Here is a 142,465-nt window from a genome sequence, read left to right on the forward strand (position 1 = left end):
CCTATTGGAATCATCTACAGAAGGAACTTTTTTCTAGTGCTAACAAATGTGAACTGTCTTGACTCCTCCTGCTTTATGGAGTAAACCGGTAAAACTAACCCCTCTCCCTCCACCCCACCCTTTATTACCTTCAACTGAAGGGGTGTTTGGCTGTGCTCCAGGGCCATTCATGTCTGCAGGGAAGAATAAATGATCTACTCCTACGGAAGTCAATGGAAAGAGCTGGGGAATAACAACACTAATAGCTAATACTTAATAAGCACTTAATGCCCAGCACTGGGCCAAGTACGTTATCCTAATCCTCCACCAATTTTAAAAACTAGATATTCTTGTTATACTGTATTCCCATTTTATAGCACCTGGTCACACGGCAGCAGAAGCAAGATTTTAAGCTAGGAAATCCGTGTGGAGCCCGTGGATTCACCAACTCATTCTGCTGCTGCTGGAGGCACACCTGGAGGTCCAGGAAGCATTTTAATACAGGAACGTATAGGCAATAGATTGAATTGTGTCTCCCCCCAAAAGATGTTTAAGTCCTAACTACCAGTACCTCAGGATGTGACCTTACTTAGACACAGGGTTGTTGCAGGTGTAATTAGTGAAGTTGAGGTCATGCTGGAGTCAATTGGACCCGTAATACAATGACTGGTGTCTTTATAAGAATATGGTCATGTGACTACAGGGAGGACACCCTGTGATGACCAAGGATTGGATTTATGCATCTATAAGCCAGGGAATACCAAAGATTGCCAGCAAACCACCAGAAGCAAGGAAGAGGCAAGGAAGGATCCCCCTAAGATCTCAGAGGGAGCAGGGCCCTGCTGACACCTTGAATTTGGACTTCTTCCCTCCAGAACTGTGCGACAATAACTTTCTGTTGTTCAAGCCACCCAGTTGGTGGTAGTTTGTTATAGCAGCCCTAAGTAGTCGATACAGTGCCCTTCTCTCTTGAACCCATAGATGCCAGGTGGTAAAAGGAAATTCAAGTTTTTCAGCAGGTGATCAAGAGGGGCTTCCCCCTTTCTCCCCTCTGGACCCAAGATGTTACGCCTTCCATCCAAGTAGCTATGATAAAAGGCCTCAAATAGGTACCACCCAGGCTCTGGCACCATCACCGCCATGTACTTCTTGGGAATTTTCCAGCTACATACTGTATTTAAGATCTTAACTCTGGTTTTGCTCAGTGGGTGCTGGTAGGAGTATGGCTGGCCAGTTTGGAAGTGGAGCCCGAGAATGCCTGCAAGCTATTCCAGGCAGGGTGAATGGAATTCTACCCAAAACCAATTCAGGGTCTTCAGCTACAGCCGAGCTCATGCATAGGGAGAAACGACTAATCAGAGATTGTTACCTACCTCATTTTATTCCATGGGATGTACCTCCTGGCCCAGCTGTTGGGATTGTCCCAGGAGGCCACTGGACCAGCCTGGGCGCCTGTCCATGGAAGTCTGAATGGCTTGGACTTTATAAGAAGACTGCAGTGAGCCCCCTCTGGTGTGCTTTGTAATCTTTTGTACAGATTGTTTTTGTACAGATTGTAATCTTTTGTACAGATTGTAATCTTTTGTACAGTTAAAAACACTGTACAGATTGTACAGTGTTTTTATTGTTTGCACACCTTTCTGTGCACCATTGCAGGTGAGATGCGTTGAAACAGCAAGATCAGAAGTCTCCGATAACTACAGGGAGACAGAAACTTCCCTGGGGGATGAGACATTTTGCAAGGTGACCCACGTCTAGGAGTAATGGGGCAGAGCACATAGCAATATGGGGGCTTGGACACCGCACCCAAACTTGCCACTTTCCTCAACCTGCCATCCCTCAGGAACCATTTCCTTGCTCTATCCACTCTAAAACATGGCAAAGTTCTCAGTAATCTCTTTCTTCTGTATGATGAGGTGTGCCAGTTTCCCGAAGACTAGTGTGTTCTGCCCAGGACTGCCACTAGCCCACACAACGGCACTGTGCAAACTACGCAACAGGAGTCCCTTCTTCCAGACAGGCAGAGCTCTGTGCCAGGTTTCATGGTGAGCGGAGTGCAACCGCACAGCCCAGATTTCAGGCACTACTTGCCCTTGGGCTGGATGCCCTTGTGCAGGATGTGACCTGCACACCCCCCACGACATTCCCACAGTTGGAAGTTTGACCTAACAGAGCTAGTGCTACCATGACACAGTCAGCCAACCAGACCTCTGGGGGTTCGTGCACCTCGCTGCTTTGGCTTCATCCATCTCCCTGCTGCCAAAGCCTCAGCTATTGCCTTGCTCGACACAGGTACTTAAGAAAACACTTGTAACTTTAAGTAACTTTACCTAGCCTCTCAGTTTCCCTCTCTGTCAAATGAAGATAGTAAAATGACCTACTCAGGTGGTTGTGAAGATTAAATGAAATAATCCATATAAAATACTTTGCACAGTGCTGAGCCCAAGAAATAAAAGCTATATTCTATTTCAAGTGCTTTCACCAATCCATCAAGAGCAAGTCACGTTTCATTCAACAAATGTGTGTTAACAACTGTTTTGTGGCAGGCTTTGTGTAAGGGGTTGTGGTTACCCAGGTGAATACCCCAATCTCATAGGGAAGGCAGATGGAACAGAAGTAAAAGCCGTGTGCAGCAGGGTCAGTGCTGTGGCAGAGGTAAGTGCAGGGGTGGAAGGAGGAGTGGTAAATGTCAATGAGTTTCATTCTGCTTGCGCAAAAGTTAGGAAAGCTTGACTGTGTATCACTGGTACTCTTTTGCATTTGACATGCACTAAAATAAAATGTATTGCTTCAGCGATATATTGTTATATACCAAAACATGCCCACAACTGAAAATGGCTTAAAACAATCACTGGTTATTGGCTCATCAGGGTGTTTTGTTTCAGCTCCATATGGTGTTAGCTGGGTGACCTGACTGAGGTTGGAGGATCCAAGATGGCGTCACTCATGTCTAGTACCTCAGCTTCAATGCTGGGAACAGCTGAGCTGGCCAGGCATTTATTTCCCTCTCTTCGTAGCCTCTCCAGCAAGGAAGCTGGACCTCTCTGCATAGGCCCAGACCTAGGCAGCATCACTGAGTTTGCATTCTATGAGTCCAAAGAAGTCACCAGGTCAGCCCAGATTCAAGGGAAGCAGCCTCATCCCACTTCGAGATGGCAGAAGAGGCAGAGGGTTGTGGACATGTTTAACTTACCACATCTGTCATGTCATAGTCCATTTTACAGCCAATTTATGACTTAGAAGGTATCTAATTGGCAAGATTCTGTGGCTGCCTCAGAAATCAATGATGTGAAAGGCAGGGTGGTATGGTAGTGATAAAACACAGGGTTCGAACCCTCTTTTCAGCACTAACTTTCTATATCACCCTCGGGCAAGTTATCAACCCTCTCTGCCCACCCCTTCCTCGTCTGTGTAATGAGGGGCAGTAAGGTCTAACCTGCCAGGGTTATTCTGAGAAGTAGGAAGAAGGCAAGGACAGTGCTGGTGTGTGGTAGATGAGATAGTTGGGCGGTGCCATAACTCTGTTGTTGATATCAGCTTTTCTGCCTTCATTCTTAAGACCAGTACTTTCGGATGCATCTCTTCCATCCGGCATGGGAACACCCCACAGGCCTCTGTTACGGCCTGCCCTCTCCTGAAAACCTCGGCGATGATACTGTGGAGCTGGGGTACAGTTTTGTGAATTTGTTCAATCTTTTGGAAGGCAATTTAGTAATCATTAACAAGAGTCATAAAAAACGTTCATATCCTTTGACCCAGATTCCCAGAAATAAAAAACCAAATTTCCAGAAAATTATCCCAATGGAATTGATTCAAAAGAAGAGCAAAATCCATACACATCAAGTTCTTTATTGCATTTTCTGTAGAACAACTAAAAATAGAGAAGCAGTTTAAATGTTCAATAGTATAGAAAATTGTGATACAAATAAATACTTGCTAGAATATTATATGATTCCTAAAATGACAATTATTACCATATGATAGCATGGAAATTTTTTAAATAAAATACTAAGTGACAGATTTAGAATTCAAAGATTTCTCTACATGGACAAGACCTAGAGCTAGCAGACATGGCAAAAAATTTTGTTAGTGTTTGGGATATGAGTTTGGAATTAATTTATTTCTTTAAAAAATCTTTATTATTTTAAATCAAAATTGGGAAACATATTTAGTCAAAACCATATGGAAAAATGGTTTATTATATAAGGTCACATAAAAATATATAAAAGCCACATAATAAATGCCAGAATAAATTGCAGAGCCTTTAAAAATACAAGAGCTCAAACTTCCCCCTGGAGATTCTACTTCAGAGGTTCCCAGATAGGGCCCAGTTATTTAAACTTTTGTCCGAGCTCCACAAATGATTCTGATGTACACCAGGCTGAGACCCACTGAGACAGACAGCCATTATTATCCTTTCAAATGATCTAATAAATACTCCGATCAAAAATAGCAATTCAAGGAAAACTTATATAACTGGCACATTTTTTTTTCCCCAACAAAATATGTTCCTACTGTTGGGCCTCTTCCATTTTCACATACTTGGTTGCAGTCTGATAAATTGGTAGCCTGTGTACATAAGCCAGAACACTCCGATAAACACGTGCGGTTCTGTGTAACATGAGGAAGAAATGTGGTGTAAGTGCTGATGGCTCGGGGTTCAGCAGGAAGAATAATAGAGCAGAAAAAAAATCTCATCTCCATATCAGTCCAAAGACATTGATTGGGTTTCAAGGACGTTCTCCCGCTGTGACCAGCTGGGGCCCTTTCCTGAGGACAGAAGAAGTGGGCAGTCTCATGAGATTTGATGTGCACATTTTTCTTTCTTTTATAATGCTGGCATTAATTATAGAGTGTTATTGTGAAAGGCTGAAGACTAGAAAGAGGAAGAAAACCAAACAGAGCCTTGTTCTACCCAGCTTAGCTTTCATGGAATAATATAGTGAAAGAGACAGCAGATCTTTGAGAAAATCCTGGAGTTAACCACTTTCATGACGGCTGTTTCCCGAGACCATCATCTCCCAAAGGTGCTCTTTGTAAAAAGTAGTTCATTGGAAGGCTGGAGAGTATTGCCTGAAAAAGGGATCCATGATGTCAAATCACTATATTGTACACCTGAAATCAATATGACGAATGTAATATTATACACCAACTACACTTAAATAAGAATAAATAAACTTTTAAAAGAAGTTTTTACAATGAAATTCTTTTGGAATGCAGGATTTAACCAAGTTGAGAGACGTGTCTTTGCAGGGCCTTCCCAGGCCTTTGTGCATCTCCAGGAACTGGATGTAGCAGGAAGTACGAAAACCTCCTCTTTGTCCCTGGACACTCCTTACGAAACACTTTCACACACCATCTGAGTTCTAGTAAGAGCTAAATAATGCCAGTTGTTAAAGTACATAAAATTACTGCAGGATACTATGGTCCATTACTTAATGTGGATTCTTCACCTAAGGAAAATTAATTTTGTGTGAAACTTAGGAGATAAGGTATAGAAAATTAAAGCACCTTTCCAGACAAGCCCTTAGAACTAATAACAAAGTTCACTGAAGTTTCTGGACATAAGATCCTTGAAAAAAAGTTGCTTTCCTTTACACCAATAGCAAACAATTGAAAGTTTAACTTTAAAAATACCATTTATAATAGGACCAAAGTCTCTATTCTACCTAAGAAGTCAAATAAATTATAGTGAAAACTTCTGTGGAGAAAATTAAACTCTTCACTGAAATACAAAAAAGAATTCCTAATCAAGTGGAGAGAGTATGAACTCTGTGGTTGAGAAGATGCAATGCAGTAAAGATGTAATAGTTATTGTCTTTCACTATCTCTGCTTCCTGTGTAAGTAAGACTTACATGTCTCCTCTTACCCTCTTATTCTCTCCTTTCTTGTAAAGTCCAAAAGCATAGAAGGTATCAGCTCTTTCACTGTCAGAATACCTTCTGCCTGCATTAGCCAGCCTCCAGAGAGACGTGTTTTATCCATCTAAAGATGGCCAATAATATCCTGGTGGTTGTTTGTAAGGTTTCCAGGATGATGCAAAAAGGTCTTAAAGCATATTAGTATAACATCAGAGTCTATGAGCAGCCTATGTGACTTATTTCTGTCTTCCAACCACTACAAACATCTTGGATACCTTAACTAGAAAGGACTTTTCTTGTGCTCAACTTGCCCAATTTAACTCACCAAATGGGGTGCATGTGTAACTGAGGGTAGCTTCCTGGCTCACCACAATGCTGCCAGTGGCCACATTTGTGCTATATTTCCTCTGATAACAACCCCAAGGCACAGAGGTGGGCCAGTCATCCCCGTAGACAGACAGATGGTAGACACGTGACCCACACTGGGCTGACTGATTTTTCCTGATAGAGGACACACTAAAGCTAACAGGAAAATAACAGAAAAGATAAGAGGCTGACAATTTTTGAACCCCTGGCTCCAATCACCCCTGCACTTTCATGGGTTGGAGATATGAGCCAACAAAGGTCCCCTTTTTTGTTTCATTTAGTTCAGTGTGGCCTTCTGCCTCTTGCAACTGAAGAATCTTCACAATAAGTAAGCATGTGGGAGCTTCCATGCTTCTATGTCCCAGGAGTCTACACAGGCTATTAGTAATGCAGGGAAGCAGAAACACTACAAGCTACAGGACAAGGACTTGAACTTACACAATGGTGGGAGGAGCTGGGGAAAGGAAGGACCAGGCATAGAGTTGGGGATCAGAGAAGAGGTCACCATTTTGGTCAACCTGAGAAGCCAGGCACATCCAGGGCTGAGAAGGGATGGCAAAGGCAAGGGGCGTGGGAGGTCAGCGGGAAGCTGTGGCTCTGGGCAGCTATTGCCTTTGTGAATTACTGTCCTGCATCCGGCAGAGTCAGGGGGCCACTGTCAGCAGGGTCAGCAATTGGTAAGAAAGGGTGGATGGGGAGCAGAGAAGAGCGTGGATGAGCTGGAACCCACAGGCTCCTCTGCATCTGTCTATTAGGGCTTCCGACCATTCACCTTCAGAGGGTAATTCACCTCCACCTTACAAACCTCGTGGAAATTCCTCTTCCCACCAGCTCCTGCCAGAGCAATATAGGAAAAGGGATTCCGGGAAATGTAGATCCCAACTTATTAAAATTGACAAGCTATACACTGCCCTACCCTTTATTTAAGCAGCCACTTCATGGAGAGGTTGTCCAGTAAAGAGGGGGACTCAGGTGTTACAGCACGTGGCCTGACCAGGGGTTCTGCAACAGTCTGCCCAGAGCCACGAGTTACTCTTCTCACACACACCCCCCAAGTTCCTAGCCCTGCAGCCTTCTTCTCTATGTCTGAGAGCCCTCGGTCCCCCTCCCAGATCTGCAGGTTCCACCCTTTAGGACCAATAGGACAAATTCTAACTTTACTTTTTTTTTATTGATTCAAGGGGGGAGCAAGAGACAGAGACAGAGGGAGGGAGGGATGGGGGGGGGAGAGAGAGATTGATTTGTTGTTCCATTTCTTTACCCATTCATTGGTTGCTTCTTCTGTGACCTGACTAGAGATCGATCCCACAACCTTGGCATTGGAGGATGAGCTCTATCTAACCAGCTGAGCCACCCAGCCAGAACGGGCCAATGGTAACTTTAGGAAAGGAAGATTAAGGATGTTCATTTTGCTGCTCCAGGACATGGCACAAAGCGAAGCTTGTTCTGCAATCAGCTTCGACTTCTTGCCCCTGTACTAGCTTCTGTTGGCTGACTTCTGCCTTGCTCCTGGAACCACAGATGCCCTTCTGATGATCTACTGCGCACTCCCTCCAGGCCTCCCAGGAGTAAGGCTGTGCCCTGCTTCAGCACCTCCCCAAGCCCCACCCAAGACCTGCCGCTGAACTATAGCCGGAGCAACGGCTGCCACCGGCAAACATGCTTTGCTGGTATCAGCTCCTACACGTTTGATTTCCAACCACAGCACACCCATGATGGGCTTAAGCAATACTATTTCAAGCCATTAAAACAATTTTTTTATTTACTGATTTTTAGAGAGAGGAAAACATTGACTTGTCCCACTTCTTCGTGCCTTCATTGGTTGACTCCTGTATGTGCCCCCACCAGGTGTCAAACCTGCAACCCTGGGGCATTGGGATGCAGTTCCAACCAACTGGCCTACCCAGCCAGGGCCTTCCAAGCCATTTTGAACCTTTCTGTTGTTTGTCCAGGTCACTGTCATCCCGAATCAGAGCCATCCGCTTGTTCTGCACAGCCTCGCATCACGTATTCACTTCCTTTTCAAATTTCACAAAAATGGAATTCTCGCTTGATGACCAATTTTTGTGCCATACTCAGCTTCTTTAATTTCCCTCTCCTTCTCCTCCTCCTCCTCTTCCTTCTTTTCTGTTAGAGCCCAGCGAAACTGAGTTTGATTTTGTTACATTTCACTTTCTGACTTAATATCTCTTCAGCTCAATACCAGCATCAGCAACTCACTTTCTTTTCCAAAGGAAAAAACCCACTGCAGTTATCGTTATTTTTTAATTACTAAGAAAACGTTCTGCACACCCAACTATTAGCAAAAAGCTACAGTCATGCCCTGTGAGATGGAATACTGGTCATTCACTCAACTAGTTCCCACATGCTCAGGTGTTTAAGATGTTTGTCCTGGCAAAATGACAAGTGACTGCATGTCATGGATCTTTGGGGTCACTCAGAAGCATTTTAAGTAGTGATTGTGGCACCCACAATGCCAAGGGTGATAATTAATTACCTGCTCTGTTGCTACCCTCTAGCCACCTCTTGTCATGCCTCCTATTACACGCAACAACCACTTATTATCATCGCCTTGCTCCGCACATTCCGTGTCTGCCTGCCAAACTGGACAGCCTCCCAACGCCCACACGCGTGGGCTGCCTTCCCAGGGCATACCCTGGGCAGGTGTGTCAAGTTCCAGATCCCCACCCCTTTCAGTGCACCTTGTGTCCTCAATGCTCTGGACCAGGTTAGCTAGGGTGGCTGCTATTACCAATAATGTATGAAGCACTGGGTGTACTGACTCATGGAAGCAGTTTTAAATACCTCTGCTTGCTCCAGGGAAATAGATCAGGAGAAAAGAAAGGCATCTGTGAGATATCTTGGGTCATTAAATCCTCTCGTATGGGCCATCCTAACCTCTAACAAGTTAAGCGAGATTATCATTGACCACATTATAGCCCTCAGATTAATCTGTGGTTCAAATGCTTGATTCAATGGCACTTTCAGGCACGCTACCGCTCATTGGACCCTTTGTGTAACCATGGTGTAGAGGAGATTTAAGTCCATTTGAATGAAGTTGGAGTGGAACACTTTTACTGTTCTAAGTGATTACAGATTTTATAATCTTTTACCTTAGGATGCATTTTGGTCATATCTTTGACTTACTGGGTGCTGATTCTTTGGTTGGGAGCCCACTGTCCCATTTTAATACTATTCCTTTAAGAAAATAAAATATGTACTTATTTATTTTTCATTGAATACATATTTTAATTTTTAAATGATCCACTCTACCACATCATGAGAGTCCTGCCCCTGATGTGGGCACTGGGGCTGTGTGTGCATTGCAGAGAGGGAGGGAGTAGATTTTGTGGAACAGATATGATCCTTGGAAGAGAAGCTCTGTTCTAGGACTTACAACCGTGACAAGTTTCCTAAATGGCAAATAAAAGGGGGGAATCCTGCTGGTTGGGATGACCTTGAGCCAGGTTTTGCCGCAAAGACTCAACGCCTTCAGCTTCCTCCAGCTTTCTCCCTATGCAATTTCAGCTCATTCTTTTTTTTTTCTTTTTGTTTTAATCCTTGCCCAAGGATATGCCCATTGATTTCAGAGAATGGGGAAGAGAGGGGGAAAGATAGAAAGAGAAACATCAATTTGTTGCCCTTTTGTACGTGCCCTGACTGGGAATTGAAACCGTGACCTTCTGACTCATGGGATGATGCCCAATCAACTGAGTCATGCCACCCACGACTAGGTCTTTTTTAAAAAAAATTTATGGAATTGTACACTTTAAGATTTATTTATTTATTTTTAGAGAGAGGGGGAGGGAGGGAGAAAAAGAAGGAGAGGAACAGTGATTGGTTGCCCCAACCGAGGACTGGACCTGCAATGCAGGTCTGTGCCCTGACTGAGAATCGAACTGACAACCTTTCGGTTTATGGGATGATGCCCAAACAACTGAGCCATACCAGTCAGGGCTCTTGTTTTGTCTTCAATTACAACTTACACTAAACATTATTTTGTATTAGTTTCAGGTGTATAGCATAGGGGTTAGACAGTCACCTACTTTACAAAGTGATCCCCCGTTATTTCATCAGGTCATTTTTGCTCTTACTCTGGACAAAATAGTGCCATTCCTTCTTTTCCTGACCCTACTTTGACTAGGAGTCTTTTTCAAGGGAAAGGTGAAGCCTCAGCCCCTCCTGAGCACCTGTGGTTGGCCCAATAATGCCCTCCAAAGACACCAACATCTTAATTCTCAGAACCTGTGAATATGCTCTTTTAAATGGCAAAGGAGACTTGGCAGATGTCATTAAATGGAGGATCTTGAGATGAAGAGATTAATGAGATCCTGGATTATCTGTATGGGCACAAGATAATCACAAGGGTCCTTCTGCAAGGGATGCAGGAGGGCTATGGTCAGAAAAGCAGATGGAACTATGGAAACAGAAGCTGGAGTGATGGGACCATGGGCCGAGGAAGGTGGGCAACCTCTAGAAGCTAGAAGAAACAGGGTAACAGTGTCTCCAGAAAGAAGGCCGCCTGACCCACATCTTAGCCCGATGAGACCCATTTTGGACTTCTCACCTCCAGAACTGTAAGAGAATACCTCTGTGTTCTCTTCTGCCACTAAATTTGGGATGACTTGTTACGGCAGAACTAGGAAACCAACATAGTGCCACGCAGGCACTGGCTGGGAGGCGGAGACAGAGGGGGTCTCTAGAGCGTGCTGCCCACACGGCAGCCCCTAGCCACATACAGCTCTTGAGCAACTGGGACGTGGCTAGTCTGAACCGAGATGTGCTGCCAGGGTGAAATACGCACTGGGTTTTAGGGCCTTCATGAATATTTTGGACACATCGGGTTAAATATATTATAATTATTTTTACCTGTTTATGTTTACTTGCTCAAAGGTAGCAACTATGAAATTTGAAATGGCCTGTGACTGACAATGTATTGCCATTGATCAGCGCTGCTCTAGAGATCGGCTGAACCTCGCTCCCCCAGCTCCTATGCCGCTGCTTCCTGCTGAGCACACTGTTGGAAAGGGACCTGAACCTGCCCAGCCTGGGCCCTGGCATCGGGCCTTAAGTTTTTCTTTGTAATTTTTATTTATTGGTTTTAGAGAGAAAGAGGAAAGAAGCAGGGTAGAGAGAGAGAAACACTGATTTGTCGTTCCACTTATTGATGCATTCTTTGGTTGATTCTTGTATGTGCTCTGATCGGGGATTGAACCCCCAACCTTGGTGCATCGGGACAACACTCTAACTGACTGAGCTACCCAGCCAGGGCCCTTAAATTCTGTGGACTGGAGGCCATCTTTAAGAAAAAGGACACAAAATTAGGCTCAGGCCTTGGAACAATCTGTGCAAATGAGGGAACTCGAAGAGAAACTTCATTGGCCTAATGGGAAATCTGCCTCTGCCCTCTCTGCCCTCTCTCCCAGATCTTCCTCCCTGTCTTCGCTATGCCAGGAATCCCCTTCTCCACAGATCTCTCACCAGTTCCTAAGACAACATCCAAAGTGGCCCAGGCAGGAGGGCCCAGGCTTTGAGCTTTGGCAGCCTGCATATGTCATGGATATAACACGTGGGTGTATTAAGAAATGTAAGGGTGCCTGTCAGTTGGGATTTGGCACTCTGTGCTGGCACAGCACAGCCTATAAATCCTGAGCAACTTTTTTTTAATGATTTACACTGTTCAGGTCCCAAGCACTTGCTTCATTACCTTTCTAGCCCCGTGTTCTTGAAACAGAAACGGGCCGAGACCAGGTGCCGTGAAGATCGGTAGGCTGTGCTGCTGCTGATGCAGAGCCAGACGCTGCTCCGGAGTGCAGGGAGGAGGAAGCACTTAGGAAAAGGAGACAAACCAATTAACTTGTCAAATCCTTCCTCTCAGAATAGATTCTTGTATAGGAGGTATTTCCCCGCGGTATGTGGTTCTGGTGTGTGCCACTGTTGCAAGTGACAGCCAAAAATATTTCTGGCGTTAAATAATTCATGTTACCCTTCAATTTGTGTCTACGTAGGTCTGGATGCAATAATGCTGGACTCTTATATGAATTGGCCATTAGATGGACACATGTTGGCAACTAGGTGCATATGGAGTGCTGGAATTATGAATTTTAATTAAACAGTTAATAAGATGTGAGTTTTCCAAAAGTGTGGATATACATTTCAGCTTTATTTAAATAATTTTGAAAGTGAATACAAGTCAAGATCATCACAGAGACAGACAATCCAAAAGTGGAGCTCGGAGAAGACATAGGAAGCGGTTTGCTTCAGTTTCAACAGCCCGGGAACAAGCAAGCACGTGAGCACACCTCTGCTGAGCACCACCCTCCTCAAACTTACAGATAGGACTTTCAAACTCTTGGATCAAGATTCCATTACTAACCCGATGAGAATGAAGAAAAAAATCTTCCAGCCCACGATTTGAAAACCTCAGAAGAAATCCCTGACACTTCATACTCTTTCAGAAAGGAAGACCTAATTACTGATGAAACAATGAGAACCATAAAAAAAAAAAAAGAATTATTCATAAGTCATGACTCAAAGCCAAATGCAAGCCAGGCTTCTCCATTAACATATAAAGAACATTGCATTTATAAAAGATGCAAATGAATGTGAAAACCAGAAACCTCTAAGCTTATCAGATAGTGATCCTGAAAAGTGTCTGTCACATCCTCTGACAGCGTGAACAGGTCCCTAGAAAATGCAATCCAATTCAAATTAGTGATTACAATGGATTATAATTTTTCCATTGAACATGGCAGAACATTTAGTACTTAATTTTATAGCACAGTTATTTTAGCTGGAGAAAGAAATTGTAGAAATAGCTTTTATATGTTTTTATATCCTAAGTCCAAAGACAAATGTGTTGTCCCTGCTCTGATAGTTTCACAATGGATTCTGAAGATCAGTTCTGGCCAAGTGAGGTGTTTGTGTCTGGAAACAGGCCCTTGAACAGAGTGGAACCTCGCTTGCACACAAAAAATACACATGAGCACTATAACTCATTGTTTAAAAGACTGAATACCTGGCTGGTGTGGCTCAGTTGTTTGGAATGTCATCCGTTAGCTAAAAGGTTGGGGATTTGATTCCTGGTCAGTGCAAGAACCCGGGTTGCGGGGTTGAGGGTTTGATCCCCAGTGGTGGCCTGTATGGGAGGCAACCAATCGATTTTTCTCTATCTCCCTTCCTCTCTCTCTCTAAAAAAAATCAATAAATATATTTTTTAAAAAACACCGAATAAACAGCAAAACAAAAAATAGTGTTTAACAGAGCCCAACAGTGTTCTTATATGATGTATGGTGTTCTTATAAAATAATATTAGTGTCCAATTTTTGATCAAACATAACGATGCTTTTGGTTACAAGTGCCTGGTTTCCCCTGGGATGCTGGCATATCCAGCCCACTCACTAGTGGAGGTTACAGGCAAGGATTCTGTATCCAGCACTGAGACTTCCATAATTACCGTTTGGCTCATGCACTTTGGCTCTCTCTGCAGGGGACCCTTGCTGGTCCCCAGCCACTTGGGAGCACCCTCGAGTCGAGTCAAGCACGACCCATCTTTCCTCGTGGTAGTTCCCCGCAGCCGAGTTCAGTCAGAAGCTTTCACTTTCACAGCTAGGCAAAGCTGGGGAACTGGGTGTGTCCTCTCAGACACTTCAAAGGAAAGCTGGGTCCCAACGGTCAAGAAGCAATTAAAACTGAGGCCACCCCTGCTGGGGAACGGTTTCCAACAGCCTAGTACCCCAGCTTCCACCAAGGCAATGCCCAGCCAGATCAGCAGAGATTGTAAGTGTGGCTGGATTAGTATTTCAAAGTTCTGCCTCATCAAATTCTTGGAGGATTTGTTGCACGCCCCACCCTCTGTGACTCTGAGCCCACTCCCTCGGGACCAGAAAACAGGAGGCGTAAACAGGACGGTTACATGCAAAAGATGCTGCTGACGAAACAAAGAGGAAGGCTGGAAGGCGCGCTTGCACGGAAACACCATCCTGTGTTTTTGTCTGTCTTCTTTATGTTTTCAGGACTTCAGCTTTTCTCGTTAATGTGCCACGAGAAGGGGACGGAGTCAGAGGAAATCTGAACTGTAAAATCCTTCTAGACGGTAACCATTTTCTTTGTCATTCATCGTTATCTCAACCAGATCTCCTATCAGTGATTTTGTAAAGTAATTCTCCCTCATGGACAAATTCCGAAATATCTAATTGGGGCTTTTTTCTTTCTTTTTTTAAAATGAATTCATTAAAAATTATTTTTCCATCACCATTTATCCCCCCATGGCCTCCATCAAGCCCCCTCCCCCTGGATTTTTTTAAATTTTCTTTCCTTTTTTCCTTCTTTATCTTTTTCCCTTATTTTTTTTTCGAGGAGTTTTAGGCTACCAGTAGAATGGAGCAGAAAGTACAGAGAAGGGCCGTCTGCCCCTCTCCCCACACAACACACTTTCCCCTCTCATTAACATCCAGTACTAGTGCGATACAATTGTTACAGCAAATGAATCAATACTAATACATTACTATTAACGGAGGTCCACTGTTTACATTAAGCCGCATTTTTTGTGTGGCACAGTTACATGGGTTCAGCCAGAGGCACAGTGTCACATGCAGCATCGCACAGTAGTTTCAATGCCCTAGAAACCCCTGTACTTCCCCTATGCACTCCTCCGTTCTCACCCCCACCAAACCCCTGACAACCACTGATCGTTTCGCCATGTCTTCTATATTTTTGTCTTTTTCAGCATGTCATAGAATTAGAATCATACAGGATGTAGCCTTTTCAAACTGGCTTCCTTCTCTTAGCGATACGCATTTAAGTTTCCCCCCTGTCATTTCCTGGTTTGGTGGTTGATTTATTTTTACCACTGAATAATATTTCATGGTCTGGATGTCTGACAATTTGTTCATCCGCTCACCTATTGAAGGACATCTCGGTTGCTTCCACGTTTGGGCAGTTATGGGTAAAACTGCTCTAAACATTTGTGCATAGGTTTGTGTTCCCAGCTCATTTGGGTTAGTTCCACGGGGTGTGATTGCTGGATTGTGTGTGGAAAGACTGTTTACCTTTGTAAGAAATTGCCAAACTGCCTTCCCAAGTGGCTGTACCATTTGGTATTCCTACTTTTTTGGAGTCTCTCTCTTTTTTTTTTTTTCATTAATGTGCAATGAGAATTTGAAGTCACTCAGAGAAAAACTAAACATAGAGCCCTTCCAGATAATAATTTTTTCTCATTCAGTTATCTCATGCAAATCTAATTCCAATGTTTTTTTTTAAACAACTCCCCTGCATTAAGAAATTCCAAGCTATCTAATTTGGAATCTTCTTCTTTTATTTTCTAATTATCTTACATTTTTGTTATTTTTGTAAAACATGTTTTGATGGAGAATTTTAAACATAGGCAGGTCAAAGAGCAGACCGTCCACGTAAAGAACTTTATGGGTAAACATCACCTGCCACACCACCCAGGAACCCCTGGCTAACCCTGTCTCATCTACACCCCCATCCACTTCTCCTTCCATATTTTCATGTTTTAACTAGTACTTGAACCAAGGTATGTCTTTATTAAATGTATATCTTCATTACGGTAAAATTCACATAAAAATAATAAACTGCATTCATTTTAGCATAAAATTCGATAATATTTAACAGATATATACAACGTGAAACCACTGCCATAATCAAAATACAGAATAGTTCTGTCCTCCTCCAGATTTTCTCGCACCCCTTTTCAGTCCATCCCTCCCTCTGCCTCCGGTCTCGGGCAACCATGATCTGCCCTTTCCATTTTTAAAAAAATGTATTTATTTTTAGAGCGAGGGGAAGGGAGGGAAAAAGAGAGGAAGAGATACATCAGTTGGTTGCCCCTCGCACACCCCCAACTGGGGACCTGGCCCACAACCCAGGCATGAGCCCTGACTGGGGATCAAACCGGCGACCTTTCAGTTTAACAGGCTGGTGCTCTATCCACTGAGCCACACCAGCCAGGACCGATCTGCCTTATAAAATTTTTTTTGATAGTATGTATTCCCTCCTGATATTATTTTGAAGCAAATGTCAGCTTACTTTACCTATAAATATTTTAGTATATATCTCTAAGTGATAAAACCTCCTTTAAACAAATAATGGTGATGCTACTATGCTACAACAAAATCCACAATAATTCCTGAATACTATAAACGATCTGGTGCAGAGCAGGTATACAGCCTGCACACTGGGGGGACGTCCCCAAGGGCCGTGGAAAGGGAGAGAAATGCAGATGGTAAGCAGATCAAACAAGCTTAATCAACTGCTAGCTGCCCCAGGTGTCCCTCCCTTTGCTACACGCTGAGCACCCTCCCCCAAGGTTGCCAAATGTAGGAAATAAAAATACAGGATGCTCAGCTGGATAGTTGGATTTGAATTTCAGATAAAATTCAAATTTAATAGGCCTCCAGTACTCTGTCTGGCAACCCTACCTCCCGTCCCTGCCGCCCCCTTGAGAGGACAGATGCTCTTCTGGGCCCTAAAGCACACCTCAGCTCCATGTGATCCTGCCTTGGGCACAGGGCGCCGACCCCTAAGTCTAGATACAGAACCGTCATGGACTAGGGCTGTCTAGGGCTGGTAAGTTAAAAAGCAAAGCTCCACTGACCAAGGTGGAACTGGGTACAATGAGTTCAAAGAGGCAGAACATCTCCCATTCCCCACCCCATTTCTGCTAGTGAACAGAGACTGGTCTCTGAATCCCTCTCACATATTTCCAGCTGGCCTGGCTTTGCAGAGCCGGGCCCACAAGCCCCTCTGCCTTTGCCATGGGATCTGAAAGGGAATTTGGGGAATGGGGGAGGGAGCTTTTCCCGGCACTTTCGTGCAAAGCTGTTCTCTGGGTTGTCAGGATCTAAGCGGCTGTTGTTACAACGTGCATCGGGTTTCATTCTGCAGCAGCCCTTTCAGGAATAGGGGGGGAAAACCCAACTTGCTCAGACTCGCTGTATCAAATGGCAACATGTTCTCACCAAGCGTGGTCCTCCTCAGAGTTTATTTTGGGTGTGACACACCTTAAGAACCTATTGGTAAGCCCGGCTGCAAAGCCAACTAGGAGATTTGCCGAAGGCAAAAAAAATCCTGATGCTCCTTGCTTCTCTGGAAAAAGAGCTCTTTACCTGCCATTGCAGGTGCCTGCACCTGGCAAAAAGCATCCCATTTGTCACAATTGTTTTCACTGTGACTTTATTTATTGTAAGGTACGTCATACACACAGAGGAGCAAATAAAGCAGGTATGTACAGTTTAATGCATCATTATAAACTGGCTACCCTATAACCAGCCACCCTGTCTGGAAGAGCACTCAGCCACTCAGAAGCCCCTCCCCCACCACATTTCCCTCCTCCTCCAGAGAGGGCCACTATCCTAACTTGGAGGAATAATGTCCTTACTTTTCTTGTTAGCGTCACTGCTATTTGGTCACTGCTGAAGAAGCCCCTATAAATGAGATGATATTGTATGTATTCTTTGCGACTTGTTCCTTCTTCACGGTTGTTCTTAGACTAGCAATGCTTCAGGCTTGTGAATTCAGGAGTCCGTGGTCTTCACGAAGATGACTGACTGGCCTTGAAGTCACACGGACCAGCTTTGGCCTCCTAGCTCAGCCACTTTACTTTCCCACGGTGTGACTCGTCTTTCCCTTTATTGCCTAATTGGAATGAATTTGCCTCTGGACACAAGCCCCTGAAGAGCAGAGAATGCACCTCATTTGCCATTCGTTCTGTTCTGAGCAGCTCAGAGGGCCTGGCGCCGGATGAACCTTGGGTGGATAAAGCCGTTGTGTTGGGATGATGTACATGTGAGGACCTGTAAGACGACAGCTGACTCAGAGCAAGTGTAGCTAAAATTACTATTGTTATCGGTGTCATTTATTTGAATAAGCATCTGCCAATGGTGGGCAGCCTCTGAACTGGCCACCAACGACCCTCACCTCCTGGAGTACTTGTATGTCTCCTGAGTATGGAGTGGATTTATTGACTTGCTTTTAACAAACAGAATGAGGCAGAAGTGATGGGAGGTCACTTCCAAGATCAGATCATAAAAGGCCAGGACTTCTACTTTGAGGCACCCTTCTTACTGTCTCTTGGGTTGCTCAGCTGCTGTGTCATAGTCCTATGGATAAGCCCATGTGATGAGGGCCCATGGCCTGCCAATCACCAGGTGGGTGAGCTTGGAAGGTATTCTCAGCCTTCAGATGAGACAGCGGCCCCAGTTACAGCTTGGCTCTAACGTCATATAAGCTCTTCAGCCGGAGACTCCCAGCCCTGCCTGGATTCTTGACCCCTGGAAACTGGGAGATCACACATGTTTGTTGTTGTTGTTGTTGTTTTTAATTTTAAGGTGTTATTTCTTTTTTTAAATATATATTTTTAAGATTTTATTTATTTATTTTTAGAGAGGGAAGGGAGGGAGAAAGAGAGAGAAAGAGATATCAATGTGCAGTTGCTGGGGACCGTGGCCTGCAACCCAGGCATGTGCCCTGACTGGGAATTGAACCTGCGATGCTTTGGTTCGCAGCCTGTGCTCAATCCACTGAGCTACGCCAGCCAGGGCTAATGTTTGTTGTTTTAAGCTACTACATTTGGGGACAACTTGTTACATAGCAACGGGTAACGAACGCACTGCCTTTTGTTGGGTGAAAGGAGTGCTGGCAATTTTCAGAGCATGGGGCAGGTGAGCAGATGCGCTGTTCAGATCCCATTTAAGCATGGACTGCTGCCCAAATACAAGGGGTACCATTAACTGACAGCCTCTGGGGTTCGGCCCAGCCTTCAAGCTGAGATCACGGTCTTCTTGGAGCGCTGTCCTCGGCCGAAAGACGAGCTGGGAGAGTGGGTCCAAGATCTAGCCGTCTCTGCCCAACATGTGACCGGGCGGGCTTTGCTTCAGGCTCCATGCTGGGCTGGGGGAGACTTTGGCAGGTCTGCTTTGGAGTCTTACCTGACCGTGAGTAACACTCGCCACTAAACCTTCCCATTCTCAACCCCATCATAACCCATGCTTCCTGGATGACCCCTTCTGCCACCAAGGACGACATCTGCTCTGCAGAAGCCCAAGCTCTCTAGCCATCCAGACTCCGCCCCCGCTGGCTTTGTGGCACTGGGCAGGTTCTCCCTTCTGAACCTTTTTTCTCCCGCGTGAGGTGGGTGATACAAAGTGTGGGGCTCAGATGGGATGTCGTTTATTGAGTGTGTAACAGAATGCCCAAGTGCTCCTTTTCCATAAAGCTTTATCAGAAGTTAGTTCAATACATTGTCTATTGTATCCATACTAGACTGTGGACATTCATGGGGGACCACACCCCATTATCTTTATGAAACCCCAAACTACCAAGTGCCACCATAGCACATGCTGTCACACACACAGCACAATTCAAAATTTCACATGACCTGTTTAGATCCTGAGCAGTTCTGTAAAGAAGGAGATAAAACTTTGTGAAGCTGTTACGTTATACCAAGGCAAATTGGTGCATTGTATCTCTTCTTTGCATTGGACTCGAACAGGCCTGATCAGAGGCCTGAGCCACCCCCGAATGCCGCCCTTTTCATAAAACCAGACACCAGAAATTTAACGTGCCCAAACCTGTCCCTCCCACGGCTGTCTCGCTTTGGTAAATAATTCCAAGGGAAAAAAATGGAAGCCATCCATGGCACCTCCCTCTCTCTTATTCCCTACTTCCAATCCAACATCCTGGTTTATCTATTTGTTCTTCCTTCAAAAAAAAAAAAGCCCGAAATCCACCCCCTTTCCATCTCCACCAGTACCACCCCGCCTCTTTTCTCTCCAGCGCCTCCTAATTGGCTTCCTCTTGCATTATCAGGGTTTACAGGCTTTGTGTGAGCTGGTCCCTGCCCTCTCTGCAGTCTCACCTCCACTCCCCACACACCCCCTCCCATTTCAAGCTCCTTCTTGTCTCAGGACCATCCCTCGGGCCCTTCTGTGTTCAGAACTCTCCTAGCCCATCTCTACATTGCAGGCTCCTTTTCCTCCTCCAGGGCTGAGCCTAAACATCACCTGTAACTGCCGTCTCAGTCAGGCCGCCTCACTCACAGCCTCCCCAGGACTCTCAATCGAGGCACCCAGGTCATTTCTTCAGTTGCGTGCACCCCCATTTGTCAGGACTTATCTATTTGTGTAGTAAAGGTTTCCCTCAGCTTGCTAAAGCTTCTTCAAGTGCAGGGATCTCAGCTCTCTTGTTCATTCAGTGCCAAGCCCAGCACAGCCTTGGTAAGTATTTGGTGGCTGAATTTTCTAGCTAAGAATATCACTTTTTTTTTTTTTTAAGATTTTATTTATTTATTTTTAGAGAGAGGGGAAGGAAGGGAGAGAGGGAGAGAAACATCAATGTGTGGTTGCCTCTCAAGCGACCCCTACTGGGGATCTGGCGCACAACTCAGGCATGTGCCCTGGACTGGGAATCAAATTGGCAACCCTTTAGTTCACAGGCCGGCGCTCGATCCACTGAGCCACACCAGCCAGGGCTCACTTTTATTTTTAACAATTGTTTTTCTCCTGTTGCAAAAGCCATACCTTGTTGTCGTATACAAGATTAGAAAGCACAGATTTAAAACAAAACAAAACATGTTATCCCACGTTTAGAGAATCGCCATTGGCCTTCACGTGTAGTCTTCTAGGGCATTTTCAGTGCATTTCTGTCCACATACACAGGGATACATGTGCCCCCAAGTCCTTCATGTTCTGTGATTGCTCTTTCTTGTAACAGCTAGCTAAACTCCAAGGTCTCCAGGCAACGCCCACCGAGGGAAAGCCAGCCATCTGGAGGGGCTATAGGGGCCTTGGCATCCCAGAAGGAGCAACCGTTACAAACGACAAAGTCTTCGGGGAGGCTCCAGGGTGCTGGGGAGGGGCAGCCAACACAGAGGCCTGCCCGAGGCTGGGGGGAAGCGGGAAACGTTTGGCTTGTAGTGAATGTGTTTGGCTGAGTTTATTCCATGTTAGTCAGCTTAGTGTCCCAACAGTTCTCCAAACATCGCTGAAATGACCCAGTCATATTTCAGCCAGCCTCGATCCCAAGTGAGGCCAGCTGGGTTCCCAGACGACAACCCACCGAGTGGGTTTAGCTCCAGCTGACGGGAATGTGGGGAGAACGTGCTGTCCAAGGAGCCCCCAGAGCTGTGTGGAATATGTGTGCGATGCAACAGGAACAGGGCAGGGAGACCCCAGACTGTGTCCCATCACACTGCATGGACAGGACTGGGCCAGGGAGCTTTCACGGCAGTTCCCCCTCCCAGCAACCCGTCCCACTGATGAGGTGTGTCTCACCTCTCTCACAGGGAGGGTAAGTGATTCGTCAGCCAGGGGGGCATAGCCAGAGGGGCAGGGCTGGGGGATTGGACCAAGGATGCTGGGCTCCAGGAAGACGGGGAGACAGCTAGCCTTGGCACTGCCGAACTTCAGGGCTGTTCCTGGCATTGGCCCTGTGTCATTGTTAGGAGACGATGAAAACAACTAACATTCATTGTGCTGCACTAAAATTCTTACGTATGCAGCCTCATTTACTGTGCCCATTGACTCTCTAAGGAAGGCACCATCAGTGTCTTGCTTTGGCGGATGAGGAGATTAAGGCATAGAGACTCTGGACAAGCTGTGTAGGGCCACACGACTAGTAAATGGCCCAGCTAGGGTTCAAACCCAGAGAGTCTGACTCCAGAATCCATGTGTTTATGCCCGTGCTACGCTCCCCTTACCTGAAATGGGGGCCGGCAGTTCCGGGCACTGATTCGACGGTGGTAAAGCCTCGTGCAAGGGCAGGGGGACAGACGGGGCCGCGCTGATAACGAAGGCGAGAACTTTGGAGTCAGGCAGTGCTGAGTTCCCGTCTGGCCGGCGGCCTGACCTGGAGGACTTCAAGCCTCCACCTCGAAACAACTCTGGCCTGCCGGTTTCCAGGACTGTGACGTGAACACACGGAGGAACCAAAGGGCCACCCCCCAGCCAGGGCTGTCCTATCTCCTGGGTCTAACCGTCGTGAAGTTTTCAAAGCAGAGCTGGGGGAGGGGACCTATGGCCCACAACTCAAAGGAAATGACAAAGCCATTTTATTCTTCAATGCTTCCTTCCAACCAGCTCCCCACCCCATGCGTTTGTCACCCCCTCTTTGGTCTTTCCCCCACATTCCTCACCTGGGGTGGCGGGTGGTGGCCCAGAGAGAAACTCCCCCTTCTCCGCGTCTTCTCCTCTCACTGCCCCCTGCCCCTCACCCACCCCCCGGGGCACACACAGATCGCTCTTGGAGTCTTGCCCGGGTTAGCCACCACATTTTCTCACCCAGCACTTCCTTTGGTGCCTCCCTGCAACCCAGGCGGCTTGTTAAATTATCTATTCCCAGTAAGTGTCGTTCTCCCCCTGCTCCGCGAGGAATCCTGGTTAAGATATTAGGACCCCCTTCCCGTGCACCCCTTCCCTGAGGCTTCTTAGAAAAAGTCAGGGAAATGTCTAGCCGGAGCTGTTGTGTCTGTCGGGGGCGGGGTGGGGGCGGGTCCAGCGGCCTGTGCCTGCACTGGCCTTTCCCCTACTTCCCCCCTTTCCAAAGGTCAGACGTTTCAGAGGTCTCAGCAAGTCTGTCCGGAGCTCCTGTTTTCCTGGGTGTCTAGCTCCTCGGAACAGCAAAGGGGCTTTGTCTCTGGTGAAGGCTGCCAAAGGTGAGGGGCTGGAATTTCTGAGAAAGCAATTACCTTGAAGGGCCTTCCCTGGAGAACAGGCTCTTTCTCTTCCAAACTGGAAAATTCTCACTTCTTGCCAATTAGTCCAGAGGGCACTTGGAACCCTACCAGCTGAAACACTACAGACCCTTAAAGGGAAAATGAGTAAGGCACAAAGGCAATCTTCCAGGTGCTGTGGCAGCAGGTAAGTGGCTTTTAAAGGAAAAGCACAAGGTGAAAATGAACTGTTACCCTGGTGGAACATACTGGAATATGATGTTAAAACCCACCACTGATGAAAGTTGAATGCAGAACTTTTTTTTTTCCGCAAGAGAGTGTAGATTTCACTGTCAAGTTCTACAATCACCTCATTCACCCTAGAGATGAAATAGCCATTCTGAAAAAAGACGTATCACACCAGAAACCCTCCGACGTAAATGGCTAATGGGACCTGCTGAAGATTAGCTATTTATCGTCATCGTGGAAATGGGTGAGGATGGCTGCATGCTTCTTTTCAATCACATTGGCTTTGGGACACACGACATGTTTCTTTTGAGACAGATTGGCCACCCCTGTCAGGCTTTGTGCAAAACAACGCTCAGCTCTGATTGCTTGCTTTGCCCAGGTGAGCGACAGCCACCAGGAGCCGTCCAGACTGGAAGGAGGGAGCTCCCTCGGGCTAACACTTTGCCCTCTGTAGTCACAGGCTGGATGCCCCCCTTACCTCTCTTGAAGATGGCTGTGCAAGCACCTGAAGCTTCGATCTGGGGCGAGTTAGGGGGCAGGGAATCTTGCACAAACTGGCCAGACCTGGGGTTTGACAGAGAGGATGGTGAGAGACGACTCTGGTCCCGGGAGAGCTCTGTACATTAAAGGACATCAAACTAAGCTACGCTGCTGATGATATTGAATCCTGGAGAAAGTGGAATCAGTTATTCGCTTGTTGAGCCGGCCCCTGATTTTGACTGCTGACAAATTGTAATGGCAGGAAAGCTCAAGGGCCAGGATTGCAGGTAAACATCACAGCCAAGTGTTGCTCTCCCCCTGCTGCGCTCTGAAATAACCACTTTCTGAGGAACAGAATAAACCCTGGCTCCCCGGCCCTAACATGCTGCAGATCTGAGCCCCAGAGCGTCCATGTTTTTGACAGCTTTGATTTACTGTAAATAACGTATATTCTAACAATACATTCTTTTGACTTGGCATTTTGCTTGCTCCTTTTTAGATTGGCATTTTTATTTTAAAATATTTTCTCAGTGGTTCCTTTCTTGGGGTTTGACTTGAGCCTTAGCAAATTAAAACAGGTTATTCTTCTAGGAGCAGAGAGATGCCAAACGCCGCTTTATTTTCAGTTGCAGCTCTCTCAGGGGGGTCTTTTAGTGGGTCTGGTGGTAGAACCAGCGATCTCTGTTAACAAGATGAACTGGGAGGCCTTTACTGGGCCCTGACTCCCCTCTTTTCCTTTTCACACGAGGCAACTAAGTTGGAGGTCAGATGTCAGGAACCTGGAGTTTTACTTAGGGTTTCCTGCTGCTGACACTGAAGTTTTATTTTGTGTTGGGATCAAGGATAATTCAGAGGCCAAACTGAAAGGCATGGTCTCAAAGTACATTTGATTTGAAACTTCCCATGGCAGGAATTCTCCACCTCCTGTGTTTATGAAAAAGACTGTAGCAATGCCATTCCCAGTTTCCTTGCTTAGCTGTCCCCCCCACCCCCCACACACACAGTTGTATAAACTATTTATTAGCAGATGAGGCCTCCAGAGTTATTTCTTCGTGGGCACACCCACACTGCGACCCAGGCAGCCTGCGGTCTTGGTGTGCTGGCCCCCAACACGAAGACCCCAGAGGCGGCACAGCCCTCTGTGGGCCCGAGTTTTTTCCAGCCCCTCCAGGTCTTCACGAAGCTTGTTGTCCAGACCCCTGGCCAGGACCTGGCTGTAATTTCCGTCCTTCCCATCCTTCTGTCTGTGCGAGAACCAGGCTGGGGGCCTGTGCTGGCGCGGGGTCTGCATCATGGTGATCTCCCGTTCCACCTCACCCCCTGGGGGCCTGCTGCCCTCTTGGAGAGGTCGGTGTCTGCTCTCCTCAACACCGCGGAGCACGTCTGCGCCCCACGCCCTTCTCTGCAGTGCTGGCAAAGGCTATTTCCCATCGCCCGGCCATACTGGCGTTGAGTCCTCGCAGAACGTGCGGGCACTTCTCAGGAATCACTGGAGACACCGCTGCAGGGGCTTGGAGGCCTCCTGTGGAAGTCTTTTCTTTTCATCGAATTTATTGAGGTGACATTGGTGAATGAAATTATATAGGTTTCAGGTGTCCCGTTCTACAGTACATCCTCTGTATATTGTATTGTGGGCTCACCACCCCAAGTCAAGTCTCCTTCCAGTGATCCCACTGACCCTCTCCTGCCTCCCCCGCCCCCTGCCCTCTGGCAATCACCACACTGTTGTGTCCATAAGTCTTTCTTTCTTGTTTGGGGAGATCTTTTTTCTCTTTGCTTAATCTCTTCATCCTTCTCACCCAGTCCCCAACCCCCTTCTTAGTTTCTAAAACCACACTGTGTTGAAATTTTTGAACCCAGTTTGGCTGTATGTGGTAGAAAACCCAAGCAACCAGCGGCGTAAGATAGAAGCTGGTCTTGAAATGGTGGGAAAGGGGTGGCTTCTCTCTTCAACGTTTCCAGGGACCCTCTGGAGTTCCAGTGTCCCCATCTCAGAGAGTCACACAGAAACGTGGTGTGTGATGGGATCTGTGGAATTTGCTTCAAAATAGCATGGGAGGGGAGAAAGTGGCCGAGGTGTGGCTGAGGAGGGACTGGCCGTAGTCAGTGGTTTGGGGGACTGGGTGTTCACCATCCTAATCGTGCTGGGGTGAGCTCCTTGACCCTCCCCCTTGCCTTTCCTCATTCTCTTGTTAATAAACCTAATGTTTTTATTGGAATCCATAAAATGCACAAGGAACCTGCTGAGACAGCAGATTCCATGTGCTTCTGAAATTATCGCTGATTTTGCAGCGTTAAGGTCACATAGAGTACCCCTGAAAAAGGGGTCACCTTCACCACAGCATTTACCTGAGGAACGGGCATACTCAGCAGGTGAATATCCAGGTGGCCAGAGAGCCAGTGCCACATGGCTTATCCACGGAGCATATCAGCTGCTTCGTGTGGGGTCTTCACTTGACATTCGTGGGGACAGTCAGTTCCCCTTCGCAGAGGAAATGGACCTCACAGCGGCTCTCACCTCGTGCATCTGGCTGGCTGCTTCCCCAGGAATAACATGCTGTGCGTCTGGGCCTTACACAGTTTTGAAATAATTCAAATGAGTAAATCTGAAGATCTGATTGGCTTTATTGAATGACTCATGAATCTTGGGCAGCATCCCATCTAGCAAATAGAGAGGTGCTTTGGAGAAGCTGTGCAAGGCGGAGGTTTTGTAGACGAACTGGGGAAGACAAGAAAGTTAGTAGAAATATTCCCTATTTCTTTTGTCCTCAGCCAGCACCATTGTGCAGTAGCGACCCCATTTCCCGTTGACGGTCAGGATCAGTCACCCAGACAGCACTCTGCCTGTTGATTCAACGCCCAGAGAGGCCCAGATGGCAGCTTCACGTTCCAATTCAAGGCAATCTTTGACGTGTCTCCTGGTGAGAGCATCTTTCCCTTTGTAACTAAGACCTCTAGACCAGCAGAGGCTGAAGTCACAGGGACGGAAAGCAAAACTTCGGCCATGGATCACCAGGGTTAATAAGGGAGAGAAATGACTTTTCACTTTTATCCCTTGGTTCCTGGGCTCCCAAATCCAGGGCACGGGAGGAACACCATGCTGATCTGGAGCCTGTGACACTGGAGGACATTGCCCCGGCCCTGCCAGGTGTCACCACCTAGCTGGCACTGCAACTGAGTCTTCAAAAGGCCATTCAACCATCTGTCAAGGCAGTTGCTTCAAGATGATGGGGAACATGGTAAGACCAGTGACCTCCAAGAGCATGGGCCCACTGCTGCCTGCACTGGCTGTGAGGACCGCGATGGCAGATGAGGCATTCTGTAAGGGCACAGATGGTGGTTTCAGTAGAAGCGCTGCGGGCAGGGAAGACAAATCCATGTCCAGAGCGAGTGTCAACTCCAGCAAGAACAATTGGCTGCCTCTTCCCTAATGAAAGTGGTCCAATGTAATCAACCTAACACCAGGTGGCCGGCTGGGCAGGCCCTTTGGGCAATGGCGCCATATTAGGGGCTCAGTGTTGTCTCGCCTGTTGGCAGAGCGGGCACTCAGCGGTAGCTTTAGCCAAGCCAGACTCGGTGAACACAAAGTCTCTGTTGCTGAGTCCACAAGTAACCTATGTCACTGACACCACGACCACCTTGTACGTGAGTCCACAGGAGCTGCTAGGAAAGAGGCTGATGTCTACAGAAGGGGTCATCTTATGCACCTGATTATTAAAATCTTCCTCGACCCTTTGGGGAGCAAACAGAACACAAATATTCAGAAAGGTCTGTCATGCCCTGGCTGATGTGGCTCAGTGGATTAAGCGCCAGCTTTCGAGTCAAAGGGTTGTGGTTCGATTCCCGGTCAGGGCACATGCCTGGGTTGAGGGCCAGGTCCCCAGCAGGGGGCATGTGAGAGGCAACCACACATTGATGTTTCTCTCCTCTTTTTCCCTCCCTTCCCCTCTCCCTAAAAATAAATAAAATCTTTATAAAAAGAAATATTGGCAACTTTATTTTTTTTAAAAGGTCTGTCCTTACACCTCTTCCTCAGATCTTTCCATTTTCCAGTCATGTCCCTTGCCGGACCAACTACCCAGCCAAACCATGATTCGGTGCAGTCTCTTTCCTCCTGGCCACCTCTCCTACCAGGCAAATGAACAAATAGGTGCACTGCTCCAAGTTCTGCCCAGGGGGAGAATTTCTCTTCATCACTCCGGGTCAGGGCTGCCTTGGAGAGGGACTTCAGTGCTGTAGCTATCCGCTTTCAGGCGATGCATGCAGATCATGCAGAACCCTCTGTATACCAAGCCTGAGGCTTTTCTTCAGTCAGCTGATCATAGGGAATTCCTATGAAGGCACGGGTGTGGGTTGAGAGAATGTACAGCAGCAGGAAGAGGGGCCTTGGACAAATCTGGGAATTGGCCATAGGACCTTAGGGTAAGAGGTTAACCGTTTCAGGAAGGGATCAAAGTGCTGCCTCTTGTGGTTAAAAAAGGTTTGAGATCCCTAGCTTCATTGAAATCTGCCCTATGGCCCATCCTAATGTTCAAACTTGCATTCCTTCCCAACCAATACCCACCACTTTTAATAAGAGAGACCCTTGGATACTGAGAACTCCATTGGTGTTGTAAATCAATGCCAGAGGGACTCCCAAGACTCAGTAACTGGTTATACTCATAGCTAATGTGGTTTCCAGCAAAGGACACTCAGCAGAAGCAGCATTGGTCGAGTCCAGGGGGATCCAACCCTGGCCTCTCGCGTTCTTCCTCGTCCAAGGGCACAGAGATGCTCTCCAGCTAACTGCAAACCACAGGGAAGTGTGCAGGCCCTCTGCCCCTGGAAGCCTGTTTTAGTCTCAGGTCCAAAGGGGCGGTAACTTGCTATTCACCCTTGCCCCATGTTCCGCAGGAGCAGGCTTGTATGGTTTTCAGAATCTCAGCCCCACAACCTATAGGGCGTAGCATTCCTTTCACAGCATCATGGAAGCTATCCAACTCCTCATGCAGACCTTGAGCCACAAACGAGAATGTCAAAGTCCTGAACGCATCATTTTAATTTTAAAGACATGTAGGAATCCTTTGACTGAACAATTATGCATTTAGGAATTTACTTTAAGAAAATAATGAGGATGTGTATAAATCTGTAACTACCAGGGTGGATCACCAGAGGACCACTTATAATAGCAACAAACTAAAAACTGCTTACCGGAAACAACTGGGCACTTGGTTCACAAATCATGGCACATTCATACAATGGAATTCTCAGCAGCCATTTAACAATGTTATAAAAGAACATTTATTGACATGAAAAGGTGTTGATAGTGTGATGTGTGAAGGAGGCAGTAAAATGATGATTCAATTTCTGTAAAAAAATGTATTTATAGCAAAAAAAATATACTGCTAAGGACTTATACTGCAGCGGTAGCAAGTGCACATCCCAGGGAAGAGAGTGTATAGGTGTTTATTTTGTTCTTTGTTTGCCGATGTCTGCCCCCCCACTTTTAATATAAATCACATAAGTTGCTTTTATAACAAGAAAAATGTAATGTAATTCAACACCTTCATTCTGATGAAAACAAATCCATTTTAAAAGGTCCCAGGCTTTTGCAGAAGCAGAAGTGATTTCGAAGTTGCCACACAGGCAGTGAGTCTGTTCTCGGCGGAAGCCGGCGGGGACCTGCACGGTGATAGCCCAAGTCAGGTCTGCGGGGGGAACGGGCTTCCTGCAGCTTCGGTGAGCTCCCTCGGCTCCCCAGCCCCAAGGCCGAGCAGCTCCCTCCAGCCCAGGGCATCCTATTCTTGCCCAGTCACCAGCTTCATCATCTTCAGAGCCATGTCCCCTTGGTCGGAAGGAACCTAGAACCAAGCAGGAACCAAGTTAGCGCTCCCAGTTCTGTTCCTGGGGCTGGGTTCGGGGTGGCATCCTGAGACCCAAAAGAGTGCCCACTCTGTGTCAGCAACCTGAGAGGACAGATGCCCCTGGGCGCATCCCTTAAAGAGACAGTCATTTCTGTGAAACGTCCACTGTGCCGGACAAAAGCTCTCCTGGGCCCCAACCCTGTTGCGTGGCAGAAGCCGAGAGCCTGCACTTAAGAAAGGACTTTCTCCACGTGGGGCTGACCTGCTGATCTGTTTACAAGGCCTTTGAGGATGTGCTAGAGCCCAGCCTGTTCTAGGAAGACAGAAGACTCCAAACACTTTACAGCAGGGGTCCTCAGCCCTCAGGCCTTGGACCACACTGGTCTGCGGCCTGTTAGGAACCAGGCCAGGGGCTAAGCTCACCTGAACTCCGCCTCCTGGTACCCACCACCACCCTGTCTCCCTTGAAACCGGTCCCTGGTCCCAAAAAGATGGGGGACCACTGTTTCACAGGATTCTTTGTGGAGGAAGCCTTGGAGACCGGGAGTGGAGTAAAGAAACAGCCCAAGAGGGAAGCTAAGGGCAAAACTGTAAAGCACACAAACCAGCAAACGAGACCCTTTGTGTGGGTGACATCCCTATTTTTATGTTGTGTTCAACTTTGTTTCATTTCTCGCTTAGAGTTTCTGAATAATTCCTGTGGAAAAAAACAAACAAACAAACTTCCCTCACGCCACCAAAAGGGGGAGGGGCAGCGGTCCCAGCTTCTCTTCCACGAAAGACTGGGTCAGCGAGTGAAGGACGCCAAGCCCTGAAACCCCATGACTCCGCGCTTCTCCGCGGCACACCGCCCACGGTCCTGATGCTCCTACCAAGGCCTCCCAGGAATGGTGGGGTTACCAGAATGGCATTTAACCAGCTGAAGGGGAAGTGGTCGGGGTGTGATTTCAGAACAGTCTCCAAGAGCTATTTTAAGGCTGCCCCCAACCGATCTCTTGTTCCTTCTGTGACAAACCAAGAAGAAATGGGTCTGAACTCCAGTTCACAGGGAGTGACCAAGCATGTGGCCAGCTCCTCCCTCCTTCCCTTCCCACGTGATTTCTTGTGTAAGTGCTGAGCTCTGAGACATGTGTGCTCAACTCTGAAGGTGCTCAGACACTGAGAGCTATTAACAAAATGCCCTCTTTGCCCTGTCTTGCTGCTTCCATTCTCTCTTCATTCCTCTTTCTGGTTTCTTTAAAAAAATTTTTTTAAAATTTATTTTTAGAGATGGGAAAAGGAGGGAGAAAGAGAGGGCAAGCGAGACACATGGATGTTTGAGAGAAACTGATTGGTTTCCACTTGCAAGGCCCCAGCTGGCTGGGGACACCGCTGGCACCTTGGCAGGGGTGGGTGTGCTTGCGCACACGTGCGTGGCGGCAGAGGATTCAGCCCTCCACCATCTCATCTCCTTCAGCCACTCAGCCAGCTCACAGCGTGAGGGAAAAGAGAGGGCTCAGGCCCAGGCTGGTGTGGCTCAGGGGACTGAGCACCAGACTGTGAACCAAAGGGTCACTGGCTCCATTCTCAGTCTAGGGCACATGCCTGGGTTGTAGGCCAGGTCCCCAGCTGGTGGTGTGCGAGAGACAACACATAGATGTTTCTCTCACACACCCATGGTTCTCTCCCTCTCGTTCTTCCTTCCTTCCCTTCTCTCTAAACATAAACAAATAAAACTTGTTTAAAAGAAGGGCTCATTCTGCAAATGCAGGAGTGTGAGAGCCTCCCTGCCCATTCCAAACCGGAATTCTGGATCCCCCTGGAGCCAATGCTGCTCAAGGACACTCCTGCAGCATGTGCCGAGCACTGGCCTCTCGGCTTTGCCAAGCACCAAGCACCACACTCTGGTCTTCGCTCCCTGAAAACATCATGGAAAGAGACTCCCCCCACCTCCCCCAGGGCAATGCGTTCCTTCAGGACAGTTAAGAAAGAAGTAACAGTAAATTCATTTAAACTACAGAGTACAGAACAGAGAGCCCAGCTTAACTCTCTCAGTTAGACAATTTCTAGACTCAAAGGAATGAAGCGCTAATGGCAGAATTTTGTAAGAGGCCTCGAAACACTCCCACTCCCAAAGCGCTTCTCGTTAGACCACCCCGGGCGGTGCGCCCACTGTAACCCATGGCCTGCGGCTTCCCTCTGAGGACAACTCAGAGTCTGGAGCAAAAGTAGACTCCCTCTCACCATGTGTCCAGCTTTGAGAATCCAGTAGAAAGCCAGGTTCTTGTAGCTCTTGACGAAAGCCGCTGTTTGAGAAGACTGAGGGTCTCTGTACAGGGGCTGCCACTTCAGCTGAGTGAATTTGGGCAGGTCTGCCCACTTGAGTTTCCGCACCCAGGCCTCCTGACCTGGCGAGAGACACAGAGAAGGGCCCGGCGTTAACTGCTGGGTGGAGCAGAAAAAAAAATGTAGGTCCTAGAACGTGGCTTTTCCCAAAGTACATGATGTGCACAAAAATTCACCCTTGTACAATTCAAATCAAAACCACAATGAGACACCACCTCACACCTGTTAGAATGGCTATCATCAACAAGGCAGGGAATCGCAAGTGTTGGAGAGGATGTGGAGAAAAAGGAAATCTCATCCACTGCTCAAGGGAAGGTCAACTGGGGCAGCCGCTATGGAAACCAGCATGGCGGTTCCTCAAAAATTAAGGATAGGGTTACCATGTGACCCAGCAAAACCCCTCTTCTGGGTATCTACACCTGAAAAATTTGAAAACATTTGTTCTTAAGGATATACGACCCCTATGTGCATTGCAGCATTATCCTTGGTGGCCAAGACATGCCAACAGTGGGAACGTCCTTTGACAGATGACTGGATAAAGGAGTGGGACATATGGATGAGGCACTACTGCCCAGCCTTAAGAAAAGATGAAGTACTGTCAACTGTGACAGGGATGGGTCTGGAGAACATCATACTAAGCAAAGTCAGTCAGACAGAAAAAGTGAAGGACCACATGGTTTCACTCGTATGTGGGACATAAAACTAACAGCAGCAAATAAACAAAAACTCAGACACAGCAGTGTGGTGGCTGCCAGAGGGAAAAGCGGGTGGGGAGAGGTGGAAAAGGATCAACGGGGTCAAATATACGGTAGTGAAAGGAGGCTTAATGTTAGCTGGTGAACACAGTGCAACGTATAGATGGTGTTACAGAATTGTACACTTGAAACCTATATAATCTTATTAACCAATGTCATCCCAATAAATGTTGTAAATTTTTTTTTAAAAACGCAATAGATCCCTGGCTGGTGTGGCTCAGTGGACTGAGCGCTGGCCTACAAACTGAAAGGTTGCTGGTTTGATTCCTGGTCAGGGCACGTGCCTGGGTTGTAGGCCAGATCCCCAGTTAGGAGAGTACGAGAGGCTACCAATTGATGTTTCTCTCCCTCTCTGAAAATAAATAAATAAAAATCAAGCAAGCAAGCAAGAAAGTAAGAAAGAAAGCAAGAAAGAAAGGGAGAAAGAAAGAACCCCACCCTTGTAAAAACGCAAATTTTAATTCAGTAGGTCTGGGTGGGGCCTGAGATCCTGCACTTTTAGTGCGCTCCTCGTGATCCCCAGACTGACGGAGACACACCTGAGAGCTGGGAAGCCCGGCTTGTTTTAGCTGTTAGCTCTCCTACTGCCGCATGCTCTGTAGAAGGAAATCGGGGACCTCTGGCGGGGACAGGGCTGTCAGAGGGCTGAGGTCTCAGGGTTAGGAGATGGAAATGCCGGTTACCCAAATAGTGAGTAGAACACAGAACTTTTCCATGTTGTCCTTAGTGCCCTGGGCGAACAGGTCACAAAGGCCTGCTGACTTTGAAGAACACGTCATACCCGCCAGACCATGTGCCTTGACCGCCTGCTGGTTCTGAGAACCTGCTTCTGTGCTTCTACGTGGCCCTACCGAACCCAGAAGGGGGCATGTGGAGACAGCCAGTGTGACAGGGACTCCCCCAAGACCACTTCCCCTGGGTTCCCAGGTTTAGAGTCGTTAGGGTTTAGTCTTAATTCACCCTGCATGATTTTCCCTCAATTCAATAGTCCATCTGTCCAAAGGTCAGAAAAATATCTTCCGTTTCATTTTTGTGGTGGGGGTAGGTGCTGTTCTCTTCTTATACTTAAGGGCCTCAAAAACTGGATGGGCCTCTGAGGGGTCACAGCTGCAGGCAGCTCCACTGTTTTCCAAGAGTCAAGGTCAGGGGTAGATGGATATACCAGCAAATGTTATATCCAAGCATTTCAATGTCACCAGCCCCAAGGAGGACACATCCAAGACCAGTTCCCTTCCAGCTCAACCCATGACACCACCTCCACATGCCACCAAGAGTGGGTCCCTACCCATGGTGTCCACGATGAGATCCAGCTGTCCGTTATACACGGTCACGTTGACCCCAGCTTCCAGCAACTCATCCACGATGCTGATGGCGGGCTTCATGAAGTCCCCTTCCATGTTCAGGAAGACGCTCTCAGCCTGGCCTACGTGTGAGGAAGCAGAAAGAAGTAGCAGCTTGCAATCTGCCAGAATGAGAGCCCCATTCAGCCCAGAGCCTCCTGGGCTCTGGCACCCACACGTAAGCCCTGGGCAGCACCTAACATGGTCTGAAAGACAGACACCTCACCAGCAGGGGCCAACCGGCCTGGATTCCCTGGGCCCTGCATTGGGCACGCAGAAGGGAGGCACGAACAGCACACGTGCTCTATTCACTCAAGTGCAGTGAGGACAGCAACGGCATTTTTAATGAGCAACTGAAGTCTAGAGAAGGCCAATGCCCAAGGAAAACGGGGAGGCTCCACAATAGTCATCAGGGCCCTGGCCAGGTGCTTTGGTTGGTTGTTGCATCATCCTGTGCTCCAAGAGGTTTCGGGTTCGATTCCCAGTCAAGACACATGCCTGGGTTGTGGATTCAATCCCTGGATGGGGCACATGCGGGAGGCAACTGATCGAAGTTTCTCTCTCACATCAATAAACATAGCGTTGGGTGAGGACAAAAAAAGTAAATACCCCGTATTTTGCTGTGTATAATGCGTACTCTTTTGCCCAAATTTTTGAGGGAAAAATAAGGATGCATGTTATACATGGGTAGTACTAATTCCTTAATGTACATAAACATTTTTAATTCTTTTATTTATGTTTATGTGTTAAAAGTGTAACTCTAGAAAGCAATGATATCTGTATGCAAAATAATACCTTGGAGTACAATAATTGGTTTTGTTTCTAAATATAAACAAATAAATAATTGAATTAAAAAATTAAAGTGAAAGATTTTTCTTCCCAAAAGTCTGGGTCAAAAACATGGGTGAGCATACATGGCAAAATACGGTAAATAAAATAAAATACTCATTAGGCTGGTCCTGCCAGGGAACAACCTATACTCGGGCTGACCTTAGTCTTCCTCCTTTCCCGGGTACCACTAGGGCCAAGTGGTAAGTTCTGAACAAGGGGGGCTACCCAAAGCAATGCAGAGCTAGCCCTCAGGAAAGCTACACGGAGGCCCAGGCAAGACCCGGTGACCACATGGAAGACTAGCCCCAGGCGACAGGAGACGGCCAGTTCAGCATTCCCACTGGACTCCTGACCGCTGCCACCACCACCACACTGCACAATGATGACAGTAGCAGGCACACTTATTTTTATTTGCCAGTCACTAAACTAAGTACATACTTTATAAGCAACACCCCATTTCCTCTTCATCGCTACCCTGGGAGGTAAGGTCTCTTAAGTCTCTTGCACAGTCGTTAATGCAAATGAGGCTCAGAGAAGCTAAGAAACACGTCCAGGTCGAAACAGCTGATCGACAGAGAGCTGGGATAGGAACGCAGGCCTGGCTGACGCTGAAGCACACAGGCTGAACCACCACCAGAACGCAAGACACTTGGCGTATCGGCCAGGAATACTTGGTTCTTTCCACTCCGTACACAGACATATCTGGGACCAAAGGGAGTTTTCAATGAGGCATCATCTGAGAACAAAAGGAGTCACCTGGCCCATCTAGCCACACTGGGCAGGGAGGGAGGGCCCCTGTCACCAGGGACGCTGCCCCTGGAAAGCACACCACAAAGACAAAACACAGGAGTTCAGCTGAAAACCCGAGCTCCAGCAGGCCTGGCCTCCTGGGACTGCTCACACCTCTCTCCTCTCGGCGCCGTGACAGGTCCCCGCAGTGGTCCCCACCCCTTGCAGCTCCGACACCACGCTCTTTTTATTTGACCTAATTAACTGTTTTCTTCATTTCTAGAAAACTCTAAGGAGCAAGGAGGAAATGAAGACACCAGGTCCAGGAGGAGTCTTCTGCTGACTGTGGGCTCAGAGGACGGCCCGTGTCCCCCAAGGAAGCCAAGGCCCAAGTCAAGTCTTAGCCTCTCAGCAGCCGACAAGGGGCCACCCTAGAAAACCTCTGAGCATGACTCTGGGGTGTCTCAGACACAAACAAAACCCTCTTCAGCCTGGAGTGTTTCCCCTCCAGGAGCCTGGGCATTCCGCTTGCTCCCAGCCTTTCCATAGGATTAAACAGGAACTTAGCTAAGATTTCTACCTGGCCTAGTCTCTGGGGACCCCAATAGTTCCTCACTATGTCCTCCGGGCCAGAATGCAGCAAACACCTGAGCTCCACAGAGGGCTGCTCGAATCTGTCCAAAAGGACCTCTGTCTGGAAGTCACACCTGTGGCCAATTGTGGCCTTGGGCATGGCTTTCCTATTTTTTTATTTTTATTTTTTAAATTTAGAGACAGGAAGGAAGAGAGAGAAACATCAATTCATCGTTCCACTTATTCATGAATTCACTGGTTGATTCCTGTATGTGCCCCGACCAGGGATCAAACGCACAACCTTGGTGTATCAGGATGACACTAACCAACCGGGCAACCCAGCCAGGGTCGGGCATGGCCTTTCTAGACCTCCACTTGCTATTACGGAAAACTTCAAACTGACAGAAAAGTCAAGGGAAGAGTGTGACGATCCCACACACCCACACCTGGCTCCCACAATGATCGACTCCTAACCAACCACTTTATTTCTCTCCCAACCAACCCCTTCCTTGGAACCAAATCTGACCCCTAGCTGACGTTAATCACCGCTGAGGAAACCCGTTCTACAGACGAAGGCCTCTGAATTTGCACCGTTCTTCTCGCCTCCCTTCAACTCTACGGGTGGCACTGCGTTAGGGCACGGCGGTTACCTCCCCAGGAGCAGTCCTCAGGAATGATTTTGAGCTTCGCTCTGATGGGGCCATTCATGAGCTGACTCAAGTTGTCCTGGTTCAGGTGTCTCACGTGGCGCTGGTAGAGATGAACTGAAACAAACTGGTACACAGTGAGTCAAAGGAGTGTGGGTGACACCACGGGGATGTCTTTTCCAAGCTGCCAGGGATGTGGGGGTGAGAGGGGGGCTTTCAGCTGCAAAATGAAAAGCGTCACCCTGATTCACCCCGGACGGAGGAAGAAAGCCAGAACCACGGAGACAGTGGAGAGGATTTATTAGTGATGACTGCTGCACTTTTAAAGCACTTTGGGGCCGTGGACACTGTCCAGCACGGCCAAAAGGAATCAGCTGAAAAGCGGACTCTGGAGGCCTCCTGCAGCCTTTACACGCACGCCTCTCACAGAGGGGAGATGCCAGCACCTGGCAGGCACCCACAGCGAAGCTGGAACGGCTGAAAGACAGCTCGAGCCAGCCTACAGGAGGACCGCCGTTGCGGCTCAGTGAGCAGACGCTGGTCTGCAAACTTCAAAGCCAGATGTTCAAAAACTACCTACTGCACGATGCCATTTCTGTGAGAGGCCCTGGAAAGGCAAGTCTGGACGAACAGAAAGCAAGGGCTGCCTGGGGCCGAATCAACTGTGGACAGCCACGAGAGATCTTTCTGGGAAATGCTCGAGAACTGGATTGTGGTGGTGGTTGCACAAGTCTGTGAATGTACTAAAAACCACGAAGAGACACTTGAAATGGGTAGATTCTACGGTACGTAAATTATACATCAATAAAACTTCTCAGTCCGGTGACAGACAGTGACTAGACTTGCTGTGGTAAGCACTTTCTAAGGTACACAAATGTTGAGTCACTGTGCTGTACGCCTCTATAGTACTGTATGTCAAGTATAATTTAAAATAAATAAAATAAGGCTTTTATAAGGAAACTGGTTTCCTCTTGCACAGAAGATGAGACAGCAAAGTCAAGGTTCACTCACCTAGGTGGCTCTGGGTGAATTCGAGGCTTGACTTCATTGCAGACATGGGAGCACTTTTGGTTAAGATGTTATAGAAGTTCACTCCATCTGTGTTCTGAAATAGAAGTTCACATGGCTGTTTGTTTTCTTTATTTCTCCATTATCAATGTTGCAAAACCAGAAAAGCACCTGGCCATCCATCTTATTCAAGGACAGCTTTGTCTTTGCAAATTTGCTCGGAACTGGAAAGAAATGCATCTTGGCAGGCTCAGCCAGCCCAGCCTCCTCGGGGTAGGGAGCAGCTCACGAGTGGAGCTCAGACGCTGCAGGAGAAGTCATGAGCCTGTGTGTTCATTTACAGGGAGAAGAGCTGCAGAGGGCCCCGCACCCTCGAGTCTGCAGCCAGTGCATTCTTCCCTCTGACTCATTGGGGTCAGAAGGCTGCTTGCCAGGGACCCGCTCACTCACCTCTGCAAGCCGTATTGTTTCTCACAGAACCCATGCATTCAGTCAAGGAACAAGCAAGTCTTGCAAGGCCTGGGTGGCTTTCTGACCCTGTCACTGCTCATATAGGTCAGATTATCACTTAGTGTGATCTCTGGGGAGTCTCAGGGTAGACTCCAGTCCTGGCAAGACCAACCAGGGGCCCTACACCCATGGGCAAAACCCCCTGGGCTGCCCCAGAACGTGTACCCTTTTACCTGTTCAACGACCATTTCTGCTTGTCCCCACAGTTGGGTGGCTTCTTTGTAGAGTCCCTTATTTACGGCATCCAGGACCTGCTCTGCAACCTGAGACACTTCTGCCAGACCTTGGTCATCCAGAAGAGACTGCAATGCAAATCAAGAACACGCATCTGGCTTTGCTAGAGTTAGGGACGGGAACAGAACGAGTGGGAAGGAGAAAGGGGAGTTCCTAGACGAAAGCGTCTGTCACAAGACACGTCTTTATTATGGAAGAGATACAGCAAAATGTTAACTTAGTCTAGATGGTGGTACATGGATATTCACAGTGATCTTTCAATTTTTCTGCACAGTTGAACATTTTTACAATAAAAAGTTGGGGGGACTTAAAAAATTGTGTTTCTTGTACCTGGATAAATGGGATAACTGTGCTGATGTTTCTTTAAATTTGCCCCCAAGGGGCAGTGTCACCCACACAGGTGCACTCAGCTAGCTTGGTCCTTCCTGAGGACAGAGCCAGAAGAGGGCTGCTGGGCTGAGACAACAGAGGGTGCAGAGGCGAGGCCCCCACTACTTACCATGCTGTACAGGTAAGGTCCCCAAGAGAGCACCGAATCTAAAGGAAACCACACAGGCACAAAATAAGTCCCTCCTGGTTCCGTCCCTCCAAGGGAAAACCTAAGCGGTCTCTCTCCCAAAGCAGAAAGAGCCAGAAGCAAGAAACCCTGTGGCTTTACATCCAAAGGCTCTGTCATGCCCCAGGGCCCGTGCAGGCGAGGAGCTGATGTCTCCTTAGCTGGAGGGTGGCACGAGGGTGTACCCTGGAGTCTACCCTGAGACTCCCCGTGACGCCCGTGCTGACTCAGGGCTAATGGCACATGAACCTGGCCCAGCGGGTGAGTCACGGCCAGGGATGGCATCCCCACAGACAGGCTGTGTTTATGCAGCGGGGGCTCGTCCCCGCAGACCGAGAGGCTTTTTGACTGCTGACAATACTTCCCCCGCCCTCATGCTTCTGCTCTGCTTCCTGCCTGCTCCTCCAATCTGGGGACACTAGCTTCTGCCAAGTTGCTAATTAAGGAAGAAGACTAATGATTTCATAATTCGAGTGTCTGTGGTTACACTACCAATCAGTTCATTTCCAATCCACAAATATACTGAGAATTTACAAAGGGTCTGAAGCTGGTAAGGAACTTTATAAGACAGAAATATGAGTAAGACTCAAAGAGAGCAGTGGGGCTGGCTTTTGGCAAGTTCACTACCACCGAGACGCTAGGTTACAGATGTGCCAGCCAACCCAGTATCGAGGATCCCAAGTCGTGAAGTACCTTTAAATATGCCCCTCCTTTGCTTGAAAGCCTTCCAGGGTAACCTAAGGCCAAACCTCTCAAAGTATCTATGTTTCAGATAACTTCAGTTCTACAGAATTTTAATCTATGTATTAAAAGAAAAAAATTCCTCCGTGAAGTATCTTTGGGGTTATGCAAAATGTAACACATTCCTTTACTGCAGGCCTTCTCAGAGCCTTTGGTGTGCCGACCAAGGAGGTACAGCCTGTGGTTAACACTTCCAGGACGCAGGTGACCACAGAGCCCTTTGCACAGCAACGCACTGGACTGGCATTCCTAAGCGCTCCCTGAGACATGCGGGCGCACCCGGCTGCACCCACCTACCCACTGCCCTCTCCAGCCGACCTTTAGGTCAGAGTCTTAGTTTCTGGAAACACAAAACTGTCTGAAAGTCTCCACTGCAACCCACTCCCTGCTTGCCCTAGACCAGGAATGACAAACTTTTTCTCTAAAGGGACAGAGAGTCAATATTCTTGACTTTGCAGGTCTCTGTCACAACTACTCAACGTTGTTGTGGCAGCCTCCAAACAATATGTAAATCAATGGGTGTGACGGTCCTAATAAAAACTTATTTACCAAAGCAGGGGCAAGGCCGACATGACTTGTAGGTCATGGTTTGTTGACCTCTGACGTGGGCCTGAGATGTCCACTTAAATTTTCTGCAGTGACAGAAATGTTCTATGTCTGTGTGGTCCAACAAGAGTCATAGACCCGTGTGACTACTAGGCACTTGAAATGTGGATAGTGCAATTGAAAGACTGAAAATTTTATTGTGCCCTGGCTGGTGTGGGTCAATGGACTGAGTGCTGGCCTGAGGCGAATTGGAAGGTCAATGGTTCGATTCCCAGCCAGGGCAGATGCCTGGGTTGTGGGCCCGGTCCCCAGTGGGGGGCATGCGAGAGGCAACCAACTGATAGATACATCGATGTTTCTCTCCCTCTTTCTCTTCCTACCTTTCCCTCTCTCTAAAAATAAATAAATAAAATCTTTCTTAAAATGTTACATGAGTAACTTAAAGTCTTATAAAATCAACTGGACTTTATAAAAAATTTTTAAAAAATTTATTGTATTTTAACAAATTGAAATAGTCACAAATAGTTCTATGGTTACTATGTTGATCTACGCAGACCTTCTGGAGGACATGGAAACGTGTTTATAGCTTTCCTAGCACCCAACTACCTAGCAAGCAATTAATAATTGTTCATAAAATTAATAGTGCCTCCCCTCCAAAAGGGAGTACTTCTGGGATGCAGAGGTGATACAAAGTGGATCTGGAAGGAGGGAGTAAGATCTAGACAAAAAAATTAGTAAGGGGAGGCGGGTCATGACAAGGTGGAGGAGATTTTGGACAAGACGAACAGCACCTGTGAAGCCGTGAGGTCACACTTCCTGGTCTTCTGGAGGCCGGGCAGCGCAGTGGTTACATGCATGAATTCCAGTGGCTGCTGCCCGGATTCGAGTCCTGGCTTTAGCTGTGTGACTCTAGAAAAACTGCTTAACCTCTCAGAGTTAAGCCATCTCCCAAATCAGGATAATAATAGCACCTCTCCCATGGAGGTGTTGTAAGGATTAAATGAAGTTAGCACATGCAAAGTGCTTCCTGTAGTTCTGAAACTGTGATGAGACCCCAGGAGGAAGCGCGTGGGGTGGGGGGCCAGCGCGGGAATTCTGAATGAGGCACCTGTCAAGAAACCTGCCGGACCCTCCTGCCTCCAATCAAGGCACCCACAGCTTCCTGATGTCCTAGGAGGTCCACCCAGGAAGGACGAACAGGAGGCAGCCCTTTTTTCAAAGATGACTCAGAGTCTTAGTTATGCCATTATTCTCTGAGATGCCAAGAATGAGGGCAAGAAATAACCATGCAAGTAGCACCAGCATATCCTGAATCCACTGGGGACATGGCTCTGTAATCACATATACTCCCAGGTCACAACCACCCCAATCCAGAGACAGAGCACGGACAGCCTAGAAAGTTCCCTCATGTCCTGTTCCAGCTTATTTCCCCCCTCCCCCCGGCAAGCAACTCTCTTCTGATTTCTAACTTTACAGTTTGTTTTGCCTGTGAAGTCTCAGCTTTTGCTAGGTAAGAACAGTAGTTCTCAACCAGGGGTAGTTTTGTCCCCCCGGGGACGACTGGCAATGTCTGGAAATATTTTGGGTTGTCATGCTGACGTGAAAACACTGGCATCTAAGGGCAGAGATGCTGCTAACACCCTACAAGGCACAGCACAGCACCCCACAACAAGGAAATCAGGTGACTCAAAATGTCAGCAAGGCTGAGATTTTGCATCCTGTGTTAACAGTTAACTACTAAGATGGCTGCTGCCAGTGTCTCAAGTCACACCCCGGATGTCTGCAACGTAAACAACTTGTATCTGCACTCCCAACAAGGATGCCGATGCTCGGGTTATGAAACCGTGAACCTGAGTGGCAGGGCCTGATGGTGACCTTGTCTCATCATTGACATTAGCAACAGATGGGAATTTCGCCCCGAATGCTCATGCTAACACCCCGTGGGGGGAGGGGACAAATGACAAACAGGCCTGGGTTTGAACCCTGGCCAGGCTGTTCGTTCTGCATGCCAGAGGCAACGTCCACCACCTCTCAGAGCCTTTAGAATGTCTTTCACTGTGAAACTTGATTCTTTTGTTCTGAGAATCCAATGAAGAGAATTCGGTTCAGTCCCCAGCAGCCCACAGTAGGTGCAGTGTAAATGAGTTTTCATCCCCAAATTTCTTGGATGGCCCTGGGCACACACATTCAGTGTTAACGTCTCCAAGGACCCAGAAAATTCCGCTGCCTTGTCCTTTGACCTGGACACCACAGCCCGAAGTCCCAGGGAAGGCCGGGGAAAGGAAGGAAAGGAATGTCTAAAAGTCGGCACTCACCAACAGGGGAGATCCAGGAGTCACCCAAAGCAACCCCAGAAAAGTTGCACTTGATGGTCCCTTCCTGAATGGCCTGAAAGAGGAGGAGCCGAGAAATATCCTTGACAAGGGGACTCACAGGAGGCAGCCCGGTCTTTACACTGCCTTCACAAGCGCCCACACTTCTGCCCACCCACCCCAGACTCCGCCGGTCTCCAAAGACCTCAGACGCCCACTGGAGAACAAGAGTAAGTCCCTTTTCTGACACCATGTACAAGATGGGTGGGAACTGCTGAGTTTCCCTCTACTCTTTTCACAAGGGTGTTGGCAGGGCGTGTGTGGGGTCTGGTGCAGCCCCTGTGCTTTAGGAGGGGCACGGCCACCCCTCTGCCCCGAGGTCTGGTATCCCACAAGGTGCCCAGTGGGCTCCCTGGGACCCTCCTCACTGGGCAGGCTACAGTCACTGAGGGGCTGGGAGGCCCCTCGGGAGGCCCTCGAGGGTGGGACGATGACTTCGGCGTAGGACCTCACGCTCTTCTGCCCATCTTTTTTCATTTAACGGTAATGCAGTAGCAAAAAATTGGAAACAATCTGAATGTCATAGGATCGGCTACATGAATTATGGCCATTTCCATGGTACATGATGCAACTTAAAAAAAAAATGAGGAGGCTCTTTATGAACTGATAGGAAAAGATCTCCAAGGTATATTGTTCAACTGAAGAGAGACATAGAATAGTGTGTACCATATACTATCATTTGTATAAAAATGGGAAAATAGAAAATAACGTGAATTGGCTTTTACAGGCATGACATACTTCTGGGAAGACATGGAAGAAACTAATAACGGGTCACCTTAGGGGAGGGGGACAGTGGCGAGAGAAAGCATTATTATAATACGCCTTTCATATTTTTGGAATTTTGAATCATGTGACCTTACAAGCTATTCAGGGACCTAAAATAAGAAAATGCCCTGGCTGGTATGGCTCAGTGGATTCAGCCCTGGCCTATGAACCGAAAGGTCACTGGTTCAATTCCCAGTCAGGGCACATGCCTGGGTTGTGGCCTAGGTTCCCAGTTGGGGGCATGTAAGAGGCAACCCAATTGAGGTCGATGTTTCTCTCCCTCTCATTCTTCCCCCTTCCTCCCTCTAAAAATAAAGAAATAAAATCTTTAAAAATAATAGTAAAAAATAAGTAACACCATGAAGATGTTCCCTGACAAATCCATAAAATGGGACATTTATGCAAGTTTAGTAGTCGGTTCTCCACCAAGTCAGGATCACAGAAAAGGGACTGTGATAGGCAAAAACACACTTCAGGGACATCACAGCCAGGGCTGCAAACAAACTGGCCACAAAGTGCATGTTGGGACCACCGAAGAGGCCTGAATACTTGAGATGAAAATTTTATAAAATGGAAAGATGAGGACGAGTGACTGAAGAAAGCAGGCTGCAGACATTATGTATAATATGCTTTGTATTGGCTAACACATGATTGATTCATGAGAGTGAAGAAAAAGACTTCAAGGCTATATACACTAAGGTGGTAACAGTGGAGAACTCCATGTGGGAAGAAGGCGAAATTTAACTGCTGTTTTCTAATTTTCTGTGACACACATATACTGCTTTTGATTAAAGGTTCATTTTTAAAAATAACGAATTAAAAGTAAAACTCATACAAGCTCACTGTAAAAAAGAGAATTTAAACACAGGGCCTTGGCTGGGTAGCTCAGTTGGTTAGAGCATCATCCAGATACACCAAGGTTTCGGGTTTGATCCCTGGTCAGAGCACATGCAAGAATTAACCACTGAATGCATAAACAAGTGGAACAACAAATGGATGTTTCTCTTTCTCTCTCTTCTCTCTCTCTGTCTCTCTAAAATCAATAAATAAAATTTTTTAAAATTTTAAACACAGCAAGACACTTCGGCCCCACTTCCAACCTCACATCCGCTAGTGAACCAGAGTGAACATGCTATGTATCCTTCTAAACACCCCTTTCTTTGCTTTCACAGGCGCATATATGTAGCATATATGTGCACACACACGCACGTATATAGACAAAGCTATCCTTTCCTTTTTCCCTTCAGGACTATCCGTCTTTGTGAAGGCTGCAGAGTGTTCCGTCCTGGACAGACACACCTGTTTTGTTTAAGGGGTCCTCTACAAACAGCCATGCGTGTGTTTCGACTTTGGCCTCACAAGCAGTGCTGTCCAAAACCTCCTCTGACACACACACACACACGTCAGTAGTTCCACAGAACAAATTCCTGGAAGCGAAATGACTGGGTCAAAGGCCACATACATTTTAAAAGTTAACAGCCTCTGCCAAACTGCCTTTTTAAAATGATTTACCGATTTTCATACTCACTGAATAGGCGTGAGAGCATTTACCAAAACTGGGTGTTACCAATCTTTTAAATATTTTCAAGTCTCATAGGTTTGGCTTACTAAAACATTTTGAGCATTTTTTCATATGTCCACAGGCTATTTGCATTTCCTCTATAAATTGCTTGTCTGTATTTTTCATCAAATTTCTAGAAAGTTATTGTCCTTTTTAAGTGGATTTACTGATTCAAATACTTTTTCTCTTAACATTACTTACAGAACTCTGAGAAGGTTTAAACTTGTGTGTGGTCTAAATAAGTCAAACTTATCCTTTTTGGCTTCTGGGTGCTTCATCTCAGGAAGGAAAGGTTTCCTACCCAAGACTGTAAAACTTTTCTCCTATAGTTTCAAGTTCTTTTACAGTTCAGATGTTAATCTACCTAGAATTGATGTTTTATGCAAGGCAGGAATTCAACTTCACTATTTTCCAAAGTGACAGCCGTTTAGTGACCATTCTACCGGTTCCCCAGTGATGTGGAATGCCATCTCATCTATACACAATCACATGGAATTATGACACATACGTGTTCTGAGTACCCATATACATATACACATGTCAACGTAAGTATACACTAAATCTGTCCCTAGATTCTTCACCCCGTTACATCCCACCTACTTGTCTGTTGCCAAGCCAGCAGCACCACGCAGTTTACACGCTGTAGCTTCACAGCCTGTTTGGTGTCTGGTGGGGCAGCCTTCACTGTTCTTCTTGAAACCTTCCCCGGCTACTCTCACAGACTTGCTGTGCGTGCAACGTCCCACTCAAAGTCCATTGAGTACCAAGTGAGCACGAACAGTAACACACTCAGCTTCCGTCTGGAACCAGAACAACACCGTCATCTTCCTCCTTACCTTATGCAGTTCCAGAGCAATGCCGGCGGCCATTTTCCCTCCGTAGGACTCCGAGAAAATGTAGAACGGAACCGTCTAGCAAGACAAGAAATTTACAGAGAACTAAGCATCCTGCACACCTTTTCATTCACGCAAATCCATTTCGAATTTCTATGGCATGTCACGGCCAGACAAATCTGCTTCTCACTGTCTTTCTCCCTCCCTATGTCTGAGTATTCCGTCTGATTAGAGTCTGTCTCCAGGGTCATTCCTTCAAGCTGAAGACCCTCTTCAGTGATGACTGAGACAAAACCCCACAACCCAGTCTGGGGTATAAAAAGGCAATCGGCTGGGCCCTGAGCTCTTGGGGAAGTTTATTCCGGCAGATGCAGTGTTACTACTGTTAACCTCTTTGCTGGTCCCGAGGCTTTGCTTACCTGGAACTCCGGGCGGCAGTTGAAGAAGGACTCCAGGAGAACCATCATGTCTGATGCCACCGTGGCGAGGTCTCTGGCATACGTGCCGTCCTTCTTCACATAACTGAACCCAGTGCCCACGGGGTTGTCCACAAACAGGAGACTGGCAGACTGGAGCTACATGCCACAGGGGGAAGTCAAATGTCACAGTCAGGCAGTCGGTCACCAACTACCTTTTCATCATCTTGTATCAGTGCAACAAAAACCACACGTGCACGGATGTCGGTGTGCTTACGGTTCCCTTGTTAAAAGGGACTTGAGAAAACAAGGGGCAGGGACACAGACTACTTTGGCCAAGAAAAGGAAAGGCAAGAAGGAAAGATGAACATATTCTTGGGGATCAGAGCATCTCAGCTGTCACTTTTCACACAGCACAAACGTCCTCAATGTAATGTATTAGTGCAGGTGGAGCCATGCAGTGAGTCGGAGCAACAGGGGGCAGGACAGCCAAGGTCTGACTACAACACATCAGTTTTCTTCAAGACAAATCCAGTTCCCACACTGGCCTGCCTTCCCTGTGGACCATGAGAACAGAACTTACTCTAACGCCTTCTCCAAAGAGGCTCAGAGTTACAGAATTTTCCATCTGGAAGGATCCTTAGTGACAACACAGTCCAGCCATGTCCTTTACTGATGAGGAATGAAAACCCAGAAAGTGCCCAGGACTAGTTCAAGGTCACAAACTGGGACAGGCAGTGGCAGCATCAGGACCACGACCCAGGTCTCCTCACTCCTCATTCAGGCTCTCTGCCCCAGTCATGTTACCCTCTTAGTTCTGAGAGGCTTGGGGACAAGCCAGTGAGGCACCCTGCTACTGCAAGTGGAAGCGATATGTCAGCTGGAAGTGAGTGCAGGATGCTCCAGGCAGAGGGAACAGCATGTGCAAAGACCCTAAGGCAAGAGTAAGTAAAAGGAAGACCAGTGTAGAGACAAACAAGAGGATCAAAGGACTCTGGGGTCATGCAGAAGAGGTGATCCTGCGGTGAGTCTTAAAGAACAGTAGGTGTGAACATGGTGAGCTAGGCTGTGAATGGGTGGCCACAGGAATGGTGTCCAGGCCAAGGAAGCGGCCTGTGCAGAAGCCTGAAGGTACAGTGTGTGTGGACAGATGTTGGGAGAGGTGGCTGGAGGTAAGCAGAAGCTAGCCCACACCCAGGAATCTGGACCTGGTCTTGGGGGTAACTGAAAGATGGTAAACTGAGAAATTATTTGCACTGGAGAATTCCACTCAAGAACATGTGGACAATGGACAGAGAGCAGGGGAGCACCACTAGCAGGAATGGATGGAGAATATTAACAACATCTGGGCATCAAACACAGTGCTACCACATCACCCAACAATTCCATTATTAGGTATATACCCCGAAACTGAGCACAGGGGCTCACACGCATGTCTGAGCTCCAGAGCTCCCTGCACTGATATTCACAATAACCAAAAGGGAACAGTCCAAGCTTCCATCAACAGGCGGGTGGATGCACAAACTATGCTCCTTCCCTGGAAGGAAATATCACTCAGTCTTAAAAAGGAAGGTACCTGGCTGAACCCTGTAAATACTAAGCTAAGTGAAAGAAACCAGACACCAAAGGCCACATGTTGTGGGATTCCAGTCTTATTAAATGCCTAAAATAGGCAAATCTATGGAGACAGAGGGTAGATTGGTGGTTGCCTGAGAAGGGATTGGAGGGGTATGAGGTTTTTTTTGGGGGGGAGGGTGGAGGACAAAGAAAATGTTCTGAGATGGATTGTGATAATGTTTACAAAACCCTAAATATACTATAAGCCATTAAACTGTACACTTTAAATGGGGACTTGTGTAGTATGTGAATCATATATTTTGAAGAATTCATGCTCAGGTGCAAGTGAGCAGGACAGTGGACCCCAGCAGAGGCTGGATGTGGGAGGTTGTGGGGAAGGAGGGTAAGACAGCCAGGGAGCGGGGGTGGGGCGCTGACCGAGAGGGCCCGGGGAGGACGTGCCGCTGGGGGTGAAGAGATGGAGTGGAGATGGAGATCAGAGAGACCTCAAAAGGGCAGAGAATAAGGGGCTGGAAGTCCTGGAGAAATCAAGAGGCAAGGGTGGAGGGGAGGACAGAGGGGAAAGGATGGGGACACCATGGCCAGAGGGTGGGACGCGGAGTCAGATCGCAGACTCGGTCAACATGCGGGTGATGACAAGGTCCCGGGTGTCTGCTAGAGGAGGGTTCTGTGGACAGGTGGAGAAGAAGGTGACTAGAGTCAGGAGAGAAAGGGGGGCGGGCAGTACTGCTGAATGTGACCCCGTTCAGCATGGGGTGGGCCTGGAGGGGCTGAGCCTCAGAGAGCAGCTTCAGCGGGGGCCACCCTCACCGTACCCAGGTAGTTTTTCGTGGTTTGAGAGTACTGTCAAGGGGCCCGATTTCTTCAAAGTTTCCAAATCCAGTGCTGGATCCGCCCGGACCACCCTGTGGAAGAGGGAAGAAACAAAAGTTAATCCCTAGAACATGTGAATTAAATCTTAGTCATCACCATGATGACCACACTGGCTATGAACGATTCATGATTTGGTGGTGGCTGTGTCAACCCAGCACAAAGGCACAACCGACCTGGTCAACCAGGGGCTTCTGCGCTTACAGAGCCCCCTGCTAATGGCTGAGGTCTTTCTCAAAGGAACAGACCTGGGCCAAGAGCCCCCAGAGGGAACATTCCTACCTCTGATTCTCCAAACTGGAATCCTGGCCTGCCATGGACCTTCAGTCTATCTCGTCCAGCTCCTCCCTCGAAGACAAGCAATAAGGCCCAGGGGCGGGGCATGGCAATTAGGGGCCCTACCAGGACTAGACCCAGGGACCTGTGACTGTCCACCTTGGAATAAAAGAGCACTCCCATTCCCACACCCTGCTTTTGCCACGCCACTGTGCCACCGGGAGACGCCCACCCCACCCCCAGCCAAAGGCAATGAGAAGCTCACACTGCGGGATACTTCTCTTCCATGCAAAGACGTCCTACTACAAAATCGGTGTCTAGAACTTTGGCAGGGGGTGCCGTCAAGGCCAGGGGCAACCCAGTGACTCTGAAATATGGTAAGTGTGTCCTCCGCCATGCTGAGATGGCTTGAAAGTGCAGCTAAAAGAGCTCACTGCTGCAATCAGACGACGTGACCTGGGTTCCCAAAGACGTGCCTGGGGAAGTCAGTGTGGGTTTCCTCAGTGGGCTGCTAAAATACAACAGGTCTCCTTTTAATCTAAATGAGTAATTATTTCTTCCTTAGTCATAATCTTTTTTTCTTCTTTTTGGGGCCTCTCAGGAAATGAAGAGCTGGTTAGTTGGTTAGTTAGCCAGCTAATAACCCTCCAATAGCGTCTCAGCTCTGAAGGTTAACCTAACCTTGGTCACACACCAGAATATGAACCACGCAGAGAAATCAGGTACCTGTCTGAAGGGGGACCACTGCCACTCAGCTTTGGGACAGAGCATGCAGGCCCCATGTAGCTACATCTCCTGATTTTGGGGAATGTTGGCAAGTTACTCAGATAAAACAATGACCCTGCTCTGCAATCAACCACAAGAAAGGTTTGCAACGTCTACACATGGGTTTTCAACTTATTTTCTTGAAAACCCAGGAAGTGCCGGAAGGCAGCTTATGACCAAGGGGAGGTTGAATGCGTGGAACTCGGCAGGAATGCCATCTGGCCCTCGGCACTTCTACTTTTGCTCCTATGTAAGCTTTCACTTGAGGGTGAAAAAATTCTGCTAGTTAATGAAAAGTTAAAGCAAAATCACCTAGATGAGAAGGTCAAAGCTCAGAAAAGGGAAATGTCTCATTATGGCTCTCAGGGGCAGGAAGGGCTCGAGTACCCAGGACCCCAGATTGACAGGCCTGGGTTTGTCCACTGCAGGGCTCTCCCTGACAACCTGCTGCCGGGGTGGACAGAGGTTCCCGGGGCTACACATACGGGTTCTTCTTTTGTGGCACTTTCAGATCTGTACCCTTGGCGGAGCCTCAGCTCCAGCTCATCAAGGGAGCTGCTCTGATAATCCTGAGAGAGAAAGTCCCCTTCTGGCAAATCGCTCACCTTCACTCCATCCTGCCAGACAGGCCGCATGGACCCAAGGTGCTGGGAGGCTGCTGATGATTACCGACATTTTCACAGGAAGTGACATTTGCATCCCACGCAAATGAGGACCTGGGTGCCCTATTTACTGGTGAGCAACCTGGAGCCCCAACTGAGTCAGGCCTACAGTTTCCAGAGGCTGAAGCAAGACCATGCACCTCAATCCCTCCCTAGAGATTGGTCTTCTAGGTGGGCGTGGACCACCTCTGCGCAGATATTTCAGGAATGCAAGGAAGAAAATCCTCTGCCTGCCCCCAAATACCTCGTAACCAGTCCCATGCCTTCATCCCACCATCAGAGCTCACGATTAGAACGCAAACACATGAAAGGAGGAGAAGGCCCCACATCTAATACTAAAATACAAAAGGCTGAGTCCTTTCAAAAGATCAGTTTTCTGAGGGGCGAGAAGTTAGGGCCTGGGGGAGGATTGGGAGAAGAGGAAGAGGAGGGGCCAGCCAGTGGCTGACTCATTCCATTATATTGTGAAAATAAGCCAGGGTACCTTGGTCTTTGCTGTGGAACCATTCACAGCACTTCCCATTGGTATACAGTCAAACTTGTCTTTGGAAGCTTCTGGTAAAGGTTCCTACCACTGATTGGGCTCATTCCACAAACAAGCAAACCGGTAAAAGGCTAGAACCCCTCATTCTCTGATTTGCCCTTAGTCTACCACTGTCTCTGCCTGCCTCAGCAGAATGCCGGACCCCCACACCTAGAAGACCCCCACCGGCTGCTGGATCAGATCAGTCCCTCACCACTCGCTGAGCTGTGAGCCTTTAGGAGTAATTAATGTGGTAAGTGGGGGAATCTCAGCCTCAAACCTGGCAAAGAAGTGAAGCCACTTTTACCTGAAGCCACATGACCAGGGGCAGTTCTGAGAAGTTCTTGCAGGGGCTGGTGGCATAATAGAGCCACCAGAACATGTGGGCATCCTTCCGGACAGTCACATAATCCCACACTTCTTTGCCCTCGTCTGCAGGCAGGTCGAAAATGGTTCCTGAAACAGAAGCACAGGTTTGATTTTCCTGAAGGATGTCTAATGTCTGGATAAATTCCACGTCCAATACAGGTGGCCATGCCAGGCCAGAGATGATTTGGTTTATATTTTAGCCAACTGACTCATTCCATTATATTGTGAAAATAAGGAAAAACCCTCAGTTATGAAAACAAACCAACCAAACTTAATAGGAGGATGGAGTTTTCTACTTTTCCCTCTATACCCTCTGCAATATTTGTATTTTTAAAAATAAGCATAAAACACTTTTGTAATTGTTTTTTTTTTTTTTAAAGAAATTTAGCCCTGGCTGGTGTGGCTCAGTGGATTGAGTGCCAGCCTGCGAACCAAAGGGTCACTGGTTTGATTCCCAGTCAGGGCACATGTCTGGGTTGCAGGCCAGGTCCCCAGTGAGGGGTGTGTGAGTGGCAACCACACATTGATGTTTCTCTCCCTTTCTCCTTCCCTTCCCTTCTCTAAAAATACGTAAATAAAATGAAAAAAAAAGAGAGATATACATTTTTGGGAAAGAGGAAAATCTCAAAATGCAACATGCTGGTTTTTATATCTTATTTAATATATGATTAAAGAAACAGCACAAATTAGTGGGCTAAGATGATTCACTATATTATCCTGGGGCAACCGTTAACTTTTTTGAAGGAAAAAAATAAAATTGCAGGTCCTCTCTTAACAAAATAAACCAATATAGGTTTGAAGTGAATCAAGTATTTCAATTTTATTTATTTAAAAATTTTTTATATATTTCTTGATTTTAGAGAGAGACAGGGAGAGAGGGACGGTGGGAGAGAGAGAAACACTGATTTGTTGTCTCACTTATTTGTACATTCACTGGTTGCTTCTTGCATGGGCCCTGACTAGGGATGGAACCCACAACTCTGGTGTACCAGGACGATACTCTAACCAACTGAACTACCTGACCAGAGCAAGTATCTCAACTTTAAATTTCAAATACTAAAAATAATATGAAAATATAGTAAAATGCTTTTTTCTGACCTTTGGATGGGGAAATGATGATAAAGAAATCGTTTATAAACAGAAGAGAGACTATTAAGGAAAGTATCAACAGAGTTGAAGATAAAAACTTGTTACATTTCTGTATGACAAAATTCCTGTACATCTAAAGTAAAATGAAAAGGCAAACAACAAAGAAAGATCTGCAACAAATATGAAAATGGCTAATTTTCCTCACTCATGTAGATCAATTTTAAAAACAGAAGACCCTCATAGTTAAACGGATAAAGCCCACGAGGAAATAACTTATGAAAGCGGAATATGAATGTCTGATAAGTATGTGAAAGAATGGTTAATGTTACTAATATTAGAAGACATGAAAATTAAGGCAATAATGAGGTCACTAAAATCTTCGCTTATCTGATAAACAAAAAAATGATGGCACTTGCTCAGTGTCCACCAGGAGACAGGAGACTGGCCCAAGTGCAGTCACCCCAGGTGACTACTGTCAGCAGGTGTAACTTTTAGCGAGGGCAATTTGGCAAAAAAAATGCACCAAAAGCTGTGTGTTTGTGTCCTTTAATCCTACAACTCCAATTTCCTTAATTAACTTCTCTAACACCAAAATATGTATCAGAAAAGAGTATGTTAAATACATTTCCTATGTGACCTTTGCTAACACCTTTCAGGATATAGTACTTTTTTTTTTTTTAACACCACTCTGGGGCAAAAGGGCTGGTGTTAAAAGGTGGCTTAGGAATTACCCTCAGCGCCTGGAGTTTTCTGCCTTTTACTTCCTCCTTTCTTGAATTTCAAGCCTCTGCAGCAAGTAAAAGAACCAAAAACTGGTCTCAAGAGGACAACACAGTAGACGAGGAGACTATGCTCTTTGTGAATGATAAGGCTGCAGAGCAAGAAAACCAAAGGTGGCTTAAGGAGAAAAAGAGAACTGCTAGAATTTAAATGTGGCTCTAAGAGTCTATATGCAAGTAACCCAAGAGTACAGTGTCCTTGAAAATGACAGATGAGGCTCTGGTCCCTTTTGACCTAACCCCTGGCACTCCTCGCTTCCCTGGCCATGACCACTGTTCAAGTTTCGGGGCAACACACTGGACAACACTTCCCAAACACAAACTGAAGGGCGGACGGTCCCCACTTTACAAAAGGGGAAAAACAACTATTAAGCAACCTGCTTAAGATCACAAGGCAAGTTCGTGACCACTTCGAATTTTCAGTTGATTCAGAACAGGAAACATTTTGCTGGAAAAAGACGACTGAAGATCAATTTACAAGTCACTCTTTAGACACGAATTTGTTTTTGCCAAAAAAAAGCCTCGGTGCGGGGAGAATTATAGTGCATGTTCTGATCAGGTAGAGGGAAAAAGGCCTTCTCTCAATGAAACGTCCCATTCGCGGTAGGATTTTCAGGGTCTTCGGGCGTCAATTTAAAATATAAAGGCCTCCTAACCCCACTGAGCAGCCAATGACGGCAGCAAAACGGAGGTAGGTAGGTGGCCTGAAGACCGCGGAAACCTCATTGATCTGCAGTTTCTCCAAATCATACATATGCACAACTGCTTCTGCCTAGGTGTAGAAGAAGCACCCTTCTACCCAAGGAAGAAGGGAGCATCAGACCACCCAGAGCTAAAAAAAAGGGTAGAAAAAAGCACTTTCACTTAAAAAGCAAAAGACCAACAAAAAACCCAGTGAGGTTCAAAAGCACAAGAGAAAAGATATTTCCTTTAAATAGCACAAACGCACTAACACTCTCAGCCCTGGAGAGAGAAGGTGGCATCGGTCACTGACACATACATCTTTCGCCCGAACCTACCTGTACTGAGGCCCAAAAGCAGCAGCAGGAGCACCGACACAAGACAGAACCGCGGCTCCGGCTCCATGACGAATGCCGTGCCGCAGCATCAGCAACAGGCTGGAGCCAGTGCCTTACCACGTGACTGCAGCAGGCGGAGCCCGGACTGGACCGGGGTAGGGGGCGGGGCCTGGGAGGCCGGGGGCGGGATGGGGGCGGGGCCTGGGAGGCCTGGGGCGGGATGGGGGCGGGGCCTGCGCGGTGAGGCCACTGGCAATGCCCGAGTCTCCCTCTGTGGACCGGGTCAGCCAAGACCCCTGCAACGGCTGGGAGGAGAAAGAGGGTGGCTCTGCCTGCCCCATGTTGTCCTTCGCCGTTTTGGGGACAGAATAGAGAGGAAGAGACGTTTAATGCATTGACTTAAGTTGTGTGGCAGGACTGAGACACTACAGAGAAACAACTGGGAGGACAGTCCCTCCTGCCCATCTCTTCCTTCCCCAACGAAAGGCCTGGCATTTCAAAAACTCCTGCGTCTGCCCTAAATCAGATGAAGCCTGGAGCAACCAGCTGGTCCTTGAAAACTGTGGAGTTCCACTTTCGAGATTTTTAAAAAGTGTTTTTCTTATAAAGTTATGTATATTATGGACATTTTGGAAATTTGAGGAAAATGTTAGATCCTACATACCATTGTTTATATTTGGCATATTTTTTCACTGGCCTTCTACTTCATCTTTTTGAATACAAAAATACAAATTTTTGTAGTTCTTTTTCCCCTTGCTAATCTGTCATCAGCATTATTCTGTGTTGTTAACACTATCTTCACAAGTTATTTATTTTATTTCTTGAGATCATATAAGATTTTAATATAGTGTATTCCGTTCAAAATTAACAGATATTTTCCATCGTTTCTCTGAAATATGCAACATTGCGTTTTCTTATATAATATTGTAAGTTACAGTGTGAAGGCTGCTAACCCTTAGGCACTGTTGACCTGGCTTTAGGTGAAGGTATACCTTTTGAACTGCTTAAATTAAATATCAAAACAAAACGATCTGTTTTGGTTGGGAACAATAGGAGTCCAAAAAGATATTAGATTCCTGGAGCTTCAGGTTGAAGAAAGAGCTGAGATGCTGTTTATCACGTACTTTTTCATCCAAGTTGCTTCTGTTTGAAGAACTAAGAAAACACTACATTTCATAATGTGTCCTTTGTGAGAATTTTTTTTATTATTATTTATTTTATTTATTTTTTAATGTATTTTATTGATTATGCTATTACAGTTGTCCCATTTCCCCCTTCACTCCCCTCCACCTTGTACTCCCTCTCCCACCCACATTCCCCCCTTTAGTTCATGTCCATGTGTCATACTTATGAGTTCTTTAGCTTCTACATTTCCCATAATATTCTTGCTCTCCCCCTATCTATTTTCAACCTACATTCTATGCTACTTATTCTCTATACCTTTTCCCCCTCTCTCCTCCTCCCACCCCCCTGCTGCTAACCCTCCATGTGCCCTCCATTTCTGTGGTTCTGTTCCTGTTCTAGTTGTTTACTTAGTTTCTTTTGGTTTTGCTTTAGGTGTGGTTGTTGATAATTGTGAGTTTGCTGTCCTTTTACTATACATGTCTTTTCTTTATCTTCTTTTCTTAGATAAGTCCCTTTAGCATTTCATAAAATAAGGGCTTGGTGATGATGAACTCCTTTAACTTGACCTTATCTGAGAAGCACTTTATCTGCCCTTCCATTCTAAATGAGAGCTTTGCTGGATAGAGCAATCTGGGATGTAGGTCCTTGTCTTTCATGACTTGGAATATTTCTTTCCAGCCCCTTCTTGCCTGTAAGGTCTCTTTGGAGAAATCAGCTGAGAGTCTGATGGGAACTCCTTTGTAGGTTACTGTCCCCTTATCTCTTGCTGCTTCTAGGATTCTCTCCTTCGTTTTTACCTTGGCTAATGTAATGATGATGTGCCTTGGTGTGTTTCTTCTTGGGTCCAACTTCTTTGGGGCTCTCTGAGCTTCTTGGATTTCTTGGAAGACTGTTCCCTTTGCCAGATTGGGGAAGTTCTCCTTTATTATTTGTTCAAATACGTGCTCAATCTGTTGCTTTTCTCCTTCCCATTCTGGTACCCCTATAATTTGGATGTTGGAACGTTTAAAGGTGTCCTGGATGCTCTTAAGCTTTTCCTCGATTTTTTGAATTCTTATTTCATCATGCTTTCCTGCTTGGTTGATTCTATCTTCCTTCTGGTCCACTGTATTGTTTTGAGACTCAGATTCCTTCCTTTCACTATTGGCTCTCCTCTGCATATCTTCCTGCATCTCTTTTATGGTAACCTGCATCCTTTTATCTAAATTGCGCCCAAAATCAACCAATTCCGTGAGCTTTCTGATCACCAGTGTTTTGAACTGTGCATCTGACAGATTGGCTATTTCTTGGTCGCTCAAAAGGATGAGTCCTGGGCGACTGATCTGTTCTGTTGGAAACATGTCTTATGTCTTTCCCTGTCTCTCCTCCTTTTTTTTTTTTTCCGATCTGGTTGCTCTTGTTACGGTGGGGGGCGGAGCCTTAGGTGTTCACCAGGGCTGGGCACTCCGGTCGCTAGATTGTGACGTTATATGTGGGGGCGGGGGGGAACAATGGCGGTAGTTCCGTTCCCCTGGGCTCAGACCCTTCTCTGGGATCCTGGGCTGCGAGCTCTGCCCTGGTCCACAATCGCTGCCCCACTGGGTCCACCAGTCGCAGCTTGCGTACTCAGGGATCACCGCTGCGTTCTTGAGCCCCGGATGGCTGCTGCGCTGATATCGTGCCAAATTTTCCCTGACCTCCGCGCACCGCCGACCCGCACCAGCCCCGCGACCGCCCAGCTCGTCTCCTACCAGTCTGGATGTACGGGTCCACTTCAACTTCTTGGCTGTCCGACTTCCATTCAGATAAATCCTCTGTCAGTTCTGAGTGATATTCTGTCTGCAAATCTTTGTTGTTCTAATCTTGGTTGTGCGAGGAGGCACGGTACGTCCACCTATTCCTCCATCTTGCCGGAAGTCTTTTTGTGAGAATTTTATAAAGCTTAGGTTTGACATCATAGCATAAGGATACATGCTACAGAGGAGCTAAAACCCATGAGAAGGAGACCACCACTGCACAAAACGTCTGTCCAGTGCCCAAGGTGAGGGCTTCAAAAGGTATCATTTCCTTTCTTGCTGCTCAGTACGCTGCAGCAATCACCGCACTTGTCAAGATTCCAGCAGTAATTGGTCCCAGGATGCCCATCAACAGGATGCTTGCAGACATGGACCTACCATGTTTGCGATGCCTGAGGGTGAAGAGGGCCAGTAATCCAGCTGGGACAGAAGAGAAAGGACGCCAGCCCACAGGAACACGCAATAGCACATCTCTGGGCGTTAGGTCTGAGTCGCTCAAGAAACCAGACAGACGCAGTGAGCTAAGGAGCAGGGTTTATTAGCGGGGAATGAGAGGAAAAGTGGAGCCAACCTGGGGAGGTTGGGGAGCCAACCAAGTGTGGTTAAGACTCGCTCGGTTGCTCTTAGGGCAGGGTTTTTAAGTGCAAAAACCCATGAAGGGTAACTGGTTGGGGTGTCAGAGTCTGATTGGCTAGAGCCGGTTGCTGGGTGCCATTTCTGCTGACCATTGTTCTCGATATATCTTGTCAGGCACAAGTTAAAGCTGCATCCTGTTATGCCAGATTGGCCAACCCCAGACCCCAGTCTTAGCCGGGCATCTGTTTGTTCTGGGTAGGGTTGGTGGGCAATTTCCCAGGCAGGCATTTTCCCGGGCTTCAGTTTCCCACGGTACAGTTTTCCCGCCTGGTGATTTTCAATTTCTCCTAGGCCTACCTAGGTCTGTTACTAGGAAGGAGCAGAAAGAAGGGGAGGTGGGGCACAATGTCCCCTTGCCCAAGGAGCCTGAGAACTTCAGGCTGAGGATCTGCTTCAGGAGCCTGGCTGCCCCCCCTGCTGCTGCAGAGCCCCTGGGGTTCTGCTCTCCTTCACAAGAGTCATTTTAAAGAGGGAATTGGGGGTTTTGGAAGGGGAAGAGAGAAAAAGGATGGCAGAGATGTGTGTGTGTGTGTGTGTGTGTGTGTCTGTCTGTCTGTCTAAAGGTTAGATTTATCTTAGGGTGCACAGAATAACTCATCTCACAGAGCCAGGAAATAAGAATATGCAGGAGTTGTATGATGGTCAGGTTATACGAGCGGGGACCCCCCAAAACTCGGAATTTATCTATAAAAATTGTGTATGTAGTCTTACATGTTTAAACTCCAGTCACCTTCAAAGCACTCTCCATTTGATGTTATACCCCTATTGAGACATTTTTTCCACTGCTCAAAAACAGTTTTTGAACTTGTTGGTTTTGATGCCTTTCAAGTGCTTCTGCTGTTTTTTGAGCAGTGGAAAAAATGTTTCTGTTGTTTTTACTTCTTCCACATTGGAAAATCATTTTCCTTTGGGAACTTTTTTAATTCAGGGAAACAACAAAAAAAAATGTAACTTGAGGTGGGATCAGGTGATTAGGGAGGATAGGTCATGGGGGTCGTGACATTTTTGGTGAGAAACTGCTGAACACTCAGCACTGTGTGGACCAGTGTGCTTGTAAATCACCCATCATGAAATGGACAAATGAGTTGGGTCTTTAAAAAGTTTTTCACTGAAGCTGAACATGGCTTCTCACAACACCAGCTGGTACACTGATACAGATGGGTCCCTAGAACGCTCACCTAGTAGGGGAAGCCTGTACTACAAAGGGCCTGCCCTCCAGAAGATAATTCTAGGTTCTTTTTTTGTCCCCCCTTGTACTTCTAAATATTGACTACTATTTCAAAAGTGCATGATGACCCCTGGCCAGGCTGAACCATTGTTCCATACACCAACAAGTTGTGGGTTTGATTCCTGGTCTGGGCCTGTAAGGGAGGCAATCTACTGACATTTCTCTCTCGAGCACGCTCCTGCTCTCTTTCTTCCTCTCTCTCTTTCCCCCTGCCTCTGTCTTTAAAATCAATGATTTCAAAAGATTTCATGAAGAAAACCACAAAACAGAAAAACAAAGTACATGTGACAAGGCCTCTCCCTGTCCTGTTCTCCTCCGTAGTCTCCTCCTCCGTAGTCCTCCCCGTCCCTGCCCCTCGTAAGTGGACAGATGTTTTCACCTGAAGCCTTGGGAAACGGCAGTGTCCTGAGAGTGAAGGGAGAGGGCACGGAGATTTCAGTTACAGAAAGAACTAGGTAACCAGCTTAACACGGGTGGTGCACAATGCATAAAGTACCAGCAAGTGTTTAAAATGTATACTACTCCATCTGTTTCCTAAGCCAATCTGATTTCCAGGGTAGAAGTGTTTGACCGTGTAAGCAGAGGCTGAGTTAAGGAACACCCAAATGTTCTTGTAACACTAGAATCATCAAACAATGAGTCACTTACAGTGGCTAAAGGTGTTGATAAGTGTGGTGTGTGACAATTGGTAGATGCCCTATAAGCTGCATTATCATTTAACCTTCAACACTAGATGGTCCTTCACTAGGACAAAGACTAAATTTTCCTTTTTCATTACAGCTTATAATCATGGGGCCTAAACCAAACACACACACACACACACACACACACACCTGGAAAACAGGTAAAAGCTGACTATTCCAACAGCAAAGTTCCTCTTCAAGATTGGAATGATCTTTGTTTAAGAACAATGCCTTATTGATTCCTTGAAGTTGGGAGAGGGAAGCTGCGAATATAGAACATCAGCTAAGGTGGCGAAATTGCTCACCTGTGCTGCTCAGGACTATGAGGACGTTCGTTTTGTTCTTAGAAGAGGGAGGAATGTAGATAAATGAAAAGACGAGGTGCCAATGCAGAGAGAAAGAATGGCCGAAGAGAGTCAAAGCTGAAGAGCCAGTGGAAATTTCTCTGATGAGGGAGTGGCTATTGAGGGAGTGGCTATTGATGCTTGTGGTTTAATTTGAACCTGCTTGCATTTCTGGGATGTAAATCTGTCCTCTTGGGGGCAGGTCAAAAATTAATAGGGCTTTAAGGGCGGTAATAGGATTAGAAGAAAGATACTGGGAACTCATCTTAAAACTGTACTTATAAATTTTTTTTAATTTTATGAGTTTTTTTGAGGGGGAGGGGAAAGGTTTGAGAAACTGATGGAGAATGGTTGGGGGCTCATTAAAGGCTCTCCCAGTGAGCTCGGGGTGCAGACAGCTGGCGCTACATAGCTGTCTTCTCCGTGTGTGTCCCCACATCACTCCTCCTCTGTGTGTCTTTCTCTGTGCGCTCACATGTGCTTTTTCACCTTCATGGACGTTCTCACACCTTTCCTCCCCCTGTTCCTGGCTAGTTCCTGTGGAACCTGTGAGTTGACAGGCTCCTTCCCAGGGAAGCCTTTCCCAACACCACAGACCTGACTGCGAGGCATCAGCCACTTACTGGTGCAGTGACCTTGGGGGAGTTGCTTAACCTTTCCGAAATGTTTTCTTTTTAACCTCCAAAATGAGAATAAGAATGCTTCATAATTCATATCCTTGTCATGAAAACTAAAGGAATTAATGTGTGGGAGAATGGAATGGAAATTCAAATGATGTAAATTTTGTGATTTAGAGGTTAATAAGATTATGGGCTTATTTTTATATTTTCATGTGGACAGTGCTAGGTTAACACTGCTAAGGTATTTAAATTTTACTGGATACATTTAAGAGAGTGACTAATTTTTTAACGTTAATATTTACAATACATTAGGAATGATATCTTTTACAACTCTTTATTATGAGAAATTTTGTCAACTAATGGGAATTTTTTAAAAAAAATTCTTTTGTGAATATAAGCTAACCTCTTAGAAGACAACTGCTGAGAATTGCTTTATCAGAGAGTTTATCCAGAGAGTTGCCTACGTTCTCACCCTATATAGTGCCCAAAAGGAAAGTGAAGGGATTTATTTATACGTCCTCTTCCCTAGCACCGTCTAGAACAGAATTGAATTCAATCAACCTCGCTCCGCCACTCACGAAGTCTGTAGTAGCCACTGGCGACCAATAGGTGGCACTCATTAAAATGCTCCAGTGGGCGGGCCGCCTGATCACGCCTTTCAGGAGCGCGGCGGTGTCTCTCGGCTTCCGTAGAGCACGAGCAAGATGGCAGCCTCCGAAACTGTTAGGCTACGCCTTCAGTTTGATTACCCGCCGCCAGCCACCCCGCACTGCACGGACTTCTGGCTTCTGGCAGACTTGAACAGATGCCGAGTAGTTACGGATCTCATTAGCCTTATCCGCGAGCGCTTCGGCTTCAGTTCTGGGGCTCCCCTCGGCCTTTATTTGGAGGGGGGTCTGTTGCCCCACGGCGAGAGCGCACGTCTGGTACGAGACAACGATTGCCTCAGGTGCGCGCGGTGCGGGCGTGGGGTGTGTCAGGGTGGCGGTGGCCCGGGGATGCGCCTGCGTACGCCCGGGTTTGGCTCAGGCCCCTAGAGACCGCGAGTGGGTGGGACTCTAAAACTGCACTTGGATTACCCGCAGAGATTCTAATTAGTCAGTTATGAGGTTCAGGAAACTGCATTGTAACGTGCATGCTTCCTCGGGTGCTTCTGACGTAGGTGGCGAGCAGAGCAAACTTGGAAAAACCCTGATTTTCGTGTGTGGGCAGGGCCCAAGTTTCATTCAGCCTTGGTCCAGCGAGCGCTTCTGTAGCCTGGCACTACCTTGCGTGTGCACGATGCAGACGTGCCGGAGACTCGGCCATCCCCTGACGATGGGTCGCAGGGTCAGGCGCGAGAGATCCACGCAAGCACAGGAACAGTCATGTTCTCTTCATAACGTTGTAGCTTGTCCAGACTTAGTGCCCCTGCGAGATCCCCTGAGACTTCTGACAGGTGTCATTCTGCGTCTCACCTGGGTGTTTTGTGGTTCACTTAAAAATAGGTCTTTGGGACCTCTGGATTGTGCATTGGGAAACAACGGTTTTAAATATGCTTTTGGAAATTTTAGAAAAGTGATACTGAGATGAGTATCGAGGAGCAATTGTGGTATAAATTGCTTACGTGTGGTTTGGTCTCAATGAAATGGGTTATTGTTCTAATTTATTCAGCGCTTTTTAAATCGTCACCTGAGGATATATTTATTGATTTTAGAGGGACAAGAAGGGAGAGAGAGACATAGAGATAGAGGGGCATCTATGTCAGAGAGAAACATCGATCAGTTTCCTCCTTTATGCACCCTAATGGGGTGGGGGAGTGGGGGAGGGCCCGGAGTCAAACCAGCAACCTAGGTATGTGCCTGACAGGGAATCCAACCCAAAACCTTTTGGGGAACCTGAGCACGCTTCAACCAAGTGAACCACCCAGCCAGGTCTCAGGGCTTCTTTTTGAAGCTCTAGCTGCATTGAAACAATTCTCGAGTTGTGAACCAGGCTACTTCCTCTTGCTTGTCCTTTGTTGAATATTCTTTCCCCAGAGCATGTCATGTTCATGAGATTTCTTTAGAACATCAGGGAATTTAACTTGGGACGATTACTCCGTGTGTGTGTGTGTGTGTGTGTGTGTCTCAAAATCAGTAACACTAAGATGTATTAACATTTAGCCGTTTCTAATGACAATTTGAAATAGTCCAAATTCTTTTTCCTTTTTATTCACTGTGAAATAGATTTTTCTTTTCTTTGCAATTCAGGGACTATTTAAATAGTATTAATTGTGAATTCTAACTTTAGTGAATTCTCTCTTACTAAGAATTTAAGTGAATTCTCTCTTACTAAGTTTACTTTGATAACTATCCCTTGCCTAATGAATGAATAACTTGCTCCTAACTAACCACAATTATACTTCAAATAATGAATCATCTGGGAGTTATGCTTTTTATAGTGATGTTAACAATGTCAAAAGCAAACCATAAAACGTGTGATAGGAAACAAATATAGCACAATGGCAGGCAGAATTCCTCCTAAATGTTTCAGATGAACAAACATATAGTAAATGCCTCTGCAGCTGGCTTCATTTATAAATGGGGCAGGCCTTAGGAAAAAAGTGAATTTGGAAAAGCTTTTGTTACATTTTTGTGGTTTCATGTCCCCAGTCAGTCTCTGTCTTTCCCTGACAGACTCACTCTTTTTCAGAGCTGCAGAGGAGAACAGTCTCTTCTTTCAGAGGCGCTTAATATTGTTGGAGTAGACTCTGATAACTAGTTTCGTGCTTCCACACGTTGTCCTCGAGTGTGGCTCGGGCGCAGGACTGGATCACCTGCTGCCCGTGCCACAGGTGCGGGAAGGAGAGATCGCTGGGGGACAGGAATGGCGAGGGAAGGGAGAAGTATCTTGAAGGACGGGTGGGAAATGTTGGCTACCCTGACACCGGTGAGACAAAAATCAGCCTGCTGCGGTGAAGAGAGCAGTCTGACTAGCAGCGGGGTTCGGTCGGGGTGGCTGGGGGTGCTGCTGAGAGAAGTCTGATGGGGAAGGTGGTGCCGGTTGTGGGGATCCTGAGGGACAACCCTAGAGGCCTGAGGGGCATTCTCCGACCTGTAGCCAGGGGTGTCCAACTTTTTGGCGTCTCCGGGCCACACAGGAAGCAGGAGCATGGTCTTGGGCCACACATTAAATACATTGCAACACATAGTCACAAAAGAAATCTCTTAATGTCTTAAGTAAATTTACGATTTTGTGTTGGGCTGCGTTCACATGCATCCTGGGCTGCACTTGGCCCGCAGGCCCCTGGTTGGACACGTGGCTTAAGCCACCCATGGCCCTTTCCTCGCTGCCCATTCTCTGAGGCCCTCAGAATCTGACTCCTTCTCCTCCCAGGCTCTGATGGTGAGCTAGCTACTCACTGATTATCTCAGGGAGTACTATAGTTGGTATTGTTACCCCATCTTTACAGATAAGAAAGGTTGAGGTAACGGTAGTGGCAGAAGGATTTGAATCCAGACGATCACTGTGGCCTCGACAGGCAGTGATAGGGGGTGTCAGGCAGGGCAGATGGGCACGTCTTTGCTTTTTTATGATAGAATCCTAAAAGTGAATCACAGATTTAAAGGGAACACCTTGTATTCTTCTTTCTTTCTTTTTTAAAAGATTTTACTTATTTATTTTTAGAGAGGGGGAGGAAGGGAGAAAGAGAGGGAGGAAACATTGGTGTGCGAAAGAAACACTGATCGGTTGCCTCTTGCATGCCCCCAACTGGGCGCTTGTCCCGAAACCCAGGTTGTGCCCTGACTGGGAATCGAACCTGTGATGATGCCCAACCCTCTGAACCACATCAGTCAGGATGGGAGCACCTTGCATTTTGATAATACTACCCAGTTTGCTCTGCAAAGGGTTTGAATGAACAATGGAGGTTCTGTTTTAAAATTTCCTTGGAATCAAATCTCCTCCATCACTGATTACAAGGTAATTCATTTCTCTTTGTAAAAGGACAGCTACATCCGTTATCTGACCCAGGTAGAAAAATGAACGTTGCCAGGGAAAGTGCATACCCTGAAAGGAATGGTAACTAAGCAGGCCCAGGGGAACCATTCCTCATTCTCCGGATAGCATTTTGTCTCTCGGTCTCAACATGTTCCATGTGGAAACCGTTCTCTTCAGGAATAGCAGGGAGTGAGGCTGCCTCGGTTGCAGGTCCTGCTTTCCTGGCAACTGTGCACAGATCCATTGTCTTCAGAGTGAGTGCTGTGCTGCCACGAGCTGCTTTGTAAAGCACGTGGGGCCGCAAGCTCCTCTGAAAGGCAGGGGTCCTGCGCATACTAGATGCAGCACGTGCTGTGCTCCAGGATTTTAATAAGCCACAAGAGACAGAATGTCTTGCAGCCATTTTCAAAATGGATGGAAGGTTGGTTCTAGTTGGTTGTCTCAGAATTGAAACTCGAACCCAAACAAATTGATGAAGAATAACAAGGAACGGTCGGATGTGCTGGCAGTTCCGCAGTACTTCCTAGAAGCACAGGATGCCAAGCTCACTTTTGCCAGTTTAAGGAGTGCTTCCTTGCTGCTTGATGCTGACGGTTACAGCGGGGAGCAGGGGGTAAAATGTTTTTGTAATTTAAATCCCTGACCTTTCAGAGTTTTATTTCTCTCTTCATTCTATTCATGATATCAGTACCTTTTACCTTGATGTGTATGTGTCTGTGCATTTGTGTAGCCTGAGGATAATTGAGGGTTTTTTCCAACTATACATTGAGATAAATCTACAGGATTACTATTTCTTAAAAAATTTATGGAATACTTATACTATGTCTTATTATTCACCAACTGTACCTTATTTTCAAATATGATTGTTCACATCTTTCCCTGGTCACTAAAAAAGAAAGCCTCGATGGAATATATAGCTGGATGTAAATGTATTGGAAGTATAATGTGTGTTTTTAGCAGGCATTTTTGAGAACCCGCTATGTACTTGACATTGGGGACCCTCAGCTCTCCATCATGGGGCTGCACACACTAGACTTAGCTGTTTCCAGTTAATGAAGGAACAGAATTCCTTTCCTGTAGTGAAATAATTTTTGATGCGTGTATTAGGGTTCTCCAGAGAAACAGAAGCCAATAGGAGATGATATAGACATAGATACATAAATATAGATATGAGATTTATTATCAGGAATTGGCTCAGATTACGGAGGCTGAGAGGTCCCAGGATCTGAAGTCCGCAAGTCGGAGACCTAGGAAACCTATTGATGTAGTTCCAGTCCAAGTTCAAAGGCCTGAGAACCAGGAGAGTTGATAGTGTAAGTTCCATTCTAGTTTGAGTCGTAAGGCAGGAGAAGATTCCTGTTTCATCTCAAAGACCCTTGGGCAGAGAGAGCGAATTCTCCCTGGTTCAGCCTTTTATTCTACTCAGGCCTTCAGAGGATTGGGCGAGGCCCACTCGCTTTGGGAAAGGTGGTCTGCTTTACTCAGTACACTGCAGGTGTTAATCTCACCCAGAAACTCCCTCACAGACACACTGAGGACAATGTCTGACCGACTATCTGGGCACCCCAGGGCCCAGCCAGGTTGACATACAGTTAATAATCACAAAGCGTGATGGAATTTTATGATGCTCCTACTAGCCCAGAGAACATAAATTGTTCAGTCCTTACCCAAATTTAAACAAAAGTAAAATCTGATTTAAAAAAGCAGTCCACATTTGAAAACAAAGTGGATACTTGACATTATCACTGCTGGGGGTTCGCAAGTAATAGAGTGGAGAGATTTCGAAGTTAGACAAACTGAGGTTTGAGTCCCATTTCTGCTATTCTTAGGTATGGATCTTTGGCAGCTTGCTTCTCTGAACTGTAATTTTGTGACTTTTTTTTTTTTAAGATTTTATTTATTTATTTTTAGAGAGGGAAATGGGGGGGAGAGAGAGAGGGAGAGGGAGGGAGAGAGAGAGAGAGAGAGAGAGAGAGAGAGAGAGAGAGAGAAACATCAGTATGCGGTTGCTGGGGGCTGTGGCATGCAACCCAGGCATGTGCCCTGACTGGGGATCGAACCTGCGATGCTTTGGTTCACAGCCCGCGCTCAATCCACTGAGCTACGCCAGTGACTTGTTTTAAATGAAAGATAACCTACTTCATGGTGTTGTTTAGAGAAAATGTATAGAAAATGTTTGGGACATAGTAGATATTCAATAGATAAAATTATTCATTTGAAAGTTGACTATAAGTGATACTATATAAGCCATTTTGTCCAAGTGAGTCTTTTGTCCTTAAATGATTTGATGTTTTTTAATTGACAGATAGCAATGACAGTTTGCAGTCATCTCAGTATGTATGACGATGTCCTGGAGGCATAGTTACTCACTGGTTTTCTCTCTTGTTCTTTTGATAGAGTGAAATTAGAAGAGAGAGAAGTCGCTGAAAATCCTGTAATAGTCAGTAATGGTGATGGTACTGATTTCTTACCTAGAAAAGCAAAGAAGCGGTCATTTAAGTTGGAAGAGGATCAAGAAACTGATTATAGACACTCAAAGAAGCCCTGGAAGAGGCAAGAGAACAGCAACGAGAACACCTTGGATCTAGAACCGAAAGCTGTCACAGATGAGAGTGTGAAAAAAAAAAACAAGAGGAAAAACAAAGCCACATGTGATGTGGTAGATGATGACGATGGTGATGGTGAAGAGATGAAAAAAAAATCACCAAAGAAAAAGGAGAAACGTGTAAATAGAAAACAGACAAAGAATCCCAAGTCTTCTAAAGCACAGTCGGTGAAAGAGCGGACCGTCCAGAAGGGTAGTCCTCCAAGAGGTTCTCCCGCCAGAAACAGCCTTGTTAAATCCAAAAGGAAAGGTAGCGTGGACATTCGTGCAAAAAATAGTCCCATTGCCTCCTCAGAGTCTGAGTCTTGTCATGAATCCACCAGCGATGGTCTCAGCAATGTCACCTTAGAGGTCAGGAAGTCCTCAGAGAAAATATCAGCTGCATTATCACAGGAAGGGCCCTCTATAAAAAACACAGCGACAAACAGAGTAGCCACTAAAATTACCTTTAACTCCATCCCCATCGAGGACAAGACAACCAGAACATCATCTTCTAGTTCAGACTCTAGTTCAGAGTCAGAGGATGAATCCGTGGTGCCCAAGAGAACCCTGAACAAGGCTGCGGGTCTCTTAAAGGCAGCAGGCCCGTTTGCAGGGAGAGGCTGTCCAGGCCCGGGGCTGTCGTCACAGACTCCACATGCCGTGGGGTGGAAGCACAGTGACTCGAACAGTGGCAGACAGGCTCCTGGCCCTCCTCCCAACGTGACTCTCCCCTCCAGTCTGGGAAGAGGCTGGGGCAGAGGAGAGGACCACCTTTCTCACAAGGCAGTCAGGGGCCGGGGCATGCGGGGGAGAGGCCGAGGACGAGGGCTCGCTCTTCCTTGTGCTTTAAATAGAAACTCGGACTATCAGAAGCAGCAGCATTTAAATGAAGTGTTATCAAACTCATCTACTATTATCCAGGCAAGTAGTGTTCATTGTGAGTTCACCACTTCCCCCTTCCCCGGTCGTGTGTCTGCAGTTGATGTCATGGGTTCACGTTTTCTTGCCAGTGACAAAGTTACGTGACTAATACACTTTGTTTTTCAGAATCCAGTAGAAACACACAAGAAGGATTATAGTCTGTTACCGCTGTTAGCGGCTGCCCCCCAAGTTGGAGAAAAGATCGCATTTAAGGTATATTTTAAAACAGCAACAGTTACAACATAAAGATTATCCCCCCCTAAGCAAACGTACTCTTTAGCAGTGTATATACACATGTATGAGTATACGTATGTACAAGTGTGTATATGTGTGTGCTTGTATATGCATACACACACACCCTTCCTGCCCAGATCATCTCTCTCTTGTTCCCGTGCCTAGCATGTAGGAAGTGCCCAGGAGTTGTTGTCTAAGTGAATAAAAATGGCTTAGCCTGGTGTCTGGAACACAGCAAGCGCTCAATAAAAGAGAGCTATACACATCACCCCCCTCCCCCAACCACTGGAACCCCTGTTTAGCTGCAGGTTCATGGTCAGCTCCGCATGTTTTCTCAGGGATGGAGGAAAGGAGCCACAGAGCTTGTATATTTGTGGACTTTTCCTTTTTCTTTTCTTTTTAGCTTTTGGAACTAACATCTGATTATTCTCCCGATGTCTCTGACTACAAGGTAAGACTTTGTATTTAAAAATAATCGTCAGGCCCTGGCTGGTGTGGGTCAGTGGCTTGAATGTAGTCTGCAAACCAAAAGGCCACCGGCTGGGTTCCTGGTCAGGGCACTGGCCTGGGTAGTGGGCAGGTCCCTGGTTGGGGGTGTGCACCGAAGTAACCGATCGATGTTTCTCTCTCTTTCTTCCTCCTTACCCCTCTCCCTAAAACTAAAGTCTTTAAAAAAACAGTAACACTTTTAAAAAAATAAAATAGATAATTGTCAGTATCTTAAAGAAGCTAAAGTCATATTTAATATTGCTGTTATGGATAATACAGATGTTTTTGAGTAAATAATGTCATAAAGCAGAAGATGAAGACATTACCAAACTGTAAACTTTTTAATAGCATTACTGTGAAGTCTCCCAGTGTTATTTTCCTTACATTTGGAGAGAATGAGAATTATAAGTTTCATTTTTATTTTACTCACTTTTTTCCTAATCATCTTAGACACACAGACTTATTTGAGGACCCTTCCCCCATGATCCTACACTTTGAAAGAAAATAATAAATAGCCCTTAGCCAGAAAAAGTGATTGTTTTCATCATCGCAATATATTTTATATGTTTGTAAATTACTACTGCTTAGTGTAGTCTAATAGGGTTTCTTTTGCATTGTCAGTTATTCACACGTAATTCACAAATACTGTCTTTGAAATGTACTCACTTCATACCTGTGCTGGGCTCCCTGCTGGCACCGGAGCGACACCACAGCTCAGTGAGAATGACTCAGCCAGTGGGAAGACAGCTGCCTGCTCCTCCCCTTCTCACCCAGTGAGCATTGTGTTGACGAACCGGTGAAAATCCACACTTTCTTATTTTGGTGTTATATGCCGAATGTAGGTTCATTTTTTAAAGGTAATACTTGATCATTTTAATACAATATCAAAGATAAAGTACAAGGAGATTTGATTTAATCCAAGTTTGTACCTTGGAAGACTTTTAAAATCTTGATAGATGTTTTCCTCAAACACAGGTGAGAAGGAGAATCAGTTCACGAAGGGAGTAGGTGGGTTGCTTCTGGGTATTTGATGCTTTATCATATTTTCATCTTAGTCCCTTAATACAGATCACCATGTAATTTATCATCCGAGTCAGGGCACTTGTGATTGGAAAGGATTAGTATTGTACTGATGATTATACAAGAGTGAAATGTGAATGGCCCTGTTTGGGGCAAGTATAGGATATTTTGTCACCCTACATAAGTAACTAATTTAGTTCTGTGATATATGAGGAAATGGAAATAATAGAATTGATATATCCCACAACCTCTACAAACTGTAATTCTAGAAGATGCTAATTTTTAAAAATTTCCATTAAGGTGATGATGGTCATTGTAGTTATTACCTTGGAAAGCTGTTTGCTTACTAATTCCCAGTAGTGTTGGAGCTTTTTAGAAATTGCTTTCAAAACCGTTTTGAGAGAGAACGTGGGTCCCACTCTCCTGCTTTGCCCACAAGCACTGTCCCCCTGCTCCTTCGCTGGCTTTGCTCGTGCAGCTTGCCTTCGGAAGTCTGATCTCTTTCCTCCAAGAGTGCAGTCTCAGCCCAGCTGACTTGGCCACATTTGTACCCGTGGGATTTTAATTTATGGAGGTGACTGAGTGACAACACAGAGAAGCCAATGCTACCAACAGAGGGACTCATTACATTTCCTGAGGGGGGGGGGCAGTGCCCCACCCCAACCTGCAGAGCCGAGGAGGAGAGCACCTGGGTGTGGTCAGGAGGCCGAGCAGGAGTGAGGGGCCAGCCTGGGCTGGAGCCCTCCCTGGGCTTCCCTGGGGGTAGGCGAGGCAGGGTGCAGGAGACAGTTGGCTAGTGTCAGTAATGATCAGGTTTTGGTCTGTGGGGCTCGTAGCTGTGGTACCTGACCCTGGGGTGATTAAGATCAGGGGAAATACTAAATGCTGGCTTGGTGTCTGAGAGTTTCATTTGCTCTCTATTTTTAAAAAGGTTTTTCTTTATTGAGATAAAATTTACATCACATAAAATTCACCATTTTCACAAATTTAATTGTTCGATTCAGTGGTTTTAGTATATGCATAATATTCTGTGTGTTGATTTTTGACTTGGACTTTTATTTTTGAAAGGAAGGAAAAATACTAAGCCAGAATCCAGAGACCCAGCAAGTAGATATAGAAATCCTTTCATCCTTACCTGGTGAGTCTTTTAAAAAAGAATTTTAGAATGTAGTCTTTTCATATCTGCACTGGTTTCTTAGCTGTGTCCGCAGGGGCTGTGGTCCTCAGCAGCTTCGGTGACTCACTGGCGCCCCCAGCTGGTCAGCACAGAGCAGCCCGGGCCTGTGCTCTGTGCCCTGCTGCGGAGAACTGCGTCTGCTAATGGTGTTGGATTTGCTCCCAAAGCTGTTAGGCAACTTGTTCTTGTTACTGTAACTATGTAATTTCATAAAAGTTGTATCAACTGATGAGAATTGATTTCAGAAAGAACTGTTTGTATGAAACCTAAGTTGAATGCTGACTCAGAAGTGTGCTGCTAGAAAACTTGTCCTGCCATTGAGTTTCGTGTGGGTGGGCCAGCTGTATATGGGGTTGGGAGGAGTTCGGTAAGAATCGGGGAAGATTTTGCACTTAATTTGCCTTACTAGTGTTTGCATTCTTGCATCACTTTAAAAAAACTCAAAACTGGAAATGTGCAAATTGCAGATGTGCATTAAGGGTGTAATTTGTAAAAGAAAGACAGCTCTTATTGGTGGACTTGTAAGATCTATTCAGCTCTATTTCCAAAGATTGACAAATGAACATATTTTTGTGTTAAGTCAAAATAAAGTGTATAAAGTATTTGTGTACACACACTCTTCCACCATTATTCTGCTTTATGCCGGATTGACCCCACCCGTTATTGGCTCCGAAATCCTGGAATGAGAGGGCTTTTACTGTATAAGGCTTAACTTGGGTCGTGCTGTACGGGTTGCTGGCCAGAGACCAGGGGAGATCCCCCCTTTTTTCAGCAGACTCTTAGGCAATTAGTTTCTGTTTGTGTGTAAATAGGATAGTGAGTAAAATAATCAAAACAACAGTTCTCAGAAGTTAGTTGAAAGGGTTTTTCAACAAAGTTTTCTTTGTGATACTGAGTAAATGATTAGATGTAACCTACACTGGTTTTCCAACTTTATTCTGATTGGTCTTGTTTGAAGGGATTCCCCCTTGGGAATGGTGGACAGAGAAATTTGCCCATAGTCACATTCCGAGGGCATGGCTGACCACTGCTTGTCAGGTGATTGACGTTGAATTAGATGTCATCAAATCAGATGATATCGAATTGGAACTTTTTGTTTTTGGGGCATCAAGGGATGGCTTTATCTATTTCCTAATAGAAATACAGGTAGTGCTTGCTTTGCAGGGTTCTGATGTCCACGTACTTCAGTGACCGTGGTTTAGGTAGATAACACAGTCCCCCACTGATGGGGGGATGTCCACTGAGAGTAACTACATTGAGTCCCACCAGCTCTAGGGACTGCACATCATTCCGTAATAACAGATGCCCACTGTGATCAGTGACCAATCATGTCACTTCTTTCAGAGTCTTGGTGATCGGTCACTGTGCTTCTGTTACTCAGTTCGGTTCCCACACACACAGCGAAGTGTGGAGTTTTGTGCTTCCTTGTCCCTCAGTGATACACCCACATGACGTTTACAAAGTGGATGGTGTTGAAATAGGGAATTGATCAGCAAAGACGAAAACACAACAGAGAAGCAAAAGAGTAACCTCTGAATCAAGTTGAAGTGACATTATAGAAAAAATCGCTAACTCTGGATGCATTGATACCGGTTTATACAGACCTCTCGACATAAATGAGAAGGCTGGTTGTGGGAGAGGGATGGCGGTGTCCTAGAAGTAACAGCAAAAAATTTCCTAGGACTGTGAAAAAAACAAACTCTCAGAGCTATTTCATGACATTAAAGGCTCGAAGGGTAAAATATTGAAAGCTGACCCAGACTTAGAAATGAGCGTGACAGCCCTGCAGGGCAGAGAACAGGTGTTTGCTCCGCACTGCTGTCGCCTGGCGAGGCGAGCGCTGCTCAGACGGCCTTGGCGGGGGTCTGACAGACACACAGAGCGCTTCAGTTCTCAGTGTTTCTCATGTTTTCGATTACTGTGGGCTCCGTAAACACTGGTTTTACTTCTTTTCATTTCCTTATGCAGGAAAGGTTTTAATGTTTTTGTTAAAAATCTTTTAATGATCGTGAAACAACCATAATTTTTCTCATTGAATGTTAAGATTGTTTTGCGTGGCTTCAGCTTGCATGGTCATTTTTGGGGTCCACACCGCCGTACAGAGTGAGGGCTGCTATGTCACCAAGCAGTACGCATGTGTGATTTCTCAGGACAAAGCAAGATGTAAGGATTTTGCAAAATTCAGATTATCTTCCCTTGTTGAAACACATCAGTTATCCTTTAGGATTATCTTGTCGTTGTACATTCTTCTCTGGGGGTAGTAGCGATAGTGTATGAAGCTGATTTCTCTTTGCTGAAGGAGAGATCATCTCTGGTAGCTGGCCCAGCAGCTCCGGTCTGCTGGTGCGGGGCTCGCTCAGCGTCTCCTGTCACGGAGCGCTCCGTGCTTGCATGTGTGTACCCAGCCCCGTGTCAGTGGACAGTCTGTTCGCGGTTGTGTTTCTGACGTTACAAATTCCCTGTGGAGGAACGTCTTCACTCCTGGGGAATGACTGATTGCCTTTCCTCCCTGCTGTCTGCTTTCAGCCATGAAAGAACCAGGGAAATTCGATCTGGTTTATCACAATGAAAACGGAGCTGAGGTAGTGGAGTATGCTGTGACGCAGGAGAGAAGGGTAGGTGCGCGTCTCCTCTTGGGATTGCTCCGTGGTCTGTTCCCTCTCGACTGGGGACTGACCGCCTGTCTGGAAGGTGACATTGCAGCTTCCTGAGCTGCCCAGGTTAAAATCACAGAGAGGGGGTGGGTGGGCTGGAATGGGAGTAAAAGGGAGAAAACTGTACTTGAACAGTGATTAAAATTTTTTTAAAAAAGTACAGTGGAGTTAAGACATTTGTGTACTGAGTAGTACAGACTGGCAGAAGACGGTTTTGAATCTAACCGTCCATTTTCTGGAAAAAAAAAAAAGTGCATTTCTCTCAGAATGAACAATAATGAGCTCTTTCAACATTAGTAATTCACACTGAAATGGGACTCCCTTGAACAAAACAGGTTTAATTAAACATGTTGCACAGAGTTTATAACATTGCTCTATGTATTTCTTTCAGTAAAAGTTGAAATGTCTGGCAATTCTGGTAATACAAAAAAAAAATCACAGAGAGGATGTCTGTCCTGTCTGCAGGGTGGCATGTGAGTGCCAGGTGTCAAGTCGGGGCCCCACTGTGGGCCTTAAAGAGCCTACATGACAAGATGCACAGATAACACACTCTCAGAGTGTGGAGTTGCATAAACTTACAATGTATGAGGTTATATAAAAGGGTCTCGGCAGAACAGGCTAGCATATTTTACAAGCCTTTTATTGGCATTCCGATTCAGAAAAGTGAATATAAGTATAGCCTGAACGATTTCCACACAGGAACTTACGCATGTAGTCAGCACCCGGATGGAGAACCTTCACATCCCCTTCTGGAAATCTCCGTCAGGTCTCCTCCTTGTCACTGCGGCCCCTCCACTGCCACCACGATTCTGACCTAAAACGGCACATGGACAGTTTGAAGAATGGCATACAATGATGATTCTGCCTTTTGACTTTGTTTAAATTCCTAAGTTGCCATTTTAGGGAGAATATTTTTTGGAGCTTTTTAGGCAGCCAGACTAGTTAGTTGCTGGCGATGGGCGTCACTATGCTCTGCTAGCATTAGAGAAAAAAAGACTTTATGGGTAAGAAAATGCTTGTTGCTACGGTGTTTATATTTGAAATGTTGTGGATATTATCCTATAAGTTTCAGTATTGCAAACTTAACATTTTATCTGAAATGTAGAAACCCTAGCATGACTTTTTGCTTTGATTTGTCTCTAAGATACATGATACTCTTAGAGATTTATTCCAAAAACACGTTTTTAGGGTGTGTGGTAGCGTCAGCAGATTTGTCCCAGTCTTCTCTGCTTCTTTGTTTGCAATGTATTTAACCTCATTGTTTTTTGTTGAAATGTGTTCTTGGAAACTGCTAGAAAATTAAACCGTGGAGGCTTTCCTCTCTACGCCTTTTTAAACAGAGGCCTGAAGCAGAGCCAGTAATGACCTTTTTTGGACACTAGATGGCCCTCATTCATCTGCAGTGTTAGAGTTTGCTTTCTCTCAGTAAAATGTGAGCTGCCTCTTGTTGTAAGCAGCACAGCCTAAGCACTGCAGAGCTGCACAAAAAGGCATCAGCAGTCTAGTAATAGCCCTTTTGGGCCACGTCCGTTCCCCAGAGGTCTGCAGGCTGCCCATCCACAGAAGCTTGTCCGGCAAACCCTCCCGAACCTTTGCACCAGCCACCCCTCACCCCACCCTGTCCCCCACAAGCCCTACTCTAAACCAAAGAAGGATGAAATGTGCTCCGCACAAAATTTAGCTGCTCCTGCGGGAAACAAGTTTTTAACCCCAATTAAACTTAGTTTATTGGGACTGAAATTATTCCAGGCCTTCAACCATTCTGCACAAATGGAAATCTATTTGACTGAAGTTTGTAACTGACTAAAATTTACACGACCTCAAAATGAAGTCTCTGAACTGAATATTTTGTATTTTTCCTCAGATCACTGTTTTTTGGAGAGAGTTGATTGACCCAAGACTGATTGTTGAATCTTCAAATAACACATCAAGTATGGAGCTTGCCTGAGTGTGACGTCTCCACCTCATACTTCATAAATGCCTCGTTTGTAAGAGTGACTATAACCAGAACTTTTAAAAAATATCTGAAAGTTGTATGCATTTTTTCTTATCTTCTCTTTACCGCGTAGGAAAAAATATCTACCTCATCATTTAAAATACATGGGTGTGTTGCTTTTCCAGGTTTAATTTCAGTAACACAAATTTAAAATATGACATTCCCTGTAGGTGTTGTTATATACCAGTACATATGGTTTCTTGTGTTTTTTACTTTATTTTTTGGCCATCAAGTAGCCATTGTCAGAAACAGTTTGTGAATACCAAGTACAAGAAAGTGCTGCATATCTTGTCTCAGTAAGATTTATTAAGTAACGTAAAACATGAATGCATGTTACTTGACCTAATTTTTCACATTTGAGTTGTTCTATTAAATGTGGAACAAATTTTAAGTATTTTCTACTTGTAATTGTCAAGAACTAACAAATAGTGGGGTTTGTTACAGGCAGTAAGTTAAGCAATCCTTTTACTTATTTCTCAACTTTAAAGTAAAGGGCTCTCAGGGCCCCGTGTGGAGCAGTGCACGGGAGGCCTGGTCTGTGCACCGGGGGAAGATCTCCTGTTCCGAGTGCTGAGAGGGTTTACTGTGCGTTCAGGCCAGGAATGTGTTATCTTGCCAGAAGGCTGCAAGCACCCGGCTGCGTGTGCTGGAGTGAGGATCTTGAACAGAAACTTCCGTTCCTGTGATTATTCAATACGAAGCTAAAATGATTAAATATAGACTGTGAAAATCGCTTTCTTTTAACAAAAGATGAGGTCCCTCCTTCAGCTTTGCAGATTTTTAAATAAAGTTATATTAAACTAAACTTCCATGCTGAGTCATTACATTTAGTTGAGTATTGCAAATCACCGCCATTTAGTGTCATTGTCGTTGTTTTACAATAATGTGGGAGAGTCGTTTCCGGAAGAGGAAGGTATTGCATGGTTCAGTCACATGGATTTGGTAGATCGGGGGACTGTTGGACCAGTGGAGATGCTGTGCAGTTTTAACTTGCATGACATCATGTGTGGCAGAACGTGGATTTCTTGGTTTGTACTGAGACGTGTTAGTCCAGAATGGTGGGATTTTGGCACTGGGGTTCTCGTGCAGCCCACTTTCCAGGGTTTGGACAACAAGATAACTAGTAGATGCCAACAGGTACATGAAGAAATGCTCAACATCGCCAGGTGGCAGGGAGATGCAAATCACAACCTCAGTGAGGCATTGCCTCACACCTGTTACAATGGCTTTTCTGGAAAAGGCAAAAAATAGTAAACAATGCGGACGTAGAGAAAAGGGAACCCTTGTGCACTGTTGGTGGGAATGTGACTTGGTGCAGCCACCATGGAAACCAGTGTGGAGGTTCCGCAAAATAGTGAAACTGTGTGACCCAGCAGTTTCACTTTGGGATGTCTATTTGAAGAAAATGAAAACACTAACGTGAAAATATGCATGCACTCCCATGTTTATTGCAGAATTATTTACAGTAGCCAAGACATAGAAATAACATTAGGTGTCCATTGATGGGTGAATGGATGAAAAGAATAGTGAGAGAGATATATATACGTATTATTCAGCCATTAAAAAAAGAATAACATCTTGGGTTTTACAACATTATGGGTGGAACAGTAAGTCTGAGAATCACAAATGCCATAGGATACATGTGGAACCTAAAAAAAAAACAGCCTAAACTCACAGATACAGAGACTAGATTGGTAGTTGGCAGAGGCATGGGGGCTGGGCTGGGCCAGATGGGTGAGGGGGTCTAAAGCACAAACCCCAGTTGTACAGGAAGCAGGTCGTGGGGATATAAGTGCAGTGTGGCGACTCTAGGTAATAGCACTGTGTTTCGTAGTTGAGAGTTGCTCAGGGCGCAGAGCTGAAAAGTCCTCATCATAACAAATTTTGTACCTGAGTATGGTGACTGCTGTTCACTAGACCTTCTGTGGTGATCGGTTTACAGTGTATACAAGTGTCAATTCTGTCATACCCCTGAAGGTCACATGATGTTACGTGTCAATTACACCAGAAAGAAAAAAGGCTAACTAGTCGGTATCTACTCAACCAAAGGGAAGTGTTGATTCAGGGTGTGTTTTCTTCAAATTATAACCAGTTTATGAGTCACCTTTTCCCTCTACAGTGGTATTTTTTAAACAATGAAGAGCAGTCTACCAGAAAGGTCATTTTAGGGGGTCATGACCTGCCTTTTGAGAGATGCAGTACAGAAGAATAGAAAAACAAATCATGCATCCCCTCCAGGAACTCCATTTTGCTTTATGACACAGTACACATCGCTGTGTGTGCCCTGGATCACCACGTAAAACGTAAGTGTATCTCTTACCGCTTGAAGTCAGAGACGTAACTGTCAGGTGTGGAAACCCCAAACTATACCCTTCATTCTGGGAGTGCGCGAGAAGAGGGGAGGTGAGAACAAAGTACGTGGGCCGAAAGTGCACAGCTGGCCCTAAATCTTTGCCCCGCCACTCCAGGCTGGCGGTCCAGAAGCACTGTTCCAGGTGGGAAAAACAGCAAGCACTCAGTTGCCAGCCATGGTTATTATTGCTCTGTGGGTATAAAGTAATAACTCATCTAACTCCTTGACTTCGTTCTGAGTAACTTGCCAAAGACCACCCAACTAGAAGAGGGAGAGTCTAGTGTAATTTCAGAGCAGTGTTCCTGCCCCCCAGGAGGTTCTGGTGGCTGTCCCTACTTGGCTTTGTGCTGGCCTGAGGGTAAGCAGCAGCAGGGGCCTGCCTCCCACCTCCCCCAGAAAGCCTTTCTCCATGGGAACAGGAACCTTCTGACTACCTTTCTGCCCCCATGCATCAGTGTTGTCCGTCTTCAGGTTGTCTACTCACCATTAAGGTTTTTTTTTAAATTGTTCAAGTACGGTTGTCCCCATTTTGCCACCACCACTTCCCCCCGTCCCACCCACCCCCACCTCCCACCCTCAATCCTTCCCCCCTCTAGCTTTGTCAGAGTTCCTTCACAACCCTTCCCCTTCTTTCCCCTCCCCCCTCCCCACTGTCAGTTACTGTCAGTTTGTTCCCTATTTCAATGTCTCTGGTTACATTTTGCTTGCTTGTTTTGTTTTGTTGATTAGGTACCACTTATGGGTGAGATCATATGGTATTTGTCTCTCACTGCCTGGCTTATTTCACTTAGCATAATGCTCTCCAGTTCCATCCATGCTGTTGTGAAGGGTAGGAGCTCCTTCTTTCTGCTGTGCAGTAAATGTACCACAGTTTTTGATCCACTTATTTACTGGTGGGCACTTAGGTTGCTTCCAGCACTTGGCTATTGTAAATTGTGCTGCTATTGTTACAGAAATGTCACTCACACGCAGGAAGATGATGAAGTACAAAGTTTATTACCGGGGGCGGGTGGGGGGTGGGGGCCGGCTCAGAGAAGAATCCCAAATTCTGGGCCCCAAATCCGGGCTCGTCGCAGTTCCTTTAAATACTTGTCACAAGGCAAAGAGGGTGGGGGGATTCATCTGCTAAAGCAAGGGAGCATAAAGAGGCAGAAGCAGAACGAAGGTCAGCATTTCAGCCTTGAGATAACGTTACTTAGCAACGTCTGCTAGCTGGCTCCTTACCTAAAAATAACTTTTACTCAGCTTTTGTCCCGACAAAACTTGCAGGTGTTACAAAGGGCAGAGAGCCCCTTTATGAGACTTTTCTACTTTCTTTTCCTGCCACACTATGAACATTGGAGTGCATAGGTTCTTTTGGACTAGTGTTTCAGGGCTCTTAGGTATAATCCCAGCAGTGGAATTGCTGGGCTGTTTTGTTTTGTTTTGTTTTGTTTTAAGATTTTATTTATTTATTTTTAGAGAGGGAAGGGAGGGGGAGAGAGAGAGAGAGAGAGAAACATCAATGTCCGGTTGCTGGGGATCATGGCCTGCAACCCAGGCATGTACCCCGACTGGGAATCAAACCTGTGACACTTTGGTTCGCAGCCCACGCTCAATCCACTGAGCTACGCCAGCCAGGGCTACTGGGCTGGGTTTTTTTAATCGAATGTTTATTTTATTTTTTGTTTGGATTAAAATTTTTTAAAACAGTTTTATTGAGGTATAACCGATAGGCCAAAAACTGTACATACTTAATGTATTCAGTCTGATGGGTTTGGATATGCTATATTTTTAGGACCATAAGACGCACCAGACCATTAAGATGCACCTAGGTTTTAGAGGAGGAAATGGGAAAAAAATTTTGAAGCAAAAAAATGCACTAAAATATTTAGTAACCTGTGACCCTGCTCCACCGCTGCCCCCCCCCAACAGCGAGTCAGGTAAGCTACATTCAACCTATAAGATGCAGCCCCCGAAAAATACGGCATGCACACACTTGTGAAACATTAGCACAATCGAGGAAATAAAGATCCATCACCTCCAAAAGCTTACTCGTGCCTGGTTTTGTTTTTGTGGTACGAAGACTTAATGTGAGACCTACTGTCTCAGCAAACTTCTCATATGCGCCACATGCACAGTGCCGGGGTGCTGGCTGTGTTGCGAAGTGGACCTGCAAAGCTGAAGTTTTGTGCCCTTCGAACAGCAGCTCCCCACCCCCAGGCTCTGGGGCCTTCCGTGTTCTCCGAGGTGGAGTGTCCTGGAGACCTTCGGTGGGTGGGGCCATGCAGCATTTGTCCCTCTGCGACTGGCTTCCTTCCCAGCTAGTGTGATGTTCTTTGGTTCATCCATATTGTGGCAGGAGTTTTTTCTTTTTTAGGGCTGAGTAACATTTCATCATATGTCTGTACTACATTTTTTTAATCCATTCACCCATGCGTGGATTCACACCCAGGCTATTGTAAGCAATCCTGCAGTGACCACGGTTACTGTTAAGTTCTAAAGTGCTTTGCCCCCCAGATGCTCAGCTCTGTACGAAGGCTCTGACCCTGACAGAATCAGTGCAGCGTCCCACTGGGCCTTTTCCCTTTCTTGTGAGATCCTCCAGCTCTCCGCCTCCCTTCCTGGCACTGACAGGACTGGTGTCCATCTTGGACACTGTGGTGGTAACTTCATTACCAGTTAACTTCCCTCTACCTACTTCCAAACCTGGTATGGGTGGACCAGCTGTTCCCTGCTCCTCTGTTCTGAAGGGATGGCACCACGGGAACTTTCCACAGGTGAAAGCATGAATCCACTCAGAAGGTAGGTACTATTGGGTTCTAATTTTCAACTTCTTTATTTATATCTAAAGGCAGTTGTCCCAGGCTCTCTCCTTTAACCCGTATACTCCTCCTCTTCGTGGGGCAGACAGCTCCTGCCATTCACAAAGAGGAGGAGGGCCGACAGGGACACCCTCCCCATCCCAGGAACGGCTTCACTGGTTGGTTTACTGTGTCAGCCTAGATCCAATTAGGAGAGAGAAACCACACAGTAATTCAAACAGGAAAAGCTTAAGATAAAGAATTACTAAGTATAATAGTAATGAGGAACTGGCTAGTGAGCAATAAAGAGAACTCTAAAAAATACAAGAATAGCAGATAGGTGGATCAGCCACCACCCCTAGGGTTGAGATAGAGTCCCCGACAGCTTCGCCTTGAGCTGTGAGCAGACTGTGTTGGAAGGTCAAGGCCATACCACACTGAAGGGCAGGGTTTTGTTTTGTTTTTCAGTTAACAGGAGACAAAGTCAATCCGAAATGAACTGGTGAGGGATTCAGGAAAGTGAATACAATGAAACCCCAGAAGAATTTGGGGTATAATGGGAATGATGATGGCTCTTGTCCTCTGCAGGACACTCTTCCAAAACTTGAGCTTGGCCATAAGTCATACAACCCCTCGTGTTGAACGAATCGATTTGGGAGCACCACTTACAGGGTTTTTCAGGGTTTTTCTGCCTGAAATGTGGCTCTAAGGTAATGTCTGATTTCAATCAAAACAAAACAAACCCACCCTGGGCTCTGGCTGCCCCCGAGCCTCAGGGACCAAAGTCTGGGAATGCAGGCAATGTGAGCCAGGTGGGCTCACTGGAGCTGCACGACATAGCGGTCAGTCCAGAAGCAGGAAGTGGGCACAGCATGCCCTGAGCAGCCCTGCCACTATGCTGGCCTGGTCACAGTCAGGGAGGCCACCGCTGTCGTTCTGGCCCCACACTGAGACCCACAGCTGGAGACAAGATCATCACAGGTAGCTTTGGAGAACAGAAATGGTAACAATAGCCATGTGCCAGCTGTTTTCTGAGCACTTTACATGTGTGAATTTCTTCACCTAAGAAACCTGTGCGATAGGTACTCTCATTGTTTCCCTTTCACAGAAGAGGAGGCTGACCCGAGGAGGGGAAGCTCCTGGTCTGCGATCACACAGCCGGTGAAGGAGGGGGCCTGGGCCCAAATCCACATGGTCTGCTGCAGAGCCTGTCCTCCTAACCACCTCTCTGGCAGCAGACCCAGGGAAGGAAAGAAAAAGCAAATTGTAGCATGTTATAGATTTGTAGAGTATATTTCCCATCTGCATTTTTAAAAAAAAGGCTCCTGCTATGGGACATGTGTAAAAATGCTCCGGAAGGACATCTGTGAAACTTAATAGCAGTCACTTCTATGAAGAGGGACTGCTGGACAGGAAGCTTTTCCTTCTTTTCCGTAAATGTCTTGCCACATGCACAGTATACTGGGTTATTGTTTTATTTTTATATATTTTTTAAGGATCCTACCTCAGGTTTATTTGTCCAAGCACCAGAGGAGGACACCAGCCCCATGCAGGCAGCAGCCCAAGGGTCACACCTGTCCTTCCATCTCATCAGCAGTTAGAGGCCTCTATTATGGAAACTTTGTGGGGGCCTGGGCCCCTTTGGGAGCCTGAGCCTGAGCTGGAGCCTGAGCTTGAGCCGCAGCTGCAGTCTGGGGCTTGGTTTGAGCCTTGGCCTTGGACTTTGGCCACCAGAGCCTGAGACCTTTGGTGATAAGGGCATGAATATGTTTCCTGAGGTTGGGGTGAGCAATGTAGGCAAGTAGATTGAGCTTGTGACTGCTGCACTTTGAGATCTTGGGCTTGACCTCCTTGGGCTTTAGGAGGTACTTGATGGCCTCGGCACTTGTACTCATGGCCTTGTCGTTGTTGGCCTACATCTCCTTTAGACCCTTCTAGTTGTGCTTCTTGGCAAAGCTCACGCTCCTCTGGAACTTGGGGTCCACCCCCTTGTTCAAGAAAACTTGGGTTTCTTGATGCCACTTCTGTGCTGTTTTCAGGACTAGTTGTGCGTGGTTTGGTTCCTGGACTTGGCCATATCTGCACCGAAGCCTGTGGCTCCCTAAGTGCCTGGGACGGAAGACCTGCATGGTATACCTTTATAACTTGTAGGATGTTTTAAAAGGGGTATGGTGTCAGTAGGAGTGTTACTTAGGGAGACATCAGGAAGCAGAATCTTAGGCAACAGGAAATGGAGAGGCTGTAGGGTTGGGTGGTGGGGTGAGAAGAGGATGCAGAAACAGCCCTGACGGGATTCTGGCAAGCAATGGATTGACTGTGGACCTCGGCCATCATCGATGTTTCTCTCTTCCTGAGGCATCGCAGTTCTCCAAAGGCACAGAGGGGAAGGAATGAGAGATTGATTGGCTTACACTCCCAAAGCATGTCTCTTCCGTAGAAGAGGTAACAGGTATGGAGCTGCAACAGGTACGGAGCCTCGAGGAGTGACAGCCCAGGGCCAGCAGCTGCCTCAGGGGTCAGGCCTCTGCAGACTCCAGACCCGGCAGGGGCCGGCCTGCCAACTGAGACTTTGTCCGCTCCAGGTTCCTGTCCCCTCGTCCCTGGGTTAGTAATGGAGAGAGAGGAAACGAACCCAAAACTCCACCATCAGAAATTGAGCAAGAGGTTTGGAACTGAATCCCTTAAGAATATGTTTTCGTAAAATCATTATGTGAAAAAAAGCCAAATACAGTTGAGAACAGGAATATGCCTTTGGCTCCTTGACAGACAAAACCTGCTGCTCTGTCCATGCAACATGAATAAGGGTTTTGGTGAATTTTTAAAACATCTTTATGACAACATTTAAAAGCTTTTTTCCCTTTCAATATCAGTTCATATGTACTGTATTTGCCATGTGTAATGCACACTTATTTGCCCAGATATTTGAGGGAAAATAAGGATGCACATTATACATGGGTAGTAACTGAAATACCTTGTATCTGTTCTTGTGTTTTGTAATTACTTGTTACATAATATTTCTTGTACCATAATATGTTTGAAAATAAATGCTAAAATTCCTTTATAACACAAAAAACAAGTATCTAAATATAAGGAATTTAAAAAATTGAATTAAAATATTAAAACGAAATTTTTTTCCCCTGAAAGTTTGGGCCAAAAACGTGGGTGTGCATTAGACATAGCAAAATATGGTATGTTTTTTCATGCCTGGTCATATTAAGATTTTTAACAACTACATACACAACATGTCCCCCTCCCATTCTTAAAAAGCAAATGCAGCCTCATACAACCCTTGGAACTCCAAACACTTATCCCATTAATGTTAGCAGTGCGGCAACCTTCGTTAGACCTCCTTCTGGGCAACAATCTTGAGAACCCTTGTCACATAAGCATAGTAATAACAGTAATAAAAATGGAGCTAATTGGCCACATGACTTCTCACCCTTTAAGCACAGATTTAATTTCTGGAAATAGCCATGTTTGGTGACTCCTAATCCATGTTGAAAAATAGACTTTATTTCCAGAGCAGTTTTCACAGCAAAGTGGAGCAAGAAGTACAGACAGTTCCCATGTATCCTTGGCTCTGCATCCCCCCACACAACCTCCACCAGCATCAATAGTCTACACCAGAGAGGTACAGCTGTTACAGTTGATGAACCTATATAGATTGACACATCATTGTCACCCAAAGTCCTAGTACACATTAGGGTTCATTCTTGGTGTTGTACATTCTATTGGTTTTGCTAATTTATAACAACACAGAGCCATCATGATAGTGTTATACAGAATGCTTCACTGCCCTAAAAATCCTCTGTGTTCTGCCTATGCATTTATTCTCCACCCCCTAGCCCCTGGCAACCACTGACCTTGTTCCTGTCTCCATTAGTTTGACTTTTCCAGAATGTCACGCAGTTGGAATCATAGCATGTAGCCTTTTCAGACTTGCTTCTTTCACTTAATAATATGAACTTAAGGTTCCTCCGTGTCTTTTTCAAGGCTTGATAGTTCATTTCTTTTTAGCACTGAATAGTATTCCATTGTCAGAATGTACTATGGTTTATTCATCCATTCATCTACTGAAGGACATCTTGGTTGCTTCCAACTTTTGGCAATTGTGAATAAAATGGCTATAAATATCTGTGTGAAGGTTTTTGTGTGCAGATTTAAGTTTTCAACTCGTTTAGGTAAAATACCAAGGAGCATGATTGCTGAATTAAATGTTAAGAGTATGTTTAGTTTTTTTTTTAATATATTTGTTATGCTATGACAGTTGTCCCATTTTCCCCCTTCATTACCCTCCCCCCGCCCACCCCCTCCCACCCACATTCCCCCCCTTTAGTTCATGTCCATGTGTCATAAGTTCTTTAGCTTCTACATTTCCCATACTATTCTCGCCCTCCCCCTGTCTATTTTCTACCTATTGTCCATGCTACTTATTCTCTGTACCTTTTCCCCCTCTCTCCTCCTCCCACTCCCCTGTTGCTAACCCTCCATGTGATCTTCATTTCTGTGGTTCCACTCCTGTTCTCTTTGTTTGCTTTTGTTTTAGGAATGGTTGTTACTAACTGTGAGTTTGATGTCTTTTTTTACTGTTCATATTTTTTATCTTCTTTTTCTTGGATAAGTCCCTTTAACATTTCATATAATAAAGGCTTGGGATGATGAACTCCTTTAACTTGACCTTACCTGGGAAGCACCTTATCTGCCCTTCCATTCTAAATGAAAGCTTTATTGGATAGAGCAATCTTGGATGCAGGTCCTTGACTTTCATGGCTTGGAATACTTCTTTCCAGCCTCTTCTTGCCTGCAAGGTCTCTTTTGAGAAATCAGCTGACATTCTGATGGGAACTCCTTTATAGGTAACTGTCCCCTTATCTCTTGCTGCTTTTAGAATTCTCTCCTTCATTTCTACCTTGTCTAATGTAATTATGATGTGGCTTGGTGTGTTCCTCCTTGGCTCCAACCTCTTTGGGACTCTCTGAGCTTCCTGGACTTCCTCGAAGTCTATTTCCCTTGTCAGATTGAGGAAGTTCTCCTTTATTATTTGTTCAAATAACTTTTCCACTTGTGTTTCCTCTTCCCCTTTTGGTACCCCTATAATTTGGATGTTGGAATGTTTAAAGATGTCCTGGAGGTCCCTAAGCCTCTCCTCATTTTTTTGAATTCTTGTTTCTTCATTCTTTTCTGTTTGGTTGTTCCTTTCCTCCTTTTGGTCCCTTCCATTGATTTGAAACCCAGTTTTCTTTCCATCACTATTGGTTCCCTGTGCATTTTCCTTCATTTCTCTTATCGTAGCCTGCATTTATTCATCTAATTTATGACCAAAGTCCACCAATTGTTTGAGCATCCTGATCACCATGGCTTTGAACTGTGCATCTGATAGATTGGAATTTTTCTGTCGGTCGCTTAAAAAAAACTGACTCTGGGTCTTTTAACTGTTTGAGCCATCTTTTTAATTTAATTTAATTTTTTCCCTTTGGTCTGGTTGCGCCTGTTACATATGAGGGGCGGAGCCTTAGGTGATCACCAGGGCGGGACACCTCAGTTGCTGGGTTGTGACATTGTATGTGGGGGTGGGGGTCCGAGAGGGAACAATGGTGCCCGTTTTGCTCTCACTAGGACTTCCGTCCCCTTTTCTGCTTCCCACAAGCAAATTGGGTACCTCTGGTGCTGCCTCCCTGGCGGGTGGGTTTGTGTGCTTCCTCGGACTCTGTGGGTTTCCCCAAGGAGCCTCCTGTGAGGCTGAGAGAATCTCCCAGCCTCAACTTCCACAGGTGTTTCCAGTCAGTGCCTTTAAGCATTGTCTCCCGGCGCTGGGTCCCAGCATTGCGCAGTCTGTATTGCTGCCCGTTTTTGCTTAGTTTGTCCGCGCACGAATGTGTGGCTGTGGACAGTCAGCTGCCTTAAGCGCCTCACTGGGTCTGCTCCTTGCCTCCCACACCCAGGGTCTGCCACCGGGTCCTCAGCCGCCCCTGTGCTTCTGGGGTCTGTCAACTGCCGTCTGCACCCTGCCCACCCGTGTCTGCCAGCCACCGCTCTTTCCTGCTGGGACCCCTCGACCCCTCTTTGAAGGCCTCCGACTCCGCCCCTCCTTACTGGTCTGGATGTATGGTAGTCAGACTTCCGTTCGGTTCATTTCTCTCTGTTCTGGTTGTTTATTGTTTGTAAATTCTTGTTGTCCTTAGTTTTGGTTGTGCGAGGAGGTACAGTGCGACCACCTATGCCTCCATCTTGGCCAGAAGAGAGAGTATGTTTAGTTCTGTAAAAAACTGCCAAGCCATCTTGCAAAGTGGCTGTCCTATTTTGCACTCCCACCAACAATGAATGAGAGTTCCTGTTGCTGCTCCACATTCTTGTCAGCTTTTGGTGTTGTCAGTGTCCCATATTTTGGCCATTCTAATCAGTATGTAGCTTATCTAATTGTTGTTTTAATTTGCATTTCCCAATTGACATATGATGTGGAGCATCTTTTTATATACTTATTTGCTATCTGTATATCTTTTTTGGTGAGGTGTCTGTTGAGATCTTTTGTCCATTTTTTAATTCAGGTTCTTTGTTTTATTTATTTATTTTTAGGCAGAGGGGAAGGCAGGGAAAAAGAGAGGGAGAAAAGCATCAATGTGTGGTTGCCTCTCACATGCCCCTTACTGGGGACCTGGCTCTCAACCCAGGTATGTGCCCTGACTGGGAATAGAACCAGCAACACTTTGGTTTTCAGGCCCGTGCTCAATCTGCTTGAGCCACGCTATCCAGGGCAGTTTCTTGCTGAAGAGTTCTTTGTATATTTTGAGTAACAATCTTTTGTCAGGTATGTCTTTTCCAAATATTTTCTCCCATTTTCTAGCTTCTTATTCTCTTGATCCTAATTTTCTTTTGGGGGTGAGGGATAAGAGACAGAGTGAAAAAAAAAAAGAAAACAAAAAATGAAATAGGAGACAGGAGTGGTGCAGAATTATCCAAATGGTAGACCAGGCCTAAGATCAGGGCACCAGTAGAAAGGAGCATCAAAAACATGAGACAAAACATTCTGAAAGTATCCGGTGTCACAAAAGAAGTAATAATATCTGCCTTTGGCTATAACAGTGTAATTGGTACAACACTTGTCCTCCCACTGAATGACTACAAAACTGAATAGAATATACAATGCAACTCTTTTTTCAGGCTTGGGTAGAAGGTAATGTAGGACTGTGATTCTGGAGAGAAGGGAAACACACATGGTAAGCCTCACAATCAGCCTGGACTTCTGGTGGGATGTGGAAAGGTGTCTTGCTGAGCTGAGGGGGGTTGAGACTGGATTGGTGGGCTACTAAAGCAGCTAAAAATCGGAGAGGGGGGACAGATAAATGAAAAAGCAGATGTTGCATGGAAGGAGGAGGCCCACAGAAGTCTGCACGGGGATTCACCAGGGGCCTTTGGTTGAGCGCTGGGCTGCACAGGCGCAGGGCATGGCTCTGCGTGGCCCAGCAGAGACGATCTGTCCTGGAGTCGAGAGCTGAGTGGGGACACTAGAGGCTGTGTAGATCTGCGAGATGCTGGTTTTTTGACACAGCCAGAGTCAGGGTGGAGGAACCTCCACGAGCACCATGGACTTGCAGGTGACACTGCAGGAAAGGCATGATTTAGGCATCAGGCATATGTCTTAGTTAAAGGGCCAAGTCCTAAGATTAAATAAAAACTAAAATATACTCACTCTAATAAAGAATAAAACCAAGGCTTCAGGGCCAAAACAATATGCCCGTAATATAACTGCCTACCAGAACAAAAAATCAGTACCTCTAAGGGAAGACAATATCATCTAGACGTCTTAAAACATATTGTTCACAATGTCCATCCATCCTACAATAAAGAAATTAATGTGGAAAAGCATAGAGATTTGACCCTGGATCAAGAAAAACAAAAAAAATATAGAACAGACTCTCAGAAAACCCAAATATTGAAACCAACAGACAAGAATGTTAAAATAGCTGTTACAAATATTTTTAAGGACTTAAAAGAAAGTATTGTCATATTGCATGAATGAATTGAAAATCTAAACAAAGCAATGGCAATCATAAAAAAAAAAAGCAAGTGGAAATTTTAGAATGGAAATGTAAAATACCTGAAGTGGAAGTTTAACTGTAGGAAATTAACAGCAAATTGGAGACTTCAGAAGAAAGGATGAGTAAACCTGAAATTAGATAAACAGAAACTATCCTATCTGAGGAAGAGAAAGAAAAAAACCATTTAAAAAGGTTAACAAAGCTTCATTAACCTATGGGATAATATCACACAAGCTAACATATTTCATTAAAGAGAGAATAGGACGAAAAAATTTAAAGAAACAAAGGCGAAAGGATCACCCAGATTTGGAGAAAAACAAGTTACAAATCCAAGAAGCCTAGCAAACCCCAAGCAGGACGACAACAGAAGACACCTAGGCACATCACAGTTAAATGCTGAAAACCACAAAGAAATCATCTCAGAGCCCGTCAAATAAAATACAGTAGTTCCTCCTGATCCTCAGACATATCTTCCCAGACGCCCCGTGGATGCCTGAAATTACAGACAGTACCGAGCCTTATATGTACCATGTTTTCTTCCTATGTGTACATACCTATGATAAAGTTTAATTTACAAACTAGGCAAGTGAGAGACCAACAACGACAATAATAAAATAGAAGAATTGTAACTGTCTACTCTAACAAAAGTTATGTAAATGATAAGCTCTATTAAAAGTTATGTGAATATGGTATTGCTCTCTCTCTCTCTCTCTCTCTCTCTCTTAAAATATCGATCTGGTAACCAAGGCAGCGACAAAGTGACTGCTGAGCAGGGAGCACATACAGTGTGGATATCCTGGACAAGGATGGTCCGCGTCCCAGCTGGGATGAAGCCAGATTTCATCACACTACTGAGAACAGCACGCAATTTAAAATGTATCAATTGTCTGTTTCTGAAAGTTTTCATTTACATTTTTCAACCTCTGTTGACTGCAGGTGACTGAAATTTTGGAAAGCAAAGCAAATGACAGTTGACTTCTCATTAGAAACTATGGAGGCCAGGTGGTAATGCAGGGTCTGCTGATGTGTGGGTCACTGGCCAGCAGTGATCACGGAACGCTGTGGATGGCTCGTCGAAACGCAAGAAAAACATACACAGAGACAACCAGGTCCTGTGGGGGAATAGGAACAGCAGGGCCACTCCTCACGTGGGAAGCGCCTTGGCCACCCTCTCTCCTGAAGGGCGCCATGGCCACCCTCCCTGGTGGGGAGAGGGTGCCCTTCCCCCTCCGGAGAGGCTTTTTATTGGTTTCATTTGCATAAGAATTCAGGTAAAAGCTCATTACTCATTGCTAGGAAGTAAGGATCAAACAATAGATAACAAGGAAGTCTGAGGGCCTATTTTGAGTCAGGGTCAAAGAGCTGTAAGACTTTAAGGAACAAACTAACTTCCTCCTTGGACCCTTCTCATTCAACTGAGAGCACTCTAAACAAAGAAGGTTTCACAGGATTTTACATGCTCTTTCTTAGGCTTGATCACCCGGGGAACCCACCCTTTTCAGCACAGGGCGGCACCACCCTGTCATTGTTTCAGGCTTAGGTGGAGCAAGGGAGCTAAGGCAACCAAGAGATAAGGAGATTTTCTCCCAGTTGATGAGGACTCAGGCTAAGTCAAAGTCGAGGAGCGAGGGTCCATCACCCCCTTTTGCTGCAGCCCCCAAAGCCCTTCTTTTGGGGGGGCCTCCCACGTGATCGTGCCTGTCTTAGATCATTCCCCCCTTGGGGAATCTTACCCGTCTTTGGCTAACCGACCAAGCTTTGGGGTTCAGTTATGAATGAAGCAGCAGAAGCAGTGCTCCTGCCAGGGAGATAAGCTTTTGTCTCCTTGCTGGCTTATGATTCTAAGGGTGTTCCCTTAGCCTTAGCCTAGGCAGGGGTTACAGCTTCTGATACCAGACAGGGCAGTTCCCAACAGTCTGGTGCAAATAACACCCCCTTTTTTATTATAAAATATTTATTATGAAATCAAAAGCATGTAATTCTGTAACACGACAATGTCACACTCAAGCACACCATGGGACATTTTAGGTGAAATGTTCAAATTGCCGTCCATCTCATGCAAGACATTCACGTACCCTACCCACCACACTCAAGCAAGTCTTCCTTCTGCCAGGCCCTGAAGAATACCATCTTTAAAATGTTGAAAGGAAGTCAGCCTAGAATTACATATTCCACAAAATTACCCATTAAAAGGAAGACAAGAGAAAGGCATTTTCAGATAAAAGATGGAAGAATGCATTGCCAGAAGGCCTGTGCCACAGAACATGCTGGAGCAAACTTGTATCCACGGGAAGGAATGAAGAGTCCCGGGAACGGTAAATGTGCGGAGAATGTAGCTCTTTCTGTACCCAACTGTATTTTCTTGTTTCATTTTCTTTGAGAGGTGACTTGAAAGTAAATGTAATTATACAGAGTGATACTGTTAAAAGACAAACTGAGGCACATTCCATTTTTGGAGAGCTTATGTAAGCAAACATAGATTCACACCAGCCAGTGCCACATCAGAGGTGGTTAGGGGTGCTCTACGAGTCAGAGCCGGGGGAAAGTCTTTTATTAACTGGCTATCGAGTAAGCAGTTTCCCTACTTGAGAAAGCCTAGTTTGCTCTTTATGAATGTTGTTCTCAAGTGTTGCTTTCCTGTCCTCCAGTTATTTATAGGGACTGACTCTGGCTTAGAGCTGGGCTACTTACGTTGGCTGCCAATGTAAGAGCCACCTCTGTCTACTAACTTCCTTGGTTAATGACTTTCGTAATAGTATGGGGTTTATTATGTATGTACATGTAAAATATATGACAACAATAGCCCATGAGGTGGTAAATAAAAATTTAATGTAGCCCTGGCTGGTGTAGCTCAGTGGATTGAGCGCAGGCTGCGAACCGAAGTGTCGCAGGTTCGATTCCCAGTCAGGATACATGCCTGGGTTGCAGGCCATGACCCCCAGCAACCACACATTGATGTTTCTCTCTCTCTTTCTCTCTCCCTTCCCTCTCTAAAAATAAATAAATAAAATCTTAAAAAAAATTTAATGTAATAAAATTCTCAATATTATATACATTATTAATGCAATGCTAATTCTAAATAGACTGATAAGCTTAGAATGCATACTATAATCCCTAGAACCACTAGAAATACTGTATAATAAAAAGAAGTACAGGTAAAAGGCCAATAAGAGAAAATAAAAACAAAGTGTGAAGTATATTTCATTAAATAAAAGAAAGTGGGAAAAGGTGAACATAGGAACAAATATCAAAGAGACAATTGAAAAACAAGTAGCAATTTGATAGACTTAAAAATCAGGAAGTACATTAAATGCGAAAAGATGAACCACTCTAATTAAAAGGCAGAGATTGTCAGATGGGATAAAAAAGCAAGACCCAACTATATTCAGTCTACAAAAGACATGCTTGCTACGGAAAGACGGAGAGAAGTTGAAAGCAACAGGATAGAAAGATACCACACAACAGAAAGATCGGAAACCTAGTGTGACGATATTGCTATCAAGATTAAGCAGATTTCAAGAGAAAAACTATTATGAGATATAAAAGGTAGCTTTTCAGAATTATAAAGGAATTAAATATTTTAAAAATAGTTAAAATCCTTAAGGTGTATGTACCTGTATTAGTTTCCAAGGATTGCTATAACAAAATACCACAAGTCAGGTGTGAAAAAACCAAAAAAACAAAAATGTACAGTTCTGGTGGGTAGAAGTCTGAAACTGGGGTGTCAGAAGCGCTGTGTTCCCTCCGGGACCCGAGGGAGGGACTCCTTTCTTGTCTCTTCCTAGCCCTGTTTTGCCAGCCGTCCTTGGTGCGGCTTGCAGTTACAGCACTTTAACCTCTGTCTCCATTGTCACACGATGTCCTCTCTTCACGTGTGTTTGTCTTCACATGGCTATTTCCTAAGTCATACTGAATTAGGGACTACCCTAATGACCTCATCTTTTTTTCTTCTTTAAAGATTTTATTTATTTATTTTTAGACAGAGGGGAAGGGTGGCAGAAAGAGAGGGAGAGAAACATCAATGTGTGGTTGCCTCTCACATGTCCCCTACTAGGGACCTGGCCTGCCACCAAGGCATATGCCCTGACTGGGATTCGAACCAGTGACCCTTTGGTTCATAGGCCGGTGCTCAATCTACTGGGCCACACCAGCCAGGGCCCTAATGACCTCATCTTAATTGGTTACATCTGCTAAGACTCTATTGCTGAAAAGGGTGTATTCATAGATACCAGGGGTTAGGACTTAAACATATATCTTGTTGCGGGGGAGGGGAGTACAACTATTCAACCCATAAAACTACCTAATAACAAAGCTTCACAATAAAGGAAGAAAAAAATGGAATAAATACAAAGTTAATTATCATATTGAAGAAATTAACATCTCCAGTCAGAAGTTGGTAGAACTAGAGAAAAAATTGGGAAGGATACAGAAATTCCAAACATTAATGTAATTGACATTTATATATTCAACAATTTCAACACACAGTTTTTTCAAGTGCACTAGGAGTGGCCACTAAGATAGACCACATGCTGAGTCATAAGTCTCAACATATTTCAAAAGACAAGCATCTTCAATAGTAAACCAAAATGGAATTAAGTTAGACATCAATAACAATCAGGTATCCAGGAAAGCTCCAGATATTTGGAAATTAAGCTATATCCTTACAAGTACCTAATGTATCAAAGAAATTACAAAGGAAATTAGAAAGAGTGAAATGATAATGAAAACACACAAATCAAAAGTTGTAGAATATAACTAAAGCTGTGCTTAAATTTATAGTTTTATAGATCTATATTAGAAAAGAAGGAAGTTTAACAATGGTAATCTACTATCCCAACTTCATAAGCTTGAAAAGGAACAAATCAAACCAAAAGTAAATAGAAGGAAGTAATAAATAATAGAAGAAATCAATGAAAAAAGCAGACAAATGACAGCAAAGATTAAAGTCAAAAGCTGATTCTTTGAAAAAAAAAAGAACAAAAATAATCGATTAGGTGGATTAATCAGGAGAAAAAGAAAACACAAAATACTTATATCAAGAATGAAAAAGCATTATTGCTACAGATTCTACTGGCAGGACGATAGTAATATGCTGGAATCTAAAAACAATAAAATGAGCAGACAGAACAGAAAGGACACAGACTCACAGATACGGAAAGCAAACTGCTGGTCACCAGGTGGGAAGGGGTAGCGGGATGGGTGGGGAAGGTGAAGGAGATAAAGAAATACAAGTTGCCAGTTGTAAAATTAGTCATAGGGACGTAATGTACAGAAAGGAATGCAGTCAATAGTATTGTAATAACTGCATCTGGTGACAGTTGTTTCCTAGACTTACTGTGCTGATCACTCATCAGTTATACAGATGTCTGAACACCATGCTGTATACCCGGAACTAATACACAAGGTATGTCAACTATAATTTAAACATACATGTAAAAAAATTACAAAAACAAAAGACCTCAGGTGGATGAAATTTTTAGTTTTCACTAGGAAATTTATTAATAATGTCTTTTTTGGTTGTTAACTTTACAGATTTAATAACATGATATTATAAAAGGTTATCCTAGGGGAAAAAGACAGCAAAGATGGTATAGTGAGGACCTCTGAAAATTTTGCCTCCATGAAAGAAAACTAACAAAAATGGTCAGGGTTGACTTTTTCAGAACTGTGGAAATTAGCAAAGACCTGGCAACAATTCAGGGAATGCTTACTCAAAAAAAAAAAAAAACAACAACAAAAAACCCCCCAAAAAACCAGTGGCTGAGTCTTGGTGAGAACAGCAAACTCTGTGGTGTTTTAACTTGCTCTCTTTCCATCCCTCCAACACTAGCTCCATGGTGGTCTTGAAAACCAATAATCTGCAGATATTCTGTGATCCTAGAAAACACTGGTGAACTTATTGATTTCTAAGCATTTAAGGAAATCTCTGTCTGGTCATTAGCTAACTGACCACTAGGCTAACGGAGCAGAAACTCGAGTAGCAACATAGACAAAGAATACTGACTTCACCGAATTAAGTTAGGAAAGTCGCTAAACAAATAAGAACAGCAAACGGTCATGACAAACCCTGGGGAGGGGGGACTCTGGTGTCCACAGTACCACACTGTATTATTTTAAATATCACGTTTTGAATGAAAAATTATATATACAAAGAAACAAGAAGGAATGGCCCATATGAAAAAATATCAAAAGAAATTATCCTTGAGGGTGTACAGACAAAAACTAAAATCAGCTATTTTAGTTAGAGACAAAATTATAGACAAAAACTTTAAATCAGCTATTTTAAATACTTTCAAAGAATCTTAGCAAATCATCTCTTAAGAAATAAAGGAAAGTATGAGAATGATGTCTCTCTAGAGAATTCCAGTAAAGAGATAGAAATTATTTTTTTTATAAAGAACCAGATATAAATTCTGGAGTTGACATGTACACTAACTGAAATAAAAAAAAAAAAATCAGCCCTGGCTGGCATAGCTCAGTGGATTGAGCTCGGGCTGCAAATCAAAGCATTGCAGGTTCAATTCCCAGTCAGGGCACATGCCTGGGTGGCGGGCCATGTGAGAGGCAACCACACATTAATGTTTCTCTCTCTCTTTCTTTCTCCCTCCCTTCCCCTCTCTAAAAAAAAAAATAAATCTTTAAAAAAAAATCAGCCTGGCTGGTGTAGCTCAGTGGATTGAGCACAGGCCTGTGAACCAAAGCATCACTGGTTTAATTCCCAATCAGGGCACAAGCCTGGGTTGTAGGCCATGTCCCCAGTATGGGGTGTGCTTAAGGCAACCACACATTGATGTTTCACTCCCTCTCTTTCTCCCTCCCTTCCCCATCTCTCTAAAATAAATAAATAAAATCTTAAAAAATATATTAAGCTTAATTCTAAGCTAAAATAAATAAATAAAATCTTAAAAAATATATTAAGCTTAATTCTAAGCCTTCTATAGCTCTACTCTTTAAAAAAAAAAAAAAAAATCACTGGAGGGGCTCAGCAGCAGATTTGAGTAGACAGAAGAAAGAACCAGTGAACCTGGCTGGAGGTCAATTGAGATGATCCCGTCTATGAAACAGACAGGGAAAAGAAGAAAGAAAAATGAACGGAGCCTCAGAGACCTGTGGGACACCAACAAGCATGTCGACATACACATACTGGGAGGAGAGAGGAGGGACAGAAGAAACTATTTAAAGAAACAACAAAGGAATAAAAATAGTAAGAAGGCAGTAATAGAGACAGAGAGAAGTAAGGGAGATGTAACACAAAAATATATAGCAAATGCTGATGGAAATCCTACCTTATCAGTAATTTAATGTACCTAAATGTTCCCATTACAAGGCAGAGATCTGGAGAATGCATAAAACACATGGTCCAACTCTGTGCTGTCTGTAAGAGCCACACTTTAGATTCAAAGCCACAGACAGGTGGAAAGTGAAAGGATGGAAAAAGATGTCATGCAAGTGGCAATCAGCAAGATAGACCACATCCAGGTAAGAAAACAAGTCTCCGTAGATTTTAGAAGGTTGAACTAATACAAAGCATATGCTTTAACCACGAAAGAATGAATTTAGCCTGCTAGGTTTTAGTAAATATCTACTTCATGGAATTTGAAAAACATGAAGTATGCCCCTCCTAGTCATTTTTACTGTCTAACCAGCCCTTCCAAACTGATCCTGGAAAAAAAAATTCCACAAACCCTCTGGCATGAGTCACCAGGCCACCTCACCCACAAGAGCTAGGTCATAGGGATTTTGTGCTGTTTATTTCCTGGATGCCAGTATCCATTGTGTTAGGCAAGTTATTTAATGTCTCTAAGCCCCAGTTTTCTCATCTGTAATTAGATCATTATACCTACCTCAAAGATTTATTGTGAGAGATTAAATGAGATACTATCTATAAATCTTCATTCCTACCCACCTCATCCTCTCCCTGTCTTTCTCCTCCCCATGCAAACAACAGGACTAGCACTGGTCCATGGCCTCTTAGGAACCGTGGAAAAACTGTCTTCCACGAAACCAGTCCCTTGTGCCAAAACGGTTGGGGACCGCTGTTGGAGGGTGTACATAGACTAGAAGAGGTTATAAGGATTGTAAGAGATGACATATGTGACTTGTCTAGCACACAGTAGGTACCCCATAAGTGGTACTTTTTTCAGCAGTCGTCTACGCCTTTACCTTTTTCTCATTTTTGTAGCTTAGCTTGTCCCCTGGGCCAACTCCAGCCAAATCCTCTGTAAACACCATCTTTCTCCTTGCCCTCCCCGCCCCCCCCTGCCTCCTCCAACAACCCACTTTTCCTACTCCCTGCCCAGAGAGGGGAAACAAAGCTAGAAGAATGGATGTAAACCTCAATAGTCAATTGTGAGAAAAGTGTTTAAGTGACCACATTATTTTTGTTTGAGTATATGTGTGAGAGAGAAACCTCTGTTAAACTGGGATGTCTTCAAACCCCAGTGAAATAGAACTGGAATTTTTTTTTTTTAGAAAAATCATGTGTCCGTGGTATGGAAAGAAATCACCCAGTTTAAGCATGTGAGAGTGATCGTGGGCTCCAGTCTTCAGGGATCCAGTGCCGAGATGCAAAGCGCAGGGCTAAGGAGAAGGAAGTAAGGAGTTAAAAAAATAAAAAGGAAATGGGGCAGCTGTTGAACTGTTCCTACAGTTATTTTTTAAAAGTCCTGTCCTGATAGGACTCCCTCGCTCGCCAAGCGCTGGAGGCATCGCTGGTCCAGGTGAGTTCTCCAAGGAAAGAACTCGCAACACGCGCGTTTGTACAGAAGCCCAACCAGATCTCGGCTCTGACTCCTGGGATCTGGGACTCCCCACCCGACGCCTCGGCTTCTGCACCCGCTGAGCGGCGGCAGGAATCCACCGGTGGCCGCAGGAATAACCTGAGGCCCCAAACCCGGCTAATCCCCGAGTCTGACCGCAGCGACCCGGGATCCCCCCTGCCCCCGAGCGCTGGCTCCGCCCCAGTGCCCCACGTGACTTCCCGAAAGGCCGCTGGGACTGCCCCCTGCCGCTCAGTTTCGTTTCCTCGGCGGCCTCTGGGAGAGCGTGAGCACCAGCCGTCCCAGCGCCACCCGTCCCGTCCCCCGAGGAGCGCCATGGCGGAGCTGTCTCTGGCCGATGAGCTGATGTGCTCCATCTGCCTGGAGCCCTTCAGGGTGCCCGTCACCACCCCGTGCGGCCACAACTTCTGCGGATCGTGCCTGGACGAGACGTGGGCGGTCCAGGGCGCGCCGTACCAGTGTCCACAGTGTCGTAGAGCGTACCAGGTGAGGCCTCAGCTCCACAAGAACACGGTGCTGTGCGCTGTGGTGGAGCAGTTCCTGAAGGCCGAACTGGCCCGCGCAACAGTGCCCGACGGCTGGACACCGCCCACCCGCGCCGAGGCCCCCAAACCCACCGGCCAGGTGTCCTGTGACCACTGCCTGAAGGAGGCTGCCATCAAGACGTGCCTCGTGTGCATGGCCTCCTTCTGCCAGGAGCACCTACGGCCGCACCTCGACAGCCCCGCCTTCAAGGACCACCCGTTGCAGCCGCCGGTCCACGACTTGTTGCGCCGCAAGTGTCCCCAGCACAACCGGCTGCGCGACTTCTTCTGCCCCGAACACAGCGAATGCATCTGCCATGTCTGCCTGGTGGAGCACAAGACCTGCTCGCCTGTGCCCTTGAGTCAGGCCAGCGCAGACCTGGAGGTGAGGGGATGACTGCGGAAGGCGCAGAGGGGCAGCGTGGGCCTGTTGGGTTGTGCAGAGGGCGCCACGGTGGGCATGTCAGTGGGCATGTCGGCGTACCCTGGATCGCTTGCGGTAGGGGGGGATGGACCTTGCTGGACCTGAGATGGGGCACAAGGCACAGGTGATGTGGCTTGCCTGAAGCCTAGCATTTGTCTGATGGTGTTAATAGAGGGTTTTGAAGTTAAATATGAACCCTGGAGGTTACCTCTGTTCCCTCATTAAATTCTGGCGGCACCCAGGGGGTGGGTGTAATTTGTTCCGTGTTTCAGTTGAGGAGATGCAGTTCAGAGAAGTTCATTTAGCCCAAGTAACACGGTAAGCGGCCAGGCAGGCATCGGGACCCGCGTGTTTGACTCCCCAGTTTGCCGTTTCTCTACAGAAACCGGCCTTATACGTGAGTCAGAGCATGGGGTGCTCCCGGAGGTTTGAAGTCATGTGAGCAACGGCCGCTGGAGAGTTGGAGAGTTCCAGGACTAGGGAGCATCCCTACGAGCTGGAGGGCTGGCTGAGTCCTAGGAATTCTTAGATATGACCTGTGGGAAGAGCCAGCGCCCTGGCACCATAGCACTCCCTCGTGGCTGTGTGTGGCTGTGAGCCGGGATTTGGCTCTTGGCCTGGGTCCTCATCAGTAAAGTGAGGAGGTGGGACCCAGTTACGTCCTAAGGGGCCTTCCAGGTCTGTGATGATTGTAGTGGTTTGGAGGACTGTAACTTCTACTTGTGGACTTAAGGCAGAGGAGGAAAAGGAGTAATCAAACTGCCTTTTGTTTTATCAGTCTAAGTTCCAAAGTGTTCCCTGATGTCGCTTTATTCGCTCAGCACTGTCACGGAGAACAGGACTGTACTGTCCTTGTGTTGTCAAAGCAGACCTGAGGCCTGGGGGGGTGGGGGTGTTGTTAGTGGCACCCAGACCTGCGTTCAGGCCTTGCTTTTTTCCAGCCGCTGCCCCTCCCCCACGGGCCTGCTTCTCCCAGTCTGAGCAAGGTTCTTCTGAACTTCTTCCCTGAGTCTCAGAAGCCAGACCTCCAGGCATAGCCTGAAAGTTGACCTCTGACATGCAACAGCCACCTGGGTCTTCTTCACCTGGGGTAGGAAAGAACCTTGTAGGTTTTGGAGCCAGGAGACCTGCTCTGCTCTTTATCAGCTGTGGTTTATAGTCACCTCGGGAGCCCCCTCCTACAGTGGGATTAGTGGCATCCCCTCCCTGCCTGCCGTGGAGGTAGGGAGGCTGCGGAGAGAGTTGCGGTGTGCGAAGTGCTTGGTAGGCAGACAGGCCCCAGCCCAGAGTAGGTGGACTGGCTGGTTGGTTGACAGGGGCTCCAGCCAGAGCTGGATGTTGAGACCTGCATTTGAATTCCGGCTCTGCTTCCTAGCCAGGAAATCCTGCAAGGGGAATAATGGCAGTTACTTATCTCAGAAGGTTATCCAGAAGATTAAATGAGGCAATCTAGGAGCACTGTTTTACATTTCTGTTACCCCACCCAGGGGAGAGGAGAGCATGCTGGGCTGAGGGCGTCAGGCTGCGCAGATCTTTGCCTCGGGAGGGTGTCTGGGCCTGCCCCTGAAGACTGAGGCAGCCCAGTTCCTGCCCAAAGGCCTTTCCAGAAGTTCTCATCCAGGGAGGCAGAAGTCAAGTAGGGGCAGGAGGGCCCTTCTTAGCCTGTCCCAGAGCCACAGCTCTCTCAGCCTCCAGGGCCCACAGCTGGAGTCTGCACCCCGTTTATCTGTGTGTCACACACGTTTCGCTTTTTAATTCTTGTGACAGGCCTTCCTCCACCATCTCTCCCCTTTCTCCATTGTCCTGGCTGAGTCCTTTAGCCCCGCTGCTGCTCACTCCTGATGGCAGAGCCAGCCCCAGCTGGACAGTGCCCCTGCCTTGGGTGGCTGGCCTGTCTCCACATCACTGGTGCGGGGTGGACCCAGGATTCTGTACCTCCCATGTGGAGGACAAAGGTCCCCAGTCTGTTCAGGGGTCCTCAGAACTTCAGCAAGTTCTCTACTCTCAACTAGGGAATTGTGGCTTCTAAAGTCCTGGGACTACTTCCCTTTTGTCTCGAGCTGTGTGGGCCCCCTTCTGCTGTCAGGGGACTGCCATGTAGGTTTGATTAATGCTGGATAAAAATCTTTCAAAATAGACAGTTTGGGAGTTCAGTACTAAGAGTGGCTCTTGGAGGCAAAACAATTGGTAACCCTCCCTCCCCCGCCCACCCTGTGTTTTGAGGTTTCTTCTAGCTCTGAGGCCTGTTGGGTTGGACCTGCCTGGGCCGGGCCTTCGGCCTTTGGCCTACTTTGTCTTGGCCACTCTTAGGGGTCAGGTCAAAGAGCATTGTCCCAGAGTTTGAATCTGAAACATTGTCGGTGACTTGGGCTTTCAGGGTCAAGTTAGTGTGGCCTTGGACTCTGCTTCTCCTCTTATATGTGACCATCACAGGGTTGATGCAAGGTCAGGTTCAGCCCTGAATGTCTGTAGTAGAGTGGGAGAGGCAGAAAAGAGGAAGGGAGGGCCAGAGTACAGTTGAGCCAGCCAGATGGGATTAAAATCTTTCTAGAAATTCTTGGTGTGCTCAGTTTGGAGGCTTGTCTGGAACTGTAACACCAGGATCTTGTAACTTAAGTTAATAGTGGCATACCCTAGGTCAAATCACTTAATTACTCTGGGCTTCAGTGTCCTTATCTCTGAAGAGTGGGTAACTCCGACCTCCTGGTTTTGTGCTCAGCTTTACATAAGCACAGCACTAGAGCAACGCCTGGCTCATAGCACGTATCTCATAAACTCTAGCTGCGATTATTGTGGTGGTGGTGGCTCTTCATTCTCGTTTCTGTGCCCCAACAGTTTGCCTAAGCAGGGAGGGAAGGGAGGTAAGGATCTCAGATATTGATTATGAAAATTTATAGAACTACTAAGAAGCCTTAGAAAATACTGTCTTCCTTCAGGCATAATTTACCTTTGTTTCTGGATATAGCTAGGGACCTAGCAATTCTGAATCAGGGATTGAGCTGATGGTGGGCTGGTCTATTGCTGGCTCATTCTTTTTAAGATTATTTTTAGAGATAGGGGAAGGGAAGGGGAAAGAGAGGAAGGGAGATAGATCAATCAGTTGCATCTCTCATGCCCCCAACTGGGGACCTGGCCCGCAACCTAGGCATGTGCCCTGACTGGGAATTGAACTGGTGACCTTTGGGTTTGCAGAACGTTGCTCAATCTACTGAGCCAGGTCAGCCAGGGCCTGCTGATTTATTCTTAATTCCTTGGGAATGGCCGTTAGAGGTCCCCGCCTGTGGGGCTGACTGAGTGAGCCTTGGGCTCTGATTTTTGGCCTCCTGCCCCCCTGAGCTGACAGAGGCTCCCCCAGCTGTCTTTGGAATTGGCAGATGGCTCTGGGAGAACCCAGGCCTGTCTCTCTGGGTTTCCTCCTCCTGGATTTTGGCTTTGTGATCCTTCCTTGCCTCGGTTTCATCCCCTGTAAAATGGGTGCTAGGAAAAAAGCTTGTAATCCCGCAAGCTGTCTCGCATCCAGGCATTGTGCTGAGGACTTCTTTTGTTTCAGTTAATCCTCCTGATAGCTCTGTGAGGTGGAAACAGTTGTATCTGTTTGGTCGCCAAGCAGACGGTAGGTGAGAGACCACTGAACGCTGGGAACTGGGCCTGGACCCCTGGCCTGACTGACTCCAGACCCCGTAGTAGTTACTAACTTCTTTGCAGTACTGCCTCCCTGAAAGGATGAAGGGGGTGGTGAAAACGAGAGTGCTTTAAAAAGCTACAAGCAGGCAAGACCAGAGGTGGCGGAAACACCTGCGGGGGAGATTGGGGGGGCGGGGCAGGGATGCTGGTGGGGGCCGGGCCAAGGTCTGTCTCACCCTGGTTTGTTCTCCCCGCAGGCCAAGCTGAAGCATAAACTGACTGTCATATACGGTCAGATCAACGGGGCGTCGAGGGCGCTGGAGGATGTGAGAGCCAGGCAGCAGGATTTGCGGGTGAGTGACAGGGCACTTCCCAGTGCATCCTGACTGCGACCAGCCACGTCTCAGGTGCTTGGGAGCTGTGTACAGCAAGTGGCTACGTACTGGACGGTGCAGTTCCTGTGGACGATATTCTCTAGCAGTTTTCTAGAGCAGCTTCATACCCGTTCTTTAAAAAAAAAAAATACCCATGAACTGCTTCCCAGCTTAAGAAAGAAAAGATCACCAATGCAGATGAAACCCTCACTCTACTCCCTTCCCTTTTTATATCTCCCTTTTTTTCCTGAATGTATTCACTTATTTCCACGGATTTCTCTCTACTATTATGTATGTGTGCCCCCCTTTAGCTGTAAACAGGACCCTTCTCTTTGTGTCTAAGCCTTTACGGAAATGGCGTCAGTACTGTGTGTCTCCTACAGGTTGTTTTTCCCTCGTGGGATTTATCCGTGCGTTGCCCCCGTTGGTTAATTTTCATCTCTGTGTAATATTCCATCCTATGAATACTCGGTCTGCATACACAGTCTCCTGTTTCCAGGGTTTTGTCAATTCAGACAATGCTGCTTGTGAGCATCTTGTGGGCGTCTCTGGGGCAGGTGTGTGAGAATTTTTCCAGAGTACATTCCTGGAGTTGAGTGGTTGGGTCATAGGGTATGAGCACCTTCGAGTTTCCTAGATACTGCCAGGCTGGTCTCCAAAGTGGTCGTGTCGCTCTGTGCTCCGCATCTCGGCAGTGCTGGCCCCACGGGCTTCGCTGTTGGCCCGTCTGATGGATGCCCTCTTGTCTCGGCTTCGTAGGAGGCCACACAAAGGAAGATGGAACACCTTCGACAAGAGTACTTGGAGATGAAGGCTCTCGTTGACGCCTCAGAGTCCAGCTCCACACAAAAGATCAAGGAAGAGGAGAAGAGGGTCAGCAGCAAGTTCGACACTATTTACCAGATCCTCCTCAAGAAGAAGAGTGAGATCCAGAACGTGAAGGAGGAGATTGAACTTGCCCTGAAGAAGGGGGACGAGTTTGAGTTTCTGGAGGTGGGCTTTTTTTTTTTTTTAAGATTTTATTTACCTATTTTTAGAGAGAGAGGGGAAGGGAGGGAGGAAGAGAGGGAGAGAAACATTGATGTGCAGGAGAAGCATTGATTGGTTGCCTCTTGTATGTGGGACCAGTCCCACAACCCAGGCATGTGCCCTGACTGGGACTCGAGCTGCCAGCCTTTTGCTCTGTAGGATGGTGCCCAACCAATTGAGCCTCACCTGTCAGGGCTGGAGGTGGGTCTTGATGAGGACATTGTTGAACACTCTTCCCGCCTAGCGTGATGCTGTTGATATAGGGGCCTTAAGGAGTGGGGTCTGCGAGAGGTCGTTGAAAGCATCCCTGAGACACATGCTGTTTGTTTTTTTGCCGTGTGACAGCTTATCACAAATGTAGTGGCTTAGCACATACATTTCCGGTCTTGCACTTCCTGTGGCTCGGGAGTCTGGGGGTTTTCTCCTGGGGGCCTCTCACAGGCTGCACTCTGGGTGCTGGTGGGGCTGCATTCCTTTTGGAGCTCAGGGCTGCCTTCCCAGCTCACTCGGTTGTTGGTGAGGTCCAGTGCCTTGTGGTGCAGCACCGAGGTCCCCCTCCCTGCTGGCTGTCCCCTCTCAGTTCCTAGAGGCTGCTGCAGTGCCTCGCCCTGCGGCCCTCTGCCAACGTGGCAGCTCACTCCTTCCAAGCCAGCAGGGGGTTTCTCCGGGAAGGCCCAGCCTCTCTTTTCAGGGCTTTTCCCCGATTAACTCGGGCCTGCAGAGGACACTCATCTTTCTGATGAACTCAGAATCAACAAATTTGGGGTGTTAACTGCAGCTGAAAAATGTCTTCGGTTTTGCCATGTAAGGTTACCTAACCACTGGAGTGATATCCTATCACATCATTCGTTCTGCTTATTCTCAAGGGAGGGGATTTTATAGGGTGTGTACTCTAGGGCAGGGGTGGGAGTTTGGGGGGCCATGGTAGAATGTTGCCCATTGCACACGCCTCTGCTCTCTTCCCCATCCCTCCTTCTCACTGCCCTGGAAGTGTCTTTCTAAAAGCACAGGCCCGCCTCCCCGCCCCTGGCCTTCCTGACTTCATACCCTTAACATGGCCCACAGGCCCCTGATAACCGGGTGGCCTTTGCCAGCAGCCTCCTGTCTTGCCACCTACCCGCAGCCCATGGTCTGTGCTCTGACCACGGCAGAGCACTCGCTGTGCCCCGGGCACACCGGGCATTAGACGGGAATGCCACAGCTAACTTTCTCTGCCTACTGAATCCTGGTCTTTTTCCAGGGTGACTCCAGTTTCCTCCGCCTTCCCTGGATCCCATTATTTTGCCATTATTGACAATCCAGGGCATGTGACACTGCCACTGCTGAAACACTTGATGGCATTGTGTTAGGTGTACTTGCTGTCTCTCTTTCTTTTTTTAAAATAGTTTATTTGGTTTAGAGAGAAGGGAAGAAAGGGAGAAAGAGAGGGGCAGAAACATCTATGTGCAAGAGATACATAGATTGGTTGCCTCTCACACACCCCCAACTGAGGACCTAGCCTGCAACCCAGGCACGTGCCATGACTGGGAATTGAACCGGTGACCTCTTAGTTCACAGGCTTGCACTCAATCCACTGAGCCACACCAGCCAGGGCAGGTGTACTTATTTTCATGTCTGTTTGGGCAGTTGACTCCTTTTGGGTGTGGCCCATCCCTTATGACCAACAACCCTGGCATGTCCAGCACCTAGCCGAGTGCCTGGCACGCAGTGGGTGTTCCAGGGAGCCCAGGGATTAGGTGCCGTGCTGTGACCCCTCAAAGGCCCATACTCCCTGCTGAGGTCCTAGGGAGAGTACAAGAGTGACTGGTTGGTCCATCCTAGGCTGGTCGGCATTAACTTACTTCTCACGTGCTCACTCCTGCTTATTGGGGTAGCTGCCTCGAGCTCTCAGAACGATTCTGAGTCTACATCTGTGCGACCCGATTTGTGCCTCAAAGTTAAGGACGTTCCTTGAGACCCTTTGTTTTCATCGGACGTGCCCCTCGCCGAGTCCTGCACCTTTGAGACTGCCCTGTCTTTATCCAGACGGTGTGTTCAGAGTTGGTCCTCGAGGGGTGGGGCTGGTTCTGAGTCTCCCGTACTTCTCAGCCACCGTTGGAGGAGCGGAAAGAGCATCATTCATAGGGGCCCCAGCTTTGTTCTTGCCACTAATTGGCAGAGTTCCTGGCAGATCATTTGTCATTTCTAGACTTTAGTTTCCCCATCTGTCAGGGTAGCGACCTCTGAGGGTCCTTCCAGTTCCAGATCGCTGCTGTGATTGAGCAGGCTGATTGGACTTCCCGCCTGCAGGCACAGGGGAGCTCCTCCTGGGGTTCACGAGGCCCAAACCCAGGCCCTGGCTTCCTGGGGCCGCCTGCACTAACCCCCTGGCTCGTTCCAGAAAGGGGCAAAGCTGCAAGCAATCGTGACGAAGCCAGTCTACGTCCCCAAGGTGGAGCTGAACCACGAGCTGATCAAGAGCATCTGCCAGAGCTCCACAGACATCAAAGCCGAGCTGAAGCGGTGCCTCAGGCAGACCCAGGACAAGGAGCCCTCCGACTCAGGTAACCTTAGCAACCTACCCCCAGGTGCCCCCACTGGGACCCTTGAATCTGGATGGGTCCCCTTAGCATTTTGGAGTGCGAGCGAAGGCCTGGATCCCGAGCACTGGAGGTTAGCTTCAGGGGCCCTGACACGTCTGCCCTCCATCAGGAGGTACTGGGGAGTCTCTGCTTCATATCTTGGGATGGTAGCCATTTTTCCTAAAACATTTTTGCGGGCCTCATGTGATCCTGAGGCTGACTGAGATGGGTTTTTTTTTTTTTTTTTTAAAGATTTTATTTATTTATTTTTAGAGAGGGAAGGGAGAGAGAGAGAGAGAGAGAGAGAGAAACATCAATGTGCGGTTGCTGGGGGTTATGGCCTGCAACCCAGGCATGTACCCTGGCTGGGAATCGAACCTGGGACACTTTGGTTCCCAGCCCGCGCTCCATCCACTGAGCTACGCCAGCCAGGGCTGAGATGGGTTTTGAATGGACTCTGGGTCGTCAGTGTATTTGATGGGGGAATGGTTAGTTTGGGGGTCAGAGAAACCTGGAATTCCTCCCCGATACCCCCTCTTTCTTCCCCCATGTCCAAATGTCTCCTGACTCAGTCTACCTGCCCCACTGCCAGCCACCCCCGCCTGACCTCCATTGCCACCAGTGGTTGGCGACCTCCCAAATAGACCATTTGCATCTGTTCCTGCTGTAGTGAGCAAGAGCTTTTCGGGATGCAAACCTGATGTCCTGGGGCCTTCCCTCCTTACCTCCTCCGGGGGTTTCCGTTGCTTCTAGATCACAGACTGGACTACTGACCCTGGCCTCCAAGCCCCAGCCTGGTCAGGCCCTGTCTCTCCAGCCCCCTCCTTGGGCGCATCTCTCTGTGTTCAGTTCTTCAGATACGCTAAGCTTCCTGCCACTGGGCCTTTGTCCATTCCCTTCCCACTGCCAGGAAAGCTCAGCACCTACCACCTTCACCAGTTAACTCCTCTCACCCTTTGGAGATCAGTCAAAACATTACATTTCTCTGCAGATCTTCCTGTCACCATTCCCACACCTCAGACTGGGCCCTGGGATCTTCCTTGTTCTTTGGGACCCTTTGCACATCTATCATTTTTCTCTTCCTGGCCATTCCCGGCCATCTTCTTACCAGGCTCTGGTCTGCGTGTAGGCAGGGCTGGGTCTGATTTCATCCACCACTCTCTGCCCAGTGCCTAGCTCGGAGCCTGGCTCAGTGCACACCTTGGCTGTGTAACCCGGGGGTGGGTTTGAATTTCAGCTTGGCCAGCCAGGAATCTCTGCAGCAGGGCTTCTGAAACAGGTGTGGCTCGGCCCCACGCAGGAGGGCAAAGCTGTTGGATTTGCTGCCCTGCTACCTCAGTGGTTCCCAGTCTGGGGGAACGAGGTGGGAGGGAAAGCCCAGAGGGAAGGAACTCCCAGGCATCTGTCTCACCGCTCTGAGCAAGGGCCTTATCCCCACTGGGTGCTGGAAGAAACTGAAGCTGAGAGAGGGTTAAAGAGGTCAAGGAGTTGGGTGCTGGTGGAAAAAAGACCTGACCCCAACTATATTTGAAGCCAAGAGAAGAGGGAACACCCCGTCCTGGATTTCTGCTCTTACAATGATGAGGCGGTGAGAGCGGATGGAGTGGATGGGATGTGCCCCCAGCTGTCTTTGTAAGCCCGCTGCCCACCTGCCTATGGCAAAGCTGGCTCCTGGTGTGGCTTGGAGGAGCCACGTAAAGAAAATCCTTCTTCTTTGGCACAGGGGACCCTGCAGAGCACGTCACAGCGCCCACGTCAAAACCCTCACGTCCTGGGAAGAAGGTCCTGAGTAAGTAACCCTACGTTCCCGTGGCAGTGGCGTGGCTGTGGCTGGCTAAGGCTCTGGCTGGGACACTTGGCAGCTGTCTCTGCTCCTTCCAGATGGGCACAGCCCCTCCCAAGTCACTGCATGCCCAGAGTGGAAGTTGAAGGGGCTGTGGCAGGAGCTCTGCTAGGGCACCTGTGTGATCTGGCCCTGAGTGTTAGCTAGTCGAGCTGCCTGGAACAGCAGGGTTAGCTAGTCGAGCTGCCTGGAACAGCAGGGTTAGATATTTGTGCTTCCTGGAACAGCAGGGTTAGATATTCGTGCTTCCTGGAACAGCAGGGTTAGATATTTGAGTTTCCTGGAACAGCAGATTTAGATATCTGAACTGCCTGGAGCAGCAGGGTTAGATATTCGAGTTTCCTGGAACAGCAGGATTAGATTCAGGCTTCCTGGAACAGCAAGGTTACCAAAGCTGGTTTGTCTTGGGAAACGTGCTGACACCCAAGTTCTGGCACTTGGGAGGAGCCCCCTTGCCTTTGGGTGGAGCCCCCTGGAGGAGACTGGCAGAAGTGCTGGAGGAGCAGAGGCTAAACCTTGCTCAGCTGTCATGTGTCTCTGCTGTCACAGTGCTTCCCAACCGTTTTGACAGTATTGCCCTCCTCTCCCATCAGCCCAGCCATTTAGAAAACGTTTCTCCTATTGTTTCCATACATGAACAGCGTATATGTTTATATACTGTACTTTTATACATAAAAAGAATAAGGTTTTTTTATCTTTATCCCCCACCCCCCGAATCAAGAGCAGTGTCACCTTTGTGGAGAAGGGCATGTGCTGCCGAGATGGGAGCCGAGGGAGGGATGGCCCTCAGTCCCTCCTCTGTTGGATTGGGACTGTAACGACACGGACTGGCAGGATTACTAGGACGAGGGAGGTCCACACGGCACACAGGTTGAGAAAGCTCTTCCAAGGCCTGAAGCGTGCCACTGAACTGTCGGCTGTGTGGCCTCCCCGAAACATTGGCATGAACTGTGGAGTGGGGCCCATGCCCCTGGGTGGCCGGGGTGAGAGAACTTCCGGTCTGTGGGTTGTTCGTTCAGTTTTAGTGTTCGGGTTGTCTGTGGCGGGCAAAGGTTTGCTGTCGATCCCTGCATGGAGCAGAGTCAGGGAGCTGGGGTGCCTGGTGCAGCTGAGGGAGGAGCCCCCAGCTCAGCCGGAACATGTGGAAGCACCCTTGGTGTGAAAAGGGAAGTGAAAGTGGGTGAAAAAGTGCTGTCAGGCTGGATCCTTCTTGAGTCATCCTCCTCCCGTAAGTTTGCTCACTGCTGCCCCTGATCACAAGGTCCTCTCTCAGCACGAGCGAACTGTGGGTGCTGGCCTTCGGGCCGAGGTGGGGGAGTGGGCAAGGAGGGGCGGGCTGGTCTCACCGCGTAGATGAGGCTCCTAAGAATTGTGGTGACCAGGGAGGGGGTCCTGTGACCTCGGCTGGCATTGCAGCCGTGGGTCCTCCCAAGATGCTGGGCCAATGGGCCAGTGGCCATGGGTGGGAGAGGAGTAGAAGGTGGGGAGCGAAGACAACTCCTGAGGGATGTGGGTGTGAAGGGGGGGGAGAGCGAGCCACGTGCAGCTGAAGGAGGTCTGGGGTGAGCCCCAAGAATCTGCATTTCTTATGGGCGACGCTGATGCTGCTGGGTTTTTTTTTTTAACAGAACGTGATTATATTTCAACACACAACTTTTGTTTTTACCACCAACAAATAAAACGCCATAGTAAAATAACCAAAACATGGCATTTCATTTGGAAGGCATGAGAAATGGTTAACATTTCAGGCATAAACAAGCTCTTCAGAAATCAGTTTCAGAGACACTAATAAGCCGAATGGTGCTTCTAGGTTAGGGCCAGCACTTTGAGAACCACCGTTTCAGTGAGGCAGTTTCCAGGGGCACATACTCCAGACCGTTCTTACGGGCTATTGCGGTTCTTGGTTGGCACACTGTTGCTGCCGACTACTACTACTACTACTACTACTATTATTTATTATTATTATTTTGCATTTTCCCTCTTATGGAGATATCATTTACCTCCACTAAAATGCACAGATCTTAAATGTGCAGTTAGATAACACTTTTTAAAAGATTATTCACTTTTTACAGAGGGAGAAGGGAAGGAGAAAGATAGGGAGAGAAACGTCAGTGTGAGAGAAAAATATCGGTTGCCTCTGGTACGTGCCCTGACCAGGGACCAAACCTGCAACCCAGGCCTGTGCCTTGACCAGGAATTGAACCGGTAACCTCTCACTTTGCAGAATGATGCCCAACTGAGCCACACTGGGCAGGGCCAGTTAGATCAATTTTTTTAAAAAGATTGTATTTATTTATTTATTACTAGAGAGGGGGAAGGGAGGAAGAAAGAGAAGGAGAGGAACATTGATGTGTAAGAGAAATATCAATCAGTTGCCTCTCCCATTTTCCCAACTGGGGACCTGGCCCGCAACCCAAGCACGTGCCCTGGCAGAGAATTGAACTGGTGACCTTTCGGTTCACAGGCTGGCACTCAATCCACTGAACCACACGAGCCAGTACCAGCTAGATAAATTTTGACAAATGCATACACATGTGTTACTATTACTCACATCAAGATAAAGAATTTCCATTGCCCCAGAGAATCCCATCATGTTCCTTATTAGTCAGTCCCTCCCTGACCCCACCAATCACGGACGGGGATTTTGTCACCATAGAGCTATTTGCCTGCTGACCCCTTATCTTTTTTGAGTTAAGGAATTCTGGTTTTATTGGTATGGGTCACATTCATGTAAATTCATGTAAGTTCATGACTATGGTCTTTTGAAAGTATCATTGTGTTGTGGTTTACAGTGTCTTAATTCTGGAACTTTTTTTTTTTTCAGAAGAAGAAAAGAAACCCAAGAAACTTCGTAAGTTGTGCATTTCTGCTCTGTTTGTTCCTTGGGACTTCCTGAGCGCAGTGGACAGTGACCTGTCGCATCAGGGCTCTGTGGTGGGGCCTCAGTTCTAGGGGTGTGTTCTGTAGCAGCAGGCAGGCCTGAGGGTGGAGTTAAGGACCAGTGTAAATGAGAAAGCTGGGTAAGATGAGCATAGCGCTGTCTGCGCTCGCCTGTGTTGCCCTGGCTGTGCAGGTGTGTGTCTGTAGAAGTGACTCTTGAAAATCGGCTTGGGAGGGAGTAAGTAGAGGCCGTAAGGTCAGTTGTGTCATGTCCCCACACATGTCCTCCTTCCTCATTCCAGCCACCACTGGTGCCTCACCCAGCAAACTTCCCACCTTCGGAGCCCCGGAACAGTTAGTGGACTTAAAACCAAGTGGCTTGGAGGGTGAGTGATTGTGGGCAAGGGGACGTGGGGTGTCCACTCTTGAGTTTATTCTGAAAATGGCTCTCTGTTTCCTCACCCAGCTGCAGCCAAACCCACCACCTTGCAGCCGAACTCGGGGTCTCTCCAGGCCAAGGTGCTGGAGAACTTCTTATCCAAGTCCAGACCCGAGCTCCTGGAGTGTGAGTAGCACCGGCAGCCAGCAGCTGTTGCCGAAACACCACTGGTCCCACTGCCAGCTCTCCCACTCGGGTTTTCCGGTTGACTCCCTGCCATTCCAGAACCTTTCTGGGTGCCATAACTTTCATCTTCTCCTGTCCACCCAATCTCTCCTGCATCATAGAGAAGAGATGCTCCAGAAGGGCATGCGCTCACCCTCTCGTGGTCCTCTCACCTGACTCAGTGCCCTCTCTCTGCTTCCTTTCCTCTGCTTCCCCAAGGACAGTTCCTTGGCTAGAGCTCTGGATCTTACCCCTCTTACTCTCTCTGGAATCTTGTGTTCTCAGTTAGGCCTTAGTTATGGATGGATGGCTGGGTGGGTGGATGGGTGGCTGGATGGATGGATGGATGAGTGCATGAATGGATGGATAGATGCATGGACAGACATGTGGGAGGATGATGGATGGGTGGATGCACGTGTGGACACACGGGGAAGTAGATGGATAGATGGGTAGCTGGATGGATTGGGGGAGAATGGATAAAACAAATGAGTAACACACCAGTTGAAGGAAGGTTTAAAAGGAAGAGCACCTTGGGCTCCTCGTAATTGCTTTCTCGGTGTAATGCTGTTTCAGATGCTGTGAAAGTCATCCTGGACTACAACACTGCCTACAGCAAGGTGGTTCTGTCGGAGAACTACACTGTGGCCTCAGTGGCCGACGTGCACCAGAACTACCGGCCCCATCCCCAGAGGTTCACGTACTGTTCTCAGGTGCTGGGCCTGCACTGCTACAAGAAGGGGATCCACTACTGGGAGGTGGAGCTGCAGAAGAACAACTTCTGTGGCATGGGCATCTGCTATGGCAGCATGGCGCGCCAGGGCCCCGAGAGCCGGCTCGGCCGCAACAGCGCCTCCTGGTGCGTGGAGTGGTTCAACACCAAGATCTCTGCCTGGCATAACAACGTGGAGAAAACCCTCCCCACCACCAAGGCCACGCGCGTTGGTGTGCTTCTCAACTGCGACCACGGCTTTGTCATTTTCTTCGCTGTGGCCGGTGACAAAGTGCACGTGATGTATAAGTACAAGGAGGACTTCACTGAAGCGCTGTACCCGGCCTTCTGGGTGTTCTCCGCGGGTGCCACGCTGTCCGTCTGCCCTGGCAAGTAGGCAGGCCTCAGACACTCTGGCCACCTGCCTGTGGAGTCCCCGGGACTCTAATGAAAATACATCAGGGGCCTGTCTCGGAGTTCTTCTCTGAGAGTCCCCAGGGGGTGGCAGGGTGGGAGGGGAGCTGATGGAAGGTGAGAGGGTGGGCAGATGGGACAAGGGATGCATTTTGCCAGGGAAAGTCGGGGCGGGGGGTGATTGTACTGTGAGCAAGGAAGCCGTCCCATCTCCTGTTGTGTATCAAGGCAGGGTAGGCCTCTCCCCTTGCTCTGGTGGGTCCCTGGGCTGCTGGGTGGCTGGGTAAGGCTCTGTGGGTAAAGTCATTAGCGCCTCTTTCCTCTTGGAGAAAATCTCTAGTCACTACAGGTTCTCTCTCAGTCCATTTGCTGTGTGCCTCTGTGCGCTCTTCTGATCTTGGTGTTTTGACTACTCTCTGTAGGGCTTTTCAGCTCTGTGGCTCAGCAATTTTCAACCTTTTTCATCACATGGCACACGTGAACTAATTACTGAACGTCGCTGCTACAGATCTGCTGTTCCGTGTATTCATGCATTCATTGGTTGGCTCCTATGTATGCCCTGACTGGGGATCAAACCCTCCACTGTGATGTGTCGGGATGACGCTCTAACCATAAGAGCCACCCAGCCAGAGCTGCTGCTATAGGTTTAAAAAAAAAATTGCAAGCTATTGAGTTTCAATATTACTCACCCTTCCTCCATGCCAGTTCCCACATGTGAGGATTTGGGGAAGAATGCTCAGATTCCCGGTTATCTTCTGTGCTTGAGGGGAACCACCCAAGGCAGGTCTCCACCGAGACCCGAGTTTCCCAAAGAAGTCGGTCCTCTTTCTCCACTGGAAAATAGCCTCACCTCCTTTCTGTCTTCATTACCCCAGTGACAGTGTTACAATGCTTAATCCAACAGGACCTTTTTCTGTCTCTGGCTTCAAACCATGATCTGAATCAGCCTATGCTGAATTGCTGATTCAAGATTAAGGTGACCGAGATCCTATGTGAACGGAAACCCCTCTCACTCTCAAGGGTTAGGAAAGGCTTCTCAAGAGAGATGCTTTGGCTGCAGCCAAGGAACCTTGCTGGAGGCTTCTTCCCATATCCTAGGCTTTGGGGCGAGGGACCCCACTGGGCAAGGGATCCTGACCAGGGCTGCTGGAAGTGGGGTGGTTTTGCTCCTGTTAGAGTGTCTTGCCTTCTTATTGGCAACTCTCTGTCTGCAGTGATCACTGTCTCTCCCCAGGACTGTGGGAGGCCGCGCTGGCTGGAGTGCACGCCACTCCGATCGGCACAGTTGAGTGGATAGCTGAGTCCTCATATCTGAGCCCTTGTGTCACATGACAGGTTGTGTGTGGCTCCCTCAGGGACCAGACTGGGTCACCTGCTGGGGTGACTGCCTACAGCCAAGAGGACCTCCTAGCAGATGCTATGGGAATACAGCCTCATGCCCGTTCGTCCCTGCCATAGGCTGCAGACCCACTGCTGGCTCTTGCGTGCGTCAGAAGCCTGTCGCTGGCCCTAGTCCCTTTTGCTGTCTTCTTCATTTGAGTCAATTCCAGGTGCTCGGATTGACCAGACAAGGGGTCAGGAAGACTTTTAAGGATTAGCGAGGGAATGAGCTATAAACACTCTAGCACAAGGAGCTATTTTTCCTGTCGTGTTTCTGCGCAGTGAAAATAACCCCAGTCCACTAAGGGTTGGGAGTGAATGGACAGCTGGAGTCTCCCGAGTTTGCTGGATCCCAGGGTCAGGATGTAAGGGGAAGAAATTTCACCTTTTGCAGTGAAGTGAGTCCTGCTCTGGTTTTGCCCAGAAGAGGAGCTCAGGCCAGGCTCCTTGTGGTTTGGAAAAGCGGCCACCACTGGGGAAGCAGGAACTCCAGACCTTATTTAAAGTGTCTCTGGCTTTGTGCTGGAATTCCAGGGCCCCCTGGCCTGGCCCGGAGCACATCATCCTCCTGCCAGACGTGTGGATCTGTGTCATCTCCCAACAAGGACTCTCACTTCCTTGGGGGAGAGGGGCCACGTGTGTCAGGAAGACCTTCCTGCAACAGTTGAAGTGTGGTTTTTAAACGTCTTCTTACCTTGCTGCTGGGAGGAAAAGTCCTTTGGTGATTCTTCTTCATTTTTGGAGATGGCCAAAAGCATCTTCATTGACCTTGTGAAACAAGAGCCTTGGGCTGCTTGGGAGACAGCTGGGCTTCGAGGGGAGCACCAAAGGTGGACCCAGGGGTCCTACTGCGGCTCTTCTGCAGCAATGAAGGTGACAGAGAGGGCCCTTCCCTGGTGATCTACAGCTCAGGAGAGGGAAGCACGAGTCCTTGTGTTTATGAGAGGCAAGTAGATGACTTGGGCAAGGCGCTTTAGAGATGTGGACCGAGGCGCACAGCCTTGTGTCTCCGCCTTACATTCTCCTGCCTTGCAGGGCTGCTGCCTGACCTGGAGTCCCAGGGCTGGAGGAACCTTTGTGTTCATCTGACTTCTCGCTTTGCAGAGGAAGTCAAATGGGGAGGCATGGATGGCTTGCTTACCACTCTTGCCAGCCCATTGTGTTGCCCTGGAGAACTGTCAGAAATTCCCAGAAACGCAAACACAGAAGTACCGATCAATCCCAGACCTGGGTCTCAGGGCCTGTCTTGGTCAGTCTGGCATGATAAAGCGGAGGCCAGGGTCGAGTTTTTGTGTTACTCAAGACCGGTCGGCTGGTTTCTCCTGCTTGAAGGATCTGCAGTGGATCTGTGATCTATAACTGATGTGATATCCCGCACCTTGTTCTGCCCCCCACTGATTTTAGTTAGTTGGAGCTGTTGTTTGCTGAGCTGATTTACTTCAGGGTTGATTCTCCAGGAGATACTCGGGGCCGCAGACAAGGATGTTTGGGAACCTGTGAGAAACACCGGGACCGAAGCTGGCTGGCTCGCCTTAGAGGCTCGGAGCGCAGCAGCACGGTGTTTGGTGTTCTGTCGTGCTTCTTAGATCATGTGGACAGTGTCGCTCACCTGTCACGCTGGGGTGAGTGAAGGAGGTGCCCAGGGGCCCCTGGGCGCTCAGGCCCCACCCAGCTGCTCCCAGGGGTTGAGATTTCAGCAGACCTAGAGCCCAGTCGAGACTGGCCATGGGCGGGGATTCTTGAGAAAGAATCCTCCGACCGATAGGATGTCCCTCTGGGCTTTGCTCCGGGGTCATCCGAAGACAGGGGCAGGGAGACAGGGTGGGGTGCGGATGAAAGGGTGAGCCACGAGCAGGTGGTCAGTGAAACAGTGAAGGGACACGACAGTTCACTGAAATGTTTTTTCTACCGTGGCACGTTTCGGAAAGTTCCCTAGTAAAAAGTTTTAAAATGAAACAAAGCATAGCCCAGGGCAGAGATGGGCCCTGAAGGGTGGATTCTGTCACTGTCTGCATTGGGTAGGGGGTGTGGCTTTGAGGTGGTTACATCATGTCACCCCCCGCGGTCTGTGGAGAGTGTGTCCCACCCCCGCCATGGACGCTTGAAACCAAGGGTAGTGCCACCCCTTATGGATACTATGTTTCTTGCTATACATACATACATACTTATGATAAAGTTTAATTTATAAAAGTGAGCATAGTAAGAGATTAGCAATAACCAATGATAAAATAGAACAGTTATAACAATATACAGTAATAAAAGTTATGTGAATGTGCTCTCTCTCTGAAAATATCTGAGAACTGCCCTGGCTGGTATGTCTCGGTGGCTGAGTGTTGGCCTGTGAACCGAAGGTTCACTGGTTCAATTCCCAGTCAGGGCACATGCCTGGGTTGCAGGCCAGGTCCCCAGTTTGGGGGGTGTGAGAGGCAACTGATCAACGAAGAATTTGACCGACCTTTGGTTTCCAGAGGGGTGACTCTAAATCCTGGGCATCACCTTAGCAAGAGGGGCGTCCTTGTGTTATTCACGAGCCCCTTGGGTCCCACCTGAGTCCATGCTCAGGGTTGAGATGACCCAGGATGGGGGTCGGTCATCAGAAAGACCAACCATGAGATTAGAGATTGGGACTCTCAGCCAGACTGACCTCTAGGATGTGATAGGGGCTAGAGGTTGGTTCAATCAGTTACATCTTTGTAATGACCAACCCTCCCCCCCCCGCCCCGCCACCACCAAAAAACTCCCCAAACCCTCTGGACACCAAAGCTCTGCTGAGTGCAGTGAAGTGCCAGGAGGGCAGTGCACCCTGGCTCCATAGGGCAGGGGGGAAGCTCTGCATCCGGGTCCCTCCGACACTGCTCCACGTGTCTCTTCATCTGGCAGGTCTTGATCTGCATCCTTTACAAGAAAACTGGAATTACAAGTGTGCCCCTTCTCGAGTTCTGTGAGTTCTAGTGAATTGTTGAACCTGAAGGAGGTTATGTGCTATAGATGGATGTCTGTGTAGCCCCCAAATCCATTTGTTGACACCTAACCCCCAATGTGGTGGTATTGGAAGGGGTCAGGTCACGGAGCCTCATGAGTGGGGTGAGTGCCCTTGTAAAAGGCCCCACAGAGCTCCCTTGTCCCTTCTGCCATGTGAGGGCACAGCCAGAAGACAGCTCCTTACAGTTACCGAATCTGCCAGCACCTGTATCTTGGACTTCCAGCCTTAAGAATAATGAGAAATAAATGTTGTTTGACCTACCCAGTTTACGGTGTTTTTGTTACAGCAGCCCCGACTTAAGAAATCACGGGAACCTTCTGGGTCTGGCACCTGTCTGCCAGAAGTGCGGGTGGCCTGGAGGCCACCGAGGTGTGGCTGGTGACTGGAGTGAAGCCAGTCTTGTCGGGAGCACACCCTTTAGCCTGCAGAGCCTGACCCTGACTCTAGGAGATTAGGGTCAGAAGTGTGTGGCCCTGTATGTCAGAACAGAGGAGTTGGGGGGGGGGGGGCAGCTTGCCAGCTCTGAAGAAGCCCTTGACTTGCCTGTCAGGATAAAATGCACTGTTTTCGAGAAAGGAGCTTCCCAAGTGCTTTCCAGGGTCCGATCTCCAGGTTTAAAGTATGGACTTTGTTCCTTTCACCCCCACCCCTTGCAGTGTTTCTTCCTCACTGTCATGGTGCCCACAAAAACACTCAGCTCCAGACGCGTCCTCCCATTCGGAGAGGCCACTTAAATTGTCGTGAGACACTTCTGCTCCAATGAAAAGTTCAGGACGGTAACAGGGCTCCTTAGTAAAAGTACAAGAAAGCTGTGAGTGTGTGTGTGTGTGTGTGTATGAGGGGCTAATTTTAGAGTTGAACTTCTGTTTTGCCAAAGGGGCCCACTCACTGATACCGGATTCTCCCGTGGGTCTTGGGTCTGTTTTCTTGCCAGTCCCCAGAGGCCTTGAAATGCCACTGCATTTAGAAAGATGGGTGGATTTACAGTCTTTATCAACCGTGGGATGGTCGTATACCTACATTTCGTTATTGTACAATCTTAGTAAACTATAAGCAGCCTCTAATAAAAGGCAGTTCTAAGAGTGAGGGGGAGGGAGGGATCATAATCTAATAAGAAAGGCTAGTTGAAACGGGATAATATGGGTGAAAATGCCTCCTGATCAATGGTTTCCCCCGCCTCCCTTTAGTGACAAGATTTTCTTTCTGAACAGTGGTTTCCTCTCAGGAGTTCAGGCACTTGAGTTTTTTCACTTTTCACCCTGTGCTCCCGGATTTTCTTGGTTGAAAATGTGTAGGTGGGGGCACATCTCCTCCCTATTGAATTTTGGAAAGGTCCTGATGGGGTGTCCACAGGCTCTCCTACTGGGCAGCCGAGGCCCTGCCCTCAGACGTTTGCCTTGCCTGTGAGGGGCTGATGCATGGGGTGGGCTCAGAGGCCGAGTTCGAGTCCTGAGTGGACAGTGTGGGAGACTGATGGTCACAGGAGGTGTCTGGGTCACTGGCATCTGAGAAGTCCCGGAGCCTGGATATTTGTGTCTCATCCTAAGGGATGAGATTCCTGTGGGGTTCCCACGACGGACTTGGTGGGCAGACACAGACGTGGTGTGATTCTAGGTCCTTCAGGTGACTGGTTCTGTAGGGCTTTCCCAGAAGGTTTATGCCTTCTCATCTATAGCGGGACATGAGTCTAGGATTTGGGAACCTGCTTCACTGCTAACTGGCTCTCAACCACATCATTTCCAAACCTTTCCATCCGTGATTAGGGATGGCACCGCTGATCATCAGTTCCGCTCACACTGGACTCCCTTCTGGACTCCACCCATGTTTTCCACACGGGTCCCCTGACCTTAAAGCAGGGGTGACACATTCATTTTCACCGGGGGCCACATCAGCCTTGCAGTTGCCTTCAAAGGGCTGAATGTAATTTTAGGACTGTGTAAATGTAACTACTCCTTAACTAGGGTGAAGGAGCTCAGTGATGCCGCCAGGTAGAAACAAGGTGCCTGGATGGATAAAACAAGGTGGAGGGCCGGATTCAGCCCACGAGCCTCGTGTTTGCCACCCGTGCCTTAAAGGATTCTGTCCCAACCCAGCTTTCTCGGGTGTTTCCATGACAAGAGAGATCTCTCACTCTTCTCATGCCCTGGCCCTTGGCTCATCTTCACTGGGTCCCTGGGAGCAAAGCCATTGCACCCACATCCAGCCATGTCCTCCAGGGTCATGTGCACAAAGCAGGCCTTTGCCCGATGGGCATAGTTTATTCCAGGAAAAGTACATATGACCTTTGCAGCTGTGCTACATCTATGGTGCCGTGTCCAGAGCTAATCCATCTGTTGGAAGTCGGTAACGCCTCCCGCAGCCTTGACACCAGCCAGTTCTTCCAGGTAGGTCTTGCCCAGACCAGTCCTCCTGGGGCCAGGAGCCCAGGGGACAGATGACCAGGATTTCGAAGGCACTTCTGTCAGACTCCTGAGTTTTTGCTCACCACCAGGATCCACTCCTTGCTGGCTGGGTTGGCCCACTCTGGGACTGGACCTCAGTGTTTGGCTGGGAGCAGGGCCAAAATACCTATTCTAAAGTCACCTGAAATACAACTCTGACATCTAAGAGTGGAATCATGGAAATTTTCTCTGGGCAGATACGTGCTTTGCCTGGATGAAGAGAGCCTGTGTGAACCTGGATCATTGATGAACTAATCCAAATGCAAACCCTTCAGGCCGGGTTGCTAGGCGGTTATCAAAATGTGTGGGCATGGAGTTGCTCTGTGTACTTCATAATTTACACTTTAAAGTCCACAGGGTCAGTGGTGATGTCCCTTCTTTCATTTCTGATGTTAGCAATTTGTGTGTGCTTGTGCTCTCTCCCTCCCGCTCCCTTTCTCCCTCCCTCTCCCTCTCTCTCCTTTGCCTGGCTAGGGGCTAATAGATTTTACAAGAGGGGAACCAAAAAAATCCAGAATTTATTTATTTATTTTTAAGATTTTATTTACTTATTTTTAGAGAGGGAAGGGGGGGAGATAGAGAGAGAGAGAAACATCAATGTGCGGTTGCTGGGGGTTATGGCCTGCAACCCAGGCATGTACCCTGGCTGGGAATCGAACCTGGGACACTTTGGTTCCCAGCCCACGCTCAATCCACTGAGCTATGCCAGCCAGGGCTCAGAATTTATTTTTTTAAAAATTATGTATTAATTCTTACACGTTTAAACTCCAGTCACCTTCAAAGTACTCTCCATTTGATGCAATATATCTATCGAGACATTTTTTCCACTGCTAAAAACAGTTTTTTTAACTTGTTGATTTTGATGCCTTTTAGTGCTTCTGCTGTTTTTTTAAAAATTAGTTTATTAATTAACTTACTTTTAGAAAGGGGGAAGGGAGGGAGAAAGATAGGGAGAGAAACATTGATTGGTTGCCACTTGCACACCCCCATCCAGGGACTTGGCCTGCAATCCAGTCTTGTGCCCTGACTGGGAATCGAACCAGTGACCTTTCAGTTTGTAGGACAATGCCCTACACCAGTCAGGGCATTTCTGCTGTTTTTTGTTTCACCTTTCCCATATCAGCAAAACATTTCCCTTTGAGGACTCTTCACCTAGAGAAACAAACAAACAAAAAGTCACTTGGGGTGAGATTGGGTGAATAGGGAGGGTGGGGCATGGGGGTCATGCCATTTTTGGTCAAAAACTGCTGAACACTCAGTGCATTGTAGACAGGTGCACTCATAAATCATCCATTGTATAATGGGCAAACATGTTGAAAGTCTTAAAAAAAAAAAAGAAAAAGAAAAAGAAAGCCCTGGCTGGCATGGCTCAGTAGATTGAGTGCTGGCCTGTGAACTGAAAGGTCGCTGGTTCGATTCCCAGTCTGAGCACATGCCTTGGTTACAGACCAGGTCCCCATTTGGGGCGTGTGAGAGGCAACCTATACATGTGTCTCTTGCACATTGATGTTTCTCTCTTTCTCTCTCCCATTCCCTCTCTCTGAAAAGAAATAAAATCTTAAAAAAAAATTCAATGAAGCTGAATGCAGCCTCTCACAACAATACCAGCTAGTACGCTGATACAGATGGGTTCCTAGAACACTCATTTTGCAGTGGAAGCCTGTACTACAAGGGGCCTGTCCTTCAGAAGATAATTCTGTTGTTTTTTTTTGGGGGGGGGCACCCCTTTGTATTTATTTGTTTCAAAGAATCAGCTTTTGCTTTCATCTATTTTCTCTATTGATTTTCTGTTTACAAATTTTCTGATTTCTGCTTTGCTTTTTTCACTCCCCTCACCTAAGAACATGCCCACTGCTGCTAGAGAGAGGGGAAAAGAGGCAGAGAAAGGGAGAGACATTAACTGCTTGCCTCTCCCATGCTCCCGACCAGGGAGCAAACCCACAGGTCTGGTCCCCTAGGTCTGTGCCCTGCCTAGGAATTGAAACCACTGCCTTTTGATTTATGGGATGATGCCCCAACCAACTGAGGCACACTGGCCAGGGCTCTGGTCTATTTCTTATTGCATTCTGTTGATTTAATTTTCCTCCTTTTACTAGTTTCCTAAAGTGAGAACTTAGATTATGGATTTTAGATCTTTCTTCTTTTCCAAAATATCTATTCAGTATAAATTTCCCTCTAAGCACTGTTTTCACTGTATCCCACAAATTTTGATAAATTGGGTTCTAATTTTCATTTAATTAAAAATATTTAAAAATTTCTCTTGAGATTTCTTAAACAGACCTATGGGTGCTGTTTAACCTCCACATTTGGGCAGTGGGGGTGGGGAGGGCAGATTTTCTAGTTATTTTTCTGCTACTGATTTCTAGTTTAATTCCACGGTGTTCTGAGAGCAGGCATTGCCTGATTTCTATTTTTTAAAATTTGTTAAGGTGTGTTTCATGCCCTGGAATGTGGTCCATCTTGGTGAATGTTTCACCGGAGTCTGGGAAGAGTGCTGCTGTTGGACGAAGCCGTGTAGAGATGCCAATGTACCTGGTCCTAGATGGTGATGTTGAGTTCCGCTGGGTCCTGGCAGCAACGTCCATTTCCGAAAGAGGGATGTTGGAGTCCCCAGCGATGATAGTGGACTAATGTGTTTTTCTTTGCATTTCCATTAGTTTTGCCTCACACAGTTTAACTTACCACTATTAGAGGCATACACATTAAGAGATGTATGTCTTCTCACAGAACGGACTACTTAATCATTATGTAATGCTTTTTTTTTTCTATCCCTGATACCTTTCCTTGTTTTGAAGCCTGTTTTGTCCAAAATTAATATAGCTTTTGCTTTCTTTTGATTAATGTTAAGATAGTATATTTTTCTCTACCTGTTTACTTTTAATTTATGCACATATTTACATTTAAAGTGGGTTTCTTGTAAAGAACATATACTTGGATCTTGTCTTTTGATTCACTCTGATAATCTCTGTATTTGAACTGGTACATTTAGACCACTGATGTTCAATGTGATTATTGATGTATTCCATCAGTATTATTCTTCATGGGATAATATTCATCATGGATTATTATTCTTCATGTATTCCATCAATATTATTCATTATGGAGTAATATCTACCATATCTATTACTGTTTTCTATTTGTCACTCTTGGTCTTTGCTTCTGTTTTTGCTTTCTATTATTTTTCTGCTTTTTGTGGTTTTTGTTTGTATGATTTCATTTCCTCTCCTTTCTTAGTTTATTGTTTATGTTTTGAAAACTTTATTAGCGGTTGCCCTAGAGTTTACAAAATGTGAGGGCCAGCAGAAGGAACGCCTGTGTGAGTGTGGTCAGCTGGGTAATAATATGTGAGCCATAATTTATGGTTTCAATGTGAACGTTTCACCTAAAATGTCATGTGGTGTGCTTGAGCGTGCTACTGTTATATTATAGAATTGCATGCTTCTGATTTTGTAATAAAATATTTTGTAACAAAAAGTGGGGTTATTTGTGCTGGACCCTGTATATTTATAGCTAATCCAGGTCCACTTTCATACAGCACCACACCACTTCCCAGGCAATGTGACTACCTCATAATAACAAATGATCCCAATTTTTTTTCCTCTCGTCACTTGAATCATTGCTGTCACATATTTCACTTATGAGCATACAGAAGCACACATATGTATATTATACATATTATATATATATAAGCATACGTAATCAAATACATCATTGGTATTATTTTGGACAAACTACTCTGTTAGAGCAACTAAGAATAAAGAAAGATGAACATTTTTTTATCTCACTTATTCCTTCTTCTTTGTTCTTCCTTACTTTATGTAGTTCTGGGCTTCTGACCATATTATTTTCCTTCTTTCTAGAGAATTTTGAAAACACATTTCTTGCAAGGTAGGTCTATTGGCAACAATTTCTCTCTCTCTTTTTTTTTTTTGTCTGAGAAAGCCTCTCTTTTTCCCTTACTTTGAAGTACAATTTCACAGGGCACAGAATTCTAAGGTGGTGTTTCTTTTCTTGCAACGCTAAATATTTCACTCCTCTTCTTCATTGCATGGTTTCTCAAGGAGAAATTGGATTCAATTCTTATCTTTGTTCCTCTGCAGAGAGAATGTCATTTTACTCTGGCTTCTTTCTGGATTTTTACTTTATCTTTTATTTTTTTTGGAGTTTAAAAATGATAGGCCTGGGGTAGTTTTGGGGGGCATTGATGTTGCTAGATGTTCTCTGAGCTTCCTGGATATGTGGTTTGGTGTCTGGTATTAATTTAGGAAAAATTCTCCCTCATTCTTTCAAACGGTTCTTCTGTTGCTGTCTTTCTTCTCATCCTGTTGTTCCTGTTATGTGTACGCTATATGTTTTGTGGCCGTCCCACAGTCCTTGGATATTCCATTCTGTTTTTTTTTCTTTGTTGTCTTTGCTTTTCACTTTTTGGGGGTCCACTGATATATCCCCTAGCTCAGGGGTTTTCCCCTCAGCCATGTCCTGTGTACGAATAAGCCTATCAAAGTCATTCTTTATTTCTGTTACAGTGTGTTTGATCTCGGGCATTCCTTTTCGATTCTTTCTTTGGATTTCCATTTCACTTTCACTGCTTACATTTCCCGTCTGTTTCTACATACTGTCTCCTTTATCCATAAAAGCCCTTAGCGTATTAATCAGAGCTGTTTTAAATTCCCAGGCTAATAATTCCAACTTTCCTGCCACAGCTGGTTCTGATGCTTGCTCTGTCTCTTCATATTGTGTTTTGTTTTTTTTTTTTGTCTTTCAGTATGCCTTGTAATTTTTTCTTGCTAGTCAGACATGATGTACTGGGCAAACGGAACTGCCGTACACAGGCCTTCGGTAACAGGGTTGTGAGGCGTGTGGGGGCGGGTGCTCTCTAGGGCCCTCTGATGAGGTCTCCGTCCTTAGTGACGTCATGCTTCTGGAGGGCGACTTCCACAGGTGTTTCCCAGTGCTTTTCCTCCCCTTCCCAGAGCGGGACAGGATGGCGAGAGTGGGCTGGCGCTGGGTATTCCCTTTCCCCCAGGTCCGTCAGCCTCTGATAACCCCTCAGCAGGCCTGCCAGTGAGTCTCACTTGGTGGGAGTGTCATCCCATAACCCAAAGTCTGCAGGTTTGATTCCCCGTGGGAGCACATCCCCTAGGTGGCGAGTCAGGACACCTAAGATCCCGGCGTCCAGGCGCATCTAGGAGGCAACCAATTGATGTTTCTCTCTCTCCAAAAAGCGGCGGAGAAAAACCCTCCAGCAGGCCAGGCTCTGGTTAGTTGGTGTCTCCTGACAGCGGGCCTCCTTAAGAACAGAGTGCTCTGCGGTTTTCAAAATGGCTCCCTTTCCCCTCCCACTGCCGGAAGCTCCAGGCGATTGATTTTGCCCAGATGGTCGCCGTGGGAAGCGAGCTGAGCTCTTGGAAGTGAGTCTCACGAGGTGGTGGGGGTCCGCCGTCGCTGGGCCGCGGCCGCGCATCCGGCACCCCTCAGGCGCTGGGCCCCGGCCGTGGTTCCGGAAGTGGCTTCAGCTCTCGTCTCCCGTGAGTCTCTGCTCCGGAAACGCCGACTCCCTGTACTGTCTGTCTTCTTCTCCCGCCGTGGGGGCTGCTGTTGGCCGTGTCCTCCTCTTCCCGACAAACCCACGAAGAGTTGTGGAATTTCCAGTCTGTTCAACCTTTTACTTACCGTTTGAATGGAATGTCAGCTTGGAAGCTTCTTAACACGCTCAGGTGGGCACTGGATATTCTGCAACTTCATTTTTCATGCCACTCAAACTTCTTTTCGTGTCCTTTATTTCTATTTTGACCTACTGGTTATTTATTTATTTATTGTTTTTCGATGACAGCTTGCATTCAACTTTACTTTATATTAATTTCAGGTGTACAGCATCATGGTTAGATGATTACATAACTTAAGAAGTGACCCGCCCAATAATTTTGGTGCCCAAGTGGTTATGAGAATATTATTGACTGCATTTCCTACTCAGTACTCTGTATTCACACCTATCGGTTCTTTAGAAGTGTTTAGTTTCCCCCATTTGGGGGGTTTGCAGATATCTTTCTGTTGTTGGTTTTAAATTTAATTCCACTGTGGTCTGAGGATATAGTCTGCATGGTTTGCATTGTTTCGAATTTATCAAGTTTTGTTTGATGGCTCAGAATGTGATCTAGCTTGGAGAATGTTATATGTGCATTTGAAGATATGTGTGTGCTGCTACCGTTGGATGAAGGGTCCTGTGAAAGTCAATGGGTCAAGTTGGTTGACAGTGTTTGTTGTTCAAGGCTTTTTTGCCTTTACTGATTTGTGTCTACTTGGGTCAACTGTTGTGAGAAGGGTGTTGAAATTTCTTTTTTTTTTTTGTTTTATTTTTTTTAATATATTTTATTGATTATGCTATTACAGTTGTCCCATTTCCCCCTTCACTCCCCTCCACCCTGTACCCCCTCTCCCACCCATGTCCCCCCCGTTTAGTTCATGCCCATGTGTCATACTTATAAGTTCTTTAGCTTCTACATTTCCCGTACTATTCTTGCCCTCCCCCTATCTATTTTCAACCTACATTCTATGCTACTTATTCTCTATACCTTTTCCCCCTCTCTCCTCCTCCCACCCCTACTGCTAGCCCTCCATGTGCCCTCCATTTCTGTGGTTCTGTTCCTGTTCTAGTTGTTTACTTAGTTTCTTTTGGTTTTGCTTTAGGTGTGGTTGTTAATAATTGTGAGTTTGCTGTCCTTTGACTATACATGTCTTTTCTTTATCTTCTTTTCTTAGATAAGTCCCTTTAGCATTTCATAAAATAAGGGCTTGGTGATGATGAACTCCTTTAATTTGACCTTATCTGAAAAGCACTTTATCTTCCCTTCCATTCTAAATGAGAGCTTTGCTGGATAGAGCACTCTGGGATGTAGGTCCTTGTCTTTCATGACTTGGAATACTTCTTTCCAGCCCCTTCTTGCCTATAAGATCTCTTTTGAGAAATCAGCTGACAGTCTGATGGGAACTCCTTTGTAGGTGACTGTCCCCTTATCTCTTGCTGCTTCTAGGATTCTCTCCTTTGTTTTTACCTTGGCTAATGTAATTATGATGTGCCTTGGTGTGTTTCTTCTTGGGTCCAACTTCTTTGGGGCTCTATGAGCTCCTTGGATTTCTTGGAAGACTGTTCCCTTTGCCAGATTAGGGAAGTTCTCCCTTATTATTTGTTCAAATAACTTTTCCACTTGTTGGTCCTCCCCTTCTGGTACCCCTATAATTCGGATGTTGGAATGTTTAAAGGTGTCCTGGATGCTCTTAAGCTTTTCCTCGATTTTTTGAATTCTTATTTCATCATGCTTTCCTGCTTGGTTGATTCTATCTTCCTTCTAGTCCACTGTATTGTTTTGAGACTCAGAATCCTTCCTTTCACTATTGGCTCTCCTCCGCATATCTTCCTGCATCTCTTTTATGGTAACCTGCATCCTTTCATCTAAATTGCGCCTAAAATCAACCAATTCCGTGAGCTTTCTGATCACCAGTGTTTTGAACTGTGCATCTGATAGATTGGCTATTTCTTAGTCGCTCAAAAGGATGAGTCCTGGGGGACTGATCTGTTCGGCTGGAAACATGTCTCATGTCTTTCCCTGTCTCTCCTATTTTTTTTTTTTTTTTTTGGGTCTGGTGGCTCTTGTTATGGCGGGGGGCGGAGCCTTAGGTGTTCACCGGGGCTGGGCACCCCAGTCGCTAGATTGTGACGTTATATGTGGGGGCGGGGGCGGGAGGGAATAATGGTGGCAGTTCCGTTCTCCTGGCCTCAGACACTTCCCTGGGATCCTGGGCTGCGAGCTCTGCCCTGGTCCACAATCGCTGCCCCACTGGTTCCCCCAGCCGCTGCTTGCGTACTCAGGGATCACTGCTGCGTTCTTGCGCCCCCGATGGCTGTCGCGCCGATTTTGCGCCAAATTTCCCCCGACCTCCGCATGCCGCCGACCCTCGCCAGCCCCGCACCCGCCCAGCTCGTCATCCCCTACCAGTGTGGATATACGGGTGTACTTCAACTTCTTGGCTGTCCGACTTCCATTCAGATAAATCCTCTGACAGTTCTGAGTGATATTATGTCTGTAAATTATTGTTGTTCTATTCTTGGTTGTGCGAGGAGATACGGTGTGTCCACCTCTTCCTCCATCTTGCCGGAAGTCCCCCGGGTGTTGAATTTCTGACCAAAACTGTGGAGGTATCTCTTTCTGTTAGAAGTTTTACCAGTTTTTGTTTTGTGTAATTTGAAGTTCTCTTATTTTTAAGAGCATAAATATTTAGGATATTTATGTCCTCTTGACAAATTGGCCTCTTTATCATTATGAAGTAACTATTGTTATCTCTGGTAATATTCTTTGCTCTGAAAACTACTTTGTCTGATATTCATATAGACATACTATTGTCCTTTTTATTTTTTTTTAAGATTTTACTTATTTATTTTTTTTAGAGAGGGGAAAAAAGAGGGAGGGAAACATTGTTGAGTTGCCTCTCCTATGTACCCCAACCGGGGACTGAACCCACAACCCAGGCAGATGCCCTGACTGGGAATCAAACAGGTGACCCTTCACTTTGTGGGATGATATCCAACCAACTGAGCTATACTGCTCAGAGCCATACCACCTTTCTTTTGATTAATGTTATCATGACATAGCTCTTTTTCCATCCTTTGGGTTTTAACTTGTGTCATATATTTAAAATGTATGGTACTTCTTATAGACACTGTATATTTGGGTCTTGCTTCTTTACACAATCTAATGATCTATTTTAAATCAGGTTAGACCTTTACATTTAATGTAACTGGAGGGGTGGGAAGACACCTCCCCAAGATGTGCTACATTGGCATGTGTATTATTTTTTTAAATTATATTTTATTGATTATGCTATTACAATCATCCCGATTTTCCCCCTTTGCCTCACCTCTACCCAGCACCCCTCACTCCCTCAGGTAATTCTCTCCACCTCTGTTCATGTCCATGGGTCATACATATAAGTTCCTTGGCTACTCCATTTCCTATACTGTACTTTACATCCCCATGGCTGTTCTGTAGCTACCTATTTGTACTTCTTAATGCCCTCACCTCTTCACCCATTCTGCCATACCCTGCCTCCCATCTGGCAACCATCAAAACACTCTATGTATCTGTGATTCTGTCTCTGTTTTTGTTTGCTTAGTTTGTTTTTTAGATTCAATTGTTGATATGTATTTGTTGCCAATTAATTGTTCATAGTTTTGATCTTCTTTTTCTTAAATAAGTCCCTTTAACATTTCATGTAATAATGGTTTGGTGGTGATGAACTCCATTAGTTTTTTCTTGTCTGGGAAGCTCTTTATCTGCCCGCTTTGATTCTAAATGATAGCTTTGCCAGGTAGAGTACTCCTGGCTCTAAGTCCCTGCTTCTCATGACTTTGAATATTTCTTGCCAGTCCCTTCTAGCCTGCAAACTTTCTTTTGAGAAATCAGCTGACAGTCTTATGGGAACTCCCCTATGGGTAACTGACTGCTTTTCTCTTGCTGCTTTTAAGATTCTCTCTTTATCTTTAACCCTTTGGCATTTTAATCATGATGTGTCTTGGAGTGGGCCACTTTGCATCCATCTTGTTTGGGAGTCTGTGCTTCCTGGACTTGCATGTCTATTTTCTTCAAATTAGGCAAGTTTCTTTCATTATATTTCAAGTAGATTTCCAAGTTCTTACTTTTTCTTTTCTCTCTGGCACCCCTAGATGTGAATGTTGGAATGCTTGAAGTTGCCCCAGAGGCTCCTTACACTATCCTCATTTTTTTGGATTCCTTTTCCTTCTTGTCTTTCTGATTGGTTGGTTTTTGCTTCCTTATGTTCCAAATCATTGATTTGAAACTTGGCTTCATCCACTTTACTGTTGTTTCTCTATAAATTGTTCTTTATTTCAATTAGTGTATCCTTCATTTCTGACTGGATCTTTTTTATGCTGTTGGGGTCCTCACTAAGTTCCTTGAGCATCCTTATAACCAGTGTTTTGAACTCTGCATGTGAGAGATTACTTATCTCCATTTTGTTTAGTTCTTTTCTGAAGTTTTGATTTGTTCTTTCATTTGGGCCACGTTTCTTTGTCTCCTCATTTTGGCAGCCTGCCTGTGTTTGTTTCTGTGTATTAGCTGCTTGTCTTGGTAGTCCGGCCTGATGTAGTGGGTGTCCTGTAGGGTCCAGTGGCACAGCCTCCCCTATCACCCTAGCTGGGTACTTGAGGTGCACCCTTCATGTGGGTTGAGTACACCCACCTCTTGTAGTTGAGCCTTGGTTGCTGTTGGCAGGTCAATGGGAGGGATTGCCCATGCCAGTCAGCTGCAACAATTGGCTGTGACCACTTATCACCAACCTCCACTCTCCATGGAAGATCAGCTGTGCAGGGGCAGTGTGGTGGTGCTCCAGTGTGGTCTGTAGCTGTCCACTGGGTGTGCTGGTCCTGGGGTTTCTTGAGTGTTGCAGGCCAAGTTCAATCCCTACCTGTGTTTTGCCCAGGAGCATCCTGCCTGAGCTATAAAGCAATCTGACATGGCTGCTACTTGTGCTGTGCTTGGAGATTCTCAGGCAAAGCCCAGCTGTGAACCTAGGCTGGCTGCTGCTAGTGCTGAGCCTGAGGCCATGCTAATACCGTGACTCACTGAGGCCAGCTGATGATTATTTGATAGGACTTAGGAAGTTGTGAAGCAAAAGCCAAGACCAGCCATTCATGGGGAAAAGCACTTGCATGGGCCCATAATTTGGGTTGCGCAGTCTCTTGAGATCTCCAAGGTGGGTCAAACAGTGTTAACCAGGTTGATGGAATCTCAGATATGACACCAGCTTGCTGGCTCTGTGTGTGTGTGTGTGTGTGCGCGTGCACGCGTGTGCGGGGGGGGGGGGTGTTGGGGGTGGTTAGAAAAGGGACAATGGCCTCTGCTTGCCTTGATGCCAGACACTTCAGTTTCTTCCCATATTGCACTGGTGCCTTTTAAGCTGCTCTCCTGGTGCTGGAGCTCAGGGGGAGTGAGTCTGAGTAGGTGACTCCATGTGTGGGTTCTTTAAGAGGAACTACTTGGGGCTCCACAAATTTCTTCCATTGGCTTAATGCCTGCTGGCTTTTGCAGCCAGACATTGTGGAGACTTATCTTCCTGGCACTGGAACCCTGGGCTGCAGGGCCTGATGTGGGACTTGGACTTCTCGCTTCTGAGATACCCCTCCTGAATTTTTTATCTATCACACATGAGGGGCCAACACATTCTGTGTCTGTGCCCCTCCTACCAGTCTGGATGGATGTGGTTTCTTTAATTCCGTAGTTGTCAGACTTCCATTCAACTTGGTTCTGACTGATGGTTGTTCTATATTTTAGTTGTAATTTTGATGTGGTTGTGCGAAGAGATAAGCCACATCTGCCTACGCTGCCATCTCAATAGGAAGTCGGCATGTGTATTATTTTGAACTGAAGGCAATTGATAACCTGTAGGCTCACAAGAAACTTTCAGTGCTCCCTTAGAGAATTTAAATTGGGGGCCTTGCCCATAATAACTTTTTATGACCTAGCTATAGGACAGAGCAAACAAGTAATTACTCCACATTTTCTTGTCTTATCTTCCTACCTTTGAAGTGCCAAGGCATCTTGCCTCATCCTTACCTCTGGTTGCCATGTAGAACTCATTTTAACTTTCTGTCTCTGAACTTGTCGTATGTATGGGGGCCTCTGATTCTCCTGTGTGTGGAGTTCCCATATTACATATGTTATTGCATTTGGTTATTTTCTCTTGTTAATCAGTCTCATGTCAACTTGATTATTAAATCAGCTTACCTAGAAGGGTAGAGGACAGTTTCTCTCTCACCCACATAACTAAGCATGTAGAATAGGAAATAATACTGTAGTAACATTTGGAAAACAATAAGCTATAATTCTCTCAGTCTTTTTTATTTTCCCCCTTGAACACTTAGATACCAGTTTCAGGTTGGCCAGCATCTATGTTAATTTACTGTTATTCTGTGAAATGACTGTTGCTTTACTCTTGGATAGGAAAATATTCATAAGAAAAAAGCTGCTTGGTTTGCTCAATTTAACATTCATCTGTGTGTGTGTGTGTGTGTGTGTGTGTAAAAGATTCACGGGCATACAAAAATAGCATTTGTACTTCAGTACCAATATCCATGAATGGTATTAGATTATTAACCACCTGATGCAACTGGGACTCCCAGGTGCAATAACCCTCAAAAAGACACAAAGATTGGTGTTACTTGTTTAGGGCCCAGAAACTAAATTCTTAAAATGCTAAACCATTTTGGTGCTGTTTTAACATAAGTTGTTTCTTAAAAAAAAACAACAACTCAGAAACGTACTCCCACTTTATAAAGCTTTCATTGCTTTTCTGAGAAGTGATACCTCTTTCTCCCACACCTAAAGAAAAGGCTCTGAATGCAATCTGTGCTGTGTTTCCTTTCTGGAAAGTTTTAAAATACAAACCTAAATTTACTAATGAGGTAGGAAGTGGCAACTATCTTTGGTTAGAAGTAAATGCCAGCAACATCATCTTAGAAGAATTCTATGAAATGTACGCCCCGAGCTTCTGCATTTCTTTCCTGTGGTGGGCTCTGCACAAGTCTGTGCTAGTCCAGGAAAAGCCCTTTGCTCTATTAACAGAAGCCCCACCTAGGAGGTGGGGTGGTGGTTTCTGTTTGCTTTGTTATTCCGTCATGATTCATAATGAGACACTGCTGATTGTGTCTAACTGTTCAATAGGCCTCCAGTAGGGTTCCTTCAGCCCGTTGCAAGAATGACACACAGTGAGTGACCTTTCATCTGTCACTGCTCTGGAAGGGAGCCAGTAACCAGAGAGGAAGTGTAGTAGTACTGGGCGCTGCTGCATGCTTTTGGGAAGGAGCAGCCTTTGCCATGAGCAGCAGGAGGGAATACTCAAGCAACCACCCCTCGCCTGATGGCAAGGTGGAGGCTAAAAGCAGGTGCAGAGTAGATGCTAGAATTCTGTTCCACAGTTGTCTCTTCTCTTGTTTTCTTGATCTTTCCCTTTCTATGGGGTAGTTCCTTTCTCCTGTGCTGCCAATTATGCCCCTGTATTCCTTAACAAAGTAACAATATTTAATTAAAAAAAAACAAAACCCTAAAACCTCACCAGCTTGCTTAATCTGGTGTAGCCCAAGGTTCTGCCTCCTCAGGTCATGGGTCATCGTCTGTTGATCTATTTAGGATGACTTCGCTGCTGCGTACCTTGTCCTGTCTGCCTTGTCCCCCATTGTCAGTACATGCAGACCCAGGGAAGGGCCCCAGGACTAAAAATAGACCTCCATAAGCAGAGGACAGGGAAAGACTAAAGAGGGAGGCTGGCCACTCCGCTCTGGTAATTAATAGAGTTTTTAGAGAGAAACTTACATATAAGGCATGTCTTGTGCAGTTAGAAGATAAAATGGATCCTTGTCCTCCTTGGCACGTGCCAAAGAATTACATATAGGGTAAAGGGAGGGAATAGTTGCTGGTAAGTCGTACGTGAGTGCTATTGTTACGGAAAAGATGACTAAGACGGTTTCGGTTTCGGAGTTTGCGAAGTGGTGTTTACTCACGCATGCAGACCCAGAGGAGATAAATTCCAAATTCTGGGGACCAGCTTAAGCTGGAGTTTGCTTATATTCTTGTTACAAGGCAAAAAGGAGGTGGGGGAGGGAGACAATTGCTAAAAGCAAGCATACAGAAGCAGAAAGCGAAGGTTAGTGTATGACCTTGAGACATCTGCTTATCTGGGAAAGGCTGCTGTCTGGGAACGGCTGCTGGTCAACTCCTACCTAAGAATGGCTACTGCTCAGCTATGTCCTGTCACACTACCAGGTACATACAGGAAATTACACGCTCAGCCAAGTCAAGGCGACAGCCTCTTCCAGGAGCCAGCATGTGGTGGGAGGCAGGGGAAGGGTGCTGACTTGTGTCAGAATGAACATTATGATCAAATAGTCTCTGTGGGCAGCTTTACCAGCAAGCAGTCTCTGTTCTGGCCCGGGTCCAGAGTGTTCCAATGGAACACTCTCTCCTTCATACTGTCTCAAACTATCTGTGGCGAAGAATCAGGTGTTTTGTTTCATTTTTCAAAAAATTTCCAATACATGTATTGATATTTTTAAAAACACAGTAGAAGAAAATGACATGAAAAAGACATAAAAAGACAAGCCACATTTCACTATTATTAGATTCAATAGTTGACTGTCAGAATAGCTATAGACTTTTCTAAACTCTTACACTCAATTTCTGTACTGATTTCCTGGTGGATCGAAAGCAAACAGTTCCTGGGCCATACTTTGAGTAGTGCAGACATAAAGGATGCCTGAAAAAACGAAGTCCAGCGGGGGACTCTGATGGGCTGCTGCTGGTCAATCAATGGGCTCCTTGGGACCCATCAGCCACAAGGGAGGAATGATCACATGGTAGGAACCGGCCCCTTTGTCATTGTCTTTGGTTGGGGGCACCTTCCAGAGAATGAGGCATGAGATATAGGCAGGCACACTCTAGGAGCACACCGCTCAGCTGTGTGCGTGGCTGCCCTATGGATGTCAGTGCCTCAGCGACTTGATTCATTTAGCTGATGACATGAGTGTCCCCATCCCCACAGGCTGGAAATTGGAGGCTGAGAGTAAATATTGCAGAGCTAGTGTTCCATGAGACACAGAACAGGATCTTCACACAAAAATCTGAAGTGCTTATGAAGTGAATGCAAAGATGAAAAAGCGAAAGCTCTCTGTCCTCAAGAGTTCAGTATTCAGAACTTTTTCATAGACTAATTTATTTTTCTATCTACTCACGTGAGAAAAATGCTGTTTGTATTTCCCAGTCCCAAACCCTACCAAAAAATTAAATTCTTTATAGGCAGTGTCTAACACTTTCAGCCCCTAAAAATGTCTGAATTTCTTCCACAAGTAATTTAACTTTGCATGATCAGCTTCCTTGTGTGGGGAGTCTCTTTGAAGGCTATATAATAAACCCTGGCACTCCTAGTACCTAGTTCAACAGCATGCCTGCCTGTATAAAACATTTTCTTGTAACATTTTATTTATTTATTTAGAAAGAGGGGTAGGGAGGAAGAAAGAGAGGCAGAGAAACACTGATGTGTAAGAGATACATCTATTGGTTGCCTCCTGCACACCCCAAACTGGGGACCTGGTCCATTACCCAGGCATGTGCCCTGACTGGAATTGAACTGGTAACCTTTTGGTTCACAGGTTGGCACTCAATCCACTGAGCCACACCAGCCAGGGCTTAACATTATTTTTTTATACTGTGGATGATGGTTGTGTTGATAATGAAAAAGCAGCAGCGCTGAGGACTTGGGGGCAACATTTAGCTCCTAGTGACCAATCTATAAGATGGAGTTAATAATCCTTACCTCCCAGAACTGTGCACTCTAAGAGATAAAACTAAGTAAAAGCATCTGGCCCAACACCCAAATGCTCACTGAGTGTGTGTCAAAGCTGCTTAAGAAGTCAGAACACAGAATTGTCGGGGGTTGCTTACACAATGAGAGCTTCCCTTGTGACTTCAGTGGGTCTCACAGCCAAGCATGATGATTCATGTTTATAATTATTGACTAAGCTTTTCTTAGTGCATTATACCTGGCATCATTTAAAAAATAAAGCAGGAAAGTGAGCAATGCACTTTAAGTTATTTCAAAAAAATTGTAGAAATGGACTTCTGGGTAAAGATGACAGGATGAAGCTGGATCACAGAGTCTCCTATCTGTAATACCTAGTTGTGTTGTGACGGTTCGAGGCTGGACGGGTTCATGGTACTCAGGCAGATGAAGAATATTCATGGAGCTATTGGGATGTCTGATGTGCCCTTATTCATGGGTGGGTAGTCCATGCACGCTGCAAGCTGCATGTCTCCATGCATGACCCCATGTGCCTTTGCGTGTCGCCTGTCCCCCAGGGTGGCTCCCCAGTGTGGCATCCAGCAGGGAGCCCCTGCTCTCTTACATGCTCAAGACAGACAAAGCCTGGAGGGAGCCAACACAAGTTGTGTAACATAGTGAGATTCTGTGCATGTGAGCCCACTCAAGGCTGTGTGACGCGTGCTCACCGGCCTGCATTGAGCACACAACGCTGCGGATGGCTCGTCGACACACAAGAAAAACATACACAGAGACAACCAGGTCCTGTGGGGAAGTAGGAACGGAATGGCCACTCTTTCTAGTGGGGAGCACCCCGTCTCCATTCTCAAGCAGATTTTTATTGAGAATCCAGACTTATTTTGTGGATTCACAGTCTGGCAGAAAAGATCAAAAGAAGTAGATGACTTACAAAGGTGTGGACAGAACCCCCACTGTGATTCTGGGCAGAGCTTGGAATTTAATCATTTGAAAGGTCTAACAGGGCTCAAAGGGCTAATTTAGGTTTCCTGTCTGTGCCTTCAAATTCTAATCTAATAACATCCTCCAGCAAACAGATCTCACAGGACCTTGCATATTTTGTGTCCCAGGCCTGATTACCCTGGGGGTCTGCTGTTTCTAGTCTGGGCTGCACCACCCCTGCTATTTCCGCAGGTCTGAGTTAACAGAGAAGACAGAGGCAGCCAGGAGACTTGGAATACTCACTTCTAAGAACAAGGACTCAGGCTTTGACAAAGCCAAGGGGGCAGGGGTTGATATCTATCACCCCTTCATTTCCACAGCCCCGAGTCTCTTCCCTGAGGCCTCCATGCCACGTGATCATGCCTGTCTTAGGCGATTCCCTCTGTGGGAAATCTTACCCATCATTGGCTAACTGATCAAGCTTAGGAGGTCAGGTACAGAACAGGCAGCATTCATGCCAAGGAAATAAGTTTTTGTCTCCTTAGCGGCTCCTGGTCCGGAGGTCTCTCACTCAGCCTAAGTCACAGGGGGTCACAACTTCCTGAGACCAGGCAGGCCAGTCCCCAACAGCTGAGGGAATACTCATTGGACCCAGTCTCAAGGCTATGAGAACACTATTTATGAGGCCCATTCTCAAGGTTGTGGGGAAACTGCTTCCCTTAGGTACCCAGACAACTGGGGGAGGAAGCCAGCCTGCCTCCATTTACCCTACACTAATGAAATGAATTAGGACACATATATGCTGTAAAATGTTACGTGAAATCCTGATCACAGCAGATAAAAACCAATGATGTATAAAAATTTAAATGGAAGGAAATGCACATTTTGCTAGGCATCTTAAGATGCCTTCATCCCCCAACCCCCTACTCCTGCCAACCCCCCACTATAATTATGCAACCCTGTGGGAGACTACAGGTGATCAGTTGTTGCCAATCAGTATATAAAAATTAGATGAAGAAATCCACTTCTCTGCTGCAGCATGAGCCAGTCTTCAAGTGTGGGAACGTATGTGTCTCCTATGTGTCATTCAAATGTGTATATACTCTGTGCCTCTAGGCTACAAAAGCCATATAAAAAAATTGTATTCTCCTTTTTATCCAGATGTATCTGATCTGGGATTTGCCACACATTGTACATTTGTCCAATGACTATATACTGTGAAACTAACTCAAAGCCACTTATTTTCTCGTTGTTGTGTCCAGAAACACTGAATCATACTTTTTAAGTGCTGCGTTTTTAATTTTATTCAAAAACAAGCAAATACCTTCAGCATATCAAGTGCTTTAGTTCACATTTCTATTTGTAGGCAATGACCACAACACAAACCCAATACGACAAAAGCAATTAACACAGGTAATTAAATGGTAGGTATGAACTTGGTGGCCAGAGGGGTTGAAAGAGCAAGAGGCCAGAGGGCTGCTTTGGTGCAGCCCTACAAGTGTCCTTTGCACTGTGGATTCAGAGATCTGACTCAGCCAGTTCACTTGCAAGGGTGCTCAGGGCCAAGGATCCAGGCTTCGCTGAACTGGCATAAAATGGAACTCCAAGTCAGATGCCAGTTTGCCTGGAGAGCTGATTTAAGCACACCAAAGTCAAGACGAAGACTGTGGGCAGAGCTCAGAACTAGAGCAGTGAGAACAAATGTCCTTATGTCACAGTCATCCAACCACACACAGGCCCTTCCTTCCTCCAGGGATCTTCTCCTGGCAGCAAAATCTGCTCCAGTGATCTCCATGCCAGCTTGCATGGGCAATGCCAAACAAGAAACACAACCTCACTTTCTGGCTCCCTCTCTTCATTCCACATCACTCATTCAAAGGCACCACCTGGTGGAAATTTCCTACATTGTAGTCACTTTTCTGTTAAGTGGATTCAGCTTTGACATTGTCATTCGAAGGTGAGGTAGCCCAGGGTGTCCTTGCAGAGAATGAGGAAGCATCATATCTCGAATACACCTCAACTCCTGAATTAGAGGGTGACATGTTTCTTGATGCTTTCTATAAAACATAGAATGTACCTGGCTAAGAACTGAAAGCCTTGAGCGAAAACGGGATAACAAGGACAGGGGGATGAACATGGACGCCCATGTGCGCGAGGATCCACAAACATAAATGATATAAACAAGGACAATCTACATACCACTTAACATTAGAAATACAAACAGGACAGGCTCAACAAAGTTGCTTTAAAACTTGTAAAAGAGCCAAGTGTCAGTTTAGATAGGCCAGAAGCATTTTTTCAGTAGTTGCTTGAGAACAGGTTTGTGGGGAAGAGGGCATTTAGTATACTGAAGAAAATACAGTTTTGAGCACATCCAACTAATTCACTTTCCTGCATTTTCTCCATCTGTAGCAAGTGTTGGGTAAACAGTGGTAGACCAGGGCCTTTAAAATTTCAGTGCAAATCAGAAATCTCTGAGGTGCTTAGAAATGAAGCTGGAGATGCCTCTGGCCCACTCATTCATGAAGGCAGGGGCTGCTGGCTCATGTGTTCAACTTTCGTTGTGTCCGTTTTGGTTGTAATGTTGCAGACAGTGTGCAGATCTCACTTTGAGAAACAGGGGATAGGTCTTAAAGGGAAAATTTGAGATGGGCAGGGGCACACTTTCCAAAGGAAACCCCAAACAACCTTCGGTCTCCTTGCTGAGAAAGCACCTTCACTCAGATTGGGTTAGGGTAACAGTAAGTAGTTTTTCTTTTTGGCCATCTGTGTGCCTTGCTAAGAGGGGAAGTAGAAGGAACAGAGGCTCAAGAGAAGGCCAGTAAAAGTTGTGAAATTGTCCAATGTCCATATTCTAAGCAGCAAAAGAGACCTTCAAAATATTCTTCTTATCAAAGCACGTGAGCTTTCTAAATTCACGTAAAAATCCGTGGGAAACTTAGCATGTGCCTGTGTCATTAGGGTAGTGGTTACCGAACCCTTGGAAAATGGGGAATCTCTCTTTTGTCATTTTTTTGAAAATAAGAATTTTACCCACTGAAGTCTTATCTGACCCGCAGGGGCGGCACTGACTGAAGTGAGCATGCAGATGCTGCTCTGTCTACTCCACAGGCCCCTGGAGCACTGCTTGTCCTCTAAGCCCGCAGCATGCATGGTCAACAACCAAAGAATCTGAGGCAGGCAGTTTCATGTCAGAGTTGAGCTAAGCACATCAATTGGGATAGGCCAGAAGCATTTTTTCTTTTTTTTTTTTTAATATATTTTATTCATTATGCTATTCCAGTTATCCCATTTTCGCCCTTCACTCTCCTCCCCCTGCCCACCTCCTCTCCCCCATATTCTTCAGCTCATGTCCATGTGTCATAAGTTCTTTAGCTTCTACATTTCCCATCTATTCTTGCTCTCCCCCTGTCTATTTTCTAGCTATTGTCAATGCTACTTATTCTCTATATCTTTTCCCTCTCTCTCCTCCTCCCAATTCCCTGTTGCTAACCCTCCATTGTGATCTCCATTTCTCTGGTTCCACTCTTGTTCTAATTGTTTGCTTAGTTTGTTTTTGTTTTAAGTGTGGTTGTTACTAACTGTGAGGTTGATGTCTTTTTTTACTGTTCATATTTTTTATCTTCTTTTTCTTAGATAAGTCCTTTAACATTTCATATAAGGCCTTGGTGATGATGAACTCCTTTAACTTGACCTTACCTGGGAAGCACTTTATCTCCCCTTCCATTCTAAATGAAAGCTTTGCTGGATAGAGTATTCTTGGATGTAGGTCCTTGACTTTCATGACTTTGAATACTGCTTTCCAGCCCCTTCTTGTCTGCAAGGTCTCTTTTGAGAAATCAGCTGACATTCTGATGGGAACTCCTTTGTAGGTAACTGTCCCCTTATCTCTTGCTGCTTCTAAAATTCTCTCCATTTTTATCTTGGGTAATGATATTATGTAGTGCCTTGGTGTGTGCTTCCTTGGGTCCAAACTCTTTGGGACTCTCTGAGCTTCCTGGACTTCCTGGAAGTTCCTTTGCCAGATTGGGGAAATTCTCCTTTATTATTTGTTCAAATAACTTTTCCACTTGTTGGTTTTCCTCTTCCCCTTGTGGTACCCCTATAATTTGGATGTTGGAATGTTTAAAGATGTCCTGGAGGTCCCTAAGCCTCTCCTCATTTTTTTGAATTCTTGTTTCTTCATTCTTTTCTGTTTGGTTGTTCCTTTCCTCCTTTTGGTCCCTTCCATTGATTTGAAACCCAGTTTTCTTTCCATCACTATTGGTTCCCTGCGCATTTTCCTTCATTTCTCTTATTGTAGTCTGCATTTGTTCATCTAATTTATGACCAAAGTCCACCAATTGTTTGAGCATCCTGATCACCAGTGCTTTGAACTGTGCGTCTGACAGATTGGCTATTTTTTGGTCACTTAAAAAAACTGACTCTGGGGTGTTTAACTCTGTTTGAGCCATCTTTTTAATTTAATTTTTTTCCTTTGGTCACACCTGTTACGTCTGAGGGGCGGAGCCTTAGGTGTTCACCAGGGCGGGGCACCTCAGTTGCTGGGTTGTGACATTATATGTGGGGGCAGGGTCTGAGAGGGAACTATGGTGCCCCCTCTGCCCTCACTAGGACTTCCGCCCCCTTTGCCGCTTCCCACAAGCAAATTGGGCGCCTCTGGTGCTGGCTTCTGGGCGGGTGGGTTTGTGTGCTTTCTCGGGCTCTGTGGGTTTCCCCAAGGAGCCTCCTGTGAGGCTGACGGAATCTCCCAGCCTCAACTTCCACAGGTGTTTTCAGTCGATGCCTTTAAGCTTTGTTTCCTGGCGCTGGGTCCCTGCGTTGCGCAGTCTGTGTCTTGCGCAGTCTGTGTAGCTTCCCCTTTTCGTTTAGTTTGCACTCGAATGTGTTGCTGTGGACAGCCAGCTGCCTTAAGCGCCTCACTGGGTCTGCTCCTTGCCTCCAATGCCCAGGGTCTGCCACCAGGTCCTCAGTTGCCCCTGTGCTTCTGGGGTCTGTCCACCAACTGCCATCTGCACCCTGCCCGCCTGTGTCTGCCAGCCACCGCTTTTTCCTGCCGGGACCCCTCCGCCCCTCTCCGAAGGCCTTCGACTACGCCCCTCATTACCGGTCTGAATGTATGGTAGTCAGACTTCTGTTCGGTTCATTTCTCTCTGTTCTGGTTGTTTATTATTTGTAAATTCTTGTTGTCCTTAGTTTTGGTAGTGCGAGGAGGTACAGTGTGACCACCTATGCCTCCATCTTGGCCAGAAGCCCAGAAGCATTTTTTCGATAAAGTTGCTTGAGAACAAGTTTGTGGGGAGGAGGACATTTAGGATATTGAAGAAAATACAGTTTTGAGCACATCCAAATAATTCATTTTTCTGCATTATGTCCACCTGGAGAAAGTGCTAGGTAAACTGTGGTAGACCAAGGCCTTTAAAATTTCAGTGGGAATCAGAAGCCTCTGAGGTGCTTAGAAATGAAGCTGGAGATGCCTCTGGCCGACTCACTGATGAAGGAAGAGGCTGCTGGCTTATGTGTTGAAACTTTGGGTGTGCTCCTAGTTGGTTGTGAGGTCCCAGAGAGCCTGCAGAGCACACTCTGAGAGACTGGGGATAGGTCTTAAAGGGGAAATGTGAGATGGGCAGGGGCACACTTTCCAAAGGAAACCCCAAAGAACCTTCGGTCTCCTTGCTGAGAAAGCGCCTTCACTCAGATTGGGTTAGGGTAACAGTAAGTAGTTTTTCTTTTTGGCCATCTGTGTGCCTTGCCAAGAGGGGAAGTAGAAGGAACAGAGGCTCAAGAGAAGGCCTGTAAAAGTTGTGAAATTGCCCTGTGTCCATATTCCAAGCAGCAAAACAGACCTCCAAAATATTCTTCTTATCAAAGCACATGAGCTTTCTGAATTCAAGTAAAAATCAGTGGAAAATTCAGCATGTGCCTGTGTGGCTAGGGTGGTGGGTACGGAACCTTTCAAAAATGACTGGAATCTCTTTTTTGTCATTTTTTTTGAAAAGAAGAATTTTACCTATTGAAGTCTTATCTGACCAGCATGGGGCGGCACTGACTGAAGTGAGCAGGCAGGCGCCGCTCTGTCTACTCCACAGGCCCCTGGAGCGCTGCTTGTCCTCTGAGAGCCCGCAGCGAGCATGGTCCCCAACCAAAGAATCTGAGGCAGGCAGTTTCATGTGATAGAGTTGAGCTGAGCACGTCAATTGGGATAGGCCGGAAGCATTTTTTCAATGCAGTTGTTGAGAAGAGGTTTGTGGGGAAGAGGGCATTTAGTATATTGAAGAAAATACAGTTTTGCGCATATCCAGCTAATTCCTTTTTCTGCATTTTGGCCATCTGTAGCAAGTGCTGGCTAAACAGTGGTAGACCAGGGCCTTTAAAATTTCAGTGTCTCTGAATCAGAAGTCTCTGATGTGCTTCGAAATGAAGCTGGAGATGCCTCTGGCCCATGTTTTGACACAAGTTATGAAGGCAGGGGCTGCTGGCTCATGTGTTCAACTTTTGGCGTGTTCCATTTTGGTTGTTATGGTGCAGACAGTGTGCAGAGCGCACTTTGAGAAACAGGGGATAGGTCTTAAAGGGGAAATGTGAGATGGGCAGGGGCACGCTTTCCAAAGGAAACCCCAAAGAACCTTCGGTCTCCTTGCTGAGAAAGCACCTTCACTCAGATTGGGTTAGGGTAGCAGTAAGTAGTGTTTTTTTTTGGCCATCTCTGTGCCTTGATAAAGAGCGGAAATACAAGGAACACAGGCTCAACAGAAGGCCTCTAAAAGTTGTGAAATTATCCAGTGTCCATATTCCAAACTCAAAACAGACCTCCAAAATATCCTTATCAAAGCACATGAACTTTCTGAATTCAAGTAAAAATCAGTGGAAAAT

The 142,465-nt window shown here is 46.5% G+C and overlaps 3 protein-coding genes, 1 long non-coding RNA gene and 2 pseudogenes across 6 annotated transcripts; 3 read left to right on the forward strand and 3 right to left on the reverse strand.

Annotated features, from left to right (window-relative positions):
- Positions 1-24,624: 24,624 nt before the first annotated feature.
- LOC114503828 lies at positions 24,625-25,146 on the reverse strand (annotated as a pseudogene).
- Positions 25,147-28,867: 3,721 nt separating this feature from the next.
- Positions 28,868-54,258, reverse strand: SCPEP1 (serine carboxypeptidase 1). Of its 2 annotated transcripts, XR_004904896.1 has the most exons (14): positions 54,121-54,258; positions 51,172-51,320; positions 48,584-48,673; positions 46,194-46,349; positions 45,778-45,852; positions 42,559-42,631; positions 38,900-38,937; positions 38,340-38,468; positions 37,660-37,753; positions 36,652-36,765; positions 33,814-33,951; positions 31,672-31,835; positions 29,318-29,445; positions 28,868-29,253 (listed from the first exon to the last, which is right to left on the reverse strand). XR_004904896.1 is itself a non-coding variant. In XM_028520471.2 (13 exons), exons 1-13 carry the CDS (start codon positions 54,185-54,187, stop codon positions 29,383-29,385), a joined length of 1,350 nt encoding a protein of 449 aa, XP_028376272.1. In that variant the 5' UTR covers positions 54,188-54,258; the 3' UTR covers positions 28,868-29,382. The 2 variants fall into 2 exon arrangements, 1 of the variants encoding a protein (XP_028376272.1); XM_028520471.2 differs by having other exon boundaries at positions 28,868-29,445.
- Positions 54,259-57,198: 2,940 nt separating this feature from the next.
- Positions 57,199-57,913, reverse strand: LOC114503829 (annotated as a pseudogene).
- Positions 57,914-61,184: 3,271 nt separating this feature from the next.
- On the forward strand, positions 61,185-81,940 carry COIL (coilin). 2 transcript variants are annotated; one of them, XM_028520469.2, is made up of 7 exons: positions 61,185-61,480; positions 66,889-67,999; positions 68,126-68,212; positions 68,637-68,684; positions 70,811-70,880; positions 73,446-73,534; positions 75,438-76,378. In XM_028520469.2, exons 1-7 carry the CDS (start codon positions 61,236-61,238, stop codon positions 75,519-75,521), a joined length of 1,734 nt encoding a protein of 577 aa, XP_028376270.1. In that variant the 5' UTR covers positions 61,185-61,235; the 3' UTR covers positions 75,522-76,378. The 2 variants fall into 2 exon arrangements, with proteins under 2 accessions (XP_028376270.1, XP_035889592.1); XM_036033699.1 differs by lacking the exons at positions 73,446-73,534; positions 75,438-76,378 and adding an exon at positions 81,864-81,940.
- Positions 81,941-97,754: 15,814 nt separating this feature from the next.
- On the forward strand, positions 97,755-116,609 carry TRIM25 (tripartite motif containing 25). The gene is made up of 9 exons (XM_028519934.2): positions 97,755-98,430; positions 102,351-102,446; positions 103,227-103,460; positions 105,877-106,039; positions 107,781-107,846; positions 110,725-110,751; positions 111,083-111,166; positions 111,247-111,345; positions 111,958-116,609. The coding sequence occupies exons 1-9, from the start codon at positions 97,837-97,839 to the stop codon at positions 112,488-112,490; spliced, it is 1,896 nt and encodes a 631-aa protein (XP_028375735.1). The 5' UTR covers positions 97,755-97,836; the 3' UTR covers positions 112,491-116,609.
- On the forward strand, positions 107,853-108,565 carry LOC118502200. The gene is made up of 2 exons (XR_004904897.1): positions 107,853-108,069; positions 108,285-108,565. It is a non-coding gene; the product is annotated as an uncharacterized LOC118502200 (long non-coding RNA).
- Positions 116,610-142,465: the final 25,856 nt, after the last annotated feature.

The sequence above is a fragment of the Phyllostomus discolor genome, chromosome 8, assembly GCF_004126475.2.
Source record: "Phyllostomus discolor isolate MPI-MPIP mPhyDis1 chromosome 8, mPhyDis1.pri.v3, whole genome shotgun sequence".
In the NCBI taxonomy this organism is placed as follows: Eukaryota; Metazoa; Chordata; class Mammalia; order Chiroptera; family Phyllostomidae; genus Phyllostomus; species Phyllostomus discolor.

Excerpts from the sequence above, each read along its gene's own strand:
- SCPEP1 (XM_028520471.2), bottom strand. The coding sequence starts at position 54,187 with ATGGAGCCGGAGCCGCGGTTCTGTCTTGTGTCGGTGCTCCTGCTGCTG. Across the intron at positions 48,674-51,171 it reads CCCTGGTCATGTGGCTTCAG|GGTGGTCCGGGCGGATCCAG; the intron begins GTAAAAGTGGCT and ends CCTCTTCCACAG. Across the intron at positions 38,938-42,558 it reads CTCCTGGATCTCCCCTGTTG|ATTCGGTGCTCTCTTGGGGA; the intron begins GTGAGTGCCGAC and ends GGTTTCCTTTAG.
- COIL (XM_028520469.2), top strand. The coding sequence starts at position 61,236 with ATGGCAGCCTCCGAAACTGTTAGGCTACGCCTTCAGTTTGATTACCCG. Across the intron at positions 68,000-68,125 it reads ACTCATCTACTATTATCCAG|AATCCAGTAGAAACACACAA; the intron begins GCAAGTAGTGTT and ends TTTGTTTTTCAG. Across the intron at positions 70,881-73,445 it reads AATCCTTTCATCCTTACCTG|CCATGAAAGAACCAGGGAAA; the intron begins GTGAGTCTTTTA and ends GTCTGCTTTCAG.
- TRIM25 (XM_028519934.2), top strand. The coding sequence starts at position 97,837 with ATGGCGGAGCTGTCTCTGGCCGATGAGCTGATGTGCTCCATCTGCCTG. Across the intron at positions 110,752-111,082 it reads AAAGAAACCCAAGAAACTTC|CCACCACTGGTGCCTCACCC; the intron begins GTAAGTTGTGCA and ends TCCTCATTCCAG. Across the intron at positions 111,167-111,246 it reads AAAACCAAGTGGCTTGGAGG|CTGCAGCCAAACCCACCACC; the intron begins GTGAGTGATTGT and ends TTCCTCACCCAG.